The sequence below is a fragment of the Molossus molossus genome, unplaced genomic scaffold (assembly GCF_014108415.1).
Source record: "Molossus molossus isolate mMolMol1 unplaced genomic scaffold, mMolMol1.p scaffold_m16_p_18, whole genome shotgun sequence".
Classification (NCBI taxonomy): Eukaryota; Metazoa; Chordata; class Mammalia; order Chiroptera; family Molossidae; genus Molossus; species Molossus molossus.
The window spans coordinates 65,519,493-65,635,964 of NW_023425353.1; the positions used below are offsets into that span (position 1 = coordinate 65,519,493).

Below are 116,472 nucleotides of genomic sequence, written 5' to 3' on the forward strand. Positions count from 1 at the left end.
ATTCTTTGACACTGTATCAAAACTCTGACAAGTGGTAGTTTCTTCAGATTAATACAGAATTTGAAATCATATCAAGGGACTTTTTGTATTTTATTAAATTAAAATCCACTGGTCTGTCTTGCCTTTTGAATGGCTCTTTAACCTATGCATGATTTTGACTTGTAACTCCCTTAAGAGGGTCTTGCAGACCCCCAGGATCCCTGGACTACCCTTCGAGCACTGCTGTCAGAGATTCTGGAAGGGGAACAAGATGAACTCGCTCGGAGTCGGAGGGATAATGGAAGCCGAGGGAGGGTGGCTTTGCCCGAGGTCATGCAGTCAGCTTTCCATAGAACTGTGGCTAGAATTTAGGTTTCTTCTTTTTTTTAAAAAAAATTTTCTCTATTATTTATTTTTTTGTTAACCCTCATCCAAAGATATTTTTCCCATTTATTTTTAGATAGAGTGAAAGGGAGGGGGAGAGAGAGAGAAACATCAGTGAGAGAGAGACACATTAATTGGTGCCTCCTGTGCAGGCCTGACTAGGGCCAGAGAGAGAGCCCACACCATCCGGTCTTCAGGCTGATGCTCTAACCACTGAGCAACTGGCCTGGGCGAATTCGGTTTCTTGACTGGTTCTGTAAATAGGGCTCCAGTGCCTGGCCCCACCTCTTTGCCTTTTGGAGAAAGTTGTCTCCTGTGACCATGCTCCTTAGGGTCCTGAATGTGTTTGTTTACCTTTCCTTCCTTGTTTTGTCTCAAGTTCCAAATTACCCAAGGTCTCATTAGATTTCCAAATAAAATATTATGAGCTGTGGCAGTTGAATTCTGTGGCTGCTTTGTGTGTATAAAATGTGTTTTTAAGTAATTGATCATCAAAAGGCGTTTGGGCTACATGGAAGTTTGAAGTACACCTCAGGTCTTTGTCTTGCACAGAAAGGATCCACCCCAGCGGTTCTCTTAGCAGACTGGAAGGATCTTTTGGGTACCCAGTGAGTACTATACTTACTGAACTCTTTTCAGTCTTTGACTAATGGGTGCTTTTGAAGGGGTGTTGCGTAAAGTTTTGGACTGAATGTTTTCATGCTTTTAAGACTTTTTTTCCTCTTATAAATTAGCATAAATGCATGGTTTTGTTTATATTCTTAATGGGGAAAAAGTATGAGTGGCACTTGCTGTGGGAATATAATATCATTTGAAGAAATTTAATATACGACTGAAGGTCACAAAAATTAATAAAGACATGGAAGTTTGGAATGGATTGTTTTATATCAAAAGCAGGATAAGGATGCTGCCTAGGACCACAAAGACATTTCTGAAAATGCATGGGCTGCCCTGCTGTGGAGAAGCTGTGTGCGTGTGGAGTTTCATGATTTTAGTGTGGACTCTCCAAGAGCGGTCTGCTTTGTGAGCAAAGGATGTGTGTGTGTGTATGTGTGTGTGTGTCTGTCTTTGTGTATATTTTTTCTTCTGTGTATTCTCCCCCCAGGGTGTGTCTAAGGACTGTGCCCGCATGATTAATTCCATTGATTTGTGGACAGTCACCACTCTATAGACAGGTGTCCTTATCTTTGAACTTATCAGGGCAGAAGAACCTTTTGCTCCACTCTCAATATTGCTGTGAGGGGCTGCCCTGCGGTGGAGAGGCTGTGTGTGCCAGGAGTGTCCTGGCTTCAGTATGGACTTTCCAAGAGTGGTCTGCTGTGAGGGGCTGGACTGGGCCTGGCTGTGAGTTTCTTCATAATTATAGTCTCCTTTTAGCAGACCCAATATATTAAGCTGTAGATATTAACATATTACTTGGGGATTAAATATTTGCCTTTTAGAGTGGTTCTCTTTAGAATTCCTTCATACAGCTAATTCTCCAGTTTCATGAAGGTGGAATTTGATTCCCGGATCTATTTTGTAGGAATACAGGTCCTCTTTAAGGCACATCACTTCCGTAATCGCTCTCCTGGTTTCCTTGTGCGAGAGGCAGAGCCCCTCTTCGCTGGGGATTGTAGCAGGGTTCACATGGAATGAGGAGCAAATGGAAAGAGGCATTTTTTCCTTTTCAACTTCCCCCCTCGTGTCTGTCTAACAGTTTCTAAGAGCTTATTTTTTCCTGATCCTCTATGTATTTATTGAAACCTTTTACACGCACTGCAGTGGGGAGCATGCAGACTTACACGGAATGAGTGTGAGATGTTGCCCCAGTCTCAGTGAGTTGATACTTTTTTTTTTTTTTTAATTTTTAATTATTTTTGTTAATCCTCACCTAAGGATGTTTTTGTTTGTTTGTTTTGTTTTGTTTTTAAGAGACGGGAGAGAGAGAGAGAAACATCTATGTGATAGAGACACATAGATTGGTTGCCTCCTGGAAGAGCCCAATCGGGGCCAGGGCTCAAACCTGCAACCTGGGTGCATGCCCTTGACCCAGAATAGAACCTGTGATCCTTCATTCTGAAGGCCAGTGCTCTAGCCACTGAGCCAAACCAGCCAGGGCTGAGTTGGTACTTTTAGCTTTTTTTAAATTATTGAATTTATTGGGGTGATATTTATTAATAAAATTTTATTTTAATTTTTGTTAATCCTTATCCGAGGGTATTTTTCCATTGATTTTTTTTTTTTTTTTTTTTTTTTTTTAGAGAGAGTGATAGGGAAGGAAGGAAGGGGAGAGGAAGAGAGAAACATGAATGTGAGAGAGACACATTGATTGGTTGCCTCCTGAAAGACCCCGATTATGGCCAGGATCAAACCTGCAACCCAGGTACATGCCCTTGACTGGGAATTGAACCCAAGACCCTTTGGTCCGCAGGCTGACACTCTAACCGTTGAGCCAAACCAGTGAGGGCATTAATAAAATTTTATAGGTTTCAGGTGTACAGTTGTATAATACATCATCTGTATATTGCATTGTGTGTTTACCATTCCAAGTCAAGTCTCCTTCCATCACCATTTATCCTCCCTTTACCTCCTTCTACCTCTCCCCACCCACCTTACCTTTCCCTCTGGTAATCACCATAATGTTGTCAGTGTCTTTGAGGTGGTTTTGTTTTGTTTTGTTTGTTTGTTTTTGCTTAATCCCTTCATCTTTTTCACCCAGTGTCCCACCCCACCCCCACCCCTTTGACAGCTGTCAGTCTGTTCTCTGTATCTGTTAGTCTCTTTCTATTTTGTTTGTTAGTTTACTTTGTTAATTAGTTTCCACATATAAGTGAAATCATTATCTGACTGGCTTATTTCACTTAGCATAATATTCTCCAGGTCCATCCATGCTGTTGTAAATGGTAGTCTAGTTTCGTTTTTTTCCACATATCTGTCCAATTTTCCCAACATCATTTATTGAATAGACTCTTTTTACCCCATTGTATGTTCTTGCCTCCTTTGTCAAATATTAATTGACCATAAAGGCATGGGTTATTTCTGGGTCGCTGTTCTGTTCCATTGATCTGTATGTGTGTTTTTATTCCAGTACCATGCTGTTTTGATTACTATGTCCTTGTAGTATAGTTTGCAGTATAGTTTGATATCAGGTAGCATGAGTCCTCTAACTTTGTTCTTTCTTGAAATTGCTGTGACTATTTGGAGTCTTTTGTGGTTCCATATAAAATTTTGGAATATTTGTTCTAGTTCTGTGAAATATGCCATTGGTATCTTGATAGGAATTGCATTGAATCTATAGATTACTTTAGGTAGTATGGACATTTTAATGATGTTAATTTTTCCTATCCATGAACGAGGTGTATACTTCCATTTATTTGTATCTTCTTCAATTTCTTTCTTCATTTATTGAATTGGGCTGTCTTACCTGTGTTCTGAAAGGCTGTGCCCACATGGAAGTGTATGTGTGTGGGGTTGGAACCCCTTGGAGGCAGAATGTAATTGACGATGCTATTGCCTCCAAGATCATCTTTCCCCTGCCATTTTTCTTTTGCTGCTTTTTAAAGGAGATCAGTAAGAGCAAAACTGCCTCTTAAGTAGTTGGTATGGTTCTAAAGATCTGAGAAGAGAATTAACTGTGTCATTTCTGTAAAGAAATTTAGTGGCTTATGGAAGGGAAAGAGAGAGAAAAACCAAATTTGGTGCAATTTAAGAAATTCATCACTTTCCAGTTTCTTCTCTGTAATGGGTATCTGATGGTCTGGGTACTATTTTAAAGTATCCTCTGTTGTTAAAACCTTTTGAATTGGAGGCTGGACCAATGTCTCCCCTGTTCTAAACGCATGTGTGGTTGTTGCATGTATAATTTATGTTTGTTTCTAGCAGGAGTTTGGGGCTGAGGTTTTTGTTTTTGTTTTTCTTCTTTATTGATTTTAGAGAGAGAGGAAGGGAGAGGGAGAGAGACAGAAAGATCTATGAGAGAGAACATTGATTGGTTGCCTGCTGCATGCCCCCCACTGCGGACTTGCCGCACACCTGGGCATGTGCCCTGACCAGGAATTGAACTGGTGACTTCTTGGTGCATGGGTCGATGATCAACCACTGAGCCACACCCACAGGGCAGGGCTGAGGTTTTGAAGATGTTTGTTAATTGGGGGTTTACAGGTAGCGTTTCCTTGTTACTGTTCACTTTACGTGATTGACATGCTTGCACCACCACACAATTTCTTCTCTAAAATGACAGGCATTCAGGTTACCTAAATGTACTTGCTAATTAAAAACTGTTCTCTAAAAGCCACTCCGTAATCAGCCAAGCACACTGTAAGCAAAACACTTACCTCAAAGCGGTCTAGGATGAACAGGGGTATGCTGATTACAAACACGGACTTCAAACACAATGTAGTTACTGATGAATTATCATCATACTAATGTTCAGAAATAAATTTCACTATGAAAGCAGCCGACATCTAATTGACTTACTACTTCCTTTCTAAGACCTACTGAACTAAGAACGTAAGATAGTCATTCCTTCAGAAGTTTGGAATCTGTTACTCAGTGAATGGTACCCAGCATTAATTATGTAATTTGTATTTGTGGATCACCTCTTTTCTCTGTACTTCAGTGCCCTTTGTAGGTGTTTTTGGAAATGTGTTATTAATGCTAAAATTTAAATTTTACTACTAAATCATTTCACAACTGTTCTTTGCTTTAGTTGTTTTGAGAGGCTAAGTACATGACCCATTGGGGCATACACATTCATAATTGCTATGGCTTTAAACTGAGCAGTCTTAGACTTAAGTTCTAGTTTTCCAAAACACTAAAGGATCCAGCTTGCTTTAAAATTTTGTTTCTCTTTCTGTTCAGAGAACATAGAAGTTCTGTTTCAAGTTGTGTCTGCACCTTAATAAGAGATTTCAGTTCTGAAATAGTATTATTACATGTTGAATAATTAGAGGCTTGTGTTTCAGTTTTTATTTTGGGAGATGGGAGGAATTTTAGGATGACCTGAGTGTTGATGTGGTTGTCTGCAGCAGTTTGTCTTGGCAAAGATTATTGCTCTTGTGTTCCTCCCCCCATTTTATTATTAAAAGTTGGAAATATATAGAAAAATGGAAAGAACTGGTCAGTGAATCTTTATGTTAACATTTTGCTATATTTGCTTTATCACAGAGCAGTCCACCTAGCTTTCTCTTTACCTTGTTTTTTTCCCCTCAAGAGGAAATGACCTTTTTGGCTAATAGTAAAGCGGAGAGAGAAACCGACAGAAAGACGTGCACAGTGCCTGCACATACAGACATAACAGAGCAGGCTGGCAGATGAGCAAATGGATGTGAGTGAATGAATGAGCTGAGTACAACATGCTTCTAGCTCTAGGATACAAAGAAACAATTCCCAGCTAAATCCTCGCCCTTAGAAGAAAAAGGCAAACCACTTTGCCAGGCAGCCTATATGAAGCCTTCAGTGAAGGTCAGCATGGTCAATATGGCTGGTGGAGTTCAGAAGAGGGACTATGCTCCCAGAAGTACAGGACAGTTGACAGAGGCTTTTTGAGAGAAATGGAGCTGGAACTGGACCAAGAGGTAGACCATAGCCTGAGAGCAGAGATGGGCACGGGGCATTCTGAGCCATGGGCAGCCTGAGGCTCCCACATACTTCGGGGAGTGACAGTATGGTGAGTAGCCAGGTGCCCACTGGAAGCCCTTCATTCAGGCGATTGGAGAGTGAGCTGTCTTCTTCGTGCTCCAAGGCAGGGCCCTCGCCTGTTCTAGGCAGGACCCACTGCCTGTTTCCTGAGCACTCCCAGTTACTCCCACTCCAGGACTCTGCCCTTGCTGCCCAGTCTGCCTGGCACACTCTTCCTCCAGGTGGCTCTGTGGCTGGCTCCCTCTTCCTTCTGACCTCTGTTCAGAGGTGACTCCCCTGCCCCTCTCCCTACCCCATATAAAATAGCAGGTCCTCTGGGACACACCATTCTCTAGTACTCCCCAGCATTCTTCTGCTTTGTGCTGTGTCCGCAAAGCATAGCATAGTGCCCGTGATTGTATAGCCATATGTGTATGTATGTAAGTATGTACGTGTGGGTGGGTGGGTGGATGGGTAGAGAGAGGGAGAGAGAGAGAGAGAGTGAGTTGGTGCTCAGGAACAGTTGATGTGTGAAGGAATGAACAAATGGGAATTCTGAGGTGGGCAGAGAGTCACCAAAACAAGCTCAGGGTCATTGCAGTTGGGAAGGTTGAAATTTGGGTGTGTTTAGCTTGCCCTGCTTAGAAAAACTCCAGGGAATTCACTCATGGCATTTTGTCTTTGAAAGATTCATGCTCCTAAGTGAAGCCCTTGGTGATCTTGATGCCTCTGGTCCTCTTCCCAGGACCTCTGCAGTGGACCATGAGTCGGTAATGCCCACTGAGGACCTCTGGGAGCCATGTCAGACGAATCCACCTCAGGGAGCGATCCAGACCTGGACCCGGACGTGGAGCTGGAGGATGCGGAAGAGGAGGAGGAGGAGGAGGAGGTGGCAGTGGAGGAGCACAGCAGGGATGATGAGGAAGATCTGCTGGATGGTGAGTGGCTCTAGTGAGTGACAGAGGTGGCCTTATCTTTTCTTCTAATGGAATTTTTGCTGGCTGAGCGTGCTGTTTCCAGTTGGATTTTTTAGGTCATCCATCATGAGAAGACAGAGACTGGAAACACAGCAACGGTGAACTCATGTCCTTCCCAAGAAATGGATTGTTCTATACAAGCCTTGCTTATGTGCTGGAAGGACCTTTAGCATTTATTTAGCTCGTCTTTGCCAGGCCCAAAGATTTGTGAGTGGAGCATACTTACCCGAGTCATGGAGGAATTAGTGGCAGAGTCTGTGACTGCACTTTGTGGTCCGGAGCCATGGACCTATGAGGTGGCCACAGATAGACACGGGGTAACAGTGAGCGCTCTGTGAGTTTCCTGAAATTACACTCGGAATTCTGCTTGTGTGGACATGAGGGGATTCCCTGGGGAGAGATTCCCAACTTTGCAAGCTTACAGCATCTCCTGCAGTGCTGCTCTGCCCCCAGCCACTCCCCGGGACTGAATTGCTCCGCAGCTGCTAGGCCCCTCTGGACTCCTCCGTTTGCTCGGCCTGTCTCTTCCTTTGCCCCCAGCTAGTTGAAGTGGCATTGGACTTCCTTTTTGTCTCCAGTCTAATGTGAGGGCATCTGGCCAGGCATAGGACTTCTCCATTCTAGCCTTTCGTGGCATGGGGTTTAATTGTCTGTAAGCTTCTTATTGACTGAGGAATGAAGTTTTTGTCTATTTCTAACAGACCACCCTGGTGGAATGACACATTGCATCGGATTGTCATTGCTTGGCTCTGAAGGAGCCTAGGACAATGTGCTCCTGCCACTCTTCATGTTCTCTTTGTTCACCGATGTTCCTGTCTTCAGTTCTCATTCCTCCCGACAGCTGCCATATGGCTCAGGGATCAGTTTCCCCTCATTCGGGCTGTTTAGAAGTCTCTGCCCTATTTCCACTTCACCTCTGGCATGGACTGTTTCTCGTTTTCCCCCTGACAGCATCATTTGCTGTCCACCACTAGCTTATCGAGTTGGCGTTCCCCACCCCCTGCCCCCAGCTGCTCCTGTACTTCTTCCCATAAGTCGAATGAGTAGAAATAGTGGAAGACAGTGATGTGAGGGTGCACTAATATACTGTCTTGCTTGGCTCTCATAAATCCTAAGATGGTGTTAGAGTTCCCAGGTATCTGCATCACTTTTATCACTTTTTGCTTTTTATCATTTGGGTTCTCAGAATGATATTTTCAGATGTCCCTAGACCTCTTGTCAGGTTTGGGTTGAGTTTTAGGTGCTGTTGGTGAGTATATGGAGATATATATTATCTTCTCTCTTGTTTTTTTGCAATCCTTTTATCCTTGTCAGATTCTTAATTATTCAAAAATTACATACTTTCAAAGACTTGACTATTATTTATTTAGAAGTGACAAGAATTTAATTGTGATTTGTCTCAGAATAGTGCAGTTGTGCAATTAGAATGTTTTTAAAAGAATATTTATATAATTCTCAGGTAAAATTTTTTTTAACATTTGCAGTGATTTATGTGAAGTTCAGAGTGATAAGAAAAATGTTTTATAGGTATGTTTCCTTCTCTTGCTCTGCTGGCGTATCTAACTTCTTGGAGTTTGAGTCAAGGACCATTTTTATGTTCACTAGTGTTAGAGCTGTGCACTCCCCCAGTCCCCAGTAAAGTGGTACTACTTTTGTTTTTTTTTTGTTTGTTTTTTTTTTTTCCTCACCCGAGGACATTTTTCGATATTTTGTTCAGATAGAGTGAGAGGGAGAGAGAGAGAGAGAGAAACATCGACGTGAAAGCGACACATCGAGTGGTTGCCACCCACACGACCCAACCAGGGCCGGGGACAAACTGCAACCAAGGTACGTGCCCTTAGCGGGAACCGAACCCGGGTCTCTCCGGACCGCAGGCCAACGCTCTAACCGCTGAGCCAAACCGGCCAGGGCTAAAGTGGTACTTCTTGCCCTCTCATCTTGAGCGCTCTATGCAGTTTTGCTGAAACGTCTGAGACCTGTCTAGTTCTTCCATCTTGCCCTTGCTTCCTCGGCTTGCTGGTCATCCCACAACCCTAACAGGCAGAGCAGCCAGCTACTCTTTAATTAAGAATAGCTATGAATAATCTAGTCTTAATTAGTATAGTGTGAAGTGGCCCTTTGTCTTCTTAGAGCAGTGGTTCTTTTTTTTAAATCCTTACCTGAGGATTTTTTTCCATTGATTTTTGTTTTAGATAGGGAGGGAGAGGGAGAGGGAGAGGGAGGGAGGGGGAGAGAGAGAGAGAGAGAGAGAGAGAGAGAGAGAGAGAGAGAAAGAGAAGAACATCAATGTGAGCGAGACACATTGACTGGTTGCTTCCCACGTGACACTAACCCGGGCCAGGGATCAAACCCACAACCGTGGCACATGCCCTTGACTGGGAATTGAACCCGAGACTCTCCGGTCTGCGGGCTGACACTTTAACCACTAAGCCAGACTGGCCAGGGCAGAGCAGTGGTTCTTAATCTGGGATGATTTTGCCTCCTGGGGGACAATTTACAATGTCTGAAGACATTTTTGGTTGTCTTGACTCCTAGGCTGTGAGGGAGTGATGCTCCTGGCACCTTGTGGGTAGAGATAAAGGATGCTGCTAAACATCCTGCATTGCATAGGAAAACCTCCTCCTATGTACAGTTATCCAGCACAAAATGTCAATAGTGCTGAGCTTGAGAAACCCTTTCAAAAAGGAAACTAGTACTTCAGCACTTTTTATTTGACATTCCCTCTATTGGATAACAATAGCTCACTTTTATATTGCTTCGTCTTAGTTTATAGAAACATCTGAACAATCTTATTAACTTTTTCCAAGAACTGTTCTTTGGCTTTGATGATCCCCTCTACTATGTTTGTTTTCTTCATAATGTCTACTTTACAGTGTTCCTCTTTCTAGTTTTGGGTTTATTTTGCAAATCTTTCAAACTTCTTAACACATTGCGTACTGCATAGAAATCTCTAAGACATATGCCAGGGACCACATGTTTTTGGGCAAACTACACGTTAGGTTCTGAGCTGCACTCATTTGAACCAGCAGATACTCACTCCCTAGCTACTTCAAGAATATAGAACCGTGTGCTGTTTTTCGAACTTCTACTCTCAGGGTGAAGAGTCACAAATACAATAATCCTATATTACCCTGAGTTTCAAAAACTGAAATAGCTAATGCAGGTGCAAACCTGAGTTAACTCGTGAGCGGTCAATGTGTTAAGAATGTGCTTAGCTAATTTTAGCCCCCCCCCCCCCCAATATAAGCATTTAAAACTATAAATTTCACCCGGCCGGTGTGGCTCAGTGGTTGAGCATCAACCCCATGCATCGAGAGGTCGCCGGTTCGATTCTTGGTAAGAGCACATGCCCAGGTTGTGGGCCTGATCCCCAGTGTGGGGCATGTAGGAGGCGGCCAGTCGATGTTCTCTCTCATCAATGTTTCTCTCTCTCTCTCCCCCTCTCCCTTCTCTCTCTAAAAATCAATAAATAAAAAAATTTTTTTAACCCACAAAAAATTGTAAGTTTCCCTCTAAGTACTAGCTCTGTCCCTTCGCAAGCATTTTGACACTTTCTCATACTTAATTATCTTTATAGGATTTGGTGACTTATTGGATATGTGGGACAGGTTGAAGATGGAATAGGTGTAAAGCCTGGGAGGATGATGAAACATTTACCAAGGTGGGAAGACTAGGACAGGGAGTGCATAGAGGAGTTAAAGATACTTTTAATCTTGCTACATTCAATTGGGGTGTTGTCTCCCCCTTGACCTTTGAAAAAAAATTTTTTTTATCCTCACCCGAGGACATTTTTCCATTTTTTGTTCAGATAGAGTGGGAGGGAGGGAGAGAGAGAGAGAGAAATATCAACGTGAAAGGGACATATCGAGTGGTTGCCACCCTCACGACCCAACCAGGGCCGGGGACAAACTGCAACCGAGGTACATGCCCTTAGCGGGAACTGAACCCGGGTCTCTCTGGACCACACGCAGACACTCTAACCGCTGAGCCAAACCGGCCAGGGCTCCCCCTTGACCTTTGAATGTTGACTGATAGGACATTAGTCTGAGTACTGGCAGTGAAAGAATAGGGAGGCTTTGGCTGTTGGGGAACAGCACGACGATTTTGTCTTTTAAAAAAGTGGGATGAAGATAGTGCTTTCTTTTTATAACATGTTAGGGGGCCCATGGCATGATGTGATTTTGGTGGCTTTGGTTTTCACTCCCCTGTTGTTTTTTCTCTCTCGATGTCTGTGCTGGGCTTTATTCTTTTGAAATGGGCAAAGTTGGGTGTCAGCACCTTTGGGGTCTACCATTAGAGGCAGAGGTTCAAACCTGGTGCCTCTGGGATTTGTTTTGCATATACAATGGCTATTCTGGCTCAGTATTTTCTTCTAGCGCAGCTTCAGGTTCAAGATCTTACTGAGGCCCTGGCCAGTTTGGCTCAGAGGTTAGAGTGTCAGCCTGCGGCCCAGAGAGACCCGGGTTCGGTTCCCACTAAGGGCATGTATTTCGGTTGCAGTTTGTCCCTGGCCCTAGTTGGATTGTGCGGGTGGCAGCCACTCGATGTGTCCCTTTCACGTCGATGTCGCATGCGTGTGTGCTCTCTCTCTCTCCCTCCCTCCCTCCTACTCTATCTGAATAAAAAATGGAAAAATGTCCTCAGGTGAGGATTAAAAAAAAATCTTACTAAGTATGTAGGACCCCTCAGTGGGAAAGTCTGAGAAGTCCTGGTTTAAGTTACTTAATCAAGATCTGGACACAGATTGGCTTGATGGGCACACTTTTTTTTTTTTTTTTTAGAACACATAGGCCTATTTTTCATGTTGTTTTTGTCTATTTTATATGGTATATCAGCATATCAGGATCCTGGAATTATAGGTAGATATATGGCATGCTTAGTCCCTTCTGAAACCTGTTTTACAGCCATCTTGTTGACAGAAAACCTCCTTGATGCCTCACCAGTCTGGTTCATTTGGTTGAGCATCGTTCTGTGCACCAAGAGGTCACAGGTTCAATTCCAGATCAGGGCACATGCCTGGGTTGCAGGCTCGACCCCCAGTAGGGGGCGAGGATCGATATTTCTCATCAATGTTTCTATCTCCCTCTCCCTTCCTCTCTCTCTAAAATCAATAAAAACATATTTACAAAAAAAAGAAAGGAAGGAAAGAAAGCAAGCCTCCTTGACGTCAGATTTGGTCTCAGGCTGACCCCCTCCACCTTGGCCTACTAGGTAAGGAAAGCGGGTCTCTTTCTCAACCCCTAGGTCTCTGACTCTCCTACAGGAAGTTTGCTTTTTGCTTTTTCTCTTACCCCATTCTACTTGTCCTCTTTGCTTGCAATATAAAGAATCAAGAGTAAAATGTTCTAGGCAGAGGGCCAGGGCAAAGGCCTTGGGGCGGAAACAAGTTTGCTTGTTTAAGAATCAGATAGGTAGAAGCTGTGACAGCTGGAGTGTAGAAGCAAGTGGCAGAGTTGTCTGGGGTGAGACAGGGAGGGCCCTAAGATGTGGTGGTTAGAGATGTACCTGGAGCCCTGGGTTTATCTGCTTGGGCTCTAACAGGTACCATTTCAGACTCACTGTGAGTACTGGGCTGATTTTTCAGAATAGCCTGAGTCAGAGTTTAGGGTGATCTCTTGTTAGAAATTAAGTCATGCCAATTTTGATACCAGTTTCTGCCCTTCCTTTCTGTGTGCCAGGCTTAGAGACACAAAGGGCAGAAATCTGCTGGAGATAGAGATTGTTTTATAAATCTGCATTAGAAAAGTATGTCATATGTTGACTCAGTTATTCAGAGTGACTTTTTAGGAACTTTGACACTCCTTCCCAATGAGCCAATGATCCATGGAGAGGGGAGCTTCTGGTTGTGGGTTCAATTTGCATTTCTCTGATTACGTAAGATGTTGAGCCCTTTTCCATATCCTTTTATTACCATTTATACTTTTGTGAAGTGCCTGAACACATTTTTTTTACCTTTTTTCTTTTTTTCCACCCATCTCTTATTGACTTATGTAGTAATTGTTTGTATCTGAATATGAGTCTTTTGTTAGACACACACATGTATGTCTTTCCCTTCTCTATTGTTTGATTTTTCACCCTCTTTTTTTCCCCATTTATTTATTGCTTTTGGAGAGAGAGGAAGGAAGAGGGAGAGAGAGAGAGAAACATCGATTGGCCACCTCCCACGTGTCCCCCACTGGGGATTGGGTCCACAACCTGGGCATGTGCCCTGACCAGGAATTGAACTGGTGATGTCTTGGTGCACGCTCAACCACTGAGCCACACCGGCCAGGCAATTTTTCACCCTCTTAATTGTGGGTTAGGTTTCTTTTTATTTGCTTGTTTTGCAGTTTTATGATCTTTTAAAATTTTTATTTTTGATTAACAGATTTTAATGAAATCAAATTTATTATTTTCTCCTTTTCATTTGAAGCTTTCTATGCCTTCTTTAAGAAATCTTTGTCTCTCCCAAGGTTATGAAGCTGTTTTTCTGTTATCTTCTAGAAGCTTTTTCTTTTTTTTTACCCTCACTGGAGGACATTTTTGCATTTTTCTCCAGATAGAGCTGGAGGGAGAGAGGGAGAAAGAGAGAGAGAGAAACATTGATGTGAGAGAGACACATCGAGTGGTTGCCACCCACACGACCCCAACCTGGGCCGGGGACAAACTGCAACCGAGGTACGTGCCCCCAGCGGGAACCGAACCCGGGACTCTCTGGTCTGTGGGCTGACACTCTAACTGCTGAGCCAAACTGGCCAGGGCTCTTCTAGAAGCTTTAATGTTTTATCTTCACTTAGATCTATGATTCCTCTGGAACGGATTTTTATATGGTTTGAGGTAGGGGTCAAGTTTCATCCCCTTTTCCCCCAATACGATTTTCTGATTGATCCAGCACCTTGCATTGAATGTTTGCTGTGTCTTTTTGTTGTCAGCCAAAGCAGAGTACATATGTAGTTCTGTCTCTCAACTTTATTTTTTTCCATGTGGCTTTCTGGGAAATGGGGACAGAGGAGTGACTGACTGTGCAGTGTGGAGCCAGATCAACCACGTGGTTCAGTGTTCGAATCCTGGCTTTACTTCTTATAGCTTTGTGAGGCAAGTTTCCTCATCTGTAAAATGGGAATAATCATAGTGTCATCTACTTAATAGGGCTGTTTTGAGGGCTGAATGAGTTAATATTTATAGTACCAGTAAATAACAAGCAGTGCTGGTGGACTAGATCCCAGTACTTCTGGGAACAGAGTTAGTGAGAACAGTTGTTGGATGGCCTTGGGCATGGCTGGGGATGGTGTGGGATCCATATCCAGCAGGGCTCACTGAAGACCTGGTGCTGGGGCTGCAGCTATTCACCAGTTACTGTGCTTGCCCTGACTTCAGAGTTACCCAGCGACCCTCCTGAAGGGAAAATCTTTAAGTATTTTCTTTTTTTTTTTTTTTAATTAAACTTTTTTTTTAATCCTCACCTGAGGACATTTTTCCATATTTTATTTAGATAGAATAGGAGGGGGAGAGAGAGAGAGAGAGAGAAGCATCGACGTGAAAGAGACACATCAAGTGGTTGCCACCCACACGACCCAACGAGGGCCGGGGACAAAATGCAACCGAGATACGTGCCCTTAGCGGGAACCGAACCCGGGTCTCTCTGGACCACAGGCCAGCGCTGTAACCGCTGAGCCAATTTGGCCAGGGCCTTTAAGTATTTTCTGAATCATCTTCTGAATTTTTTAAGTCCAAGTAGCTCGGTTAGTTAGAATGTCATCCGAATATGCCAAGGTTGCGAGTTTGATCCCCAGTCAGGACAATTAAAAGAACAAGAATTGGTCTTTGGTCCAATTTAGAATACAGAAGCCAGGTGTGCCAGCTCTGAAGGACGTTCCCCAAAGAGCATACCGAGAGAGAGAGGGCAGCAGCAGTCAACTTGCTCTCCGCAGCTATATTGACAGGCTCTGAAGCTTGCACATGCCGGAATAAAAAGGAGAAAATCTAGGAGAGGATTTCTGGAGGCTAACCTTCAAGCAGAGACCTGAAAGAGAGTATGAGTTAGCATCTAAGCCATTAGAACCCAACACATAACTGTTAGAAGAAGAGATGGAGGAAGAGGAACACAACATCAGCAAAGGCCGAGAGACCTTTGAGAGCACTGTGCTTTTGAGGCTAGAGAGATGGAGCAGAGAGGGTGGTGGTTGGAGGTGGTTGGAGGAAGGAACTTGGTGGACAGAGAAGGCTGGAGGCTGGCAGTCAGAAAAGGCTGTAAGCATTTTAGATTTTATCCTAAAGGCAGAAGGGACAGTTTTAGTGTCTTAAAAGAACCTGGGCGGGTGGAGATTGTGACATGATCAGATTCAGAAAACTCACTCTCTGCAGTGTGGATTGGACGGGGAGAGATAAGGAGGCAGGGTGGAGGCTGGCGCAGGAATCCAGACCAGGTAATAGAGTGGTTTGGAGAGAAGCAAAGTGGGATATTCAGGTACCTCCTTTAGCCACAGAATTCGTGATTGAACCTGAGGAGAGGAGAGAGGCAAGGAGGTTTTTTCCCTTGATGTTGGCCTAGTATGGTAGGGGTCTACAGAATCACTACACTGTGGAATGCAGAGTCCTGGGCGGCCACTGCTGGCTGCTCCTCCAGCTTAGAGGCTGTAGTACCGTTACCAGAATGGGGACTGCACCCAGAGCGGCTCTGCCTCCGGCCAGTCTGCAGTGTGGGTTCTTAACTTTGTGCAGGAAGGATGCCACAAGACGAGTCCAGGTGATTTTGAGAGCATGTTTATTACATACTCTAGGACAGTGAAACAAGGAAGGCTTAGGACAGAAGAAGCACCGGGAGAGCGCTCAAGTGGGGCTGCTGTCATCTCATTGGAAAATCAGAGGAAAGGGAGCCTTGGAGACAGGTTCATGGGGTTAGCCTGGGATGAGCTGCCGCTCTCCATTGCTCTCATGGTTGTGAGTCTCATGGAGTCCCTTTGAGTCTAGGAGCTGCATGGCGGGGGTGGGGAAGAAAGGGAAGGGAAAGGTGCAGCCATGCTCCTGGGAAGGAGAGTGTGCACTTGGTCCTTCATCTTGAGGGTTTTATTTTATTATTTTATTGATTGATTTTAGAGAAGAAAAGACAGAGCAAAACATTAATTTGTTGTTCCACTTATTTATGCATTCATTGGTTGATTCTTGTATGTACTCATTAGTTGATTCTTAGGATAAAGTCTAAAATTCTTGTTCTTTTAATTGTCCTGACTGGAGGTCAAACCCGCAACCTTCGCATATTGAGATGACACTCTAAACAACTGAGCTACTTGGCCAGGGCCTGTCTTGAGGCAGGCATGCATTTATTTATTTATTTATTTATTTATTTATTTATTTATTTATTTTAAGTTTTTTTCTTTATTGATTTTGGAGAGAGAGGAAGGGAGAGGGAGAGAGAGAGAGAAACATCAATGAGAGAGAACATCAATTGGCCGCCTCCTACATGCTTTCCACTGGGGATCAGGCCTACAACCTGGGCATGTGCCCTGACCTGGAATTGAACTGGCGACCTCTTAGTGCATGGGTCGATGCTCAACTACTGAACCACAGCAGCCGGGCGTGTCTTGAGGCTTTGAAAGCCTGGGAGATCAGGGGAGTTCTTTGGGGAGGATATTGGGGGAATATCCAGCAGCTCTATGCTGATGTGCCAAAATGAGATTTATTCCCTTAACTTCCTCTGTCCTTAGGTGTGGTTGGAATAAATGGCACTAATTGGATTTTTGCTGTTGATCTCCCTGAGGAGGGTGATTTAAGCTATTTGCCCTCTGGTTGGGGAGGAGAAGTGTGAACATTTAAGTGTCCTTGGTCAGGGAAGATAGGATTCTGCAATTTACTAGATGGCTGTAAAATGCTTGGCCATTTATTTATTTATTTTCTTTATTGATTTTAGAGAGAGAAACATCGATGAGAGAGAACATCGATTGACCGCCTCCTGCATGCCCCCCACTGGGGACTGGGACCACAACCTGGGCGTGTGTCCTGACTAGGAATCGAACCGGTGACCTCTTGGTGTCTGGATCGATGCTCAACCATTGAGCCACACTGGCCAGATTTAGCCTTTTAACTATCTGTCTCAGTTTCCCTATTCTGTTTGTCCTAGTTTACTAACCTGTCTCAGTGCTGTCAACGTAAGAAACACCCACACCTGTAGGAAAATTTTATGAGTTTACCAGAGTTAATTTGAGCCAAACTGACAACATGCCAGGAAGTAAAGTCTTAAATGCTCCAGTGGATGACAGTTCTGCAGTTTCTTTTATAGATTTGGAATTAGGGAGGGAATATAAGGAACATTACAAGGAGGTGGGGGAAAAGCAAGGCAGGGAAATCTCTGGAATACAGATACAGTGATACCTCGGTTCTCGACCAAATCGGTATTCGACCAGGAGATTCGAGAAACTTTTGTCTTGGAATCCGAACAAATATTTGGAACTCGAACTTCCGAGATGAGCCGAGTTGAGCCGAATGGCGTTCATTCGGCCCAGCGCGCCTTGCTCGCGTCATCAGTGTGAGTGCAGAGAGAGAGTCACGCTTTGTGGAGAGAGTCACGCTTTACACTGAATTTAACCCTTAGACATACTGTACACTTTTATTTCTTGTTGAGACTTATGTTTTTCTACATATTATATACAAATTAGGCCAGTAAATAGGCATTTTCTGGGGCTTGGAACGAATTAATCCAGTTTCCATTATTTCCTATTGGGTTTCATTGCTTCGGTTCTCGAACAATTTGGTTCTCGACCGTCCTCCTGGAACGAATTATGTTCGAGAACCGAGGTATCACTGTAGTTACAAAGGTATGTTACCTCCATACACAGGAACAGGGTAGATAGGGCTTGCTTAAGGCACAGATACATCTTTCATAGGCCTGGGGCATGACTATCCCCCCCCCCCCCCAGTTAGAAATTTATGATCAGATCACCCTGTGAGTTACAGATTTATTAGAGTCCCTTTTCCATCCATGTGACTTATGTTCTAGCCACTCCTCTTTTTTTTTTTTTATCCTCACCCGAGGACATTTTTCCATTTTTTTTTTTTTTTGTACAGATAGAGTGGGAGGGAGAGAGAGAGAGAAACATCGATGTGAAGGGACACATCAAGTGGCTGCCATCCGCACGACCAACCAGGGCCGGGGACAAACTGCAACCGAGGTACGTGCCCTTAGCGGGAACCGAACCCGGGTCTCTCCGGACCACAGGCCGACGCTCTAACCGCTGAGCCAAACTGGCCAGGGCTAGCCACTCCTCTTTTAATTGTTCCTTTCTTTTCACCAGTCAGGAGGCCAAGCTCAGGGTACTCCCAGATACATACTTAATTCCTTTGAATTCTCTGTGGCCCCAAGGAGGGTGTTTTTTTTATTTTTAATATGGCCAGTCAGAAGGGCTTTACCTCTTTCTCTGACAGAGTTTACACTCCAGCTTTATGCATTCAGAGTTAGCATTTTAAGGTTTCAACTGATGAGACAGTTCAGAAGGTCTGCGGCATACAATAGTTTATTGTTTTGCCAAGGCGTGACTTTAAATGATGCTCTTTTTTAAAAATGATTTTTCAATTTAGTTGATAGATGAAATGATGCTCTCTTTAGGCTGGGATGTGGGAACTGGTAACTGAGCCCTGCCTTCACAATATCTGCTCCTCAACCTATCCTGTTCTCTGCTTTCAGATCAGAAATTCTTGACATCACTCAGCGTCTGAAGGGATCGTTTAAATGTCTCAGTTATACGTGAATGCATTTTGAGGAAGAAAGTATGTACTGCAGTATTCTCTCATTTCCCAGTGTGATGTCTGTTACTGAGTATGATGCTCTGCCTCTTTTTATTGTTGTTAATCCTCACTTGAGGATATTTTTTTTTCATTGATATTTTTTTTAGAGAGAGTTGAAGGGAAGGAGGGAGGGGAGAGAGAAACATCAATGTGAGAGAGATATATCGACTGGTTGCCTTCCACACATGCCTTGACCAAGGCCAGGAAGCAAACCCGAAATCCAGGTATGTGCCCTTGACTGGGAATCAAACCTGCAACACTTCAGTCCCAGGACTCATGCTCTAACCACTGAACCAAACTGGCCAGGGCATGATGCTCTGCATTTGAAACACCAGTCTCTGTTCACAGCCCTTTCTCAACTACTGAATCCTTATGGGAAGCTTTGTAGTTTTATTTTTGTGTGGTTTGTAGTCTCAGTGCTAGCAACTATTCATCAGTAGAATGGGAAAGTAAACCGAGTTCTGTTGATCTCCCCACTCCCCCCAAGTTATTAGCATGTTTTTGTTTTGTTTTTTGTTTTTGGTACGTGCCCCTAGCGGGGGCCGAACCCCAGACTCTCTGGTCCACAGGCCAACGATCCAGCCGCTGAGCCAAACCAGCTAGGGCGGTTATTAGCATGTTTTATTTATTCATTGGACCAGTTTTATTGTCTTCTGCTCCCAGGTTAACAGACGCAGCAGTTACAAATTTTGGAGAATTATCACCTTAGTCTATCCAGTCCTCTCCCAAATAGAAGTAGAATGAGGTGTTTGTTTCTCTTTGCCCTCTTGGTTTCTTTTTGCTTATTGTGGACACCCTAGTGGAGTTTGCCTGTTATGAAAACTTTGTATGTTATTCTTGCCTCTGCCACCATTTAAGATGAATTTCTAGGAGGGAGAATTGGTGTGACTTGAAGTTACCTGCCTGAGCTCTGGAGAGCAGGGCCAAAATTCCCCAAGGCTGCAAAGAGGCTTATTTTCTTCATTATTTTTTTTTTTTAAATCTCCATTTCGGGGGCGAGAGGTCCTGTTTGCCCCTCTAACTCTCAGCTCTCGGGCTCACTGGAGATGCTAGGAGATTGCTTTCTAGCCTTCTTGAGAGACTGCCAATTGGAGTCCCTAAGAAGAGCAGGAAACCCAGCATGACTGACATGCCCTTGAACCACCTCCAGGACTGACACCTCTGTGGTTGTATAACATCAAGCTGCTGCAAGAATCCAGAACCACTTTATTTCCTGGATGCAATTGGGGGTGGGCAGTGATTCTGAAGTTTCCAAGAATAATTTATGGGAGTCTTTAATTTTATTTTTATTTCTCCCATGTTTGGATTACTTGTACTTTGGGAAATAAGCAAGAAAACATTCCATTACCTCTGTTTTCCCATTCAGATCGCTAGCCCTTTCCTTTGACAGATCTTTACTAGAGAGATGAGAGACCCTTGGAGGTAAGTTTGGGAGTGGAGCTGTTGAGGACAGAGTGGCCATCCTTTCGTCACCTGAGGCCTTTGGCAGAGTTTGCAAGGAAGGTCTCTCCCAGTAGGAAGCTGGCCGAAGGTCACCAGGTGCCACAATCACCAGGTGCTTTGGGTTGCGTGTTGCTCTTGGTGAGCTACAGCTGTTCCCAGATAGGACTTGGCTTTTGCCCTGTCTTCTGCTCAGTGGGAAGTGAGGGTTTCCTTTCTTAATGTATGGTGATGGTTGGGTGTGGGGTTGCTTCTGGAATTCTGCTAGTCTTATCATGGCCTTTCCAGCTTCCACTCACCACTTGATCCCAAACACATTGCCATGGTTTAATTGTTTTTATTGTGGCCACACCCTAGGTACCCAGTTTCTGTTTTAATTACTATTTTGTGTCATAAGTCTCCCGAACTTACTGATGTATAACAATAACATTTATTTTATTATTTCTTGTGGTTACTGTAGGTAAGCTATCCAAGAAGGGCTTGGCTGACAGACTAACATCTAGACCATCTAGATTTCTCTTGATTTTTTCTTGACCATAGATCACATTTTCCTGTTTCTTTATCTACCTGGAGATTTTTTTATTAAATAATGGTCTTTGTCCATAATACATTGTAGAGAGTCTGCATTCTGTTATCTTCCCCCGAAGATTGTTTGTTCTAATTTTAGCAGACAGTTCAATAACTGATTGATCACCTCGCCCTGGCCAGTTTGGCTCAGCGGTTAGAGCATCGGCCTGCGGTCCGGAGAGACCCGGGTTCGGTTCCCGCTAAGGGCACGTACCTCGATTGCAGTTTGTCCCCGGCCCTGGTTGGTCGTGCGGGTAGCAGCCACTCGATGTATCCCTTTTACGTCGATGTTTCTCTGTCTCTCTCTTCCTCTCTCTCCCTCCCACTCTATCTGTACAAAAAATGGAAAAATGTCCTCGGGTGAGGATTAAAGAAAAAATAAAATAAAATAACTGATTGATCACCTTGAACTTGTAAGGTCTCAGTTTTATGCTTTTTTTTTTTTTAGTGCCTATCTTTGAAAAGCCCAAGATGTTTTCCAAATCTAATTTGGCAACATTCAATCTCTAAATTCTCTCTTGCAGATCTTGTCAGTGCTTAGTTTTGTGCTTTGTTAGGGAGCATCTAGGAGAGGTCTTACTCTAGAGCAGTGGTTCTCAACCTGTGGGTTGTGACCCCTTTGGGGGTCAAACGACCCTTTCACAGGGGTTGCCTATGACCATTGGAAAACACCGCTCCTCTATCCGTCTCCAGGTGGGTCCGCCGACATGCAGATACACCCACATACAACAGGAGGAGCTGTATTAAAGGGTGGCGGCATTAGGAAGGTTGAGGACCACTGCTCTAGAGTGTGGTTCTTACTCTTGAGGACAGCCTTTCTGTTACTTCTGCTGGATGGTGTGGGTGCTAATAAGATTTTTTAAATTGAATTTATTGGAGTAATAAGATGATAAAGAAATATTTCTACTCTGGCAGGTCTGGAAACTCCCAAATTCCCTGGCCCTGCTTTCCCCCTAGTACTGTAAACTGCACAATTCTGTTCTCACCAGTAACTGCTGATACCTGGTAAGCCTAGGGTGATATCGCCCTGTGTGTGTATAGCTGTGTCTGTGCTCATAGAATCTTTCACTTAGACTTCTGGGGGTGCCCCCCTGTACAATTCCCTTCTCTCCAAAGTTTCAGCCACTTAAGTTGTCCTGAACCTTGATCTCTGCCTCCTCAGCTTAGTGGTGCTTTGCTTGGACCCCAGGTGTTCATGCTGCAGTGGGAAACTGCTCCGAGGCAGAGTGCTGGGTGCATGGTAGTGGGCTCATCTCATGAGTTGCCCCTCTTTCAACATTTGCATTTTTGTACTGCCTGTTTTTAACACTGTCTGAAAGTGCTTTTCTCAGTTATTTTGTCCAACTTTGTTATTGCTTACAAAGGAGAGGGCTCCAGTTCTATTACTGCACAACAAATTACCCTAGAACTTACCAGCTTAAACAGTTGTATTTTGCTCATGATTTTGTGAGTTAGGAATTTTGGAAGGTAGTGGCTGGGCAGCTTTCCCTTGGGGTCTCTCATGCAGTTGCAGTTATTTCCCTGGTCGGTTTGGCTCAGCGTTTGGAGCGTCGGCCTGCGGACCAGAGAGTCCCGGGTTCGGTTCCCACTAGGGGCACGTACCAAAAAAAAAAAGCAGTTGCAGTTATCTAAAGGCTTGACTAGACTAGACATCCAAATTGACTCCCATGCCTGATAGTTGATGCTGGTTGTTGGTGGAGAACTCAGCTGACTCTGACTTCTGGATTGACCATATGCACTCATTCCGGGTGGCCCGGGTCTCTATATAGCTTTGCAGCCTCAGAGTAGTCAGACTTTTTATGTGGTGGCTGAGCATTCAAAATGCAGTGTCCCAGATCACAAGGAAGACTTTGCATCGACTTTTATGACCTATTTTCAGAGGTCACATAGTGTTACTTCTGTTTCAGTCTTTTGGGTTAATCAGTCATGAATCCATCCAGACTCGAGGGGATGGGCCTCAGCTCCTGTTAGAAGAGTCAAAGAATTTGCAACGACTTTTTAAAATCACCTCAGAGGGTTAGTTCAGGACCAGTTACCCTCTCATGGTCAGAAACAAATGACTTGAATGGAAAATGAGCTGAGTTTTTGGCTCAGTTCTGCCTTTTCCACTCACCAGGATCTTGGCTTCTTATTTCTCCAATTTTTGTAATTTTAGCTTCACAAAATTTTCAAAAGTTCTCCTGGTTTCTTTGTCTCTTAGTAACAGTTCTCTGTTTGGGTGACTTAGATTCTCAGCTTCTTGCCCTAGCACCCAGCCATGGAAAGGGGGTGGGGTGGGAAATGGCTATAGGATGCTGGCTCACCTCTTCCGGATTTCCCCTTCTCTGGAATCTTGTCCCTTCAACTTCCGGTTGTCTCAGCAGGGTTTTCAGGGTCTTCAAAAGGTTTTTGTTGTTGTTTTAATTTGGTAACATATTTCTAGTTGTTCTTGGTGTGAGCATTGATTTGCCTTAAACTGTTTCATCTTAGCTGGAAGCAGAAGCCCTACGCCAACTTAAAATATATATATTTCTTATTGATATAATTCACCACTTTAAAGTGTACAATTCAGTGGGTTTTGTTATTTATAAGTTTGTGCAACTATTACCACTAAATTCAAAACATTTTCGTCACCCCGAAAGGAAACGCTGTTACCCATAAGCAGTCACCCTCATTACTCTTGCCCCCAGACCCCGCAATAACTGTCCTGATTTCTGTCTGTTCTGGGCATTTCTGTAATTGCAATCATATGTGTGGCCTTTTGTGTCTGACTTCTTTAACTTAGCATAATGACTAAGCCAACTCTCTGTGTGTGTGTTAAAATATATATAACATAAAACTTACCATTTTAGCCAATTTTAAGTGTATAATTGAGTGGCATTAAGTACATTCACACTGTGTGCACCCATCACCACTGTCCATCATCAGAACCTTTTCATCACCCCATACTGAAACTCTGCACCCATTAAATCATCACTCCCCATCTGTCCTCCACCTGGCCCTTGGGAACCACTATTCTACTTTCTGACTCTGTGACTTCATCTAGTTGAAGCATTTCATATACGTATGTGGAATTATATAGTATTTGTCTTTTTGTGACTGGCTTCTTTTACTTAATATAATATCCTCAAGATTCATCTGTGTTGTAGCATGTGTCAGAATTTACTTTTTTATAGGCTAAAATTCACTGTATGTATATATCATATTTTGCCAATTTTTTCATCTGTTGATAGACCCTGGGTTGCTTTCATGTTGTAGCTGTTGTGAATAATGCCATGAACATGGGCGTTTTAATATTTATTTGAGACCCTGCTTTTAGTTCTTTTGCGTACACTCCCAGAAGTGAAATGCCTGGATCATACGATAATTCTATGTTTAATTTTTCTGAATAAACGCCATACTGTTTTCCACAGCAGCTCTACTATTGTACATGCCCACAAACTGCATGAGGTTTCCAGTTTCTCCACATCCTTGCTAACACTTTATCTCTTTTTTCCCTCTTAATACTTTTTTTATAATAGTGGCTATTCTAATGGGTATGAGATGGTATTTCTTATAGCTTTGATTTACATTTTTCTAATGATTAATGGTGTTGAGCATCTTTGCATGTCCTTTGCCCATTTTTTTTTTATCCTCACCCGAGGACATTTTCCCATATTTTGTTCAGAGAGAGTGGGAGAGAGAGAGAGAGAGAGAAAGAAACAGAAACACCGATGTGAAAGGGACACATCGAGTGGCTGCCACCCACACAACCCAGCCAGGGCAGGGTCAGGGACAAACTGCAACGGAGGTACATGCCCTTAGCGGAAACCAAACCCGGGTCTCTCTGGACCGCAGGCCGTTGCTCTAACCGCTGAGCCAAACTGGCCAGGGCCCTTTGCACATTTTGCATTATTTTTGTTGTTGTTGAGTTTTAAGAGTTTTTAAAATATATTCTAGATATTAATCCCTTATCAGATATATGATTTGCAAATATTTTCTTCTTTTCCCTGGGTTCCTTTTTTACTTTGTTGATAGCATCTTTTGATGCACAAAATTTTAATGAAATTAAGTTTGTCTTTTTTATTTTCTTTTTATTGTTGGGTGTCATATATAAGAAAGCATTGCCAAATCCAGTGTCAAGAAGCTTTCCCCTATGTTTTATTGTGAGAGTTTCAGGTTTCATATTTAAGTCTTTGATTCATTTTGAGTTCATTGGTGTAGGGCAAGGGTCCAATTACATTCTTCAGCATATAGATACCCAGTTTTCTCGGTACCATTTGCTGAAAATACTGTTCTTTTCCTATTGAATGGTATTGGTACTCTTGTTGAAAATTATTTGACCATATGTGTGAGAGTTCAATTCTGGGCTTTCAATTCTTTTCCATTGGTCTATATGTCTGTCATTATGCCAGCACCATACAGTTTTGATTACTGTGGTTTTGTAGTAAGTTTTCAAATCAGGAAGTGTGAGTCTTCCAACTTTGTTCTTTTTCAAAATTGTTTGCACCAATAAAGTTTTACTGAAACACAGCTACACTTGTTAACTTATTTGTTCATGCATAGCTGCTTTTGAGCTACAGTGATGAAGTTGTGTGGCAACAGAGACACTATGGCCCACAAAACTTAAGGTGTTTACTGTCTGGCCCTTGATGGAAAAGGTTTGTCAATCCCTGAACATTAAAACTCTTTGCTCATTTCTCCAACTGTAGTGGATTGTAGCACAGATAAGGAAATAAAAAGGAAAAATATTAGGTACAAAGATACTTATGTCACTATAGATACGAATGAAAAATAATGAACAGCCCAAATGCCCAGGAGCTGGGGAATGACAAGTATTCTGTGAGAGCCTGCCGTTAAAATGACAAGTGTATGGACTGTGTCAAAGAAATATTTATATGTAACAGAATGTAGTGCATTCTTTGATTACCAGTATAAAATATGCAAATATATAGTAACAAATGGGAAAACTTGAGGTCTAAATAGTTTAGAGATTAGTGCTTGTTACATTTTGTTTTCCATTAAAATTTTTATTTATTTATTTTTTTATACTCACCCAAGGACATTTTTCTATATTTTGTTCAGATAGAGTGGGAGGGAGAGAGAGACAGAGAAACATCGACGTGCAAGGGACACATCGAGTGGCTGCCACCCACACGACCCAACCAGGGCCGGGGACAAACTGCAACCGAGTTATATGCCCTTAGTGGGAACTGAACCCGGGTCTCTCTGGACCGCAGGCGGATGCTCTAACCGCTGAGCAAAACCAGGTAGGGCTCCATTAAAACTTTAAGTGGAGGAAGGGAAATAGCCAACTCCAGTTTCCTCTTACTTTTTCTGTCTCACATAAGGAAGAGAGGGGAAAATGACCAGAGACGCACTTGTGAAGATCACAGTGCCATGGCACAGGCTCACGAAAGACCTGAGGCCTGATCACTGGACTGTCGAACTCAAGAGTGCTATTCCTTCCTCGCATCTCAGCACCACGTCACTAGGTTTCCAGATGTGATAGCAGGGGAACACAACTTGGAAAACAAACTTCTAAAATTTAAAAATCATGCGCTTTTTTATTCAGGAAAATCTGAAACATAATTTTAAAAAATAGAGACAATGTGGAAATGAACCCCGTGTCCCAGCACTCTCTTCGGTAGTGGCTAATACAGGGCTGGTCTTCTTTCATCTGTTCCACCCGCCTCAGGAAGTAGATCCTTAATGTAACATTTTATCTGTAACAGCTTCAGAGTCTATTTACTCTGTTTTCTAACATACTAGGTTGTTTTTCCCCCCTTTATTGAGTTTAGAGAGAGAGGAAGTGAGAGGGAAAGAGAGAGAAACATCGGTGAGAGAGAACATCGATTGGCCACCTCCTGCATGTCCCCCACTGGGGACCTGGCCCACAACCTGGACATGCATCCTCTTGGTGCAGGGTCGATGCTCAACCACTGAGCCACACCGGCTGGACTAATATACTAAGTTCTTAAAACACACACACACACACACACACAATACATTACCACACTTATATTATTATTACTTTTGTTAATTCTCACTTGAGGATATTTTTCCATTGATTTTTTTTGTTTTTTTTAGATTGGAAGGGAGGGAGGGGGAGAGAGAGCAAGAGAAACACTGATGTGAGAGAAACACATCGATTGGTTACTTCCTGCACAACCCCAAATGGGGCTGGGAATTGAATTCTCTACCCTTTGCTCCAGGGGCCGATGCTCTAAGTGATGAGCCAAACTGGCCAGGGCCACACCCAATTTTTTTTTTTTTTTTTTTATCTTCACCTGAGGACATTTTTCCATTTTTTGTTCAGATAGAATGGGAGGGAGGGAGGGAGGGAGGGAGAGAGAGAGAGAGAGAGAGAGAGAGAAACATCGACGCAAAAGGGACACATCGAGTGGCTGCCACCCGCACGACCCAACCAGGGTCGGGGACAAACTGCAACCGAGGTACATGCCCTTAGCGGGAACCGAACCTGGGTCTCTCTGAACCACAGGCTGACGCTCTAACCGCTGAGCCAAACTGGCCAGGGCAAATTTTTTAAATTAATAATTATAAAACATCCAGATAATCCCTGATCATCTTTTAAAAATTATTTTTACTGTTAATTTATTAAAATCCTGACAAGGTCCACATTGAGTTGATTTGTCTTTAAATCTCTTTAATGTATAAGCTTTCTCTACCTCTGTTTCATTTTGTTTTTTTTCTTGCAACTTATTTGTAGAAGAAAAGGATCCACTTGTTCTGTAGTTTTGCACATTTCTAGATACCCCTGTGGTCTTGTTTGCCAAGGTTAACATTGTCCTTAGTCCCCTGTATTTTTGCAAACTGGGAGTAAGATACCAAGGTGTGTTCAGATTCAGGTTCAGGTTTTTGGCATGCATGTCATAGGTTATGGTGCACACATCCTACGGTATCCTGCCAGGAGGCACATGGTAGGACATTGAATCTGCTGGTCTTGTTTGTTTGTTTGAAATATATTTTTATTGATTTCAGAGAGAGGAAGGGAGAGGGAATGAGAGAGAGAAAAACCTTGATGTGAGAGTGAAACATCAATCGCTGCCTCTTACATGCCTCCTATTAGGGACCCAGCCTGAAACCCAGGCATGTGCCCTGACTGGGAATCAAACCAGCTATCTCCTGGTGCATCAACCAACTGAACAACACTGGCTAGGCTGTGTTTTTCTTTTAATCCTCACCCAAAGGATATGTTTTCATTGATTTTAGAGAGAGGGTAAGGGGTGGGGGAGAGAGAAACACCCGTCTATTGCTCCCCACATGCACCCCGACTGGGGATCGAACCCGCAACCTTTTGGTGTACAGGATGACGCTCTAACCAACTGAGCCACCCTGCCAGGGCTGCGGAGTTCTGTTTCTACAGATAAATTGAGGAGGAAGAAGAGATGCAACTCCTGGAGAAAGAGCCCTGAAAGTGTCTGTACCGTGTACACCCGGAGAGTGAAATGCAGGTTTTTCCCCAAAGCTGCTCATTTGCCAGGTCATGTTTGTCTTGGTGGTATTCATAACTCATTCCTGAGAAACGTATCTGTGTTTATTGATGTGTATATAGCTCTGGTGGTTATTGCTCATGGCTGGCTCACGTGAAGGAGAAAGTCCAGGGGTATTTGCAACCAGATCTGACGCTGTGACCCTGAACTTGGGTGGTAATAGTCATTGACGTTTAAACTATGCAGACACTAATTTCCCTCTCTTGTCTAACAAAGTACATGTCTCTTTACATCCTTGTTAAGCCTTTTCTTTTTCTTTTTTTCTCCTCAGTGTCTCTTGGTGAATTAAAATCTTGACTTTGGGGAGAGCTATTTTTCAAAACTTAATTATTTTAATTAGGCTATAGATTCACATGGTTCAGTATTCAGAAAGTAAAAAGGAGCATGTAGTGAGAAGTTACATTCTGATTTAGGGAAAATTAATTAAAGAAATTTTGAAATAGCAGTTTTATTATTAAGAATAGTTTGAAATTTAAAAAGTTTTTTGTTTTTGTTTTTTTATGCTCACCCGAGGACATTTTTCCATTTTTTGTTCAGGTAGAGTGGGAAGGAAGGAGAGAGGGAGGGAGGGGGAGAGAGAAACATCGTGTGAAAGGGACACATCGAGTGGCTGCCACATCCCATCCAGGGCCGGGGACAAACTGCAACCGAGGTAAGTGCCCTTAGTGGGAACTGAACCCGGGTCTCTGTGGACCTCAGGCCGACGCTCTAACCGCTGAGCAACACCGGCCAGGGCTAAAAAGTTTTGTTGTTTTTTAATCCTCACCCAAGGATATGTTTTTATTGTTTTTGTTTTTTGTTTTTTTTTGAGAGAGGAAAGGAGAGGGAGAGAAATCCACAACCTAGGTACATGCCCTAATTGGGAATCGAACCCAAAACCAGCACATCCATAAACTAATGCTCTCTAACAAGCCAACAGTAGTTGTGGAACTCAGAGGCTGAGGATTTGTTCAAAGAACGCTGGGTAGTAAGGAGCCGGTTTAGAACTACATCCTCTTTATAAAGAAAAGGAGATGATGCCCTGGCTGGTTTGGCTCAGCGGTTAGAGCATTGGTCTGCGGAAAGACCCGGGTTCAGTTCCCGCTAAGGGCACGGACCTCGGTTGCAGTTTGTCCCCGGCCCTGGTTGGTTGTGCGGGTGGCAACCACTCGATGTGTCCCTTTCACGTCGATGTTTCTCTCTCTCTCTGTTCCTCTCTCTCCCTCCCACTCTGCCTGAACAGAGAATGGAAAAATGTCCACGGGTGAGGATAAAAAAAAGAAAAGAAAAGGAGATGAAATAGGAGCTTGCTCCGTCCACGCCACGCGTCAGACTGGTACTGCAGTACCTCCGGGAACGGTGCACGAAAAAAAGAAAAGGGGAAATCTGTGTCTGAACTAAGGATTTTCCATGCTATATCTAATCATTTTAAAATTGCTACTGCACTTGGCCACATTCCACCCCATGCCAGATAGGAATTCACAGCCAGACCTCACAGGTTGTAATGTCTGATAGTGAATTTGTCTGTGATACTGAAAGGTTCTGTTTTTCCTCCTCCCAGGAACAGTTCACTCTGCAAGGCAAAATCCAGCAGAAAGAGCTATAACAGTTGGCAAAAAGTTCCCATGGCTCAGCAGATCAAGTTCAAACCCCTTGGCCTGACATTCAAGGCCTGCCCCTGTGCTTGGACTCTGTCTTATCTGCCTAGTCTCTAACAACCTAGCCTCCAACTGCTCCTCCAAGTGGTTACTCAATAAATTTACTTGTGAAATAGAAACAAAACAAAAGGCCTTATTAAGGCCCGGAGAACATCAAAGGTCATTATCAAAACCAGTTCAGAGGACCCAGCAAAACACCAAGTTGAAGTGTGCCAACCCAGCCCCAAGTGTAACTGGTGTGTAGGCCAAGGTGCAGTGTTGGTGAAAGTGGCCATTCAGCAATAGATAGCCCCTCTTTGGGAGTCTGCTGTTCCTTTGGGAGGAAGGATTTGATGGCCTCACTCTTTAAGAGGGAAGAATTCAGGCCTGCGCGTTAGGAGGAAGGTGAAGTAGTGTTATGTGACAGTGCCATGGAAGTGTTAGGAGGGGGGAGGGGCCTGAAGTAATGATAGTTCTTAAGGAAAACAGATTGCTGCGCTTTCCTCCCGTGGTTCTGTGGGTGGAGACGGGAGAGGACTGTGTGAGCAGGGTAGTGAATTTGGGAGGGCAATAAGTCCGACCTGCAGCTGCACTTTGGAGCTTCTCTCAGTTCTCGTGTCTGGCTGGACACACGAGCAATGGCACCTTGCTTTTGCTTCCTTAGCAGGTGGACTCTGTCCACAAGCCAAGCTTGCGTTGCATTCCCAATGCTTCTTGCCACCCCAGACTCTGCCATCTCTGGGAGGCCTTTTGTAAAAGGCCTGCTGTGGATCCAGTAGTACTAGGGAGGGGAGTGATGTTTTAACCTCTTGCTCATGTTAATGATATTGCAGTGTCCCATCATGAACATTCCTTGTCTGGTGCCTCCCGTGGCTATTTCCCCTTTGGTCTTCGAAAGCAAAGATTATCTACCTGAGACCTTCAGCAGTCTCTCGGTGCGAAGGGCAAGGAAGATGCTTTCAGTGCTGCTGCAGAGGAGTGAGTCCCCAGGGTGTTCACCTGTTAGAGTGTGCGTGCATGTGTGCACACAGGTCCACACCCCCCACTCTTGCAGCGGCTCCTTCTCCTGACCCAAACACCAGGCAGTGGAATGTCGGTGCTATGAAGAACGAGGAAGTAGTACTCCTGGGACAGGGGTTGACTTCTGCGCCAACACCCAGGAAGGGTCTTGGGTCTATATCTAAGTCGGCCTTGGAAGAGAGAATCCTGGGAAGAGAGGGAAGTGGTTGTGGGGTTGGAAGGCCCCTCCTGCTGCTTTGCTTACTCATTTTTTTGTGGTTCTTGTTAATCCTCACCGCAGGATATTTTTTCTGTTGATTGTTGTTGTTTCAGAGAGAGTGGAAGGGAAGGAAGGAGGTGCAGAGAGGCAACAGTGGCTGTTGGTGGCAGTCTTATGTGGCAAGGTTTAGCACAAAGATGTGGTCTGCAGTCTCATGTGGGGTATTTGTGTGTATGTGTTTGTAATAACAAAATGCAGTTTGCACATGTCATTCTTTTTAAAAAACTCAAGTTTTATTTTTAAAAAAACATTTTAGTTACAGTTGACATTTTATATAATATTAGCTTCAGGTGTACAGCATAGTGGTTAGACATTTATATACTTACGAAGTGTTTCCCCCGCTGAGTCTAGTACCATCTGACACCATACATAGTTACTACACTATTACCGAATATATGCCCTAAGCTGTAGGGCATCGCCGTGACTGTTTTCTAACTGCCAGTTTGTACTTCCTCCCTTCATCTTTTTCACCCAGCCCCCCAAGTCCCTCCCATCTGGCACCTGTCAGTCTGTTCTCTGTATCTATGAGTTTGTTTCTGTTTTGTTTGTTTGTTTATTGTTTTTAGATTCCACATATAAGTGAAATCATGTGTATTTGTCTTTCTGTTCGATTTATTTCACTTAGCATATATCCTCTGTATCCATCCATGTTGTTGAAATGGTCCTTCTCTTTTATAGCTGAGTAATATTCCACTGTATATATGTACCACATCTTTATCCAATTGTCTATCAATGGACACTTAGGTTGCTTCCATAATTTGACTGTTGTAAATAATGCTGCAGTGAGCATACAGTGAACATAGGGGTGCAGATATCTTTTCAAATTAGTGTTTTGGATGTGTTTGGATAAATACCCAGAAGTGGGACTGCTGGGCCATAGGTTGTTTTATTTTTATTTTATTTTTTTATCCTCACCTCAGGACATTTTTGCATTCATCTTCAGATAGTGTGGGAGAGAGGGAGGGAGAGAGAGAGAGAAGCATCAATGTGAGAGAGACACATCAACTGGCTGCCACTCACACAACCCCAACCAGGGTGGGGACAAACTGCAACCGAGGTACGCGCCATTAGTGGGAACCGAACCTGGGTCTCTCTGGTCCACAGGCTGACACTGTAACCACTGAGCCAAACCAGCCAGGGCTCATTTTTAATTTTTTTTTTTTTTAATCCTCACCCGAGGACATTTTTTCGTTTTTTGTTCAGATAGAGTGGGAGGAGGAGAGAGGGGAAAGAGAGAGAGAAACATCAACGTGAAAAGGACACTTTGAGTGGCTGCCACCCGCACGACCCAACCAGGGCCAGGGACAAACTGCAACCGAGGTACATGCCCTTAGCTGGAACTGAACCCGGGTTTCTCTGGACTGCAGGCTGTCGCTCTAACCGCTGAGCCAAACCGGCCAGGGCTCATTTTTAGTTTTTTGAAGTAACTTCATATTGCTTTCCACAGTGGCTGCACCAGTCTGCATTCCCACCAACAGTGCACGAGGGTTTCCCCTTTGTTTTTTATATATATATATATATATTTTTTTTTTTTTTTCCGATCCTCACCAGAGGATATTTTTCTATTTATCTTCAGATAGAGCCGTGGCCGGTTTAGCTCAGCGGTTAGAGTGTTGGTCCACAGACTGGAGAGTCCCCGGTTCAGTTCCCACTAAGGGCACGTACCTTGGTTGTAGTTTGTCCCAGCCCCGGTTGGGCTTGTGTGTGGCAGCCACTCGATGTGTTTCTCTCTCTCTTCCTCCCTCCCTCCCTCCCACTTTATCTGAAGATAAATGCAAAAATGTCCTCCAGTGAGAATAAAATAAAAATAAAAAGATACAAACAGAGTGGGAGGGAGGGGGAGAGAGAGAGAAATATTGACATGGGAGGGACACATTGACTGCTTGCCTCCTGCACAACCCCACCAGGGCCGGGGACGAACTGCAACCTAAGTATGTGCCCTTGACTGGAATCGAACCCATGACTCATTAGTCCACGGGCTGATGCTTTACTGCTGAGCCAAACTGGCCAGGGCTTTAGAAATATTTTTATTAATTTTTAGAGAGTGAGGAAAGGAGAGGGAGACAGAGAAGCGGGGGAGAGAAAGAAACATCAACGTGAGAATGAAACATCGATTAGCTGCTTCCTGCACTCCCTCTAACGGGGACTGAGCCCACAACCTGGGCATGTACTCAACCGGGAATTGAACTGGCAACTTTTTGGTGCCTAGGACTATGCCCAACCAACTGAGCCACAGAGGCCAGGCCAGAGGGTTTCCTTTTGTCCACATCCTCGCCAATACTTGTTTGTCGATTTATTGATGATAGCCATTCTGACAGGTGTGAGGGATATCTCATTGTGGTTTTAATTTGCATCTCTCTGATGACTAGTGACGTTGAATATCTTTTCACATGTCTTTTGGCCATCTGTATGTCCTCTGGGGAAATGTCTGTTCAGGTCCTCTGTACATTTTTTAAAAATTTCTTTTCTATATTGATTTTAGAGAGAGGGGAAGGGAGAGGGAGAGAGAGATAGAAACATTGATGAGAGCCCTGGCCGGTTTGGCTCAGCAGTTAGAGCGTTGGCCTGCAGACCAGAGAGTCCCGGGTTCAGTTCCCACTAAGGGCACGTACCTCAGTTGCAGTTTGTCCCTTGCCCTGGTTGGGGTCGTGTGGGTGGCAACCACTTGATGTGTCTCTCTCACATCTCTCTCTCTCTCTTTCTCTTTCCCTCCCTCCTGCTCTATCTGAAGATAAATGCAAAAATGTCCTCAGATGAGGATAAAAAAAAAAAAGAAAAGAAACATCAATGAGAGAGAACATCGATTGGCCGCCTCTTGCATGCCCCCCACTGGGGATTGGGCCCACAACCTGGGCGTGTGCCCTGACCGGGAATTGAACTGGCGACCTCTTGGTGTAGGATCGACACTAACCACTGAGCCACACCAGCCAGTCCTCTGTCCATTTTTTAATTGGATTGTCTAGCAAACAACTTCTTGAAGGGAAGAAGTCTTATAGGTATTCCTTGAAACATCTAAGACAGTGCTTGCCGTGTTGTAAGCCATTATTAAGTAGTTGGTAAATTGAACGAGTGAACGCTTTTAGACCCGGAAAGGAGGAGTATTCTCCCTGTTGGCAGATGAGACCCGCTTAGAGTGCGAGCCGTATTTGGAGCTCAGCTGCCCCTTTCTGAGCATTCTGAGGCCACGAAGCTTCCTTACTCAGATCACAGTGCACACCTATAGCAAGAGTGATGGCTGTCATTTTTTGTGAGCCTAGTCTGTGCTAGGCATGTGTACTGTTTAGTCCTCATAATAGCTCTGAAGTGTGGACATCACTCTCCTCTATTTATAAATGAATCCACTGAGGTTCAGAAAGATGTGAGTATCTTGCCTTAGGTCACAGCTAATAAGTTGCTGAGTTCAAGTCTGAGCCCAGGTGTGTCTGGCATCCTTTTCCCCCCAGTAAAAGTTGGTCCCTGGCACCTTTTTCTCCTTGTCTTTTCAGACCCATCCCTGGAAGACATATATGGCACTGAGTGTGCCCAGCTGGACGAAGATGGGCAGCGGCCACCGCGGTGCACTTCAACTACCTCATCTCAGTCTGAGCCTTCAAAGCAGCTTAGGCGCCACCAAGGCAAGAGCCTAGCCTCCGAAGACCCCAAAAAAAAGAGAGCGCAGAAGCCCTCCCACATGAGGAGAAACATACGGTGAGCTGTGCTCCGGGTAAGAGGAGAAGGAGGGAGTAGAGGTATTACCTTTACTTGAAGGCTGTCGGTAGCAGAAGACTGGTCTGAGGAGTAGAGTCCTCTTTCCAAACGAAAAAAGCATAAGCCATGTGCGCCCTGAATAGTGAAGATACCACTCAGGACCACCAGGCTGGGCCGTCAGGATGCAAGCAGGTGTGATGTACTCGAGCGCTGTGGGAGTGTCCCACTCTCTGGAGCCCCAGGCATGAGAGGGTGCTCTGGCTGGACCCTGGTTCTTCCTTTATTTTTTTCTTATGTCTCAAAAGAAGAGGAGAGAAAAGAAGTTGAGTTCTCATCTTCTTAGAACTCAACTTCAGTTGGGAGGGGACTATCTGGTCCCAAGCAGGGCTTCTTCCTTGAGCAAAGAAGTCAGCAGATTTTAACTTTCTTAACTACTCAAATCCCCAACAGCCCTTCTATCTACCAAAGAAATAAATGCTCTCTTTCTCCTTCTGCCCTCTTTTTTTTTTTTTTTTTAACTATAATGATAGTTCAAAAATATCACTCTAAGTTTGGGAAATAATAATATGGAATCATCCATAATTCTACTTTTCATATACCAACTCTGTTTTTATTGGCTCTTCAGCTTTATGAATCACGTATTACTCTTTTTACTCTTGTTCTGTTATGTGCAGAGATGTGTTGGCAGGGGCATCTGTCAGGAAGTTAAATAATATGAAAAATATATAAGGCCAGAGTCACCTGAGCCTTGAAGCCCCTCCCCCCTTTTTACCTGGCTCATCGCATGGACTTAGGGGGACCGATGGGGCTTCTCCTCCCTCCTGTGCTCTCTGAGCCCGGCCATGGAGATTTCCCCTGTAGCCTGACGTTGCATTGCTCCAATCTCAAGTGAACCCACTGCTGTCTCATTTCAACGTTTAGAAAGCTGCTCCGAGAGGATCAGCTGGAGCCGGTTACCAAAGCAGCACAACAGGAGGAGTTGGAAAGGAGAAAGCGCCTGGAGCAGCAGCGGAAGGACTACGCAGCTCCCATTCCCACGGTCCCCTTGGAGTTTCTTCCCGGTAAGCAGTGCGGGTGGCAGGGAAGGGCCTCGGAGCCCGCACGGTCCAGGACAGACCTGAGTGCGGCCGTGGCCTCTCAGGGACCTTTTCGAGTCATTCGGCTTCTTGGGGGCACTGATCAGAGGAATCTCACTTAAAAAGCTCAGATGGATGACAGTGTGCCCCTCAAATGGATCTTATCTAGATTTTTTCCACTTAACTTTGGATCTTAACATGCCAAAGGATTGGGGCCTTTTCTAGTGGTCAGATGGGTATCAGAAAGTAAGAACCAGGGGAGAAAGGGAATTTGGAAAGAGGGCTGAGGTTTTGGAGACGCCTTCTGCTTCTCTCCTCAGGGTGGTCCTGGTGAGACAAGGAGGGAGGGCGAATTACTTGAAAAGCATGCTTGTGCCACCTGTGGCTTGACGTTCCCTTCCCCCTTTCTTTTCCCAGAGGAGATTGTCCTGAGAGCAAGTGATGGGCCCCAGCTGCCTCCTCGGGTCTTGGCCCAGGAAATCATTTGTCTGGACAGTAGCAGTGGCAGTGAGGATGAAAAAGGCAGTCGAGATGGTAAGATCAAGCCAGAGGTGCCCCTCTTCCTCCTGACCCAGTGTTCACCCCGAGAGATTAGCTGTACCCTTGAGTAGAAAAGAGTTCAGTGCTTCCTTGTCCGTGTTGAGGTCTGACTGTGACATATGTCCCTGAGTCTTCTTGGTAAATGTACGGTTTTCCTTTGTCTTAATGCGAAGCTGGGAGAGAAGTTTTTATAGGTGATGACAAGTTCCATCTTTGTTTCCATGCTCTTTCGTTACAACAGTGTCAGTAAACCACCTCTGCTCCCTGGGTTTTGTTTTTGTTTTGTCTCGTTGGCTGTCTCAGAGGTGATTGAACTGAGCTCTGGAGAGGAGGACACTCTGCACATTGTGGACAGCAGTGAGTCTGTCAGCGAGGAGGATGAGGAAGAGGAGAAGGGTGGCACCCACGTGAATGACGTCTTGAACCAGCGCGATGCTCTGGGGCGGGTCCTGGTCAACCTGAACCACCCCCCGGAAGAGGAGAATGTCTTCCTGGCCCCGCAGCTGGCCCAGGCGGTGAAACCCCACCAGGTACGGCAAATCTTGACTCTCTCCTTTGTTTCCTTTCAGCTTCCTTGCTGTGGATGTTGCCGGCTGGTGCTTGTTGGCATCACCACTTTCGAAGTACTTGTTTGGTACCACGAGCAGCTATTGGAAAGGCCTGATCCTTCTTCCAAGCAGTTGATGCTTCAGAATCCCAGTGAATAGGAAGGGACAAGCCTCAGGTTTGCCCTGCCATGCAGAAGGTGCTGGTTTCTTGGATTAATAATCTTGAGCTTCCTTCTGTGAGATCTGCAAGGCTGATCAAGATGCTCTCTGGAGAGCGGTGCTTTGATTAAGGGATCGTGGCTCCAGAAACACGTGGGAGTCAGAAGTCTAAAGGACTTTGATAGGACGGAGCAGAGTAGTTTGTGTTGGCCCAGAGCCTGGAACCAGGACCAGTGAGCGAAAGTTGCATAAAGGCTTTTTTACCTTTCAGCATAAGAACTCTAACAGTACGGCCTGCTCCTCATGGAGTGGGCTGCCTCGAGGTGAGCAGGCCAAGGCTGAGCGAAAGACCTGTCAGGAGTTTGGTCCTGCAGATTCTTGCCTGGGATGGGCCACTGTGTTAGGTGAATGTTTTTCCGCATTTTCTCCAACAAGTCTGTCACCAGCCAGCAGCCCCGTCGGGACAGGGAAACTTCAGGAGCTGTCCACACCAGCTGCTGGTGTCGTGTCTGCTCGTTCGGTTCATTGTGACTAGTTCCAGAGTGAGGAAGCGAGAGCCCTCCTGACCTCTGTCTCTGTGCATTGTCAGATCGGCGGGATCCGGTTTCTTTATGACAACCTGGTGGAGTCCCTGGAGAGGTTTAAGACGAGCAGTGGCTTTGGCTGTATCCTGGCCCACAGCATGGGTCTGGGGAAAACGTTGCAAGTGATCTCCTTCATCGACGTCCTCTTCCGCCACACACCAGCCAAAACTGTCCTCGCCATTGTGCCGGTAAGAGTTTGGGAAGGCACCTCAGTCACCTCTCCGGAGAGCTCAGGGGGAATGCCTCCTTGGGCACTGTGACGCTGGAGACGCTCAGCTCTGAGCTTGCTCCTTGAAACTCTCATTTGGGCTTTGCTTTCTGACAGGTGAACACTCTTCAGAACTGGCTGGCGGAGTTCAACATGTGGCTGCCGGCGCCCGAAGCCCTGCCAGCCGGCAGCAAGCCGGAGGAAGTCCAGCCTCGGTTCTTCAAAGTTCACATCCTGAACGACGAGCACAAGTAGGAGGCTGCCCTCTCCTCTCCCCTTTCCTTGTATTTCTTTTTTAAAGTATGTTTTTATTGATTTTATAGAGAGAGAGAGAAAGGGAGAGAGAGAGAGAAACATCAGTTGGCTGCCTCCTGCACACCCCTCATTGGGGATTGAGTCCGCAACCTGGGCATGTGCCCTGATTCCTTTTGGTTTTGATGTGTCCCTCCCTCTTTTTGCTACTCATTTTTTCTCTGTCTAGCTTTTCAGTAAAGTCAGAGTTATGTAGCCTGGGAAACTTCGTGTGTTCTGTGTGAGGGTGCTGTCACACCCTGAAAACTGCGTGCGTGGCTGCGGTTTCCCAGGTGTGCAGGGGTGAAATTCAACATGATCAAACAAACTTCCCATCTTCCGATGTCTTACCTTTCACGTTTCTCTTTTTCTTAGCAGCTCACCCATCTCTTCCTTTAAGTACCGATCTACAGCTGACCCTTTTTTTAAAAAAAAAAATCCTCACCCGAGGATATTTTTATTGATTTTTTTTTTTCTGAGAGAGAGAGAGGAACATCAATGTAAGAGAGAAACGTCAGTCAGTTGCCTCCTGTACGTGCCCCAAGCGGGGATCGAACCTGCAACCTTTTGGTGTATGAGACAATGCTCCAACCACCTGAGCCACCTGGCCAGGGTTACAGTTGACCTTGAATGGTACAACTTCCAAACTTTGAAAGGCGCAAACCTTTTTTTTGTTTTAGATTTAAATAAAATTGTTTGTATTTCCACTCCATGTATTCATCCTGGTTTCTAAAGATCTAAAGGTATTTCTTGGTCCAGGCCTGCCATCCCTGCCCCCCTTTCCTCTCATTGGCTGGATTTTGAGAAGACAGGTTTTCCTTTCTGCAGAGCTGCCTCCTGTGAGGTTCGGTCTCGCACATCGCAGTGAGAAGACTGCGCGGCCCCACCGGTGGCAGCTCACCGGCTCCTCCTCCTCAGGTTCCAGGACAGTGAGTCCACGTGCGGTCCCTGCGGCACAGCCAGGCCTCGGCTGCCCAGGAGTGGACGGACCGTGCTGAGTGTCGTCTGGTCTCCACTGCCCTTCCTCCTTTCCTGGTTGACCTTGGCGCTTCATTCCCTGGAGCCTGGGCAGCCGAAGTGCTGCCCAGAAACTCTCCCTCAGACATTACAGTCGTGTGTACCTCCAAGAAGGTTGTCACTTTTGCTTGCCTTGTGTCAATGTATTTCTGTTTTTTTTTCTGTTTAACCATCATCCGCGACTCAGTCCATCCTCAGTGCAGCCTCTGGGATGCTAAGGGAACCCTCGGGCAGCTGGCTGGCTCTGCAGTGTCGCGCTGAAGTCTGGCAGTAGGGTTCTGAGTGTGCACTGACACAGCTTTGCCTGTGGGAAGTCTTCCTGGGAGCAATGCTATTTTCTCTCTGTTCACTCTACAGGACAATGGCAGCTCGTGCTAAAGTGATGGCTGATTGGGTGTCAGAGGGCGGGGTGCTGCTGATGGGGTACGAAATGTACAGACTCCTCACCCTGAAGAAATCCTTTGCTACAAGTAGACCGAAGAAAACCAAGAAACGTTCTCACCCGGTCATCATTGATCTGGATGAGGAAGATCGACAACAGGAGTTTCGAAGAGGTGGGCAGTCTCCTGGGGATCCTCTTAGGGGTTTTTCAAGAAAAAAGAAACAGTGTCTGCAGTAGCCCCTCATCAGACGTGAAGCATTGTTGGTGTGAGTTGTGTTGTCTTGAACCAGAAATCCTGGTCCCCAAGGTAGGTGAGATGACCTTGTGGCTCTCTGAGGTAGTGGGCGTGTGGTCAGGCCAGGCTGCAGACGGACTCAGAGGAGACCCGCCCATCCGGCCCCATTTCTCACGGAGCAGTTGGGAGATGTTCTGAGACAGCATTAAGAAAATATAAAATCCTTGCCTTTGCCTGGGCAGTGTGGCTCAGTGGATTGAGCATCAGCCCATGGACTGAGAGGTCCCAGTTTGATACCTGATCAGGGCATATGCCTGGGTTGCGGGCTTGATCCTCAGTAGAGGGCGTGCAGGAGGCAGCCGATCGATGTTTCTCTCTCATCAATGTTTCTCTCTATCTCTCTCTCTCTCTCCCCCGCTTCCTCTCTAAAAAAAAGAAAATAAAATATAAAATCCTTAAGTCACTGATATGCAGAATAATAATAATAATAATAATAATAATAATGAATTTATAAAGCAAAGAGTCAGCCCAGTGTTCTAATGAAAGCCGTTCCTTTCATAGTTCTTTTCCTCTTCTAAGGGGCCTTTGCCCATTTTGGGAAGAAAGCTTTAGGGATTAGAGGCTATTTCTTTATTTAAAAAAATTTTTTTTTTCTATATTGATTTCAGAAAGAGAGGAAGGGAAAGGGAAAAAGATAGAAACATCAATGAGAGAACATCAATTGGCCGCCTTCTGCATGCCCCACACTGGGATTGGACCCACAACCTGGGCATGTGCCCTGACTGGGAATCGAACTGGCAACCTCTTGGTGCATGATGGGTCGATGCTCAACCCTGAGACACACCAGCCAGGCACTATTTCATTTTATAGGTTTTTTCATCCTGAGGTTATGTTTGTTGTAGGTTTGCTTCTGTTACAGAGCTGGGATGAGTTTGCCTTTTAGCAATGATTGGGGAATAAGTCCAGGAAGACCTTGTCCTTTAGCTGCTTCCACCAGCCAGCCCTCGGAAGGCGCTGAGATGCTGACTGGTGAGAGCCAACTGAAGTGTCTGGATTATTCCCATCAGTTTCATCCAGACTCATTTAATCCTCGGTGGGCACTTTGTAAAGTCATGCTCTCTGCTGCCCAGTTGGTCTAAGCCCTAGGAATGCAAGTTGGTTTTACTCTTAGCCAAAAGGGGTCGGGGGGGAAGGAAAGGAAAAAGAGGTATTTACTTTGAGAGTCAACAGGCCAGGCTCTCATGTCACCCCAAAACGCAGGAGCTTGGATGCCTGGCTCCTTTTCAGCAATGGGGGCTGACTCTTGCTTTCCTGCTTCCTTCATTTCTTCTGTCTCCTCCAGGGTGCGCCCCCACTTCTCATATTGTTGACTAAGAGCAGACCCTCTCACCCTCTGACTCCGGATCCTCTTCCCTCCCTAGAGTTTGAGAAGGCCTTGTGCCGTCCTGGCCCTGATGTGGTGATCTGTGACGAGGGACACCGCATCAAAAACTGCCAGGCCAGCACCTCGCAGGCCCTGAAGAACATCCGCTCCCGCCGCCGGGTGGTGCTGACTGGGTACCCCCTGCAGAACAACCTCATCGAGTACTGGTGCATGGTGGACTTTGTGCGCCCAGACTTCCTCGGCACCCGGCAGGAGTTCAGCAACATGTTCGAGCGCCCCATCCTGAATGGGCAGTGTATCGACAGCACGCCCCAGGACGTCCGTCTCATGCGGTACCGGAGCCACGTCCTGCACAGCCTCCTGGAGGGCTTTGTGCAGAGGTGAGCCATCCTCCTGAAGGAGTGGGCAGCCCTTCCTAGTGGGGCGAAAGTCAAAAGTCCTTTCACTCAATAGCATTTCCTGAGTAGCCAGCAGAGGGTGGGTACCCACGGTTTCAATACTCTGGGATTTTGGCCTAGAGTGCTTCTCTCAAAAGTTGGTCTGTAGTTACCACGGATGCTTTCCTTACTGGTGAGAAACTGACATTCAGCTGGCTCGGGTGGCAGAGTGATGGGCGGCTCTGAGGATAGGCCGTGGCCATGTCGGCCTCTCGGTGCACATAGCTGCGCTGGTGTCCAGCGGTCCCGTTTTCCCTTGTTCACGTGGCATGTGTGGAGAAAGCGGAGAGGAGCAGCCCCGAGTTGGGGTAAGAACCTGGAATTTCCCTGGTCTCTGTCACTCTGTCAGTGACCCAGGGCAGGTCACTGCCTCTTGCTTTAGTTTTCATCCTTAAAATGAGTTTCTTCCTAATGGTCGCTGACCCAGTCCTCATTGCAAGGCTGCTGTGAGCCTCCAGTGGAGGGTGTGGAGGAAAGGCGGGGTGTTTCTACCCTGCACTGCTGCCTCCTGGCCACACTGCCTCGTCAGCTTTGATCTCTGCCTTTGTAGGAGAGGCCACACTGTGCTGAAGATTCATCTCCCTGCCAAGGAAGAAAATGTGATCCTGGTGCGCCTCTCCAAGATCCAGCGAGATTTGTACACACAGTTCATGGACCGCTTCCGGGACTGTGGCAGCAGTGGCTGGCTGGGGCTGAACCCCCTCAAGGCTTTCTGTGTGTGCTGCAAGGTGTGTGGAGGCCTCAGGGAGACCGAGATGCGGACCAAGCATGCACATGGTCCCAAGAGAGTTATTCCTGCTGGGAGTCCTTGATAAAGGAAGAATAAAGGCAGAGGGGCCACCTCTAGGGAGAGAGGTGTTGGCTTCGAGTGCACAGTTCCTGGGAGTGGTGCCCCTTGTGGTGTGCAGTTCAGCTGTACAACTTGTTATGCCAAACTTGAGAAACCACTTCCTTTGTCACTGATTTTTTCACTTGGAAGAGTGGGTGATGGTGAAAAATTGTGGGGCACACTGCTCGCATGATTGGGATTCAAGAACTACATAGCTTAGACAAGTTATTAGGGTACCTTCCATTGGAATCTGTATTTCATCAGATTGTGATCTCTTTCATCCTGATGATGCTTCAGATGGGCTGGGGACAGCGAGGCCCAGGTATCTTTAGCACTAAGCCTCGGAACAAGTGGATGAACACTCACTTGTCTTTGATCTGGCCAAGTGCTCCCTCTTGTCTCTTGAGGAACCTGCTTTGATAGCTCTCAGCTGACCTGTTGGGCATTGTTTCTGATTGACCACTGCTTTAATAAGTGAGTCAAAGGTGTGTGTTCTGGGGATAGATGGAGTTTCAAAATATTTCTCTTGTAACCACAGTTCTAGAGACAGGCAGGCGTGCTCTGGAGGATGCTGCAGTGCCGGTGCTTCTACCCTACCCACCCCCTTCTCCTCCCAGGAGTCCTCACCTCCTGCCAGGGTCCTGCCAGGGGCAGTCTGTCAAGTGACCTATGATTGGTCATCTAGAAGTCAGATACATTTGTCCATAGGGAGACATTGGCCTTGTTTATACATTAGTTGACTGTGGCCACACAGTGAAACAGGACCAGCCTTACTGAACAAGAGTAAGAATGCAAGGCTTGTGGCACAGCCTTTCTGCTTGTGTACAAACACACTGGCATGCCCCCTGGTGTGAACTCTCCTGTTTATGTGTCATATGATCAGAGTTGGTTAGTGGAAACAAATGTCCAGGTCTTTGGCTATTGAGGGGGTTGGGATACTTTAATTTTAGGTGTGCATCATGTGTGCTGTGGGAGGTGTGTGTTTGAGCAAGGACATGTTCCAGACTCTCTGGGACACCCTTACATTGTTCTCTGCCCTGCACCACCTTTTCTCTGATTTGAACCTCAGATCTGGAATCACCCTGATGTGCTGTATGAAGCCCTTCAGAAGGAGAACCTGGCCAATGAGCAGGACCTAGACGTGGAAGAGCTTGGCTCAGCGGGGACTAGTGCCCGCTGCCCGTCACAGGGAACAAAAGGCAAGGGGGAGGACAGCACCTTGGCCTCTTCAATGGCAGAGGCAACCAATACCAAGTTCCTACAAGGGGTTGGCTTCAACCCTTTCCAGGAGCGAGGCAACAACATCGTCACGTATGAATGGGTGAGTCCAGCAGATTCTTGCATTGCTGAGAAGGGATGGTGTAAAGCCCATGTGGGGAGAGGGTGGGGGCGTGCAGTCCCTATACTGCCCAGGTCTGTCCAGTTACTATAAACATTACCCGTGAGCTGCTGTCTTGGAGGGAGAGAATTTTATTTCTAGTGATCTGGTCATGGACTTGTTCCAAGCTGCCTCATTTCTCTCTTACAGGCCAAGGACCTTTTGACTAATTACCAGACTGGAGTCCTGGAGAACTCTCCCAAGATGGTACTGCTTTTCCACCTGATTGAGGAAAGTGTGAAACTTGGGGACAAGATCCTCGTGTTCAGGTAGAAGAGAAATTTCCAAATGACACCGTGTATCTTTGGTAATGTGACATAGGTCCTGCAGAGTGGCACGACTGGGGTCCTGTCAGCCCCCCTCTCTTCTGCCTCTGCGACCCATGCTTCTAAGGACCTTGCATTTTGTCTCTTTCTGGAGTTGCTTTCTTTGTCCAATGCTGTTCTCTGCAGAGAACAATTTGAAACTATAGGCTAACCTTGCAGATCATAGTCTAATCCATGTTATGGTCCAGGCCCAGTCTGGCCTGTGGCCTGTTATTGAACATCCTGAGAGCTAGATTTTACTTCTTTAAAGGTTTTTTTTTTTTTTTTTTTTTTTAAATAAAAAAGAAAAAGAAAGAAAGCAAGAAAAGAAAGTAAGTGCAGCAGAGACTGTACGTGGTCTGCAAAACCTAAAAATATTTCCTGTCTGGCCCTTTACAGAAAACATTTGCTGACCCTTGGTCTAATCTGCTTCTTTCCCTCTTGGCCTTTTTTAAAAAAATAATAATAATTAAGCTTTGTATGTAAGGCCAAATAAATAATGTGATTTTTTTCCAGAGTCACATTCTTAGTCTGGCCAGAGCTTGGAGTCCCATCAAGGCCTGACTTCTCAGGGAAACAGACATAAAATAGATTGCTTCTCCTTTTTCTGACCAGAGTGTGCTCCAGTGAGGGCTCAATGGCAGCAGCCTGGCTTGGAACCCTTGGAGTGAGAGTTTCCACCTGTGACACATTGCAAGGACAGTAGTGGTTCTAACTTGGGGAGAGCCTACTGGTTTTAGGGATCACTTCTGAATAGACTGGCTCTGCAGGGCTTGGAAGCAGCCCCGTGCGCTGTCTCCCTGGTGCCCGTGATGTTGCCTGCAGCCTGTTGCTAGCTGGAATGTCTGTTCCTGCACTGTGGTCTTAGTGCTAGTGTCATTTGTTACTAGGTACTGAGCTAAACCCCAGAATTCCCCAGTTGAGAAAGTCTTAGGGTAGAGCGTTTTTTAGTGGGGTGCTGGTAGTAACTGGATGAGCTAGAGAGAATACGCTTGCTTGGTGGCTCTTTGTGGGGTTACCTCTTACAGGAAGTAGATTGTGGGAGCTCCCACCATCAGAAGACTACACACAATTGTAGGCCTGTTGGGGAACAAGATTCCCGTGAGCTGGGAGCCTTCTGAACCAAACGTTGTCCCTTTCAGCCAGAGCCTTTCCACTTTGGCGCTCATCGAGGAGTTCCTAGGGGAACGAGAGGTGCCCTGTCTGCCTGGTGCCGAGGGGAAAGGAGTGCAGAAGTGGGTTCGAAACACCAGCTACTTCCGTGAGTTCATTGCTGCTTTGCTCCTGGAGCCTTGGCAAGGTCTGCGTGAGGGTTTCCTTCCCTTCTGTTGTGTCTTCTCTTCCACGCCCTTCTTACCAAATGCACGGGGATATCTGGGCTAGCCCAGGAGCGGAGCTGCTGAGAGGGAGCTACTGCGTGAGGCACCGTCCTAGGGGCGGAGGCGCCTGGGTGAGCCCGGGTGGGGACGGAGAAGTGGAAGGCCTGGGCCTGGTCCTCCTCTGAGATGTGACAGCTCGAGGACAAATACAGGGTGGCACTGCCACGTGCCCTAACGGGTTCTGAGGAAGACAGAATCGCCCTGGTGAAGATGGTCCGAGAAGGTTCCTGGAGGAGGCAGAACTAGCAGTGAACTTGCAAAATGGGGAGAGTTTGAAAGGCACAGAGCTCGTGCAGCCCCGAGGCCATTCCTGGGAGGAGCGGAGGGAGCCAGGTCTAGGACGTGCGTTCCTAGAAGGGTGGGCATATGTCCCTGAGGGCAAAAGAAACTTAGCTTGAAGTATGAAACACAGCATACATATAGTAAATAAACATAAACGATATATCTGTGGTGGTAAAATTACATGGGGGACATGGTAATTGGAAAGGTTCCTTAAGAGGGTGGTAATGAAAAGAAAAGTTGAGAAGTATTGACCTCAGGCACTTACCATATACTGACATTTGGACCACATAATGCCATGCTGTCAGGGCAGTCATGTGTATTGTGGGGTGTTTAGCATCGCCCCTGCTCTCTATTCACTAGGTAGCAGTAGTGTTAACTCAGTTATAACAACCAACACTGTCTCCTGCAGGCATTGCCAAGGGTCTCCTGTGGTGTGGAGGGTGGAGAAATCACCCTTGTTAATAAGCACCACAAGTTCAGGGGTGGCGAGGAGACCCCAGCACAGAGTCTAGGATGGAGCCTTGTGTTGACTCTAGGCTTGCCCAACAAGTCAGTGCTGAGCTGTGCTTGGAAATTGTGAGAACTCGGGTTGGAAAGGTAGATTGGGGTGCTGATTGAGAGTCGATTAAACTAACGCTTTCTATAGCTGTAGCAATTCAGTTCTCCATATGGTATTTCATACCCTTAGCTTTGCCCTTTTCTCTGCTTTATCTGAGGTGACAAAAGTAGCCCCTCCTCACTTACTCATGCCTCGTAACTGAAGGTTATTTTTCTCCTTTTGAGCTTCCTCCTTTTCATTCATATGTCCCACCTCCCTGCTCCAGATCTGTTCCTTTTATGGCTCTGTATAGCAAGTTCTCAGGAGCTTGTTAACAGTGCAGATTCCCAGTGAAGAATATCTTCCATTTCAAAACACAGACTCCTTGGTCCATCTGTACCTGTCAGGATTCACAGGACTGAGGCAGAGAGGGCCGCCTGAGCCAGTGTCTACCAAGCATTCGTATTTAACGCACTCTAAAGTCTAGGAACCTTGGCCTTAGAATTGACCCAAGATACTAAAGAGAGAAACAGTTTCTAATCCTTGTACATGAGAATCACCTGGGGGTATTTTTAAATTACAGAAACCTGGGTCTCATGGTAGACCATGGAATGTTCGAGGGTAAAAGCTGAGCTCTGTAGTGTGTTTGTTTTGTTTTTAAAACACATTTGCCCAGTGATTTTGCTGTGTACCCTGCCCTCATCTGTCTATTTCTGTGGTATTCCTTCTGTCCTAGGGCTAGATGGTAGCACCCCTGCCTTTGAGAGGGAGCGGCTCATTAATCAGTTCAATGATCCAAGCAACCTCACCACCTGGCTGTTTCTTCTCTCCACAAGGTGAGTGGATCCCGAGAGGGTAGGCCAGAGGGCTCTGTTCCAGGCAGTTGGCTACATAGGCAGGTACCCCAAAGCTCATCCAGTTTCCATCAGAAGAGATCTTCTCAGGTTTGTGACTTGTTTTTGAAGTGATAGAGGGGACACTAAAAAAGTGTTCGAAGGGCGATTGTGACATTGTCATTAAGTTCGTTGAGATCTTCATTAACAATGGTTGTAATTAGCTTTCCTGCTGGGGTGTTCTGAGGCTTAGATGATGTGACGGGCGTGAACGTGTTCTAGAAAGCAGGAAGTGCAGCAGGACTGAAGGCCGATGGCCCTGCTCGTCTCACGCTGCCGTCAGCGTGCCCTCGATAGGTAGGGATCGGTCATTCTCCTGAGCTGTTAGCCTAGCCGCACAATTCCCTCCCCGGGTGACGTCACGCTCTCACGGCAGCGCGGAGAGTGGGCTTTCTTTCTGCACTGGTAGGCGCTTTCATGCTGGGCGTCCAAGGCTTGCTTTTCAGTGCTTGAGGACGTGTGTACCGTTCATCAGGACAGCAGAACCTCCAGTATGTTGTGCTTAGGACAAAGAGGATGATGTTGGGGTAGGAGTTACAGAGGGCAAAACTGATTTGAAAACTCTCTTTAAAGCTAAAAGCTCTGTGATTGTTGGTTTGTGTTTTAAAGGGCCGGGTGCTTGGGCGTGAATCTGATCGGTGCCAACCGAGTGGTGGTGTTTGATGCTTCCTGGAACCCTTGCCACGATGCTCAGGCAGTGTGTCGGGTTTACCGCTATGGCCAGAAAAAGCCCTGTCACATCTACCGCCTTGTGGCTGATTTCACCCTCGAAAAGAAGATCTATGACCGTCAGATTTCCAAGCAGGGCATGTCAGGTGAGCCATCTTCCAGGCTCAGAAGAGACATGTTTCGTTTTGTTTTAAATATATATATATATATATGTTTTTTTTTCTTTATTGATTTTAAAGAGGAAGGGAGAGGGAGTGAGAGACAGAAACATCAATGAGAGAGAACATCGATTGGCTGCCTCCGGCATGCCCCCACTGGGGTTTTGGCCCACAACCTGGGCATGTGTCCTGACTGGGAATCAAACTGGCGACCTGTTGGTACATGGGTCGATGCTTGACTACTGAGCCACACCGGCCAGGCTAAATATATTTTTATTGTCACCCCGGCTGATTTGGCTCAGCGGTTAGAGAGTGTGGGCCCACAGACCAAAGAGTCGCGGGTTCGATTCCAGTCAAGGGCATATATCTCTTTTGCAATTTGTCTATCCCCGGCCCTGGTCGGGGTCATGCAGGAGGCAACCAATTGGTATGTCTGTCTCTTTCTCTCTCTACCCCTCCCTCCCACTCCATCTGAAAATAAATGGAAAAATATCCTCAGATGAGGATTTAAAAAAAAGTGTGTGTGTGCGTGTGTACGCATACATATGTATTTTTCGTTCACAATATTAGAAGAGACACATTCATATAGCCCACCATCCTTACGGTATCGAGGGGAAGGGAGGAGGAGGACGTGGGAACGCAGACGGACTTTCTGTTATAGGAAGCCAGCAGCTCCTCCCCTCTCATCCTCATTCAAATAGCAGCGTGAGAGGGCATGGACCTCAGCTCGCTGAAGGTGGGTTGAGTGATGAGAGCTGAGCTAGCAGGTTCCGCGTATTTTATTTCCTTTTCGCTTGGGCCTCAGACCTGGTCTTTGACGTTCAGATATGGGATGGCTTCAGGTGGTTTGGGTGTTAGTTACCATTGTGCCACCCACAGCCTCTCTTCTCTGCGGATCTTTGTAGTTGTGCCTTTGCAGTCTTCTCTGCCATGTCCTGACTGACTTTCTCCACATCTTCTCCCTTCTAGATCGGGTGGTGGATGATCTCAACCCAATGCTGAACTTTACCCGGAAGGAGGTGGAGAACCTACTGCACTTTGTTGAGAAAGAGCCAGCTCCCCAAGCATCTTTGAACATAAAGGAGATCAAGGAGCCAGTCCTGCAACTTGCCTGTCTGAAGTACCCTCACCTCATCACCAAGGTAAGAGCCTGGTGCGTGCAGCCCCCGGCACGACCGCGTCCAGCAGGGCGGCTCTCCTGGCAAGCTCGTTCCTTCATCCGAACTTCTGTTCTACTCAGGCTTTTGTTGGACCCCACTGGTTCTTTTCCTTGCCCCATTCAGTCACCCTTAGCCTGGTCCTCCAGGTCCTGGGCTCAGCCGTGTGGAATAATTTGGCCAGTGTGTTTTCCTAGAAGAAAGATGGAAAGTTCTAAAAATGTAGTCTGTTCTCTGTCCTCTCCTCTCCTTTTGACTTGGAAGGCAGACTTTGATTGTTTAAAGCTGGCGCTAGGTTAGACTTGTGAAGCTCACTCTCGGCAGAAAGCCAGTAAACCTGCCCATGTGGCTGTGAACAGGCTCTTTGCTAGTGCTCACGGCAGCCAGCCCTTCCTTGGTGTCAAAGTAAGGCTCATTGTGTATCCGTCATCTTGGCACAAAGACTGGTAATTAAATCTACATCCTCCTGTGTCCCCAGGAGCCTTTTGAGCATGAGTCATTGCTCCTTAACCGAAGGGATCACAAGCTGACCAAGGCGGAGAAAAAAGCAGCCAAGAAAAGCTACGAGGAAGACAAGCGTACATCAGTCCCCTACACCCGCCCATCATATGCACAGTATTACCCTGCCAGCGACCAGAGCCTGACCAGCATCCCGGCTTTTAGTCAGAGAAACTGGTGAGTTGCTGAAACCAAAGGAAGGTCTGCTTCGGGGCCAGGCCCAAACCTTCCGACTGGTGCATTGTTTAAACTAAGGGACAGACTACAACTTGCTTTTGGCTGCTGAGAGCTGACAGGTTCTGCTCTTGGGTGAGGTGTCCAAGCTGTTCAGTAGTCCTGGTGTTTGAAGTGGCTCTGGCTGGAAGAATGAGCTGCTGGTCTTGTGACTCAGGAGAGTCCTTTGGATTCCTGGGAGGTACAACTTCTCAAAACACAGAGGCCCAGCCCTCCCACACAGCTGCATCCTGTCTGTAGCACCTTGTCCTGGATCTTGCTTAGCACTGAAGTTCAAGGGTGAAGGTCAGGTCTGTATGGGTCTTGGATTGCAGTCAGTGTGTTTTGCTGCTCCTAATGAGATTTTATTCTGTGGCTGTGCCACAGTCCTGAGCGAAAAATCTTTTTCTTGAGCACAACTTCTAGAACTGTTCAGAACGTGAACAGGATGGAAGCCAGTTGCTAAGTGGAGAAAGGCTCTTTGTAAAAATTATAGAACAGTTATCAGTGTTTAATTTTTTTTCATTTTTTTTCTTTATTTTAGAGAGAGAGGAAGGGGGAGGGAGAGAGAGACAGAAACATTGATAAGAGAGAACATCAATTGGCTACCTCCTGCATGTCCCCCACTGCGGATCCGGCCCATCACTTGGGCATGTGCCCTGACCAGGAATTGAACTGGTGACCTTGGTGCGTGGGTCGACGCTCAACCACTGAGCCACAACAGTTGGGCAATTTTTTTCATTTTTAAGACAGAGTGCTTGATAGTCCTTACTGGAGCAGCTGCTTATTGGTGGTTTGCATTTTTAAATTGATTATCATGGATTAAAGATAATTATTTTACTTGAATGGGATAGATTTAAAACTTTTTTCTTATGAAGAGTGCATATAAAAAAATCTTGCCAAATGAGGTTCTAAAGGAATTGAACCATGTGATATTCTCTATGAGACTCTAATTTTCAGTGAGTTTGCTACTTTGTATATACAGGATGCTTTCAAGGAGAAAGTGGCTCTCCCAGAGCCTTCCGACTTTATTTCTGTGTCATTTTCCCAGATACTGTGTTGCCTGTGAATGTTCTCTCTCATCCTCCCCTCCTTTGGTCACTGTCCGGGGCTTTTTCATATAGCAGTAGGGGTGGACTGAGCCTGAACCCAGTGGGAGAAAAGCCATGTGGAGGGGAAGATGTGACAAATGGCCTGGGCTGTGAGGAGATGTCAGCTCCTGTTCTGGCCCAACTCCAGCCCGTGGGAGACACCAGCCTCTCCCGGCGTTTGATGAGCCATACGTGCCATGCTCCCGCTGATTCTGTATCCCGTCTGGGCTCGCTTGCGGAGGCCCTCCCACCCAGCCCCGCAGAGTAGGGCTGGGGCTACGTTTCTGTTACCCTTCTGACTTGGTCCTGGGAAAGTCCCACTGACATCTGGCCAGGGCCTCGCTCCTGCAGAGCCACCTGCGCAGGCTCGAGGAGATGGGCCGGCCCGGTGAGCTCACTGTGCTGTCTGGCCTCCTGGGAATGTGGGCGACCACAGGGCTCAGGGTGCTGCCCAAAGTGTTCTTTAGCCAGATGAGGAGGAACATAGTCCAAGGAGGTCTGTTTCCTATGACCAAAGACACAGATTTCAGAAAGTTTATAGACAGGAACTTAATTTTTAAAATCTTAAATCAGGAGTAGCTTTCTCATGGCACCAACATCCAGATAGGAAGGTGGAGTGAGAGGACTGTGTCAGTGGCCCTGGGGGAACATTCTGGCGCATGGATAGGACACGCACAGCCAGCACTCTGGCTGACCACAGGCCTGTGCCAGTTAGAGCCTGGCTGCTGTCCACAGCGTTCGGCTGCTGCTGCTTTTGTGGGGTCGTGCTGGAGGGGTGCTCTGGGAACTGTCTCCAGGAAGAGCCAGTGGGAAGTAATGCAGAGGAGAGGGGGTGTCTGTGTTACTTATTGATGCCTGAAGTTTCAGAGAGTGAAGATGGGTAAGGTTGGACGGGTGGCCTGTCAAGTTCACTTCAACATTTGGCGTCACATGTCCATTCTCCTCGAGTGACTGGGAAAATTCCACCCATTCATCTTCAACTTACCATGCACTGTGTTCTAAAGAACTTTTCCTCCCTTATTGCATCTTTGCCTCGTACTAACTTCCCTCCAAGGACTAATTCCTAATATGTGTAGACAGTCCATATCCCCATAAAGGTGCCATTCCACTGACATCTGATGCCCTGGACTCGGAGAGGCGTTATCCCTCACTGCCTCTGTCTCCCTCTGTCTCCGTCCTGTGTCTGGTCTTCTTTCGAATTGACCACACCCTGTAAATGCTTCTGATCCTCCTCTCAGCAGCACCTGAGGCTGTGGAATGGGATGTCTGAGGGCTCTGTCAGCTTTGCAGAAAGGGGAGGGTGGCGGCTCTGCCGGCCTCTCTGAGTGCGCTTGTCTTTCTGTCACAGGCAGCCGGCCCTGAAGAGTGACGAGAAGCCTGTGGCCAGTGTTCGTCCCGTGCAGTCCACCCCCATCCCCATGATGCCCCGGCATGTCCCACTGGGAGGCAGTGTAAGCTGTGCCTCCAGCACAAACCCAGCTATGAACTTCCCGATCAACTACCTGCAGCGCGCAGGAGTCCTTGTGCAGAAGGTGGTCACCACAACAGGTTGGGAATGCCAGAGTTCGCTTTCAGATTACTTTGTTCATGCAGGGAATTTAGTATTTAAACACCTTGTGTATCCTAGACCTTGCTACATTGGCATTGTAGGTAAAAACAGAGAAGACAGCAGTCCCTGATCTTGAGGAATATGTACACTAGTGAAGTATCTTCACAACAATAACATGCAACTGAGTCTTCTTGAATGTGGTGGGTGGGATAGCCTCTGAGCCATCTGAGATTGTGGAAAGGTCACTGGGACACAGGGTTGGTTTTCTGAGAGACGGGTGAGTGTGTTGAGTCCTGCCTGACTGTAGGGTCAACTGAGCATAAGGGACAGCTGTCAACCTCCCTATTTAATTAGAAGATCTGAACGTTACCTGCTTCTTTCTTTGTGAGTTTGAACATGGTGGATCAGTGGTAGGGAGGTGGATGGCCCGTCCATCCTTGTGATTGGTCCTGTGATCCAGGGTAATTGGGAAGGAACGCATTTCACCAATGCTGTTTATCATCTTGCTGCCTAGAATCCTGATAAATGCATTTTAATGGAAATACCTTCATTGATTTTGTGTGAACATAATACATATTCACTGTAAAAACAAAGAGAGCCTTTTAATAGTCCTACTTCTCTGCTGACTCTTGGAAACCCTCTTCATCCTTCAGCCAGGAGGGGGCGGGGCCGCTGGTGCCTGAGTGCTGTGGAGCAGATGTGTGCAGGTAGCTCGTGGAGGGGACACAGGAATAGCTTCGTACCACCACTGCTTCTAAACCAGAAACTGTGCAGTTTTCATTAAATCGGGGAATGGACCAGAAAGATGATCAGATTTCTTAAAATTCCTTATTTTCACAGTAATTCTTTATTTAGGCAGTTGTGAGAAGGCTGCTTCGCTGTCCTGGGTCCTGACCTCTGCTCCACTGAGAGGCTTAGAGAAACCATTGAGGAAACGGGGTGGATGTGGACTTTGGGTTCCTTCCCTGCTGTAGTCAGGCCCTGTGTGATCTAAATATAAGGTCTGTGTCTTCACTAGATATTGTTATTCCTGGACTCAACAGCTCCACAGATGTGCAGGCGAGAATTAACGCTGGTGAGAGCATCCACATCATCCGGGGGATGAAAGGTGAGAGCCCAGCCGCCCGCCCAGCTTGGGCTGAGAGTGCTGGGCTGGAAACAGAACCAGCACATATGGTTTGTGCGGGGGTAGGGCTCGTCCTGTAAGAGTCACTTGTGGGGGAAGCATGAGGAAATGACATTTCCAAGAGCTTGGTAGAGTGGGGGTGGGCCTACAGGAAATCTGTCAGTGGCTTAAAAGAAGGGAGTTAGTCCCCACATTCCTATATTTTGACATTGTTTTTAGTGGAGAATTTGGGGTGGGTTTGGATAGACCCCGTGTGTTGTGTGGATCTCAGCCTGCCGATAATGATGCTATGGGCTAGGGATGGCTGACTCACCTGGTTCCATTCTACTTGGGGGAACCCCCTTAGACATTTCCCCAGAGCCAGTGGTGTGGCTGAACCAGCCCTTGTGCTTATTATGACGGCAACACACGATGACCATCAGGGAACTTTGTAAATATAAACTTTGTTACTCACAGCTGCTGGAGGGTACATGTTATTCTCAGCGGCCTCATACGGAGGTCATGGGTAGAGAAAGAGAGAGCATGGACCTGGGTCTCTGCCTTTATTAGGGTCCAAGAGTGGGGTGCCTAGGGTTTGTGGGTTCACTCTTTATTGACAAATTTAAAACAGAAGAGTGGGATATAGAGCACAGAAGGGGAAAGCAGGGTCACTCAGCAGTCAGTTATCTAGGTTATGCTGGGCTTTTTAAAAAGGGAACTTCATGGCCAAGAGACATATGAAGAAATGCTCAACATCACTAATCATCAGAGAGATGCAAATTAGAACAACAATGAGGTATCACCTCACATCTGCCCGAATGGCCGCCATCAACAAATCATCAAACAACAAGTGTTGGCGAGGGTATGGAGAAAAGGGGACTCTAGTGCACTGCTGGTGGGAATGCAGACTGGTGCAACCACTATGGAAAACACTATGGGGTTACCTCAAAATTTAAAAATTGAACTTCCATTTGACCCAGTGATCCCACTTCTAGGAATATACCCTAAGAAGCCTGAAACACCAATCAGAAAGAATATATGTACCCCCATGTTCATAGCAGCACTATTTACAAAAGCTAAGATCTGGAAACAGCCCAAGTGTCCATCAGTAGACAAATGGATAAAAAAGCAGTGGTACATATACACAATGGAATACTATGCAGCTGTAAGAAAGAAAGATCTCTTATTCTTTGAGACGACATGGAGGGACCTGGAAAGTATTATCCTAAGTGAAACAAGCCAAGCAGAAAAAGACAAATACTACATGATCTCACTTATTTGTGGAACATAATGAACATAACAGTCTGAGGAACAGGATAGACCCAGAAACATGGAAGTAGGGTACAGACTGACAACCCTTAGAAGAGGGGGTGGGTGGGGAGATAAACCACAGAACTTATATGCATGTACATATAACCAATGGACATGGACAACAAAGCTGGGGATGGGGAGGAGGGTGTCAGTGGGGTAAAAAAGGAGAAACATCTGTAACAAAAATAAAATTAAAAAAATAATATAATTAAAAGGGAACTTCATGGGTGGGGTTCTCTGGTTCCTTAGCTAGTTGTTCAGCTAGTAGCTCTAGCAAACAGCCGGCAGTTCGTTCATCTGAGACGTCTTCTGAACGAATGCTTTGCAGTCAGCAAGCTTCACGTCTGGTACTTAAACGACACACAGGAAGATCACACTTGGAGGAAAACAGCTGTGGAATGGGCTATAAGCCAACTTGTGTTTTGTGTCATCTTACTTGCTTGCCGGGGGGTGGGAGGGATCGACTAGGAGATGTATTGGGTGTATGAGTCAGTGTACATGGGTTGCATGACAGAACTTTCAGTGGTGATTCGAGAAGCCCACAGCCTCTGGTCTCGTCACAAGGGGAGGTGAGACTGTGGGATGAGAAGTCTGGGCTGGACATGGTCAGGACAGCGTCGAAGCCTGTCTTTCATCTCAGCCTTTGCTCTGTGAGGCTCCCTGAGGCTCTGTGCTTAGTAAGGAGACTTTACCCTGGCTTCTGTTGGATCAAAATACCTTGACTCTTGGGGGAAGGATGCGAAGAAATATAAGACACATTGAAGATTGTACTTGCCCCTGACTGGACTCTTCCTAGCCTAGAGCAGGGCAAACTCGGAGGGTTCACCGGCCAAATCCAGTCTGCTTCCTGTTACTGGACCTGTGACCTAAGAATGAGTTTTACATTTTCAGTTGGTTGGGAAAAAAATCAAAAGAATAATATTTTGTGACGTGAAAATTATATGAAATTCACATTTCAGTGTTCAGAAATAATGATTTTTAGACCATAGCCACACCCAGCTATTTTCATGCTACAGAGTTGAGTAGTTGCAAGAGAGATCTAATGGCTCACAGTGCCAAAAATATTTACAAATTGGCCTTTTAAGAAAAAGTTTGCTGATCTCTGGCTTAGCAGCAGCCCCGATTTTCCAGGAGATTGATCAAAAAACATACTTAAGACAGGGCAGGCCATTTTGTGAAGAGACGAAAGCTGAGCAGTTGTGTCCGTGTTGCTGACCTCGAGCAGTAGTCGGCTTCACGTAGAACCCGGGAGTAGGAGATTCAGAATCGAATCTCTTCTCCCTTCTCCCTCCGGGGAGATTTTTTTGATCTTCAGCTACATTTCGGCTTTGTGAGGAACCTTATCATCAAAGAAAATGGCCAGCAAGTTACCAACAAGACAGATCCTCGCTCCGGAACTCCCGTGTGTTCATTGGGAATCTCAATACTCTTGTGGTCAAGAAATCTGATGTGGAGGCTACTCAAAATATGGCAAAATTGTGGGTTGCTCTGTTCATAAGGGCTTTGCTTTGTGCAATATGTTAATGAGAGAAATGCCCGAGCTGTTGTGGCGGGAGAGGATGGCAGAATGATTGCTGGCCAGGTTTTAGATATTAATCTGGCCGCAGAACCAAAAGCGAACCGAGGAAAAGCAGGTGTGAAACGATCTGCAGCGGAGATGTACGCTCCTCTTCTGACTTGGACTATGACTTTCAACGGGATTATTATGTCAGGATGTACAGTTACCCAGCGCATGTTCCTCCTCCTCCTCCGATTGCTTGGGCTGCGGTGCCCTCGAAACGCCAACGTGTATCGGGAAACACATCACGAAGGGGCAAAAGTGGCTTCAATTCTAAGAGTGGACAGCAAGGATCTTCTTCCAAGTCTGGAAAATTGAAAGGAGATGACCTTCAGGCCATTAAGAAGGAATTGACCCAGATAAAACAAAAAGTGAATTATCTACTGGAAAGCCTGGAAAAAATTGAAAAGGAGCAGAGCAAACAAGCAGTAGAGATGAAGAATGATAAATCGGAAGAGGAACCGATCAGCATCTCCCTGAAGAAAGATGAGCCTAATGTGTTTTTCTTTTCTTTTTTTTTTTTATCCTCACCCGAGGACATTTTTCCATTTTATGTTCAGGTAGAGTGGGAGGGAGAGAGGAACAGAGAGAGAGAGAGAAACATCGATGTGAAAGGAACACATCGAGTGGCCGCCACCCGCACAACCGACCAGGGCCGGGGACAAACTGCAACCGAGGTACGCACCCTCAGCGGGAACCGAACCCGGGTCTCTCAGGACCGCAGGCCGACGCTCTAACCGCTGAACCAAACCGGCCAGGGTGATGAGCCTAATGTGAAGATGGAGTCTGAGGGGGGTGCAGATGACTCTGCTGAGGAGGGGGACCTACTGGGTGATGATGATAATGAAGATGGGGGGATGACCAGCTGGAGTTGATCAAGGATGATGAAAAAGAGGCTGAGGAAGGAGAGGGTGACAGACAGCGCCAGTGGCGAGGATGACTCTTAAGCACATAGTGGGGTTTAGAAATCATGTCCCATTATTTCTTTACCTAGGCGCTTGTCTAAGATCAAAATTTTCACCAGATCCTCTCCCCAGCATCTCCAGCACATGCTCACTGTTCTCCCATCGTGTCCCTCGTGTTCATTCATTCATCTCGCCCTGCGCCTGGTCCCACTTTCACTTCCTCTGACGCTCCTAGTATGTTGAGTCTTACCCTGTAATTTTTGCTTTTAATTTTGATACCTCTTTATGACTGAACAATAAAAAGGATGTATGGTTTTTATCAACTGTCTCCAAAATAATCTCTTGTTATGCAGGGAGTACCGTTCTTTTCATTCATAATATGAGTTCAGTAGTTGCTTCCCTAACGGCAAAGGCAATCTCATGCGTTGAGTAGCACCTGAGAGCAGCTTTGAGTTAGAGGTATGTGTTATACCCCACAGAAAAGTGCTATGTGGGGCTGTTCAACACAAATGTAACAGTGTATTTTTTGTGAATGAGAGTTGGCATGTCAAATGTATCCTCTAGGAAAATAATTAGTGTAATAGTCTTAAGATTTGTTTTCTAGAGTTGATATGTGGGTTATATGTGGGTGAACAGCCTGATATTTGGGACCTTTTTTCCTCAAAATAAACAAGTCCTTATTAAACCAGGAATTTGGAGGAAAAACAAACAAACAAACAAACAAAAAAAAGACAGGGCATGGTAGAGTAGTGCTGTGCAGGTCTGGAATTATTCCTACAACAGAGAGAGGGCATTGCGGCAATAGGCTTCCTCCTTCCAGACCAGGAGAAGGATGCAGGCCAGAGGACCTCGCTCTCTTCAGAGCACCCCATGTACTTCCTCCATCGCACCGGACCTTTTCTGATGTTTTCTGGCATAGTTGTCTGTGCCCCCTCTGGAGGACCAGTGTCTAGAGCAGAGCCTGTGCATGGTAGTGATGCAGTCAGTGTTTGGGTCAGTCACCCACCCCTCATTTCACAGGTCTCGAGAGAGGGTGTGAGACCTCATTTTCCAGGTCTCATGTCGTGCCTGTCTGCTCCTAACGGTCTTCCTCATGTTTCGTAGGGACATACATCCGTACCAGTGATGGGCGGATCTTTGCTGTCCGAGCGACTGGCAAACCCAAGGCCCCTGAAGATGGTCGGATGGCTGCCTCAGGTATAGTAGTGTCTATCTTCCATTGACCTACTGGGCATTTTGTATTGTTTTTTTGGTTTAGTTTCACCTGTAATTAATTTTTGAGTAGATAATGCGTACATGATTCACAGTTCAGAAGGTACAAAATGGAGTAACGTGAAAATAAATTTTTCTCTTGCCCTGCTTCCTGCCATCCATTTCTCATCTGTCATTTTCAGAGATGTTTTATACATACACACAGTACAGGGATGTGTGTGTGTCTCTCTGGATAAAAACATGTGTGTAACTTTTCTTTGTATTTTTATTTTTTATTTTTTTATCCTCACTTGAGGACATTTTTCCATTTTTTGTACAGATAGAGTGGGAGGGAGAGAGAGGAAGAGAGAGAGAGGGAAACATCGATGTGAAAGGGACACATCGAGTGGCTGCCACCCGCACGACCAACCAGGGCCGGGGACAAACTGCAACCGAGGTACATGCCCTTAGCGGAAACTGAACCCGGGTCTCTCCAGACCGCAGGCAGACGCTCCAACCGCTGAGCCAAACCGGCCAGGGCTTCTTTGTATTTTTAAAGCGAATGCTCACTTACTATAATACACTGGTAATTCACTCACTAGTGTCGCCCAGGGCTCGGTCCTTATCATTTCCTTTGCTGTGCCTCATGGGGGGTTCGGCACAGGATGCCATTCGGTGGATGTGGCATCGAGTATTCCCACGCCCCCTGTCCTTGGACATTCAGATTGTTGTGCTCCACCACTACAGAACCGGCTCCCGGTCACGTGGTGTGTCTGCCAGATAAATTCCTAGAAGTGGGGCTGAGCGCCAGGTCAGAGGGTGTGTGTGGCACATAAACAGGTGCGGTACTCTGGCCGGCTTCCCTCTGCAGGGGGCGTGTTCCGAGCGTGTTGTGGAGGTGTCCGTGCGCACTGACGCACGAGGAGAGGGCCCTGCGCCTAGACCCAGGCACCGCTCGTTTCCTCGCAGCTGCTCTGCTCTCCCCCTTCCTGTTGTTGAACTATTTACAAATGGAAGACATTTTACCCCTGAGTATTTAATACACACCCACGATCCGGGACATTCTCCTCCTCGTACACCACCATTACCCCACTGAGAAGGTCAGCGGTTCCACAGTACGCCCGCTCTCCAGGCCATGTCTGGTTTTCCTAGCTGTCCCAGTCGTCTCCCATGGCCATGGATTGTGTTTTGTTTTTGAACCAGGATGGATGGCTTTTTAAATGTCATTTCCCTCTGTTTTTCATCCTGGTCACTGAAAGAGTCTGACTAGTTATAAGAAAGATGACTTAGCGTTTCATGTCCATTATCTCCTCATAGGCTTCATCTTGGCGGAGTTTTACAGACTGGGGAACTGGGGTGAAAAGAAGTTGCACGTTTTGTCACAAATAGACTTGTTTCCTAGATCAAAGGATTTCTGTCTTTGTGACTAGAAAAGGTGACATCGGTGATGTTTATACATCAAACTGTTTGAATGTTGGGGACCACAGGACGGGATGTTTTTGTTTTCATGGAACTTTTTCTATATTCTCCTTTTCTCCCTGGCCATTCTGTTCTTACTTACCTGCATTTTGTCCCCAGGTTCTCAGGGGCCTTCTCTCGAGTCTACAAGCAACGGCAGACACAGTGCCTCATCACCTGCAGCCCCCGACCCCGAGGGGCTGGCCAGGCCCGTCTCCCCAGACAGCCCGGAGATCATCAGTGAGCTCCAGCAGTACGCAGACGTGGCCGCCGCCCGGGAGTCCCGCCAGAGCTCCCCGAGCTCCACTGCCGCCCTGCCTGGCCCCCCGGCCCAGCTCGTGGACAGCGGGGCTGTGCCTGGGACAGCTCTTGGGACTGAGCCTCGACTTGGGGGTCATCGCCTCGATAGTTCCCTCTTGGTGGCCAGCCAGTCCTGTGGTGACAGGCACCCAGTGTTGGACTTACGGGGCCACAAGCGAAAGTTGGTCACACCACCTGCTGCCCAGGACTCAGCCCGCCGGCGGTCCAGGAAGGGCCATCTGCCAGCCCCCGTGCAGCCGTATGAACACGGGTATCCCGTCTCGGGCAGGTTTGCCATGCCACCCGTCTCCTTAAACCATAACCTCACCCCCCCGTTCAGCTCCCAGGCTGGGGAGAACTCCTTGTTCATGGGCAGTCCCCCCTCCTACTACCAGCTGTCCAATTTGCTGGCAGATGCCCGCCTGGTGTTTCCAGTGACTACTGACCCTCTGGTGCCAGCAGGCCCCGTCAGTTCCTCTTCCACGGCTACCTCAGTCACTGCCAGCAACCCCTCCTTCATGCTCAACCCCCCTGTCCCAGGGATGCTGCCCAGCTACTCACTCCCGTTCTCACAGCCACTCCTGTCCGAGCCCAGGATGTTCGCGCCTTTCCCTTCCCCTGTCTTGCCCACCAACCTTCCACGGGGCATGTCTGTCTACCCAGGCTACATGTCCTCACATGCAGGCTACCCAGCTGGCGGCCTCCTCCAGTCCCAGGTGCCTCCGTTCGACTCACATGAGGTTGCTGAGGTGGGGTTCAGCTCCAATGATGATGAGGATAAGGATGATGATGTGATAGAGGTCACTGGGAAGTAGCTGGGGAGCCCCTCTCCACCTCACTCGGGGTCCCCAGCAGGTGCCCACCAAGCTGGAAGGCAGCGATCTGGGCTTTCTGAGAATAGGGCCTTGGCAGGAGGGCAAGGAGGACAAAGGGTGGTTGACACGGTGGCAGGGCTCTGTTGCAGGTTAACAAACAGGCAAAAAAATCCAACAGAGCAGCAATAGCGGGAAATCAGGGACCCAAAACAGGAATGGAGGGCCAGGGCAGCCTGCCTCTCTTCTTGCCTGCCTTGCTTAGCCGTCTGCTTGCTAGCTTGCCCACCCGAGTGTAGACACTCACATCCCATTTCTGTCTTTGGGAACATTCTCTCCCAAGACACCTGCCTTATTGGGTGACTTAGCTTGGCCTGGAGAAGGGGAGGGGCGGGAGGGAGGGAGGGCGGGCAAGGAAGGAGTGTGGGCAGGGAGAGCAGACTGAGATTCCATGTGAAGTGGAGTCTTTAGGGGGTGGGAAGGAAGCAGACCAGGTATGTGTGCTTGTGTGTGTGTGTTTACGTATGTATGTACGTGTATGTAACAGCAGTGGTGAAGATGGGAGGGACGGGAGGGAGGGAGGGACGGATAAGGGGGAAACTAAAAATGAATTTATCTTTTTAAAAATGGAAACCAGAGTGTGGTGGTTCATGGCAACTGTTAGTATGAACGTCAGGATGAGCCCAGGAGAAGAGCCATGGAAACCACGAGTTTCCTTCTAGTAGGCGAAGAGGAGGCCCCGAAACCTGAGTCCCTGGTTTTCAGAGCCGTGTGTTGTAGAGTTCGGGGGAATCGTGAGAGGACATGGGCATTAGCAGTCTCTGCCTCTTTCCCCGCAGACCTCCCTGTCTGGGGGCCGTCTGCCCGTCTGCTCGCAGAGGCTGGGGAGCAGCCTGCGCTGTGTGAGTGAGGGACCGTGGAGTTGTGCCTGGAGATCTTCTCGAGGGCGCTGAGCCCAGCTCCTGTCCTGGCGGCCTTTCCCGTCCCCGCCCTCCCTGGTAGAGAGCTCCGTGTTAATTTATTTCTTACGGGCAATTATTTATTATTTGGACTTCTCATGTATCTTTTTTTTTTTTTTTGTGGTGGTGGGAGGTTGGGGTAGAGAAGAGGGTAGGCGTTGGGAAGGGCAGTTTTAAGATACCCCAGACCCAGAGCTGCTGGTGAAGAAATCCCTGGGGGTGGGGAACCGACCACGGAAAGAGAGCTAGCCTTGATCAGGTTCACCCTGAACAACTGTTTTCAGGAAATGGTCTTTCAGGAAGATCAGGGAACCCTGTGGCTGGAGAATTGGTGAGGTGGACTCATTCCACAGAGACTGAAATTGGGATCATGGAATTCACTGTTGCAAAGTAAGTGGCGCCAGATTTGGAGCTGCATCCTCTGGTGACCATAGAGGCAGGCTGTCTGTGCCATGGGTGGGTGGCTGCGCCGAGGGAACAGACTTGATTCCCTGTTGGGAAATGGGTCGGCTTCCCAGCCTGACAGTCAGCCCGGGCCTGGTATTGCTACCTCCTCCACCCTCTTTGAAGGAACATGGAGCAGCCCTTCCCCTGCAGGAGCCTTGAGTCGGGCTTTTGTCATAAAAAACACATCAGTCACTCTGGGTCTACCTTTTCTTGTTGCCAGTGCCAGAGGAGGGGCATCTGGTCTTTAAGCATAAACACTGGCTGTCTTCCTTGTGGCTTTTCCCCCTGGCTGCTGAGCCTTCTCTAGGCATTTCTCTATGATGAACACACCTTGTCTGTCTTTAGAGCTTCACCGCCTACCCATGGGTCCTTCTCACTAGGCAGCTGCTGCCCCTGCCTCTTCCCAGCCCTGCAGGCAGCTTAGTCAGGTCACCCTAGTAGTAGCTGCTTCCTACCAGCTTGTCTTCGTTGTTGGAGGGCCTTACACACTCTGGGGTAGTGTTCCCAGAGAAGAGACAAGGAGATGGTGGATGGGGAGTGTGCGTGTGTGCGTGTGTTTGTGCGCTGTCCAGTTGCACCAAAAGTGGGACTTCAGGCGCTTTTTTCTGTTTCCATAAGCACCCTGTCAGACTCTTTAGTCTCCTATTCATAGAAGCCTTAGATCTACAATTTAGCTATGCAAATTATTTTAATAATTTAAAAATAGTTCCAACCAGTGCTTTCTCTTTCAGATGCACCAAGATTGGATGGTGAATGGTCTCGGTTGGAGTGGGCTTTCAGGTTGAGGCTGGTGCAGTAGGAGTGAGCTAGCCCAGATCTCCAGTTTGCAGAGCACACTCAGCCTGCAAGGCCCCAGAGCACTGGGATCCCAGAGGTGTGTGTGTGTGTGTGTGTGTGTGTGTGTGTGTGTGTGTGTTTGGGGGAGGGGTGGTAATTCTACAAAATCACAGCAGCAGGCTCTGAGAATCCAGAAACTGTGCCAGCAAGGAATTGACACCAGTCGCTGGAAGGGAAGGGGCTTTTGAAGGTACCAAGAAGTGAATGGGCATCCTGAGAGGAGCACATGCCGGCTCTCGACCCAGTGCCTCCAGTGGCTGGGTTTGCGTTAACTTGGGAAAGGCCCTAGTTTTCGGGAGGCAGACCTGGCTAGAGAAGGCTTTCTTCGATATGTGCAGCTTACACTCTTTCGGCAGGTGGGGGCGGGATCACAGGAAATTGGAGTGCCGCCATTTCCGTGTTGTTGTAGTGATGAACATGACACTTCTGACTTGTCTGCTATCTCTTTCTGTGTGCCGGTTGGCAGTGTGCTTGCACCCCAAACGTGAGCATGTGTGAGGGAAGCAGGAACTGTCTCTGAGCCTGAGAACTGTTCTACAGCTTCTTCGATCAGAAGCACTTGGTGGTGGCTCCCACCTGCCCCCCAGGCCTGAGTGGGGGAGGGTGGCGGAGTGAGGGAGGGCAGAAGACCAGGCCTGGGCACTTCCCTCCCCCTCATCTTCCACAGAAAGTTTTCAGAGGCCCCTCAAGGTCCATCATCTGGCTGGTTTAGCTTAAATTCTCAGCCTAGGGAATGTAGTGCAACTCAGTGATTCAGAATTACCATGTGTAGTGAGGTTCAGTGTCCTTTTCTTAGAATCTTTGTGGATAAAAATCGAACAAAGTAGCAGCTTAAGAAAGTAAGTGAACCCTGTTGGATCAGATCTGTTTCTTCAGATTGGATATTTGCCAAATCCCCACCCTCTCCGGTTGTTTAAGCATCTATCTCATCATCTCCTGATTACAGGATAACTCTGGTCCTTGGAACTCTCTTCCCTAGGAATTAGTGTATGAAATTTATATACTTGTGATTCACAACTAAAGATGAAACTTCCCACTCCAGGGCCTGAAGCAAAGCTAGGGTAAAGTTTTGCTAATAGGTTGAAACACTTAACCAAACTTTAGCCGTCTGGGTGAAACTGTCACTCCCAAAGTCGTCAGCAGAGCATAGTCCTCTGCTTCAGTCTGTTCAAGCCTGGCATTGCTCTGAGACGGAGTCCTCATCCCATGTACATTCCTTGTTCCTAGTGCTCCTGGCCATGGCCCTCCCTCCTGTTTCCCAGTTCCCTGTGATTCCTCAGAAGACCAGTCTCCCTCCTGAACCACAGCCTCCTATACACCCAGCTAAGTGGCTCTTCTCCCACCAAAACTCCTGAGAGAGGCGCTCCTTTTCCCAGTGGCCCCCCCAGGAGATTTTCTGACCCTCTGCTGACTGTTTGTTCCCAAGGAACCTGCACCTCAAGACCTGTCTGAGAATACTTCGCTCCCCATCCGTCACCCTCAGACTCCATTCCCCTCCTACTGACGCTTCTCTTGTGCCCTGTGTATTCCACTATCACCCTTTAATGTCTGTCTATGCCACTAGCTTGGCCCTGGGCCTTTTATGAATACCCAAGTCTTACGATGAACTTCCTGAGCAGGCAGTGTCCAACTTCTTTGCTCTTCAGGGACCAGAGTCTGCCCCTTTCCTCTCTCGTGGGTCTGTTTGATCTAGTAATCAGTGCATCGGGGAGAGGTAGCCAGGCAGGCTGCAGAGTCTGTAGGGCAGAGGCTGGGAGAGATTTGGATACTCTCTGTTACCACTACTGGGGTGATATTCAGAAGAGGGGGGACCTCATACTGTGACCTGATCCAGGACCCTCCCCTGGGAGAGAGCTCAGCCCAGGCATGTGTGTGTCTGTGTGTGTGTCTGTGCGTGCGCACGTGTGCATGTGCACCTGCCTGCTCATGTGCACATGAGTGTAAACTGACTGTTGTCTGGTTGTGTTACTCAGGGTGGGCTGGGGACTCACCGGAAGAAGCCCCTTAGCCTGCTCAAGACGGTTTTTTCCTGTACCCTCACCAGAGGGGCAGGAGAAGAGGTCCAGGTGGGTTGAGGGGTGGCAGTGGATAACCACTAAGGCCACATTACTGCCAGGAGTGGGGGGAGATGAGGTGGCCCCAGAGACCTGGCACCGGGCTTTGGTTTTCCGTCTTCTTTCCTCAGGACGCCCCCTGAGGCCTGGGACTGCGCCTGGCTTTGAGGAGCACCTGTGGCTGGTGCTCTAGCTGCTGGTGTGGTCATGGGCTTCCCTCCTCTCGGCAGGGCAGGTGCTCCTGCCCCAGAGACTGGGCAACTGGCTGTTTCTATGACGTATTTATTTTTACTTGTGTTTCATGTCACTTTTTTAAAAAAGCAAACAGAACAAATGTAAGTCAGTATAACTGCCTATCAGTTTTCTTTATTTCTCTTTTTGTAAAATAAAATTTAAACTCAAGAAGGCAATGTTGTTTGATCAAGGAATTGTCTGAACAGCTGTTTGGCTCGTGGTGCCAAAAGGGATATAACTTAGAGCATCCTGGGGTGGAGGGAGGGGAGGTGGGAACAGAGGGTCGACTGCTGGCAGGTTTTTTGTTGCAGTGGGGTTTGCTGGCTTCCTCCTGCCTTTGCTCACCTGAAGAGGACTGCATTTCCAGGCTCTAGAGGGAACAGTGAAGCTGACTCGGGGTAACTTGAGGCTAGCTGGTCCTCAGCCATGGCACGTCCTGCAGGGGATGCCCTAACTGGGCTGTGAGTGGCTGGGGATTGGGTACAGCACGGGTACTTTCAAAGGATGGGAGACACACACTGCATGTGCGTTCTCCGTTTGTCATCAAGTTTGAGGATCTGACCACTGCCTCCCAGAGAACTAACCAGGGCTTTGGAACATTAGGGGCTAGGGGAAGGAGGGAAGTGTCCACTCTGGTCCCTTTAAGGGAAGCAGCCCTGGGGAAACTTTCTCTGAGAATTTTCTAAGAGAAAATTAAAGAGCCTCTGTGGGGATTCCTTGGACAGAAGAAAGCAGGAAATAAAAGCCAAATCGGGGCTCATGAGGGAGAATATGTGCTCTTGGGAGATAGGACTGGGGGGATGGCTAGATGAGCCGTCTGCTCAAACGCCACTGGGGAGGGGTGTCAAAAGTGCCTTGGCTGCAGCCTCCTGGTGGCCAGCAGAGACCTTGTGGGGATCCTACAAGGGCCAGGCTTGCCTTATTGGGAGCAGCCTGAGTTGAAGCCATGGAAACTGATGTCTTGCTGTCACAGTCACAGGCAGACTTCTTTCCTGACAGACAGCGGTGCTGAAGCAACTAAGGCACACCCTGAACTCTGATGTGGGGCCTTTGAGTTCCCCAGCCAGGCTAAAGGAAGTGAGCAGAGAGGACAAAATGAAGAAAGGGCAGCTCCAGACAAGGGTTTCCGGAGAGAAGTTCATGAGCTGCTGAGAGTCAGAACCAACCATGCAAACCTTGCAGGCAGAGGCTGTCACAGCCAGTGCACTGGCCCTTCCTCCACCCGCAGAAAATGCTTCCAAGTGTACAGCCCACTTGTCTAGGGCACCCAGAGGGTTGGATCATGTGCCTGATGTTCACAAGCAACTGCCACAACCCTGCCAGCCTAGCCCTGAGTGCCTGTAAGGGGCCAGCTGCCCAGAGAGCTTGGGGCAGGCTTGGTGCTGTAGATGAGGAAGAAACAATGTGAAGCTGAGGGAAAGGAAGCCAGGATTACGAGTGCCTTTGTGTGCCCAGTCTGCCCTTTGTTCGTGCAGTACTGGGGTCCCCAATAAGCCTGCCCTCCCAGGCATCAATTCTCGGAGTCAGGAGCACCAAGGAGACTCTTGGCCCAGCAAGACCTGCTTCCACTGCAAGACTGGGCCTCTCCGGAAGGCAAGGTTTTATCTCTGGGGCCCTAGAAGGGCGCTTTGTTGTTTGCAGGGCCTCAGAAATAGGAGCTGAAGATCAAACCTGTCTTCGAGGAGCTCACACCTGGCCTGGGAGCTACCTGGTGTACGCTCAGCTAGAGGGCGGAGCTGCGGGAGGAGCCTGGGAAGGGGGCGTGCCCCGCTGAGCTCCAGGAGATGGGGTTTTGGTTTAGTCTTCTCAGTACCCTCAGCCCCTAGGACTGTCCTGGTAGGGAGTGGTCCTCAACCCATGTTGGCTGGATGACAGATCACCCCTGTGTCTGGTTGGCGAGTGGAGTGCCCTGGAGTTGGAGGCAGGAAGCTGATACGCGCGCTGTCCGAAGGTTGGATCCACTAGCCTCTCCCTTGAGCCCAGGCTGGGCTTCAGTTTACCCAGCTGTACAATGGGAGCCGGTGGCCCTGCCTTGTGCTGTGCCCCGGTCTGTCGCGAAGCTCCGTGAGCGAAAGGAGCAGGACCACGGACCGCACGAATGCCAGGAACCTCTTCGAACGCTCCTCTCCGGCGCGGGCTTCCGGGGCCCCAGCCTGGCTGCCCGCTGCGGGCCGCCCGGCAGCCTTCCCCCCACGCCCGAGGGCGCGCGGCCGTGGTGCTCTCGCCGGCCCGGGTGCCCCGCGCTCCCCGCCCAGTCACCCTCTGCCACCCGGGCGTGTGGGAGGCGGGGCGGGGCGGGCTCCGCCCCTGACAGCTCCGGAGGATGGACGCACGCTCGTTGTCATGGGGACGGGGCGGGGCAGGCCTCCGCCCTTCGGGTCCCGCGCGCACGCGCCCACGGCCACGGCCACGTCCCGCCGCGAGAGGGGGCGGAGCGAGCGTGCAAGGCGGGCGCGCACAGGCTCCGCGACCGAAGCCGGAGCCGCCTGCGCGCAGCGGCGTCCGCGGCGGGTGCAGCCGAGGTGAGGGCCGGGCGGGGGCAGAAGCCTTCCCGCCGGGGCAGCCTCACGCCCGCCGAGGGCCTGGGACCTCCCTCCGCCCGGGTGCGGCCTCAGGGCCCCCACCGCCCCTTCGTGACCCCCGCGGCCCAGGCCGCCCTTTGCATCTCGACTCCCGCACAGCTGGCCCCTGCCGGGTCGGAGGGCCGAGCTCGACCTTGGAGCAGCCCTGCCATCCCGGCCGCCCCGGCCCCGGCCGCCCCTGCCCCAGCCGCGGCCGCGGGGCGAGTCCGGGGCCGGGCCGAGGGCTGGGGTGGGGGCGGGGCAGGAGCGCACTTTAACTCCGCCCCCGTGTCTGGGCTGCGCCTCGCCGCCCGGCTGCAAACTTTGCCGTCGCTTGAAGTTGCGGAGGTGCCTGCGGCCCCTGGGGGTCGCGGCTGGCAGAGGAAGGGGCTGGGTAAACCGGCGGGGCGCGGCCGAGGGGTGGGGTCGCGAGTGCGGGCGGAGTCCCCTCCTCCGGCGCAGGGCCCCGAGCCCGGTCCTCGCGCTCCCGCCGGCGCCCACGGCGGGGCCCTTGAGGGAAGCCGGCCGGACGGCCGCCCCGACGCTCGCGGGACCGGGGGAGGCGACCACCCCGGAGGCTCGCTGGAGCGGGGCCCAGCCCGCCCAGGGCCCGCGGCCGGGGCTGTTTCGGGGCGTCTGGAGCCCCCCTGGAAGACAACTCTCCAAGAACAGGGACATGATCGGGGCCCTGGTGGAGCCGACTTAGTGAGGCGAGTTCAGCTTCTGATCTCCCCGAGGGGACTGAGGCCGCACCTTTTGATGAGGGGGAGTTCCGGAGCCCCGGGGGGGCTCTCCCCGAACAGGGAGCGGTCAGGGCCAGGTGCCCGGCTCAGTGGTATTTTCTTTCTGCCCCCAGCTCTGGAGCGCTCGGAGCACTTCGTTCCCTGCCGCGCCGGATGCCATGAGCTGCTAAAAGGGAGCCTGGCTTTTCAGGTGAGCTTCCCAGCCCTTCTCTTTCTCTTGAGTATGGGGCAGTTCCCTGTGCCCCGGCTCCTTCCTGTGCTGACCGGAGCTCTGGGCCCCAGGTTCATTTTCTGAGACTTAAGGAGCGAGAGGAAGAGAAAAGTGGGGACCACATTCCCTCGAGGGGACAGGGAGTGTGCAGCGGAGTGGGTGGCTCAGAGAGCTGGTCACCCCCAGAGCTGCGTCTGAGAGCCAACGTCAGAGATGTCCAGCACGGGTGAAATGCTTGAGCTTTTCTGGAACCCTGTCAGGAGGAAGGAGAGGGAGAGTGGAAAAGGTTTCCCTTTGCCGGCGTTTCGGTCCAGGTCCCTTTAGTACCTGTGTGACCTTGGGCACGTCTCTGGCTTCCTAACCACTTGTTTCCTAATCCCTCGTTTGGAGGACTAATGAAGTAGCTGGGTTTTAACAGAGTGCCTGGCATATAGTATTTACTGAAAGATCCATTGTCATCATCAAAGAAAACAAGAGTGAAACTAACCAGAGGCAAGTTGGGTAGGACTGAATGAACGTGTCCACAGGACCGAGCAGCTGTGGGGCAGGAACCCCGTGGGGGAGAAGACCAGAGTCAGCCACCCCAGTGTCATGACACCAAAGGTTTAGAAGTTGACTTCGCCACTCTCTGAGGCAAGCTGTGTGCGCACTGACTCCAAAGACAATATTTCAGAAAAAAAAATTTTGACACACAGAACCCAAAAGGAACAAATTACTCCACAGAGCTAAGTTTTCCATAGGGCTGACGTGTTGACTTTCAGCTCCCAAAACTTTTAAATTTTAAATATTTGGGGTCACGCTGGGGAAGACTGGGCCGTCTGCCTTGAAGGTTTCTCTCCAGCCTCTGTGTTGTGTCCCAGGCCTGTTCCTGGATAATTTCTTTGCTGCTGCCTCCCCCCCCCCCCCCCGCCAAATGAATGTCTTTTTACCTTGTACTGTACAAGTAGGAGGATTGGGGAAAGGCCAGTGGACAGGAGGGAGAATTGTCAGATAAGTGACACACACAAAAAGGAAAAATGACTCCCCCCTCAACATTCCACCTCAAGATGCCTTTTTGTGAAGTAGCTAGTACAGGAGGTGGGGTGGAGAGATCAAAACCATAAAAGTTAAATTCTAAACACTGGAGATGTTTGGGTAGGAAGGGACAGGGCAGCGAGTAGACCCCAGATATGGTCCATGCCCCCAGGCCAGCACCCCTCCCTCATGGGATGAACCACTCAGACCAGGGATCAGTGACTGACTTCTCCGTGTTGTGTGTCTCCACTCTAGCAGCCTTTCCCTTCTTGCTATTTCTAGTCTCTGGGCTGAAAACGTGAGATGAAGCGGGTTAGCACTGGTGGCTCAGGTCTGGGAAGCATAGCACTGAATTTCGTTCCTGTTTTGACCTGGTCTCTGGTTCTGGGGGGGTGAGCTTGCTGGATAGCAAAGATTCCTCGGGCCAGATGTGCTTAGCCAAGGAGTTTCCTGTGAGAGCCTCTTCCTGTGGCACATCCCCCCCCTCCCTCCCGGGGTTTGGTTCCTCGTGCTTTTCCCCTGTTTGTTAATAAGTGTTTGGACCCTGGCACCTGCTTGTCCTCCCTCTGGCAGTGGTCCCTGAGGCTTGGGGAGACTGGGCAGGTAGTGTGGTTTAGCTGTGGGAAGGAAGAGGCAATGTGGGGGAAAGGCAGGCTGGCTCATGTCTGGTCCATCTCAGGGAAGGCTGATCAGAGCTGGGAGTATGTCCCTGGCTGACTCAACTCTTGTGCTCTCTATGACTCAGTTTCCCCAGGTGTGACCAAGGCTGCCAGCGGACTGGCACAGCAGCCCTGAGAGCCTCAGTGATTGTGGTTAAGAAATAAGGAGGCTTGTGGCTTCAGTCATCCTTTGTAGCTCCCTTCTAGGTCACTCCATGTGTAAACACCTCTGGCCACTCCTCCTGGGTCAGCGCACCCAAGGCAGGGCTGGGGTTGCACCAGAACAGACTGGCAGGCAGGTGGGCACATTGGTCAGAGCAGGCTACCAGTCTCCTCTCTCTTCTGTCTCCTTCGCAGCTGCCGTGGGGTGCGGCGTGGGGGGCACAGAGCCATGTCGGACCTACTACTACTGGAGCTCATTGGGGGCCTGACTCTGCTGCTGCTGCTGACGCTGCTGGTCTTTGCCAGGTACTCAGGGCTGCTGGCTGGGGTGACAGTGAGTGCTGGCTCACCCCCCATCCGCAATGTCACTGTGGCCTACAAGTTCCACATGGGGCCCTACAGCGAGACGGGGCGGCTTTTCACCGAGAGCTGCAGTGTCTGCCCCAGGCTCCGCTCCATTGCCGTCTACTATGACAACCCACACATGGTAAGGAGCCTTCTGTGCCTGGCTGGACTTATGCCCCATGGATGGACATGGGCAGGGTTTGTTGGGGGAGGGCCATTTTGGTTTCTAAGGAAGTGGTGGGAAAATCTTTGAACTGGCTCTGCAAACCACTGCTCTCAGCTCAAAGCTCCCTCCAGGTTTAGCCTGGACTTCTGTCCCCTTCTAGGAGCGTGTGCTGGTTCTGCTTCCCCAGGTCTGGTTCCCTTGACTTGTGGCTACCCATGGACCTCGGAGTGAAGGGAACATACCAATGAGTCCCTAGCCTCTGCCTGGGCTTTGGTACCCTGCTTTCTCTTGTTGTTTCTCCCTGTTTCACCCCCATTTGAGGCCAGTATTCTAAGGCCAGGCCTTTCAGATCCTGCCCTCAGTTTGGGGCCATATTGTGTTATTTCTGTGCCTTCCCCTTTTCAGTTCTCCTGCTTGGCAGCAGGTTCTCAAGGGCTAAGGGGTAGGCCATGGGCATGGGACTTGGAATCCCTCCCCTTCAGCTATTCTGGTGACCCCTGTCCCAGTTATAAGGCATTATTTTGGACATCAAGCCTGCCTGGTTTGGAGAGGGCCTCGGGGGCAGGGGTCAAGTGGAGCTAAGTGAGCTGCCTGGAATGTCTAAGATGCTGGGGTCAGAGACTAAACCAGCATCACTGGCACCCTGTGGGCGTCCAGCTGTACGTGCAGCCTGCAGTGAGTCAGGGCTCACCAATGTGGCCTCCTGCAGCGCCATGGGCGGTGCTCACAGCCACACCGGCTGGCAGCTCTGCAAAGGGCTCTTCAGCCTCCATGTCTGAAGCCTTGGCAAACCAGGCATCTGGAACCCCCAGCTCTGCTGTCCTCGCCTGGAGAGCTCCCGTGGGCAAGGCCTACAGCCTACCCATTGTCTCCTGACCCGGCCTCACTGGGGCACGCAGATGAAACAGGTGTGCTGACTCCCTCTCTGCCTGGTTCTGCTCAACACCCACGTTCTGGAGATGAACAGATGTGGCCCCGCCCTCAGGAAGCTTCCTGTGGTTGGCAAATCAGCCTCACACAGATAAATCTCCAACAAGGCACTGTGCTCGATGCCCACAGAACTTTGAGCTGCGGGTTTGGAGGAGGGGGCCTCAAGTCCGCTAGGGAGGCTCAGAGAGGCCGTTGATTTCAGCTGGGCCTTCTCTATGAATAGAATTTGCTCTGCCCGGAAGGGCCTCCTGGCTAAGAGAACTGCAACAGCCAGGGCCTGCAGACATGGGACGACGGGAAGTGTGGCCAGGGCACCTTCCGTGGGTGGAGAAAGAGGTAGGAGGGTTCACTGGGCTAGGCATCGGGAGATCCCGCAGGTTGGGAGGAAAGGTGCAACGCGATTTGCCACCTGCGATTTAGGAAACTACCTGGATGGCAGGTAGAGGAGGGAAGAAGATGAAGCAGAGAAGCCATTGAGGATATTGGGCTGGGCTCTGGTGAGAGGTGACATGAACTGGTTGAGGGATGAATGGACATTGAGGTTTTGAGGTCACATGGCTGGGTGATGGCACTAAGTGGAAGTCAAAAGCACTGGGACCCAAGTGAGATGGGCCGGCCTGTGGAAAGCTCCTAGACAAGATCCCCAACCCCCGCCCCTGCAGGGTCTCTCGTGTAAGTCCCTGCCCCTCCTCCCCGTACCTGGCAGTTGGAGCCCTCTCTAAGGCCTCGGTGGGAGGGAGGAGCAGCCTCGAAGCTTCCTCTTTCCTCCTGGGCTCGTCTGCCTGTTCCCAAAGCAGCACGTTGCCCCTCGGGTTGGAGGGGCTGATTCCAGGACAGGAAATGGCCAAGGCAGCAGGTTACCGTGGGGTCAGTGCTGGAGGCTGGTCCAGGGAGAGTGAGGTAGAAGAACCCTGGCATGTGGAACTTTCCGCATAGCCTCCTAACCCCGTCACTGCCTCCAGGCAGCCCACCACACCGCTCTCCTAGAGGTGTGGTCCACCCTTTCGGCCACCAGGGTTGGGTGAGTACATCCTGGCTTGCGTTCCAGTCTGGGGACCATGACCTGAGAATACAGCCCTGGAGCACAGCCTTGAGGCCAGCATTTCAGGATTCTGGTGGTTCTTCTTCACTGTTCTGCTGTCTGATGTTGGATACACTGTATAACCTCTCTGAGCCTCCGTTTACTCATCTATAGAGTAGTGGGAAAATACCTGCTTCAGTCCGGCCGGTGTGACTCAGTGGACTGAGCATTGTCCCATGGACCGAGAGGCCCTGGTTAGATTCCTGGTCAGGGCACATACCTGGATTGCCGGCTCGATCCCTAGTTGGGGGCGTGCAGGAGGCAGCCAATCAATGTTTCTCTCTCACATTGATGTTTCTATCTCCTTCTTCTTTCCTCTCTCTCTAAAAAAATATCAATGAAAAAAAACATTAAAAACAAAGCAAAACACCTGCTTCATAGGTAGGCTGACAAGGGTTAAATTAAGTGACACAGGTAAGTCATTCACCCTCGCACCTCACGCTCTTCAGATACTTAACAGCAGCAACAAAAAAGGGTGGAAAAGACACTCATGCTAATTAGGTGTGCTGAGGGGTTAGGCTGAGTGCTCCTGATCCAGGCCTGACTATGGACATTCGGCCAGCACAGAGGATGAAAGTATAGGTCAAAGTGGCCCTCTGATCCTGTCCCTCCCAGTCCTGGGTTGCCCTAGAAGACACTTGTGTCCCCATTCAGAGTTGGGTCACATCCTGACACCTAGACATGTCAGGGATGCTTTGTCCCCACCTACTCTGGGAGCTAGGCAGTATGTTCTCTGCCTGGCAGAGACCCTGAAGGATTCAGGGAACCCTGGACCTCAGGAGTTCCTGGCTGTTCATCAGGACCTGAGGCCCCTGGGTCCATACTGCTGTGTTAGGAGGAGACTGCAGATCAGATAGCAGGAGTCGAGGTACTTATCTCACATGGTGCACCCATACTTTGTGTTTATCCAACAAATATTTGTGCCACTCTATGCTGGGCACTGGGGCACTGTGGGGACCAAGGAGCCCAGCCCTCAGACCCTTCAGTGTAGGAGTGTGAGGGGAGCCTGGAGGAGAGGCCCCGTCAGTCGTGAGAACGCCTGAGAATCCAAGCTTTCCGTTCCCTCGGCTGCCTCCCCCAGCAGTGACAGCCTGGGGTCCTGCGCACTGCGGTTCACTGAAGGAAGGCACAGGCATCAGCCGAGCTATTTGAGTAGCCCATCCTCTCTCTCCTTCCCTGCTCAGCACAGTGGGAGCCAGAACCTGCTTTTCTGTGAGTATGGGGAGGACATGAGGTTATTTCAGCCTCTGCCAGTAGGGCAGTGAGTGACCAGCTGAGAGGTAGCCACCTGCTGTGGATGCTGCCTACCCCATGAGATGTGGACTCAGGGCTCCCTAGCCACTCCCTCTCCAGGCCTCAGCCCCTAGCCTCAGCTGGCCAGGGCAAGGCTGGTTCCCGAGAGAGGCCTGGTGAGGCCTAAGCTCGTCTGGCTGTGGGCCCAGGAAGTAACACGAATGGGCACCATCAAGGCAAGATCATGGTGATTGCTTTGGACTTGTTCGTATCCGATGCTGCTTCAGCATATGTGTCCTAGAGATAGGCAGGTGGGTAGGTAGATGGATTGAGTGGTGTGTGTACGTCAGTCAGCCCTGTATCCTGGGGTTCTGGATGGGAGGAGGCCGCAAGGTCTGAGTGAGCGGTTCTTACGGGGCGGGACTCTCTCCTCCATCTCCGAGAGCCTTGGAAGTTGGGAGAGGAAAGGAGCACACCGCAAGAAGTGGACAGACCCTGGCAGTGTCTCGTAGATGTCCCTCTCCTTTCCAACGGCCCAGCATTCATGGAGTGTGGCTGTTTCCTCTTCTAAGTACAGAGGGAGGGAGGGAGTTCCAGTCACTCACTGATCTGTCACCCCTCCCGCCTGCCAGAGTGTGCGCACGTGCGCGCGCACACACTCACACTCACACTGATCCAGGTCTGCCCTCTCCTTGTAGAGCTAGAAAAGGGTCATAAATGCTGTGCCCTCAGCCTCACTGGGAGCCTTGGGGGGGAAGGAGGGGGAAGGAGCTGGGAGGACCCTGAGCGCCTCACTTGATCCTTCCCAGCTCCGGCCTGTGCCCATGGGTCTGGCCTGTCTGCCAGCCTGGCCCTCCATCTCCTGCTCCACCCTCTGCCACTATTGCCTCCACTGCTATGTTTGGGGCTTAAGCAACCTGCCTGCCAGCCCTGTGGGAGCCTGGCCGAGGCGAGTGGGGTGGCCGGTTCAGTACCGACCAAGGCCCAGGAGGGGTGCTTGCCCAGGCATGGAGTGGGTGGGGGAGCTGGTGGTGCTTGGGCTCTGCCTTGAGGAGCTAGACCGCCGCTGAAGCCTCTTTCTCCCCTGGCCCCCGAGAGTCAGCCTGGGGCACCGAGTCTGTACGGGCCGAGCCTGGTAAGAGTCTGACTTAGGCCCATCAGACTTCTCTGGGGAGCGGGATGGGGCCCCTGCCCTCTTCAGGGGCGCTGAGGTCACACAGAGCCTGGGAAGGGGTGAGGGAGTAGGATTTCCCCGGCTTGACCCCTCAGTAAGGATGATGGGAATGGGCTGTTTCCTGAGCGCCCAGTTTCCCTGCGATGATTTTCTTCAATGAGTCCAGACCCCCGCTTCACAGCTGGTCAGCTGTGGGCAGCCCTGGGAAGGCAGCCTCTCTGCCCAGCAGGGCTGCCTTCGGAAGGGAGGGGAGGCGAGATGTGGGAGAGGACTTTAGACTTGTCCTCTTGCGTTTGAATCAAGGCTTCACCACTGACCAGCTTGGTGTCTCTGAGAATCCCTACCTCCGGGTTTTTATCCTCACCCGAGGACATTTTTCCATTTTTTGTTCAGAAAGAGTGGGAGAGGGGGAGAGAGAGAGAGAGAGAGAGAGAGAGAGAGAGAGAGGGAGAGAGAGAAACATCGATGTGAAAGGGACACACCGAGTGGCTGCCATTCACATGACCACCCGGGCCGGGGACAAACCGCAACCGAGGCGTGCCCTTAGCGGGAACCGAACCCAGGTCTCTCTGGACCGCAGGCCGACGCTCGATGAGCCAAACCGGCCAGGGCAGGGTTTCGTTATTTAGGGGGACTAAATAATAAGGATAGGGCCCAGTGCCCAGCCCTAATAGTTGCTTAGCACTCTTGGAATTTACTCCTGCCTCTGCGGGCCGTGTGCCCTGCTGGTCACCGGGGCCGTGTGAGGAGGCACACGGGGAGAAGCTGTGGGGCAGCCATTCCTAGCCTGGGCCTGTTTCTCAGGCTCCCGAGTGGCTGTGGGTTGTTTGACACAGTTCTGGAGCTGGTCTGCCTGGATTCGAATCCTGACTCCATCACTGCCTTGCTGTGTGACCCGTGCTGAATAGCTTTGCTCTCTGGGTCTCAGAAACAGGGTTGTAATAACATCTACTGCACAGTGCTGTTTAGATAATGAGCTGATGTGTGGAAGACAGCAACTGGGGTGGGTGGTGAGCACCTCATCACATACCAACTGGTGTTAGGATTATGCTTGTGGGTGAAAAATGCCCTGAAAGACTTCTAGGTGGGAGGTCCCAGAAAGCACCTGGACCCCACTTTGGACCTGGGCATCTTGCTGACTCCCCTCCCCCCAGCCTGATGTACAGGTCCTCTCCTCTGGCCTGGGTGTCTGCGTTGCCCATGTCCTAACTAGTGCCTGCCCCACTGTGCCTTTGGGCACCAGCTGCCCAGAGAGGTTGGACCTTCAGGGCTTGGTGTGTTTCCCTGTAGGACCCAGGAGGGTGAGTGAGTCTACTGTTCATCCTCCAGCCGTGGGCAGGGGTGGCTGCTGTGTTCCCCTGGGGGCACCCATGCAAGGGAAGGGCACTGCTCCTCTTTTACCTTGGGCAGCGCTGGGCTGGGTGGGCTGGCCAGGGAGGAGTCAAGGCAGCCCTTTGGGCCTGGGAGTGGCAGGCAGCGCAGTTGTCCCTGTCAGGTTATGCAGGCTGTGGGCCTGGGGCTGGCCATTTCTGCTGAACCCTGGGCCTGGGTTTGGTCTGAGCCAGCGGACACCATTTTTACACTCTGGCTCCTGAAAGAAGGTAATCGATCTTGTCCCGTTTCTAGACACAGTGCAGTCTTGGCCAGGCAGGAACTCTCTCTTCCCTCTGGCCCATCAGCAGGGTCATCAGGGTACTGTGAGGACTCTCCAGAAGGGTCAGTGGGGCCAGCTGATACCCAGAAGCTTTAAGTTCCAAGCAGGACCCTCCTCCCCCATCGCACATACTCAGGAGGCTTCACAGCCCAAAGGAGATGCTCTTCTAGTGTTCTGCCTTTGAGGGCAGATTCTGAATGGGCCTGCCTTCACCCAAAGTGGTAGTGGGTCCCCACTACCTGTCTCCCTCTCCCTGGCGTGGTTCCTTGCTGGTGCTAGTTCTGGTCCAACTCTTCCGGGCACAGTTAAGCAGAGACATGACTGATGTGGAGTGGAAAGGGAGCAGGCAGACGAAATTGGAAGACCCAGGCTGACCTCTGAAGGTCAAGCCCAAATAAAGATGTTGCATTGAACCAAGATGGGTAGGGTTTCTAGCCATCAGGACGTTCCCACCTTCTGGGCCCGTTACGCCTTCAGGGGGCCATTGCCCTGGAGGTGGGCCTTGGCTTTCCCAGGAGCCAGGGAAGCCTTTCCCTGCTCCTCGACCAGCCTCACCGCCTCCCAGCTTGTCTTAGGGTCGTTCTCATCTCCTTGCTGGTGCCTGGTCCAACTTCCTCCCAGCTCCAGCTCCGCGTGGGGCTGCTTAGCAGGAGGGGAGCTGGCCGAGGAGCCTCCTAGGCTGCTCCTGAGTCACTGGCCCGGGCAAGGGAGGAGGTGGGAAATGTCCTCATTTGTGGAGTTGAGGGGATGCTCAGGTAGGAAGGGAACACCTGTGCCCCAAACACGTCCAGGTTCCCAGGAGCCCCATCTCCTTACTGGCTGCTTTATCTGCCCTGTGACAAGGGTCCCTCCTTTTTCAAGGTGGAGGGAGATCTGCTCATGGTACAGGGTTTGTGTGTGCAGAAGTACACATACATGTGCTGTGGCTAAGCACGCCCCAAGAACTTTCTCTGTGTGGGATATGGAGCCTTTCTGCCTAGCGACCTGGAGTGGTGGGGAGGGATGGAGAGGCCAGCCATCACAGCGCAGTGCACGACTGCTCCCTTGCAGGCATTTGGGTCCGAGAGGAGGGCTGCTAGGCGGGGAGAACAGAAGGCTTTGAGGCGGAGAGTTGAGCTGAGCCTTAAAAGGTGGGCAGTTTCCCAGGCAGAAGGGACTCTGGAGTAGGGTGAGGAAGGATATTTCAGGCAGAGGAAGTAGCTTACGAAAAAGTAGGAAGCATGGGAGGTCATGGCATGTTTGGGGAGTTGCAAACAATGCTATGTAGGTCTGTGTGGGGTGTGGTGGGAGAGGAGGGACAAAGCCTGGATTTGTCCCTCCCTCTGCCACTCAGACACACAGTGGGCACCTGCCCAACTGGGTTCTGGCCCGCACGGGGCCTGAGGGTGCAGAGAAAGAGTTGCCAGGGGAGTGTGGACAATGCTGAGCAGTCATAGGGACCACTGAGGACGGCCTTGCCTGCTGGGCTCAGGAGTTCCATTCGAGAGGTAAATTGGGAGCCATGAAGATTCTAAGCAGGATTATCACAGGTGTCCTGGTGCCTTTGGGCGACTGAGGAGAACGTCAGGCTGCTGGAGTGCAAACCCAAGTAGGCCAGGGGTTGAGCGGAGAGATGAAGTTGCCGTCTATCCAGATTTCCACGTAACTTAAAGATGACAAGGATCTTTCTTGTGTACAGCCTAGCTTGCTGAGGTCAGGAGCTTGAAGATGGGCTTTGCAGTAGGCGTTGACTCCTCTAGAACCTCCTGCCTTTCTGGCCTTCCTCAAGGCTTCGGGTGTGAGTGGGGCAGTGGCACCATCTAGAGACGCAAGTTGGAAGTGCAGGGATCTCCTGCACCTCCGCCGGGGTGGGTGGGAGCGTCAGGCAGAGAAGGGACGGTGCTGCAAGGCAGGCTTGATGTGGGAAGTTCACAGCAAAATGTTGGTGTGGGAGGTGAGGTGCCACCAAGCCACCCTAAGGCTCCCCAAGAGGGTGTTTGAACCTGAAGGATGGGCAGGGAGGAGCTCCATGTTCAGAGGTTTGGGGGGATGGGCATTCTAGGCCACAGGGGTTACTTATTTGGCCTTTGCCATAGCTACTAATAACTGACAGTAATTATGGAGCATTTGCTGAGTGCTGGCCAGGCTAAGGCCTCACGCAATGCCTCTAAGATATCAAGGAACAGGGGTTCCAGGAAACTAAGGGACTTGTCCAGAATCACACGACTCAGCATTCCTGCCTGTTCCCAGAAGCTGTGGTCCTGACCACTGTCCCATGTTGCCTGCCACTAAGGCCCTGAGCCGGGCGTAATGACACAGGATGAAAGGGCAGCAAGGGCCCGGGGCCGCAGAGAGCTGGGGTGGCCGTCAGGGATTACGTAGAGGTGAGGGCCTGGAGTCGGTGCCCGGGTGCCAGGCAAAGCGAGATGCCAACGATGGGGCTGGGTTGGCCAGAGAGAAAGGCAGAGCAGGGTTGGGACACCCCCGGGGACCGTTGACAGGGCTTGAAAAGGGCCAGAGGGAGGGCAGAGGCGAGGTCAGGTGACAACAGCTTCACTGGGCTGAGAAGGTGGGCTAGGGAGAGGAGCAGGTGGGGGGAGAGAGAGTTTAAATTTAGGGCTTAGGGGGCCCTACATCCAGGAATCGAGGAAAACCCAGGATCGAGAGCACGGGGTCTTGGTGAGTCTTTTCAAGTGTATGGCATGTTTGTATTTTTAAAAAATGCTTTACTGGTTTTTAGAGAGAGAGTAGAAGGCAGAAGAGAGAGAGAGAGAGAAATACCGATGAGAGAGAGACATGGATGGGCTGCCTCCTGCATGCCCCCTGCTGGGGACTGAGCCCACAACCTGGGCGTGTGCCCTGACCAGAAATCAGACCAGTGTGCATGGGATGGTGCTCAGTCCACCGAGCCACACCAGCCTGGCTGTGGTGAGTCTTTCTGATTCAGGGACATACATGCCTCTGGGGGCCCAGCCCAAGGGCTGGTACACTCGGATGGCAGGAGGTGAGACACTCTGGGGCCCCTGGATGCCCGGAGGAGAAGCAAGCGCTGGGCCTTGCAGGCCTGGTGTCAGGCCTAGGAAGTGTTAGGGACTCACATAGGCTCCCCACCTGGCTGTGGTTTGTGGGAGACAGGGGAGGGAGGGCAGTTAGGGAGGGGAACAAAGTGTGGTGCAGGTCTTAGGGGCCCAGAGAGACTTGGAGGGGAAGCAGCAGTCTCTGGCTGAGCCAGGAAGGGGCAGAGCCTTTGTTGGTGCGTGGGCTGGGGAGGGGGTATGGAGGCCTGGGTGGTGGCGGCTGGCCCTGACCACGGGAACAGCGAAGGGGCGCTCTCAGTTTCATCAGCAGACAGAGTTCACCGCTTCCTGCTGCCCCCTGTAGCCAGCGCGGAGCCTGGCATGTTTGTTGGAGGAACGGACGGAGGGATGGACGAGTCCTGCAGCAGGATGCCCCGGGCCGGGGCCATGGATAGGTGCCAGCAAGAAAGTTCCCTTCGTCCTGGTGTCTGCAGCTGCATGGCCTCTTGGAGCTGGGGCTTCTGCCAGGCCCGAGCTGGCCCAGAACCCAGTGGGCAAGAGGTCTGAGGCCCCCTTCCTTTGCCCAGCACAACCCCCCGCTCTCCCTCCGCAGGTGCCGCCTGAGAAGCGCCGCTGTGCCGTGGGCAGCATTCTGAGCGAAGGCGAGGGGGCGCCCTCCTCTGAGCTCCTCCAGCTCTACCAGAGATTTGGCTTCAAGGTGTTCTCCTTCCCAGCACCCAGCCACGTGGTGACAGCCACCTTCCCCTACACCACGGCCCTGTCCATCTGGCTGGCTGCCCGCCGTGTCCATCCTGCCCTGGACGCGTACATCAAGGTGAGACACGGGTCTGGTTGTGTGTGCCAGGGGGATGGCAGGGTGCAGCCAGTACTTCGGGCGGAAGCCAGGGCGGATTTGGCAGGCTAGGAGGGAGAGGTAGTGTTGGGAAGGCAGCACCCTGGGGCCCTTGCAGAACGGATGCCTGTGGAGCCAGGGAGATGGGCAGAGGCTGCTGGCATTTCTTCTAGATACCCGAGACCTTGTGGGCACTGGAGTGTCTAGTAGTAGCCTAGGGAGTTTGCGCAGAAACCCAGCCTGGTCAGTGTTAAGCTGTGGCTCGGACCAGAGACATCGTCAGTGCTCAGCCCCCACTGCAGACTCAGGTGGATGGCCAGGTCCACCCTGGCCCCATCAGCAGGGAGGCCTGAAGCACAAGGGGCTGCGGCTCCCTGTGGCTGGCAGGCCCCAGGTGTTCGTGTGCGGGCCCTGGTCCTGCCTCTGCATGGGCTCATGCACCTGCTCCTGAGCCCGGGACTGGGGCAGCAGCGGCAGGCCTCAGCTCCTTCAGTTCCCAGCCTGGTTGCTGGCCGTGCTGGCGGACCCGTCTGCCTGGAGGAAGCGAGAGAGCCAGCCACTAGAAGATCCGAAGAGCTATTGTTTGACTTTCCCCGTTGCACATCTGTATTTCTCTAAAACACGTTTTGAACTCGGGTGCTAGGGCAGTTTGACCGTTTGGATTTGGAAGCAGTTGTTTAGCCACCGGTCCAGCTTGTGTTTAGCGAATGTCTATGTGTTGGGTGCTGTGCTGGACACAATGTGAGATGTTGGTGTGTGAGGCAGGTGTGTACAGCGAGGGTGGAGATAGGTAATTGATGTCAGACGAGAATGGGGTACACGGAATAGGAAAGGACGGGGTGAGAAAAGGCCTGGGACCACCTTGGACCAAGTGGTCAGTAACCTCGGGGCAGAATCCCAGACGGGCCCTTGGAGAAGGGAGTCAGAGGGTCTGAGCAGAGCAGAGAGAGGGGCTTGACCCAAAGGCAGTGTTTCAATAGGAAAGTAACATGATCTGAGCCCTGCCTGGACAGGACAGGACGGGACAGGCTGTCCAGCCCTGGCAGGGAGGGCTCGACCATGGTTCACGGGGCTGTTAGGAATCCTGGTGGGACGGCTCGTCCGGGACTGTGGCTGTGGAGACAGCAGACAAGGGTGGAGACTTACTCTCTTTGGGGCGGGGGCGGGGGAGAACTGTGGGACTTTGGGTGGATTGGGTGTCGGGGCGGGGAGGGCGCAGGAGGGCACAGCGGGCTCTGGCTCCCTGTGGCCTGGGAGAGGAGAGGCGCTCAGCAGTGCTTTCACTGAGCTGTGCAGAGCTGAGGGAGGACCTGGTTTGGGGGCAGCCAGACTTGTGAGCTGTGCCAGGCGGTGCAGGGTCTGGAATTCAGAGAGGACTGGGCTCGTGGATACGTTTGGGGACTGAACCTGTTGACGGCGTTTGCCGCAGGGATGCCTGGTGGCAGCAAAGACTGTGCAAGGCATGGCCAGTGTGGCTGCGGTCAGGGAAACAGAAGGTCCGCAGGAATGTGAGCTCCGTGGGCTTGAGGAACCCAGTGGCTTTGTTCTCCAGAGCAGTTTGGGCAAAGGGAGGGCCTTGGTGGTGAAAACGGAAGCTCAGACAGCCTGGGCTAAAGGGGCCCAAGAGTCTGGTGTTGGCTGGGAATGAGTAAATGGGCCCGGGCCACCAGCACGGTCTGGTGGTTAAGGACAGGAAGAGGAGAAGCAGGAGGGCTGTCACTGCAGTGCGCAGAGCACAAGAAGACAGTGGTTTGCTATGTGAGCTGGAGCGTGGCAGCCAGAGGGTGCTGGGGAGGGTGGGCTTGCCCGGGGGAGGGGGTGGCGTGGAGGCTGAGGGGCAGGGTAAGGCAGGAGGTGGGGGCCCGGCTGGTGGTGAGGGCAGAAGGGGAGACATCAATGCCCAAGGCCACTCCACATGTCTCCGGGGACGGGGGACTCACCCAGCTCACCCAGAACTGTGGTGTCTGCAGTTCTGTCTGTGCCGTCCTGCACCTCAAGGCCATCTGGAGGAGCACCCCTGGGAATGGGCTTTCTGGGTTTCAGACCTCAGAATAGGATGCGTGGCATGTGGTGTGGTGGCGAGCCACTCAGCCACCAAAGCCTTTTTCTGGCTTCGGGGTTTTATTTTTAGACACCTTTGTCCAAATTTCCCGGCCCCTGACAGCTTCACAAGTTGCCTGGTTTTGACGTCACCTCTTTGATGAAAGCCCTTCCTCTTCCCACCTCCACTGCTACCCCTCACCCCGTGGGAGCCGGTCAGCTGTGCCCCGAGCTCCATTCTCCTGGGGCGGGGCTGGAGCAGGGGTACCGGCCTCTTCCTGCCGGAAACGAGGAAGCCAGGGGGCCAGGGGAGAGCAAGAGGCTTCTCCAGGGATGTCTGTGGGGTGTGCTGGGCCTGGCCACCAGCTGGGGGACAGAGACGCCAGGCTGCCCACAGTGGAGCTACAACCCCAGGTGCTCTGTTGTGTTCTGAGGTGGAGGTCTCCTCTGCCCCTGTGGTTAGCCTGACCTGGCATCTTGGAGAACAAAGCCAGGTGGCAGACGAGGAAGGGGCTGGCTTTGGTTTTGGTTCCAGCCTGCAGTGGACAGGTGGTGGTCCTGTGCCTCTCTCAGTAGGAGACAGAGAGAAGAGAGTATCAGGCTCCCTCCCACACCTGCCCCCGTCCCCACTGCCCTGGGACCGGGGAAGGAGGCTGCTAATGACTCTCCCAGCCCTGACGGCGCTGACTTCTGTCCGGATCCGATGCTGGGTCAGCTGTGGAGGTGCTCACACGACGGCAGCAGCTTCCTGCCTCCGGAGGGGAGGGCGGTGGGGAGTGGTCTCAGAGGGCTCCAGCAGGATGGATCTGAGCCTAGGGCAGGATGGATCTCATGGGACAGTGAGGGTCTTGGGGGTCACTGTGAGGAACCCAGAGAGAATCATTTGTCACGTCTCTGCGGGGATTCTGGAAGGATGGCCAGACCCCAGCTTTGTGGTCTGTGGGGCAGCGCCTCGCCTTCTGGCCGGACTCCTCCAGCCTGGTAACCCGGCAGGCCGAGCTCTAGGGGTAGAACTCAGCCTTTCTTCCTGGCAACCACTGGGGGTCCCCGGCTGTGCACTGTGGGGCAGCATGTGGCTGTCAGTCTGTGTGGAATGCGCCCCAGCTTTCAAGGCTGCTCCACCTGAGTCGAGAGCACTCCTGACCCCAGGACGGGGACCTCCTGGTGGCTGTAAAAGGGAACTGACGCTTCCCTGACACTGCAAGTCCACCGAGGAAATGAGACCCAGGTGTCGTCCCAGAGCAATAGAAAAGGTCCCCAGATTCACCGGAGGGGACCCAGCCTTAGAGAGAAGGTGGGGGCATCTGGAGCAGGCAGGACCGAGAGGCCTGAGCATCCCGTGTGGGATTGTGTGTGCGACGTCCCTGAACTTTGTACCTGGCTCATGTCTGTCTGTGGCAGTGGGCAGGGGAGCTCATGAGAGTGTAGGACTGGCAGCCAAGCCCCCGTGCCTGACTTCCGGTCAGCAGACTCCACAGTCTTCTCCATAAACCCCCTTCCCAGTGTCTCTGCTTTGCAGGAGTTTGCAGGTGGAGGGTGCTCGTGATGTTTGGTCATCTTCTCCTGAGTTTAGGGAAGCACAGGGCGTTATCCAGGCGGAGCCTGGTTGGCTGGGAGGTGCCCGCAGGCCCTGGAGGTGACGTTGGCTTTTTCTCCATGAGCTGGAGAGGAACTGGGAGTGTGTGAGGCAGCAGACAGACCTCATTTGCACATTAGGTGTTCATTTAAGCAAAACGCCACTTACCCAACACCTCCAACATGCTACAGACTTGCTAAGCACTTTACAGTCTCATCCTAGTTTAACATGCTCCAAACAAGATATCCAGTACGTGTTTGTTAAATGAATAACGAAGAAGGCACAGCTGGGTTAAGGAGGTCGTGCTACCACGAGTTGAAAGTGGGCAGGGACCGCAGACCATGGTTCTCAGCTTGCTCTAAGCAGGGGCTTAGGGCTGTGCTAAAACGGCCCCTTGGCTGGAAGCTAGGGATGGGGGCACTGCACTCGGACCCTAACTTGCTTCCACCGGAGTAGCTCTGCCTCCATCCAGATGACCCTGTGACCTTTGTTTGGAGGGGTCAGGAGGGCTTCCCTCATTTCAAGTGAAGTTCGGAGTCCTTCCGCATTAGCTCAGCAGAGGTGGTAGACACGGAGAGAGAGGTGACCCAAACGTCACTCCCCTTGGGCTTCGTCACCTGGATCCCCACTCAGCCACGCCACCCCACACTGGTGTCCGGCCTGTGGTCTGGGAGACAGCTGTGGGAGCCAGGGACAAAGGGCAGGAAGAGCCCGGCTGCCCGTTTGCCCAGCAGGCCCTCGTTAAGGGAGGCTTGGCAGCTGCCACAGGTGCCTCATGGCCTCACTCTGAGTGAGGTGGAGACAGCTCTGTTCCCAGGTCCCCTCACGGGGGCTCCAGGGCCAGCTTGCCTGCCATTGCTGCCACTTGCTAATCGCCCGCCCCCGCTCAGGGAGGAGGGCACTTTCAGCAGCTCCAGGACCTGGGGCTGAGTGACAAGCCCCCAAACACCCCCACCCCCGCCGCTGGAGCCCCTAGCCATGGGGCTTAACCATGCCTAGGGAGAGCAGGGTAAAGGCGTAAGGGATGGCTTCACTGGGGAAGGCAAAGCAACCTTGGGGCTTTCCTGAGGGGCCAGCGGTCAGCGGTGGCATTTGGGCCGAGCCTTGCAAGATAGCATCCTCCAGGAGGGAGGCAGGTCGGCCAGAGGCACTGACTTGGGCCTGGCGTGTGTGCCACTGTGGCTCGCGGGCAGGGGAGTTTGGGCCCAAGAGGTGAGACTGGGTCCTGTAGGCTCTGGGGAGCCGCTGGTAGTGTCTGAGCAGATGAGTGGCATGTCCACGCTGGGCTTTGGAACAGGACTTGGGTGTGGGAAGGCGAGGAGAAAGAGCCAGAGGCCACAGCCGAACTCTGAACCAGGGTAACAGAAGTTAGTTGAGAGTCGCAGTGACTCTCTGCTCCCAGATGCCCATAAGCTAAGAGGAGACCTCCCCCCCCCCCATGTCCCTGGATGTTGAAATGTGAGGGGACTCACAGGAGGCCAGGTCTCTCCCCTCTGCTGACATAGACCCTGGAACCTGCTCCTCAGCCTCTCTGGCTCCACTACCCCCGCCACTCTGCTACCCCCGGACCGAAAGCACAAAGCCAGCCTTTGCTGGGGCGGGCGTGGGAGCTACCACTCTCAAAATACCAGCTCAGATATGTTAACTTGGCAGCCCTGCAGGACCCTGGGGGCTGAGGCTTTTCTGGATGGTGCCGTGGGGTTGGGCAGTCACCAATCCGGAGGGAGCCTCCCTCCCCAGGCAGATGGGACTTAACAAGGGAAAATTCTGTTGTTCTCCAGAAAGCTTGGGATTCCGCGAAGGAGGAAGGGGAGAGAGTCCGAGGATGGGGCTTGCCCTCCAGAGCAGAGCAGCTCTGCCTTTCAGCAGGGCCCTCAGATAAAGAGAGGCCAGCTGTCTAGTTACGCACGGGGAGCTCCGGAGAGAGGGGCGTCCCTAAGGGGCCAGCAGTCAGAGGGGCCAGTCTGACATACGACATCAGGGCCTCCTCCTCCCCCACTGCCCCCCCCCCCCCCACATCCCACTTACCCACCTGTCCTTGCCCTCTGGCATTTTCTGGTTCTTCTGGCTCCCAGGTGCTTGGCTTCACAGCTCCATCTGCGCCAAGCAGCCTTCCTGCTGCTGGGTAATCAGTCAGCGAGATTTCACCAGCTTGTCCGGACGGGGCCCCAGGTCCTTAGCCGCACAGACACTGCACAGAGCAGTTGGGCCTGAGGAGGGGCCCGTGGAGCCTGCCGTGGCGTCAGCGTCATCTGGGAGGCCTCCCTCTCGGGTGTGGAAGGAGAGTGGTGGGATCCCAGGACTGAGCCCCCCGGCTCCTCATGCGGCGCCCGGCCCCATGCTCTCCAGCCCCTGGTCCTGCTCCATGCAGGCCCAGGAAGAGCAGAGCTGAGATGCGATCGGGTTGGCCATCTGGGCCCTGGGGATGGCTGCAGGTCTGGGCCTTCCCAGTCCACCCAGGCACTGGGCTGTGTAAGGGCTGGTGTCCCCTGTGCCTGCCTGGAGGGAATCACCTTCCCCTGCTCCCCGGTGCCCCGGCCCACCCTGGTCTCTCTCACCTCCCGGGGTAGCGCAGGAGCAGGAGCGGAGGTGTAAATTGCATGGCCAGTTGCCGCTCTGAGGTGAGAATGGAAAGTCTCCAGGCACAGGGGCTGGGGTGCCAGGCACGGTGACCGCCTCCCACCCCACTCCCTCCCTCACACCCCCGCTTCCTCAGGCCCAGGCCCTCTGCTGTTTGGGGGGCTCCGAGGTCAGTCGGGCTAGACCCAACCCCAAGAGGGCCTTCAACTCTTCCTTCCATTTTATTTTCTAACTGACTGACCACTGCACAGAAAAATACACTGTGCTTTTTTCTTCTTTTAATCCTCACCCGAGGACACTTTTTTCAGTATTTTGTTCAGATAGAGTGGGAGGGGGAGAGAAAGACAGACAGAAACATCGATGTGAAAGAGACACATCGAGTGGTTGCCACCCACACGCCCAACCAGGGCCGGGGACAAACTGCAAGCGAGGTACGTGCCCTTAGCGGGAACCGAACCCAGGTCTCTCCGGACCGCAGGCCGGCGCTCTAACCGCTGAGCCAAACCAGCCAGGGCTACACTGTGCTTTTGTTCATTTTGTGACCTTAGTGTTTGTGGCAGTTTTTCCGTCGATTCTTTGGGGGTTTTTCGAGTATACAGTTGCCGTATCTTTAAGGAATGGTATTTTTTCATCTTTTCCAGTACCTCTCTTCTTTTGAGATCCTCTTTTTCAATCTCTTTATTTTATAGTTGGTGGGGGGGATTGAGATGCAGAGAGAAGCCACCCATCTGTCGGTAGCTAGGCCAAAGCTCTGGGTTCCTGCCCACGGCTCTGCCCCTTCCTGCCCTCTCTCTGCCCCCTCCGCAAGCCCGGCTCGCTCCCTGTCTCCTTTGCTTGTCACGTTCAGAGCTCCGGGCCCTCTTGCTACGAGAGGGGAGGGTGTTCACAGCCCTTCTGCAGCCTCTCCCTGCCGTCTGTCATGCCTGCCCCACAGACAGGTTTAGGTTCCGGGCCACAGGCTGTGGGAGTCCCAGGGGGATGAGAGGGATGCCGGAGAGGGACGTTGACAGAAGTCCCCGGGCAGAATAATAACAGCGTGCCACATTCCAGCAGCAGCCCCCCTGCGCCTCCCCCTCATGGTGTATCACTCTGCACGTGCACTGCAGACCAGCTGCCTGAGGGGCCTCCAGGGCCTGAGCCCCCCCACAGGGCCTGCTGTGTGCATGTTGGTGTCTGTGTAATTAAAAATAAGCACGCCTCACTTCACCCAGTGCGGAGATGCCGCCACCTCGGGTGGGGTGCGGCAGCTGCGCGCTGGCTCTGTGGCTGCCCGGCTGTCCAGCCTGGTGTGGAGGGACGGGCAGGACTGGGCCGCTCAGGCAGGCTGAGGCAGGAGGTACGGGGCGGTGACTCTCTGGAGACGGAAGGAGCAGACCTCATCCCTCCCTGGGCCTAGGGCTCATGTAGGAGATGTGTGATCCATTCCTTGGCCTGAACCCCATTGCCTCATCCTTTTGGGAATTTGAGGTCAGTCTCTTAGCTCTGAGTGAACACAGCCTCTAGGTAACCTGGGAGTAAGACTGCCCTGTCTCCACCTGGCCTGACCTCTTGTGCCCCCGCTCCCATCTGAGGAACCCAGGTGAGGGCGGCTCAGGTAGTTCTTCCTTCTCCCCCTCCCGCCCCCTAATTCGTGAAGAACTATCATGGGAGGCACTGTGGGTCCTGTGGGAGACCTTGGCCTTTGGAGGAGCCCTGAGCTGCATGGGCTGAATGCTTGCCCCCCACCCAGAATATGAGCACTGCCTAAGGTCCGAGGGGGGGTGTGCTGTGTCCCCAAGGTGGCTGGGCAGCGGCACCGTGGCAGCTCGGGTATCTGCCAGCCGTCCTGGGCATTGCGCCGGTGTGAGTGCAGGGTAGCGGGGGTGCTGGTAACAGGTCCCCTGGAAACCCCTGCATTATGGGTTGTGTCCCATGTACCCCTTGTTTCTCTTTGTGGGAGGGGAGCCTTGGAGGTGTGTCTCAGGGACTAGACTGCTTTTGTCGTTTCTAGCAGCCCCTGCTGGTGCCTTGGCCTGAAGAGCTGACTGCTCGCTGTTAGGTGGGGAGGGTTGTGGGCGTCTGTCTCCCACCTTGGAGAGGGGCCTTGCAGTCCCCTCGAGTTTGTGTGTAGGAGTGAGTGGCCCTGGCCAGTGGCTTCAGTGGCCCGAGCAAGTTCCCCTGTCCGTGATGCTTCTTCAAGCCCCTGGCTGTCTGCGCTGTGGGAATGGGTGTGCCCAGGGCTAGGAGCCCAGTGTGGCGTTGACCTAGTGTCCTTGGCTCTTGGCAGTCTGCTCCGGGAGGGCTCCCTGGGGCCGGCTGAGGGGGAGGCAGCTGCCCTGCCTTCCTTCACTGATTTTCCAGTGTCTACCAGCTCGTCGGCCTGCTGCCTGGGCCGCAGCTCCTCCTGCGCAGTGGGGACCGGGAGCGGGCCCCTCTCCCTCGGGGGCAGCACTTGGCTGGGAGGGAATGGTCCTGTCCTCCCTGTCTGGTCCCTGAGGGACAGGGCATATGGCCACTCCTGCCCCTCACCCTCCAGCCCCAGCCACCACTGGACTCAGTGTTGCTCAGTGAGCAGAGCACAGAGGGTCTCCCAGGAGAGGCTTCAGGGACATCTCTAAACCCGTCCCTTGCCTATGGGCCTGGGTTGGAAGTTTGTCCTTTGCCTTCGTCATGCCCCTGAGTCTGAATTTTGACAAGACTTAGCATGTGTTAAAATGATTTGGGGCCGAAGCCGTCAATGAGATTTTAATGAGCTCAGCACCTCCCTCCAGTAGGGAGCTCCAGGGTCTCCAGGTGGTGGGGGTAGGACCGAGCTGGGCTTGGGTATGAGGCTGCCCCTCCAGGGGCCTGGGCGCGGGCGTGGGCAGCTGGTGCTCCCCGTATAGGGTGCTGGGAGGAGGGAGGAGGGGCAGGGAAGGGGGGCTGCGAAGCCACAGTTTTCTCTCCCTCCTCTGTCTCTCCTGTTTCTCTGTTCTCCCCGATGGCTTTGAGATGAAGGCGACGGTAAGGATGGAGGATGCAGTTTCCATGGCAACAGGGCTGTCCACAGCCAGGCAACTTCAGAGCCGGGCTCTCCGGAGGAGGCAGATGCGCAGAGCAGCCGAGAGCTGCCTCCCGCCTGCCAATGAGGGGACTGGCAGAGCAGGTGGCAAAGGTGGCTGCCTGGTGCTGCCCACCCTGCTGCCCAGCTTGGAGAGGAGGGCGGGAAGAGCGGCCCTGCCTCTTGTCATCCTCATTACTTCCAGAAGGGAACTGGGCGTGAGTGTTAGCAGGGCGTGGGGCAGGGCTCTGTTGTCCTTGGAATTTCTGGGTGAGCACAGGCTCTGGTTTCTGGGAGCATCCCCAAAAGCCAGCTGTCTGCAGCCCTTGAGAGATGGGCCACCAGGTAACTGATGGCCGCTAGGGCATTTCCCTGTGGGCCCTTTGAATGCCCAGAGCATGAGGAGGCTGGTGAAGGCCATGTCCTGCTTGGGTTCTAGGGCCCCTTTCCCTTCCCTTGCCTCTGGCACCGAGGAAGGACCTGGACCTTCCGGGAGCCACCCTGGCCTTGGTGACATGGCCTGTTTCACTAGGGGCTCAGGTTTGGCAGACCCACCCAAGGGCTGGTATTAGAAGGGTCCCCAGGCCTGGTTGCTCGTGTTGCTGATGTGTTCTTGTGCAGCCCCCCCGAGAACCAGGGTAGTGAGTGTACGGACAGGCGGAGCAGCGGAGAAAACCATCGGTGTGTCCAGAGGTGGAAGGAGCTTGGGACATGGACTTGTGAGACCTAGAGAGCACCCCCCTTGGCAGAAAAGATCGGCCCGAACTGTTACAGATCATGACTCCTTCACTGGCCCCGGAGGTGTCAGGGCTAGGGTGTCCCGCTCTGTGCTTGAGCACAGGGAGACTCGGGAGACCCGGCCCTGCCTGAGTCACCCACGGCGTCAGAGGCTGAGCTGCCGCGAGACCTGGGGTCAGGCCCTCCGCCCCAACGCGGCCTCCTAGCTGCACCCTGCCTCCCGCTGGCTGTGGAGGCCCAGCTGGAGCAACGTGTCAGGCCCACGGCTCCTCCTCTCTTCCCGGGAGGGTCATTTTTACCTTCTTCACCTGCTTTAGTGGAGGGGGCTCGTCAACCTAGGCTTGGCCAAGCAGGTGGACAAGTGGAGTCTGGAGGGGCTTCTGCCCACCGGCTGCTGAGTGTCATTACTGTTAAGTGGAAGGTTCATTTCCGAGCTCGTGGTGAGCGCCGGTGGGAGCTGTAAATAGCCGTGTCGTGCAGGTTGGCGGGTGAGCATCCACAGAGAGGGGCCTCGCGGTCATCTCGGTGGTTACTGCGCTCCATTGCAGGAAAGGGGGGGCTCAGGACAAATGCACTTGACCCCTATTCTGATTGTTCCTGCCGGCCTCAGGCCAACTCTGGCCTGTATCTCTGCCCCCTTCCACCCACGGTGGGGGGTGGGGAGCCTTGGGTCTGAGTCTAGGCAGAGGGGAGTGTCTTGTTAACACATTGCGTACCACTTAGAAATCTCTAAGACATATACCAGGGACTGCACGTTTTTGGGCAAACTGCACGTTAGGTTCTGAGCTGCACTCATTTGAACCAGCAGATACCCATTCCCTAGCTACTTCAAGAATATAGAACCGGGTGCTGTTTTCGAACGTTGACCCTTAGGGCGAAGAGTCATAAATACAATAATCCTATATTCAGAGCTTCGAAACCTGAAATAGCTAATGCAGGTGCAAACCCGCGTTAACTCATGCGCGGTCCGTTTGGGCAGGAAAACACGAGTTAACTCGTGAGCGGTCAAAGTGTGTTAAGGTATCTCAGAACTTGGGGCCCTACAAGCTGGTCCTTCAACCCATTGGGGAGTTGAGGTCATGTCCAGTGTTAGCTCCACTTGTCCTTCTTGTCCCTCCAGCCTGGGTCCTGGCTCCCCTCCCCCAGCTGAGGCTCTGAGCCCAGGTGCGGGGAAGGCTGGGACCAACCACAGCTGGTGGCCTTGGAGGTTCCGTAGACCTGAACTTGCAGGGAAGTGGGAGTGGAAGAGGAGTTGGCTGACCCGGAGCCATGTCCGGGATTTGTCAGTAATGTCTGCAAGGACGGGCTGGAGGCCTGAGGGTCAGGGAAATGGCCTCTCCTGGTATCTGCGGGGCAGTCAGTATTGTCCAGGGTGGAGAGGAGGTCAGGGCCAAGGGGTCTTGGGATGGAAAGTCTGGCAGGTCAGACCCTGGCTTAGCTTGAGTGCCTAGGACCATAGTTCGTGGGGTCCCTGGCCCAGGGCGGTCTGAGGTGTTAAGCTTCGTGGCTATGAGAGACCTGTGCTTTCTGAACCAGCCTTTTGGTCCCAGACATGCACATGGGATTCACAGCGACAGGCTCCTGGATTCTTGTAGCACTTGTCCTCCAGTATGTTCCAGGGACTCCGGGGTCCTCAGGCCACTGCCCCTCTGGAGTGTGGGGGCAGGAGGCAAGCCAGCCCCCTGGGGGGGAACAAGCAGCGGCCACTCGGGCACAAGAGGCCCATCCATGGAGGGCTCATTCCGCCTTTGCCCTTCTCTGACAAGGAGCGGAAGCTGTGTGCCCACCCTCGGCTGGAGATCTACCAGCAAGACCAGATCTACTTCATGTGCCCGCTGGCGCGGCAGGGAGATTTCTACGTGCCTGAGGCGAAGGAGGCAGAGCGGAAAAGCCGGGGGCCTGCAGACGCCAGCGACACCCAAGTGGACGGCACAGGTACGGAGGGCAGGAGACCAAGGCGCACGCTGGGATGCAGAACGTGGTTGAGGAGCCTCCTCCCTGGCTGGGCTGCCCTGGGGTGTCCCAGGCTAAGCTTGGCCGAGGTGGAATGAGACCTGCGCACCCGGGACCCACAGGCAGGGCTGGCTGTTCCCAGACACGCGGGGCCATGTAGGTGTGGATTCATACATGTTACCCCTGGCAACACAAATACAAAGATTCTGCCCGGATTCCCTTCAGATGCCACAGGAGTACCCTTGGAAACACAGATCACTGACAGCTGGCTGCTCGTGGGAGGGGGCTGAGGCTGCTCAGGAAAGGCTCCCTTGGGTGGGGCTCATCAGGAAATAAGATTGGCATTGGATCTGGAAGGTAAGAAGGGGAACAGGTGTTCTCCTGTCCCCCAGTGTGGGTCCTGCGCAGAGCCAGCCGCTTTGTCCCTGCCGAAGAGCAACCAGCAAGTGCGGGGGCCGGAGGTCGGGGGCCGGAGGTCGGAGCCCAGCCCTGCGCCAGAACCAGCCTTTGCACCCCGGGTCCAGCAGCGGTGCCTGCCTGCTCTCGGCCCAGCCCCTTGCCCTGACCTCCCTCGTGACGTGCGCTGTCCCCGAGGGTGGGAGGCCTGCTAGTGACACCCCAAGTGTCCCCAGGGGTCTGACCTTGGCCACGATTGTGGGACCTCATGTGAGTCTGAAGGTCCTTGACCGGTGGGAGTGGCTGTCTCTCTTCATTTCCTTCTTCAGAAGACGCCCTGTCTGCCCATCCTGCACCGCCAAGGTTACCCTAGAGAGGCATGTGTTGTCAGGGGTGGGGGGTATGGGAGGCAGTCTCCACTCCCTGGGGGCTGTGTCCATCACAGTTAGCTTCATCTGCCGCTTAATTACCTCCGTGGGGCACCACTCCCACCCTCCTGCAGTGCCTGGCAGACACCCTCAGCGTCCTTACTGTGGGCACGGGATGTGGCCCAAGGTCAGCCGGCCCAGGCAGTCCCCAGGGCAGGAAGGAGGAGCGCCTTGACCTTCCTCCGATCCCCTTTGCTGCCTCTCTCCCTCTTTGGCCCCCTCACCCAACCTCCCTCCCAAACACCACCTGCCAGGGGTACTGAAGGACTGCTTGGCACCCGATACAGCTGGCTGCAGCCAAAGCTCCCACGCCCCTCGCTCCTGGGCCCGCCCGCCCACTCCCTGGTGTGGGGGCCGAGGGGTCTGCCCACATGCCGGGCAGATTCTGGGTGTCTGCCTGCCCGGTGCATGCCACTTGGCACAGCAGTGCATGGTGGGCACCTGGCCGCCCAAGGCTTGGCCTGTCCCTGCCCGCCTCCCTGCTGGGGCGTCACTTGGGCTGGGAGGTGAAAGGGGGTGATTAGCTGCCTTGCGCCTGTTATTACGTTGATGCATTATTCAGCTCCAGAGAGGCAGTGAGTCTCTGATCTGCTGGCACGGGCTGTGGGCAGTGAAGGAGGTGAGGACGAGGGTGAGGTAGCAGCTTCATTCCCTTCCCCAGCAGCCCTGAGGATTAAGGTGGGGTGTTGATTCTCTGCCTTGTACTCCTTTGCCAGAAATGTCCACATGTCCCCAGGGGCTGTCCTCAACCCGTCATGCTGGGCCCTGGCCTGAGGGGCCACCCCGGGCTCCTTTCTCCGATCACTCCTAGCCCAGGAGCCAGGTCCCAAGAGAGCCAGTGGGTGGGAAGAAGGCGGGAATTTAATGGGGCCCGGGAGAACCTGTTCCCCCCTTTTGCTGCTTTCAGGCCTGCAGCCCCTGGGGCGCTGATCCTTACTTAAGGAACGGATGAGGGGCTGGAGTCCTGACCCAGCATCAGAGGGAGCCACCCCTAAACCAGGGCATGGTCCAAGCTCACTCTCGAATGTCTGCCTCCTGGGCGCCATGGCTGGGGCCCCAGCAAGAAGAGGGCCTTCCGGGCTGGCTCACTGCACCTCTGCCAGCAGGCCCAGAGGGCATCTTCTTGGGGACAAGGGGACTGGGAGGGCAGACCCCAAGTTCTCCCCCATCCCAGACTCAGCTGAGGCTTAATGAAAGTTCCAGGCCAAGTCCAAATGCCAAGCAGTCCCCAGCTGCGCCTGGCTCGGGGCTCCATCACTATGGAGACAGGATCTGGGGAAGCTGGCCCACCCCTCACCTTCTGTGATGTTGGACAGCTGCCCCCCTCACGGGAAAGGAGACATGTCAGCTCCTTCTCAGTCTGGAGTTCTGCACAGTGGGCCTGAGCTCCTGGCTCCTCCTTGGCACCCCGGCCGCTGATCTGGGGAGATGAGCTGAGGGGTTGTCCTAGACAGGGCAGATGAAGGGCTGCCTGCCGGAGCACAGGTGGGTGTGGGAGGAGCAGGCTGGGGGTGTGGACCCGCCGCCCAGCGTGGCACTGGCTCAGGCTCCCCGCTGCCAGCAGAGTGCTCTGGTGGTTCCTTCTGCTCTGTGGCTCGGGAGCCACCAGTGGATGGGGGTGGGTAAGGGCTCCTCTGGGGTGACCCAGGCACAGGGGAAGAATACAGTGCTTCCTCCCAGCACCGTCTTCTGTGCAGCAGACAGAGGGTGTCTCAGGGTCTCTGTCTCCTGCTCCAGCCTCCTTGGGAGCCAGCCGACTCTCTGCCTGCGGCTGCACATGGAGCCCTCCATGGGAAGGGGGACGGGAGGGTAGGCTTCCTGGTCCATTCTGTCCTCATGCCTATGGGCAACATTCAGTAGCTGGCCTTGGACAAACCTCCCTCCAAGCCTGGAATGGGGGGTGGAGGAGGGGCGCCACTTGGGCCTCTTTGTTCTGCCCTCTGCTTCGCACCTCAGGGCCCAGTGGTCCTTAATGGACTGTGGGGGGAGGGGAGCTTTGTGGGAATGCGGGGAGCTGAGGTTAATTCCTGGTAGGGAGAGGAGTGCACAGCAGGCTGCCCTCCCCCTCCTCCTCCTCACTCCCTCTGCCCTGTGAGGGCAGGGGGCAGGGGGCAGGGGGCAGGGGGCAGCTGGAATGAGCCTCCTGAGCCTGGGTGGCTTTATTATTCATGAGCTCACTGTGTGTGCTGAGTCGCTGGGCTGGTGGAAGGCTCAGTTCTCTCCCCGGAGGAGGGGCAGGGTCTCAGCTAACCTGCGCTCCCTCTTCCTGGCCCAGGAGCTGACACGCTGAGCGACACGAGTTCCGTGAGCCTGGAGGTGGGCCCTGGCAGTCGGGAGACGTCAGCGGCCACACTGTCGCCTGGGGTGAACAGCCGCGGCTGGGACGACAGTGACACCCGCAGTGAGCACAGCTACAGCGAGTCCGGCGCCAGTGGCTCCTCTTTTGAGGAGCTGGACCTGGAGGGCGAGGGACCCCTGGGGGAGCCAAGGCTGAGTCCTGAGGCTGAGCCCCTGGGGGCTCCCAAGTGGCCCCGGGAGCTCAGTACCCCGGAGAAGGGCGAGGAGTAACCCGTGGCCCACGTCCTCCTGTGGTGCAGTCACTGAGGAACTGACAGACCGCAGCCCTCCCCCTGCGAGCCCAGACCAGGCCATGGTCTCGGGGGACCTGCCTCTGACCCCGACCTCCAGCTAAGCCCTCTTCTCACTCCCCTCTGGGCTCCCAGGGCCAGGGGGCAGGGGCTGCTCTCCGCCCGCCCGGACTGCTGCTCTGCTACAGCTTTTCAGATTCACATTGGAGCTTCCGGGAACCAGAATAAAACGAAATATTTTATTGTTTCACCTGGATGTGGGCTGTGCATTTGTTTGTTCTGCCTCAGGGAGCCCCGTGCAGATAGGCTGGGAGGGGGCAGGAGCACCCCAACCCAAGAAGAGGAAGGAGGGGGCCAGGTACCCTGTGGGGGGGCAGAAAGGGGTCTGGGAGGCCGTCCACTCCCTGCTCTGTGGCCCGTTAGCAGCTGCCCCTCCAGTGCAGCAGTCCCAGGTCCCCAGGCCGCTGGGAGCAGGACTGGGGGTGTGAGAGCTGAGTGCGGGGCGCTCCTGGGCTCGGGTGGGAGCTCAGCCTGCGCTCGTCGGCCTGGAGGGCTGCACTTGTGTCGTGGCGGGAATGTGCCCGTGTTCACGCTGGATCTGCCCAGCAGGTGAGGCTGTCCCTGCCATGCCCGCCAGTGTCTGTGTACCTGCGTGTGGACATGCACACACATACTCGTGCTTCCGTTCTGCGTGCGTAACCACGGGTGGGTTTGCCGCCGGTGGTTCTGGGTGAAGCTATGCCCAAGTGGGCATCAGAAGGTTGTGGCTGGGTGTGGCTGTCTGTGTGTGGACGGCCATGTGGCTCTGTGCTTCGTGTGTCTAAGTGTATGTGGTTGTGTTACAGGGGTGTGAGAGCGTCACTGGGGGGGCTTTTCCCATACGCAGCTCAGCTGTCTGTGTGGCTTTGTGCCTGTACAGCTGTGTGTGGGGGTTGTGTGTTCACGTGTTAAACTGTTTTTCTGTGTGTCTGCATGTAAAGCTGTAGGTGTGTGCAGCTGTATGTCCATGAATACAGCTACGTGTGTCTACACAGGGCAGAGGGCAGCTGGAATGAGCCTCAGGGGCAGCTTTATTCTTCACGAGCATGCCGTGTGCCATGTTTGTGACTGTCCTTGCATGCAGCCGAGTGAGTGCGTCCACATGCACCGCTCTGTGAGGCCGGGTGTAGATCTGCGTATTTTTGTGCCGCGGCGGGCCCAGGAAGCCCCCTCGCTGCGGGCCGTGATGGGCCTCGGGCGGGCGCTGTTTAAAGCCCTGCTTCTCCTGTGAGTTTGCCTGGTGAGTGGGCTGGAGTGCTGTGCGGCTGTCTCACCTCAGCACCCTGCTGCTGCCAACCCCTCTGCTCAGGGGCCTGGCCTGTCACTCACCTACCCCAGGGGGCAGTCACTGAGCCAGCAGAGGGCGAGAGCAGCGGGGCTGGAAGGCCCCCTGTCTGTCTGACAGCTCTGAGCCCTCATCCCTCTGCCACATCCCGCCCATTAGCTGTGGAGTTTGGGTTTGATGTGTTTGTGTGTTTCACAGCTGTGCTCTTTCCAGAGCGTGGGGCACTGGGGCTCTGTGTCCAGGGAAAAGGCCTGTCCCCCCTCGCCTGCTGCAGGCACAGAGCTGTGTACGACAGGGTCTGGGCTCGGTACGCGCTCGCTGCACGGGTCTGAGCAGCCTTGCCTCTGCTGATACCTGTGGAAGAAGAGGCCGCGCCAGGGAACGTGTAGGGACGCTGTGCTCCTAACTTAGCGCTTGTCAGCGTGAGTGTGCTTGCTGGGGGGCAGATGGCACAGGCCCCTCCCCAGACCCTTCAGCACGGTCGGCACCGCACCCTCCCAGGGCCAGCCTTCCCCTTTCTGCTGCAGGGGGGAGTCCAGAGCATCTCAGGGCTGTCCTCCCTCTGCTCGGGCCCCAGCCCCCATTCCCTCCTACGCAGCAGCCAGTGCAGGAGCCTCTCCCCCAGTCCCCTGCACCCCAGATCCCCCTGCCAGCCCCAGCGTGTCCCTCAGGGGTAACCCTAGCCCCTGGCCCATGAGGGTAGGGATTAGTGGGGGTGGGGTCAGGGCTGGGTGTCTGGGTGTGTGTGGAGGGAAGGGAGCAGCTTTAAAGGTCATCTGCAGGAAGGAAGAGGAGGTCCCATCCCCCTCTGACCTGCCCCCCATCTCTCCTTCCTAGTGACTCAGGCCCCAGCTCTCATGGGGCTGAAGGCGCATGTCCCCACCCCAGGCCTGGCATGTGGACTAAGCTGCAGTTCACGAGTAGGGGAAATGGGTATCAGGACAGGGACAGACTGCCTAAGCCCTTCACCCATCTCCCACATACCCCTTTCCTATCCTCCAGTGGCATCCTGCGACCCTCGGGCCAGCCCCTTTGCGCTCGCAGATGGGGACCCCTAGCGCTGCGCCCACCTCCCGGGGTTCAGCGACCTCCCCATCCCTGTGCACCATTCCCGCTGCTCTCTGGGACGCAGTATGGCCGCAGGATAGAGGGGCTGCGAGGCCCCGGCTCCAGCTCCTCGCGGGAGCGCCCGAGGGTTCAGCACCAGGAGGCGGACAGCTCCGGGCTGGCGGCCCCTCCGAGAACCTGCGCTGGAGGCGCAGGACGCGGAGCCCCGGCAGCGGTGGAGGAGTCTGAGGGAGGCAGGGGCTTGTTTGGGAGCTGGAGGTAGGCACCGGGAGAAACGGAGGAGTGGCTGGGGGCGGGCCGGCCAGGCCAGGGGCGGGGCAGGCAGCGATTGAAAGCGGCGGGGCTGGGCTGGCGGAGAGCGCAGAGCCGCCAAGCGGGCGAGCAAGCAAGTGGGAGCTGGAACCCCGAGCCCACGGCTCCTCTCCATTTCTCCCCGCGCCAGAGCCAGAGCCGGGCGCGCCAGGTAGGGTAAGCCCGCGGGGCCGCGGCCGCAACCGACCTCACCAACCCTGACCCCACGTCCCAGAGTCCCGCGGGCCCTCGAGTTCTGGGGCGCCCTGGCTGGGACTGGCTGGGGTATCCAGACAGCGCTAGCCGGGAGCTCGGGGAAGCGGGAAGACAGCCCCAGAAAACGCACGCCCTGCACGGTGCTTCTTCCGTCCTCCTGCCCCTCCGTCCTTCAGTCCGTCTTTCTGTCTGTGCCCCTGTCTTTGTCTCAACCTCGGGCTAGATTGCTTCCTGCCCAGCTTTTGTGGCCCAGGCCCCTGGGGCTGCCTGCTTCCAGGGTCTGTCCCCTCTTGGGGTTCTGACCCCATCCATCAGAGCTTTGGTCCCTGCTACCCCTGTGGGAGGTTCTTGGTCTTGACAGGTTTGGGCCTCAGCCCCCATCTGGGTCCCCGTACCCTGTGTTGGTCTTTATGCTTGCCTCTCTCTCCTGTCTGCCTGGTCGCGCTGCTTCTTTCGGGGGTGCCCACAGGATCCCAGTCCCCTGCCCTGGCACCAGCAGGAGGTTAATCCTGGGGACTTGAGGGCAAAGGGGAGAGCCTCAGATCTGTGGCCAGGACGTGCGATCCTTGGACTAGTTGCTGCCCTTCTTCATGCTCAGTTCCCCCTCCTAGCTCCCCAAGCCTGGTGAGCGCCCGTGCGGTGCAGGTGTCTGAGGGCAGCTGGGCACGGGGTGGGGTGCAGAGAGGAAGAGGAAGGGAAGGCTCTCTGAGCGCCAGACCAGGGTGAACAGGGCCCTGAGGCTGGGGATGGGGAGGTTGGCGATGGTGACTTCTGCTTGGTTCTGAGCTGGAGAGAACAGGAAGACAAAGTCTCAGACAGCACTCTACGTAGAGCTAAGGTGTTCGAAAGTCTCACCTGAAGCACCTTCCTGAGATTTTGACCAGATCAACTGCCCCGCCCTGGACACACACATACACTCACATCTGCATTCCCTGTTGACTTCGGATGCTACTTCAGCATCCCTCCCCGGGGCCAGCCTTCCCACCTCGCTGTCTGCCTGTCATTGTGTAGAGTCTCTGTTACTTTCTCAGGGGGCGGGTTCTGGGGATGGCTTTTTAAGAACCAGAGTCTAGGACCCTTGGATGTTCACCTGGACTCTAGTCTCCCTAAGAGTTGGAGGCTAACTACCCTTTAGAGACCCTTCCCTCTTCCCTTGTGGGGTCTGAGCTAGCAGTGGCCCCCGTCAGGAAACCCAAGGCTCAGGATGGGTACTAGACCCCAAGTTTGTACCTCTGACTTGGTCTCTGCTGCATCTGGAGGTCCTGGGAGGTTTGTGCAGGGTCTTGGACATTCTGATTCTCAGGGAGATTGGTGTTGGCTGCCGTCTCCTGTTTTCTCTGGGTCCTGCCCTCTCTGCTGAGTTTGGGATGGGCAGAGGACCCAGCTCCAGACCCAGATCAGGGCAGGGCTGAGAGACAGGCCAAGGGGTGTCCCAGGAGCTTCTCAGCCTGGTTAGTGACATCACCTCTCCCTGGCTCCTGAATGCCTGGGAAAGGGGTTAGGGAGAGGCAGAGTCAGAAGGGGCAGCTGCTCTCAGACTCCACTTCTCCCTGTCTGTCTGTCTGTCTGTCTGTCTCTCTGCAGGAGCTGGGCCCCTTCTCATCTCTCTCCCTGTCTGTCCTCTCCTCCTCTTCTGCCTTTGCTGCTTCTACCCTCATCCCTGGAGGCTCGGGTCTGCTGGACCCGTCCACCCACTTTGGGGCCATGGGGTCCCTGCTTGGGCTCCTGGCACTGCTGCTGTGTGGCGTTGTGGCCGAGGGCCCCACCAAGAAGGTGCTGACCCTGGAGGGGGATCTGGTGCTGGGGGGGCTGTTTCCGGTGCACCAGAAGGGCGGCCCGGCCGAGGAGTGCGGTCCTATCAACGAGCACCGCGGCATCCAGCGCCTGGAGGCCATGCTTTTTGCCTTGGACCGCATCAACCGGGACCCGCACCTGCTCCCGGGCGTGCGCCTGGGTGCGCACATACTGGACAGCTGCTCCAAGGACACCTACGCCCTGGAGCAGGCGCTGGACTTCGTGCGCGCTTCGCTCAGCCGAGGCGCTGACGGCTCGCGCCACATCTGCCCCGACGGCTCCTATGCCACCCACGATGACGCTCCCACCGCCATCACCGGTGTCATCGGCGGCTCCTACAGTGACGTCTCCATTCAGGTATGCGGGGGCAGGAGAGAGAGGCCGAAGCGGGGGGCCAGATTCCCGCTGCACAGGGCCTCTGGGAGAAACTGGACATGTCCTTGGAGTAGCTTTTTACAGAAGACTTAGAAAGTGCCCCCTCACATAATGGGGGTCTACTTTTAGAGACTGTGCAGGGAAAACATCTCACTTCCAATGCCCCCCTCCCCCCCACACACACACCCGATGTTAAACAGCCCTGACGAGCTTAATAGCCAGGCCTCTCAAGTCAGAGGTCCAGGTGTGAATCCTGGCTCCCCACTTACTGTGTGGCTCTGGGCACTCTCTCTTCTGCACCTGTTTCCTCCTCATACAGTGAATGGGACTCCCTTCGGCTTGTGGTGGAAATTTAACGAGGTAATACACGCACAGCACGTACCCGGGGCCTGGTGGGTCATAAGGGCACAATCAATATTGGCTGCTTTTATTATTAGCCCATTTCCGAGGTGAGGAAACGGACGCGCAGAGAGGCGGCCACGAGCCAAGGCCCCCTCGAAGTGCAGATGCGAACCTAGGGCTCTCCGCCAAGGGCCTCTGGGTCCGTCGGTCATTTCTCTGTGAATGGAAAAGGGGCGGAAGATAGAAGCCAGAGGCAGCCCCGAGGGGAGGAACAAGGGTGAAGAAAACGGGGAGAAAAGCAGAATGTGTGCGGAGGTGGGGAAGAGCCCCCTAGGCCTTCAGGGGAGTGCAGTGTAGGACCTAACTTCTTGCGCAGACCCCTGCTCTCCCCTGCCCGCCATCCCGCCAGCTCCTTGGCTGGACCGCACTGTGAGGCACCTGGGTGGCGCAGGGACTGCCCGGAGGTCAGCGGTCAGCAGGAAGCTTTGTTTATGTCAGGCTCAGGCATCCAGTGGAGACCAGCCCTTGGGCTCACAGGGCCTTGGGGACCCTTGGATCCAGGTCTTCCTTCCCGGGGGAGCCTTTTCCTTCTTTCTCCATCATCCCACCAGGATCGACTCTAGGAAGGGTTAACTGCCCCAAACAGATAGAGGGCTTAAGAGCCCTGAGCACCCCAGATGCCATCTGGTGCCCCCCTCTTCCCTGCGCAGCCAAGCCCCCACCTCCCTCCACCTGCGACTGGGCTTTCCCTGGGCTCCCACTTCTGCTGCTGCCATATGTCTGAAGGGGGGCAGCAGAGAGGCTCAGGTGAGGCTCAGGACCTGTGCCTTGGCCCCGAGTCTTCTCCCCCAGCCTGGGGATGGGGTAGGAAATTCCCTGTCCCCAGGGGGAAGCCACATCAAGACACGATCTCGGTCTTTGGGGAGAGGGAGCCCTCAAGGCTGACCACATGAACACTTGGTCCCAGGGCTGTGGGGGCTCCTGTCTCAGATCCGTGCCCTCTCCCCCGCCAGGTGGCCAACCTGCTCCGGCTGTTCCAGATACCACAGATCAGCTACGCGTCCACCAGCGCCAAGCTGAGCGACAAGTCCCGCTACGACTACTTTGCCCGCACAGTACCCCCTGACTTCTTCCAGGCCAAGGCCATGGCCGAGATTCTCCGCTTCTTCAACTGGACCTATGTGTCCACCGTGGCCTCTGAGGGTGACTACGGGGAGACGGGCATCGAAGCCTTTGAGTTAGAGGCCCGCGCCCGCAACATCTGTGTGGCCACGTCCGAGAAGGTGGGCCGGGCCATGAGCCCAGCCGCCTTCGAGGGTGTGGTGCGCTCCCTGCTGCAGAAGCCCAGCGCCCGCGTGGCCGTCCTGTTCACCCGGTCCGAGGATGCCCGCGAGCTCCTGGCTGCTACCCAGCGCCTCAACGCCAGCTTCACCTGGGTGGCCAGCGACGGCTGGGGGGCTCTGGAGAGCGTGGTGGCGGGCAGCGAGGGGGCCGCAGAGGGCGCCATCACCATTGAGCTGGCCTCCTACCCCATCAGCGACTTCGCCTCCTACTTCCGCAGCCTGGACCCCTGGAACAACAGCCGGAACCCCTGGTTCCGCGAGTTCTGGGAGCACAGGTTCCGCTGCAGCTTGCGGCAACGGGACTGCGCGGCCCACTCGCTGCGCGCGGTGCCCTTCGAGCAGGAGTCCAAGATCATGTTCGTGGTGAACGCGGTGTACGCCATGGCCCACGCGCTGCACGGCATGCACCGCGCCCTCTGCCCCAACGCCACCCGCCTCTGCGACGCCATGCGGCCCGTCAACGGGCGGCGCCTCTACAAGGACTTCGTGCTCAACGTCAAGTTCGACGGTAACGTGCGGCTCCGGGTCCGCTGGGCGGCTGGCGCCGGAGGGCGAGGGGCAGGCCCGCAGGTTCCATGACTTGCTGTGAAAATTGCCGCCAGGGGCTCGAGTCACAGCCAGGGGGAGGCTGGCGAGGGGGAGGACCCAGGCGGGAGCCAGGACTACTCGGGCTCCGGCTCCTGAGAGCCTTCTGGAGAGTGGGCGTCTGGCCGGGCCTGCACTGCGGGCCTCTGGCTCCTGCTGGGGCGTTTTCCCCCCTCTCCTGCCGCTTGAACACGCGGGGCGTCAGGACCAGGGGACCCCAAGCCTGTTCTCAGGCAGGGAGACTTCAATAAGAGTCAGAATCAGGGCTGAGAGTGAGCATCAGGGTGACCCTCTGTTTTCCGGAGAAATTTCTGTTTCTAATCTTTTTTGTGTGTTAATCCTCACCTGAGGATATTTTTACCTTTGATTTTTCAGAGAGAGTGGAAGGGAAGGGGAGGGGAGGAGACATCAATCTGAGAGACACATAGATTGGTTGTCTCCTGCTCCTGCACGTATCCCAACCGGGACCAGGGATCAAACCTGCAGCCCAGGTACGTGCCCTTGCCTGGGAATCGAACCCACGACCCTCTGATGCATGGGCCAGTGCTCTAACGACCAAGCCACACTGGCCAGGGCTCTTTCTAATCTCGATTTTCCACTCAAGGTGGCAACAGCCTCTTCAAGCCAAAAGTTATTTTAACACAAGTTCCAGTTTTTGTATTATTATTTTTTTATCTTCACCTGAGGACATTTTTCCATTTTTTGTTCAGATAGAGTGGGGGAGAGAGAGAGAGAGAGAGAGAGAGAGAGAGAGAGAGAGACATCGAGTGGCTGCCACCCACACAACCCAACCAGGGCCGGGGACAAACTGCAACCGAGGTACATGCCCTTAGCGGGACCTGAACCCGGGTCTCTCTGGACTGCAGGCCGACGCTCTAACCGCTGAGCCAAACCGGCCGGGGCACAAGCTCCAGTTTTAAGGAAACAGCTGCCTGGAAATGATCACTGTGCTTCAGGAAGAAGCCCCGTGGGAGCAGGGGGGGGGGGGGGCAGGGCCCACGGAGCCCGCAGTGCTGCCCGGGTCAAGACCAGGGTCATTCCAACAAGATTGGCGGGCAGGGTTGTGGGAGAACCGGGGTCTGCGTGGGCGGATGTTGGGGCGAAGCTGCGGCTGGGTCCGGTGGGACTGACGGGGCTCCAGTTGGATTCGCGGGGCTTTGAGACTGGATGGTAAGGCAGGGGCCGCGGGGGGCTCCAGGCCGTGCCATCCCGCAGGCCTGAAGCACATTGTTGCTTGCTGAACCCCGGTCTCTCACGGGGACCCAGGATGACAGGGCATTGCCCCTGAGTTTGACTGGGAGACGAGGTTCACAGGGGGCGGCAGGAGAAGTGATTTGTGAGCTGCCTGCCGAGCACACTCGGGAGACCATCAGGGGTAACGGGCGCCGCTGAGGTTGGGAATCAGCTCGCACAGGGACCAGTATTAGGACAGGGGGCGGCTGGAGCTGGGGCTGTCAGTGGTAGAATTTAGTGGGACCAGGACCAGACCCGAGGCCGAGTTTGGCTTTGGGGGGGTCTTTGTGTTAAGTTTGGGGACAGGGATGTGGTGTGTGTGGTGATGGGCTGGGGCCAGGGCTGGAAGGTTTTGGAGATTAGGTCTAAGGCAGGGTTTGGGGAGTTACGGTCGGAGGTTTGGGTGGGCTTTAGGTTTGTGGTAATGCCTGGGCTTTTAGGTTCGGGTTGAATTTGGGGTTTAGGGTTGGGGGTTGTTGTAGCCTCTCAATTAGCAGAACGGCTGGGGGTAAGGCCGGCTTTAGTGTGGGGCGAGGATGAGGAGGAGGAGGGTTTGGGTTCCATGCTAGGGTGAGGGATGACGCACCAACCCAGCCCTCTCCTCCTTCCCTCTCCCACCCCAGCCCCCTTCCGCCCAGCTGACACCCACAGTGAGGTCCGCTTCGACCGCTTCGGGGACGGCATCGGCCGCTACAACATCTTCACCTACCTGCGGGCGGGCGGCGGGCGCTATCGCTACCAGAAGGTGGGCTACTGGGCAGAAGGCCTGACCCTGGACACCAGCCTCATCCCGTGGGCCTCGGCCTCAGCCGGCCCCCTGCCCGCGTCGCGCTGCAGCGAGCCCTGCCTCCGGAACGAGGTGAAGAGCGTGCAGCCCGGGGAGGTCTGCTGCTGGCTCTGCACCCCCTGCCAGCCCTATGAGTACCGGCTGGACGAGTTCACCTGCGCCGCCTGCGGCCTGGGCTACTGGCCCAACGCCAGCCTCACCGGCTGCTTCGAGCTGCCGCAGGAGTACATCCGCTGGGGCGATGCCTGGGCCGTGGGTCCCGTCAGCATCGCCTGCCTGGGCGCCCTGGCCACCCTCTTTGTGCTGGGCGTGTTCGTGCGGCACAACGCCACGCCAGTGGTCAAGGCCTCGGGCCGGGAGCTCTGCTACATCCTACTGGGCGGCGTCTTCCTCTGCTACTGCATGACCTTCGTCTTCATTGCCAAGCCCTCCACGGCGGTGTGCACCTTACGGCGCCTGGGTTTGGGCACCGCCTTCTCCGTCTGCTACTCGGCCCTGCTCACCAAGACCAACCGCATCGCCCGCATCTTCGGCGGGGCCCGGCAGGGAGCCCAGCGGCCCCGCTTCATCAGCCCCGCCTCCCAGGTGGCCATCTGCCTGGCGCTGATCTCGGGCCAGCTGCTCATTGTGACCGCCTGGCTGGTGGTGGAGGCGCCCGGCACGGGCAAGGAGACGGCCCCTGAGCGGCGGGAGGTGGTGACGCTGCGCTGCACCCACCGCGACGCCAGCATGCTGGGCTCGCTGGCCTACAACGTGCTGCTCATCGCGCTGTGCACGCTCTACGCCTTCAAGACCCGCAAGTGTCCCGAGAACTTCAATGAGGCCAAGTTCATCGGCTTCACCATGTACACCACCTGCATCATCTGGTTGGCCTTCCTGCCCATCTTCTATGTCACCTCCAGCGACTACCGGGTGAGCTGCCCTCGGGGGCCGGGGCGGGACCTCATTTAACCCTCTGATAACGCGGAGGCTCCCACATGTTGAATGCTCGCCCTGGGGGGCCACGCAGCTGGGACTGGACCCTGAGGACGGTGGGGAGGCTGAGTGGGGCCTGGGGAATCGGCCCAGGGAGCAGAGTTACAGGGAACGAAGAACAGACTTCAGGGCTCGGATGTCAGCCCCTGGCCTGGGCGGGGGGCAAAATGTGCCCAGTGAGCAGAGGCCCTGCTGAGGGGACACCTGGCCTGTTCAGGGAGCTCCAGGGCTCGTGGGCGACCAAGGCATTGAGTAAATGTCCCACTCAGGAAATGCTGCTGACTGGTTCAGGGTGACAAAGGCCCCAGTAAGAATGCAGAAGAGGGGATATGTTTGATAGTGGTGTGTGTGTGTGTGTGTGTGTGTGTGTGTGTGCATGTGGTGTGGAGGATCAGGAAAAGCTTCTTTTTAAAAATTGATTTTAGAGAGAGGAAGGTGGGGGGTGGAGAGAGAGAAACACCAATGTGAGAAACGTTGATCTTTGCCTCCCGTATCACCCCAACCGGGAATCGGACCCGCAACCTGGCTATGTGCCCTGACCAGGAATCAAACCCTCCACCTTTTGGTGTACAGGATGATGATCCAACCAAATGAGCCACACCGGTCGGGGCAGGAAAAGCTTCCCGGAAGAGGAATTCTTGAACTGGGCACTGCAGGACAGGCAACTTTGAGTAGGTTAGGGTGGGGAAGGTGAGGGAGAGCGGACGGTGGGCATTGCCCCCTCCGCCGAGGGGGGCGCACACAGTGGACAGGGAGGCAGAGGTGAAGGTGGAGAGCTGCAGCGAGATGGCAGGGTCAGGCAGCCGGGCAGTGTGCCATGGCGCCCCCTGGAGCTGCAGCGAGGATGGCAGGGTCAGGCAGCCGGGCAGTGTGGCATGGCGCCCCCTGGAGCTGCAGCGAGGATGGCAGGGTCAGGGAGCCGGGCAGTGTGCATGGCGCCCCCTGGAGCTGCAGCGAGGATGGCAGGATCAGGCGGCTGGGCAGTGTGCATGGCGCCCCCTGGAGCTGCAGCGAGGATGGCAGGGTCAGGGAGCCGGGCAGCGTGCATGGCGCCCCCTGGAGCTGTGTAACTCGGCTGCGAGATGAAACCGGGGAGGCAGGGAGGGTGAAGCCAAGAGCAGGCAGGGAGCAGAATGTGGGGTTGAGGAGGGTTCCAGCAGCTGCACATTGGACCCCAGCTGGCGACTTCCAAGCAAAGTTTCCAGCTGGCACTGAGTGTCCCAACGGGCCTCCTCAGCTTCAAGGAGCGGTGGCTGCTTCAGGTGGGAGGCCAGGGAAGGCCTCTCTGCAGAGGCGACAGATGAGCTGGGCTGTGAATGGTGAAGAGATCATCTTGGTGAATCCTCACGACTGGAGTAAACCCCGTGGCTCTCCCCATTTTACAGACGAAGACATGGAGACTCAGGGAGGTTCAATCCCTTCCCTAAGGTCACTCAGCTTGCGAGTGTAGAGCAGGGTCTGAACTGACCACCTTAACAATTAAAGGAGCAGGAAAATCAAGGCAAGAGCCCCTGCAAAGGCCCTTTCCCCCAGGACAGAGGTATGGTGGGCAGTGTTGGGGGCCAGGGTCGGCTGGGCTTGGCTGCTCTTGCACCTGCTGAACCACCTGCCTGGGTGGCGGAGGCCAGGGCTGGGGAGGAAATCGCTCTGACTCAGCCTGCATTTGCATATGATTTGCATTTGCATGCCAATCACAGGTGGCTAAGGACTCACCTGGAATACACAAAGTACTCACACATGCACACACACACAACTGCACACATATGCGTGCGCACACACATGCATGTATTCTTACACTCACACACGTGCACACATCAGCATGCCTGGCACACACCCACATCTTCCCACCTGCATCCTATATTGCGCCCACACACGTGCACACACTCACCACCCCTACATACACATGCCCAACAGATGTACATGTGCTTACTCACACACCCTCCATATCTGCATCCCTCCTCACACACGCGTGTACACACACTCAAGTGCACGCACGTCCCACGTGTACATGCCCCCCTGCATGGTCACCCGCAGCTGGAACTTTGGTCTCCCTGGGAAGACGGTCTACTGTGCCCAACCTTCCTAGAAGTCCTCCGGGGCTTGGCAGACGGACCCAGGCCCAGGGCTGGATGCTTACCATCTCCCCCACCCCCTACCCTGCAGCCTTGGCGGGGGAGGGGCTCCTGGGCCAGGCCCAGGCCATGGGACAGACTCATCCCTGACTCTCCACCTCAGGTGCAGACCACCACCATGTGCGTGTCCGTCAGCCTCAGCGGCTCTGTGGTGCTCGGCTGTCTCTTCGCGCCCAAGCTGCACATCATCCTCTTCCAGCCGCAGAAGAACGTGGTCAGCCACCGCGCGCCCACCAGCCGCTTTGGCAGCACCGCAGCCAGGGCCAGCTCCAGCCTCGGCCAAGGTCAGCGTCCACCCTAGCCGTCTCCTCCACCTTTGCCCCCGCCCCACCTGCTCCTCAGCGTGGGGCCACTCCCTGGGCTGCTGAGATTCCTTGGCTGGGGACAGGAGAGGGTGGGGGTGGGGGTCCTCCCCCTGCCCGCCCACGTCCACCCTCTGTGGAGGACCTTGGGGTCAGCCCCAATCTCCAGCTTCCTCCCCCTAGGGTCTGGCTCCCAGTTTGTCCCCACCGTTTGCAATGGTCGTGAGGTGGTGGACTCAACAACGTCATCGCTTTGAGGACCCCACACCGGCCTCGCACCGCTGCTCCCGGGACCTGTGCGACGCGCGTCCGGAGCTGGGAGGAAGTTGGCTGGAGCACTGCAATAATGCCAACCCCATGCCCGCCCCCAGGCCACTTCCCCGCCCACTCACCAACCCTTTGAGTCCGAAGGCGGCGCCTTGGCCTGGAGCCTCTGCAGCCGCCACCAGCTGCCCAGGCCCAGGAGGAAGGGAGCCAGCCAGGGTCCCCTGGGCCTTGGAGCAGGCTGGCTGAGGACGGCGGGCCCCAACCCCAATCAGCAAAGGTGCTTCCAGCCCTGCCCCTCCCTCCTTCTAGGGTCTTTAAACTTTTTTATATGTTATTCTGGGGTGATGGGGGGGGGTATTATGGGAGCTGTCCCTCCCTCTGCACAGTAGTTTGTCCTGTGGTTTATTTTGTATTATCTGTAAATAAAGCGTCTTTATTTAAAATAGCACTCTGCCCTTGACCCAGGTAGGCCCCTCACACCAGCCACAGCCTCCCAATCGCCGGCTCCGTGCCCCATGCTAGGACCTGGTGGCCACCGTCCAGGCCAAGCCCTGCCTGGTGGGGACAGAAAGGCATCCTCTCTTACAAGGAGCCTCTGCAGACTGGCCAGAGCAGTCCCGCAGCGAAGGCAGCAGGTCTAAATGCACACGAGCTCACCTGGCATGCCCGTGGCGGATCTGAGAACACCATCTTTACAGCATTAAGCCGTAGGTGACGGGGCAGGAGGGGCAGCAGACTGCACCCCGGGAACTGGGGGCTTTGCCCCAGGGGGCCTGCCTGCCGCTCAGAGGGGCCCGCCCTCCACCAGCTCAGAGCCCGCTGAGCATTTGATTTGAGGAAACGAGGAGACATGGGCGTCTGTCGTCTGTTCACATGGCGCGTGCAGTCAGAAGGGGCTCGTGAGGAGGGAGATGAGCAGGGAGGGCAGCAGCTGGGCAGTGGGAGGGGCCACCTGCTGTCGGCAGGGGAGAGGCGGAGGAGAGGGCCTTTCTGCAGTCCCTGGAGGACCTCTGACCGGCCCGGCCCCGGAGCCCAGCGCCCTGGGGCTTCCCCCATGTGTGCAGTCAAGGGCTCACCAGCAGAGGGCGCAGAGGCACAGGTTCCACCACATGGCTCAGCCAGGGGACTGCTGCCCTCTTGTGGCCTTCGGGGCGGTGGGCACCGAACCCAGTTGAGCAGAACCTGACAGCTCCAGGGAGCCCTCAAATTGTGGGATCTCAGAGGAACAAGATCCCGCGTTGGGCAATGGTCAGGGACATTTGTCTTTTTTTTTTTTTTATCCTCACCCAAGGACATTTTTCTATTTTTTATTCAGATAGAGTGGGGAGGGAAGGAGAGAGAGAGAAACATCGACGTGAAAGGGACACATCGAGTGGCTGCCACCCGCACGACCAACCAGGGCCAGGGACAAACCGCAACCGAGGTACGTGCCCTTAGCGGGAACCGAACCCGGGTCTCTCAGGACCGCAGGGCGATGCTCTAACAGCTGAACCAAACCGGCCAGGGCACATTTGTCATTTTTAAGCAAACTCATTAGCGTTATAGGCTGGTGAGGCTGTGGAAATTTGGGTTAACAATTAGAAAAATTAAGACAAAACGGAAAAGAGGAAATAGCAGGAATGGCTCTTCATCACCAGCCAGTACTTTGGGTGTAGGGATGCCAAATCAAATTCAGAATGCCCAGTAAATCTGATTTTTTTTTTTTTTTGGTACATGCCCCTAGTGGGAACCGAACCCGGGACTCTCTGGTTCGCAGGCCGATGCTCCAACCGCGGAGCCAAACTGGCCAGGGCGCGCCCAGTGAATCTGAATGTCACAAAAACAACAACTTTTTGGCATAAGTATGTCCCACACACTACTTGGGACATACTTACACTAAACATGTTTGTTGTTTTTCTGACATTCAGATTTAACTAGGCGTGCCGTGTTTTCATTTGCTACCTTTGGCAGCCTTTTGGGGGCGTCTGTGTTCCAGACCCTGAGTGACGCAGGCCTGGGTGCAGCCCCCAGCGGCGGGGCACCAGGGCGCTGTGCCCATGGACCTGCAGTGCGGTTCCCTGTCTCAGCCCCTGGACAGGCCGAGCTGGGTCTCTGATTCCTTCGCACCTGGAAAGCCATCCTCCTTCACATGGCTCTGGGGTGTTTTCCTCAAAATGTAAGAATACTTTTGAAAAGGTAGAAATTGACATGGTTCACAGCTAATGAAGTGCAGAGGGTCTTGGGTGGAGGGTCTCCTTCCGTCCCTGCGTCCAGAGGGGAAGACGCTGGAGCTGGTGGGAGCTTTGCCCCGGCTGCTGTCAGGCCTCAGCTCTGTCCACTACCCCCCCACGGGTGCTCTCACCGCCTCTCCCCGTGGTGAGGGCTCTCAGGAGACGGAGAGGAGGGGTCGTCGAAGGTCACAAAGCCCTCCGAAAATGTCCCCAAACCAACCTTCTGCAGAAACAGGAAAGGACTTACCGCTCCTGCCTGGCCCGCTGGGCCTCATGCTGTGAAGATGGATGTTCTTGGTGGGGGGAGGGGAGAGCAGAGGGAGAAAGGTGGGGGGCCGTGAACCCTGGGAGGGCGAAAAGGGGACGAGGGAAAAGTACCCGGTGGGAACTTTAATCCCCGAGGGCTCTGGCCACCATGTCGGGTTTCAGTTTTGTTGTTTTAGGAAAAATGACTTTATTCTTCCTGTAAAAACAATAGATGCTCCTTATAAACAGCTTGAACACTGCAGCAAAACACAAAAGGAAATAAAAGTATTATCTGCAAAGTACAAAAAGGAAATAAAAACACTGCGTAGCCATCATGAACATGTCTGGTGCAGCGTCCTAGACAGACTTCTGGGCATTTTCACAGAGAGAAGGAGATAGAAATACTTTCATTAAAATGGGATCATGCCATATGTCTATTTTTTTTTAGTGACGATTTAATTTTACTTGATTCTAATTGAAGAAGATGAATCTGAAGTGAAACCGAATAAATTCTTAAACTTCACATACGTTTCTTCACCCCACCCTCCAAGGCCCTGCAAGTTTAAGAAAAGAGACGGAGAGACATCTAGACAGAAATGTTCCGTTTGTCTCAGGGAATCGTGGTCAACACGCCTGCCCGTGCACGGAGAAGGCCGAGGGTCCAAGCCCCTCCAGGAGCACCCTGCCCCTGGCCCTGGACGCTGTGACGGTCTAACCTGTCACTTACGCACCGTGTCCAACCATGGGAGCCAGGCAGACAACTCCAGACAGGTGGCTTCTGGGTGCTGGTCCTCCCTCAGGGACGGCGGTGCGCCTGGGTCTCAGAGGGCCCTGGGCTCCTGATCTGCATCTTTTCTCCAGGAGAAATGAACGTGAGGCCGGGACAGCCTCTTGCTGTCCTGTGAGGCTGAGTCACAAAATCTGAAGCTCACTCTGGTGGTCTTGCAGCTCTGTAGACTGTTATTAACCACCTGGTTACTGCAGACCGCACCCGTGAGAAACTGAGAACACAGTTTAACTAGTAGGTTTACACTGCCGAGTTTCATCACGTAGATGCTGCTTTGGAACAGGGATCCACTTAGTTGGCTAACATTCCTCCGCTAGCTAACGTAGTCAAAGGCTGCCCAGTCCTTTTCCGACGACTTCTCCATTCCTGAGCTTCCTGTGTGGCTGGGACCTTTCCTGCCCTGTCCCCACCCCCGCTTTTTGCCTCCTCTCCGCACCAAGGCTTACCAATCGGCTGGGAACACCCCGGGTTGCCCAGATCAACCCTAGTTGGCACCCCCATCACCAGGTAGAACTACATGGGCCGAGGAGGGTGTATGACCTAGGCTGGGAAGGGCATCACTCTGTGATTTCCAAACCATGACCGCACATTGCGTTCCCAGGGCCAGGCCTCGCCCCAGCCCAGTTCAAGCAGAATCTTCAGCTAGGCTGAGGCATGGGTGCTTCCTCTGCCCCATCAGATTTTAATGTCCAACGTAGACTGAGAACCAGAGACTCAAATCCTGACCAACCCAGGTTCTAAAACGTCTCAGGCAGGGGGTGCCTACAGGGCTGGCCGTGCAGACTTCCCATCATGCTCAGCGTGCAGACCTCACGTGTTTCTTACCACTGGCGGCTGCTGGGAGGAGGGGAGTGCGGAGCTGCGCCTGAAGCTCCTGAAGGGGGTCCCTCGGAAGAGCGAGGCACCTGGCTGCATCCCTGCCACCTGCAGCTGCCAGAGGTGATGGGTGTCGCACTGACCCCCGAATCCTCACTTCTGCCACAGCTGTTCTGGAGATACCCCCTAAACCCTAAATACACATACACACACACACACACACACACATGCACACATATGCACGTACACACAGACACAACACACGTGTGTGCACAGGCATGCACATGCACACATGTGCATGCACATGTGTGTGTGTGTGCAATGCACATGCATGCGCACACACACGGCCCAGGGGAGGGAAAGCCTGACCCAGCCATGAGGCCCATGGAGACCTCTGACTCTTGTGTGCGCCTCCCCACTGACCCTCCCGTGCCCTGTTCAAGGCCGTCCGTCTGACCCTCCGTGCCCTGTTCAAGGCCGTCCGTCTGACCCTCCGTGCCCTGTTCAAGGCCGTCCGTCTGACCCTCCGTGCCCTGTTCAAGGTCGTCCGTCTGACCCTCCCGTGCCCTGTTCAAGGCCGTCCGTCTGACCCTCCCGTGCCCTGTTCAAGGCCGTCCGTCTGACCCTCCGTGCCCTGTTCAAGGCCGTCCGTCTGACCCTCCGTGCCCTGTTCAAGGCCGTCCGTCTGACCCTCCCGTGCCCTGTTCAAGGCCGTCCGTCTGACCCTCCGTGCCCTGTTCAAGGCCGTCCGTCTGACCCTCCGTGCCCTGTTCAAGGCCGTCCGTCTGACCCTCCCGTGCCCTGTTCAAGGCCGTCCGTCTGACCCTCCCGTGCCCTGTTCAAGGCCGTCCGTCTGACCCTCCCAGGCCCTGTTCAGGGCCGTCCGTCTGACCCTCCCGTGCCCTGTTCAAGGCCGTCCGTCTGACCCTCCCGTGCCCTGTTCAAGGCCGTCCATCACAAGACCCTGGGAGGGTCATGGACCTCAGACTTCTGAGATGCAGGTTCAGAGATGAACGTCCAAGGGACGCAGGCTGAGAGTGGGGGCCTGGAGCATGGACGACCATGCAGAGACAGAGATCAGATACAGAGGTGGCTGAGCCGCAGGCGCCCAGAGATGACAGGAGACTCAGCAGAGCGGAGACCCGCCAGCACCCCTCAGATGGCAGAGGGTGGGGCAGCCCGTGGACAGTTAGCGGAAAGAGAGGCAATCTTCAATCTTCAGGGGGCCAGCACAGCTGCTTCTGAGGGTGTGGGAGCAGGCAGAGGCTGCACCCCCACCCAAGGACCTCCCCCCTGCCCTCCTCTTCCTCTCCCCAGCCTGCCTGCCTCTCCCAGGCAGTGACCAGCAGAGGGGAGGGAGCGGTCGGCACAGCTGCTCCTCAGCTCCTGCCCTGGCCTCCCCAGGGGCCGGCTCGGGCTGGCTGTCTCCCGAGGAGGCCCAGCGCCTGCCCTGCTGTTACTCAGCTGGGGTGCCCACTGCCCTGGTCCCAGGGGCCTGCCAAGCACAGGCCTGTGGAATCCTGGCCTTCCGTGCTGCCTCTGGCTACAGCCAGACTCTGGTGTCCCACCCTGAGTGCAGTTGCCTGAGCAGGGCTGCAGAAATGAAAGCCCGGCACCTACCCCTGCGTGTGGGGACACCCGGGGCCAGACTGGCTGATGTGTCGGAGCTTGACCTGGACCCTGGGGTCTCTTTTCGGTACCGGATTGGTCGGATTTGCATTAGGAGCAAGGGCTTAGGTGGTTTGCTGTGGGCCGGGCTCTCGACCCCGCCAGGGAAGCATTTCGGGGGTGGAATCTGGGAGGTTAATCCCAGCCAGTCCCTCTCTGTCTATGCATCCAATTCCCAAAGGGCAAGACCGGTCAGTAAGCATCTTTATTGGAAGAGAGACCCAGTCCCCTCAGCTCTGCCGGCGCCCTAGGTCACGAGGATCTCGATGTCCAGCTCCAGCTGGCTGGCCTTGACCTCGTAGCAGCCCTGGATCAGGCCTCGGGTCTGGCTGGCATGCCAGCGCCAGTGCGACTGGATGGTGCAGGCGGCCTCGCGCGCCTGCAGGAAACGCCTGCGGGCCTGCCACATGCGGACCTGCGCCTGGACCTTCACCACCGCCCACTCCTGGCAGGTGTACAGCCTCAGCGCCAGGCGGCGCCTCTGCTCCAGCGTCCGGGCCTGCAGCGCCCTCCACCAGCACTGGATGGCCCAGGCCCGCAGCGCCGCCTGCAGCAGCGTCTGGCGCACGTGGCTGCCGCGCCACCATGCCTGGATCTTCGTGGCCGCCTTCTCCAACTGCGCGGGGGAGAACGCAGCTCTCAGCGAGGCCCCTTAGTGCCGTCCCCAGCTCTGGGCCCGAGAGGGGGCCGGCCTAGGCGGCGCTCTCCTCTCACTTCTAGATCCCACCTGTCTTATTTCCCACCCTCCACTCACCTTTAGACACTGCTCATCACCCTCCAGGCAGATCCTTCCTGTTCTGGCCTTACTCACATTTTCTGTGTCCATGGCCCTGGTGTTTGAGTGCCCAGGGGCCAGCGGGCTCACCCTAGGCTTCAGCCCC

The 116,472-nt window shown here is 52.6% G+C and overlaps 4 protein-coding genes, 1 long non-coding RNA gene and 1 pseudogene across 7 annotated transcripts; 5 read left to right on the forward strand and 1 right to left on the reverse strand.

Annotated features, from left to right (window-relative positions):
• The first annotated feature begins 854 nt into the window (after positions 1-854).
• RAD54L2 (RAD54 like 2) lies at positions 855-61,360 on the forward strand. Its single transcript, XM_036266353.1, has 22 exons — positions 855-971; positions 6,710-6,902; positions 34,558-34,759; positions 35,681-35,820; positions 36,253-36,369; positions 36,679-36,905; positions 37,672-37,854; positions 37,992-38,125; positions 39,540-39,736; positions 41,221-41,563; positions 42,171-42,348; positions 43,519-43,770; positions 43,978-44,096; positions 45,275-45,393; positions 47,068-47,167; positions 47,834-48,039; positions 49,021-49,193; positions 49,687-49,883; positions 52,359-52,558; positions 53,578-53,667; positions 58,543-58,635; positions 60,208-61,360. Exons 2-22 carry the CDS (start codon positions 6,764-6,766, stop codon positions 61,200-61,202), a joined length of 4,404 nt encoding a protein of 1,467 aa, XP_036122246.1. The 5' UTR covers positions 855-971; positions 6,710-6,763; the 3' UTR covers positions 61,203-61,360.
• LOC118633004 lies at positions 10,512-21,715 on the forward strand. The gene is made up of 3 exons (XR_004960132.1): positions 10,512-10,602; positions 18,598-18,680; positions 21,621-21,715. It is a non-coding gene; the product is annotated as an uncharacterized LOC118633004 (long non-coding RNA).
• Positions 55,578-57,561, forward strand: LOC118633500 (annotated as a pseudogene).
• Positions 61,361-68,581: 7,221 nt separating the features above from the next.
• TEX264 (testis expressed 264, ER-phagy receptor) lies at positions 68,582-97,117 on the forward strand. Of its 2 annotated transcripts, XM_036266356.1 has the most exons (6): positions 68,582-68,639; positions 69,148-69,224; positions 71,276-71,567; positions 81,273-81,494; positions 93,232-93,400; positions 96,518-97,117. In XM_036266356.1, the coding sequence occupies exons 3-6, from the start codon at positions 71,310-71,312 to the stop codon at positions 96,808-96,810; spliced, it is 942 nt and encodes a 313-aa protein (XP_036122249.1). In that variant the 5' UTR covers positions 68,582-68,639; positions 69,148-69,224; positions 71,276-71,309; the 3' UTR covers positions 96,811-97,117. The 2 variants fall into 2 exon arrangements, with proteins under 2 accessions (XP_036122249.1, XP_036122248.1); XM_036266355.1 differs by lacking the exon at positions 68,582-68,639 and having other exon boundaries at positions 69,015-69,224; positions 71,276-71,386.
• Positions 97,118-99,584: 2,467 nt separating this feature from the next.
• On the forward strand, positions 99,585-110,303 carry GRM2 (glutamate metabotropic receptor 2). The gene is made up of 6 exons (XM_036266995.1): positions 99,585-99,685; positions 101,314-101,880; positions 103,254-104,091; positions 106,025-107,100; positions 109,399-109,579; positions 109,781-110,303. The coding sequence occupies exons 2-6, from the start codon at positions 101,434-101,436 to the stop codon at positions 109,852-109,854; spliced, it is 2,616 nt and encodes an 871-aa protein (XP_036122888.1). The 5' UTR covers positions 99,585-99,685; positions 101,314-101,433; the 3' UTR covers positions 109,855-110,303.
• A 5,535-nt stretch (positions 110,304-115,838) lies between these two features.
• IQCF6 (IQ motif containing F6) lies at positions 115,839-116,417 on the reverse strand. Of its 2 annotated transcripts, none has more exons than XM_036266064.1 (2): positions 116,403-116,417; positions 115,839-116,207 (listed from the first exon to the last, which is right to left on the reverse strand). In XM_036266064.1, the coding sequence occupies exons 1-2, from the start codon at positions 116,415-116,417 to the stop codon at positions 115,839-115,841; spliced, it is 384 nt and encodes a 127-aa protein (XP_036121957.1). The 2 variants fall into 2 exon arrangements, with proteins under 2 accessions (XP_036121957.1, XP_036121956.1); XM_036266063.1 differs by having other exon boundaries at positions 116,346-116,417.
• Between the last annotated feature and the right edge of the window lie 55 nt (positions 116,418-116,472).

Bases quoted from the DNA above. Each gene is read 5' to 3' on its own strand.
- RAD54L2 (XM_036266353.1), top strand. From the start codon at position 6,764: ATGTCAGACGAATCCACCTCAGGGAGCGATCCAGACCTGGACCCGGAC. The intron at 49,194-49,686 runs GTAAGAGCCTGG...CTGTGTCCCCAG, and splicing joins ACCCTCACCTCATCACCAAG to GAGCCTTTTGAGCATGAGTC. The intron at 52,559-53,577 runs GTTGGGAATGCC...TGTCTTCACTAG, and splicing joins GAAGGTGGTCACCACAACAG to ATATTGTTATTCCTGGACTC.
- TEX264 (XM_036266355.1), top strand. From the start codon at position 69,051: ATGAGGGGGAGTTCCGGAGCCCCGGGGGGGCTCTCCCCGAACAGGGAG. The intron at 69,225-71,275 runs GTGAGCTTCCCA...TCTCCTTCGCAG, and splicing joins AAGGGAGCCTGGCTTTTCAG to CTGCCGTGGGGTGCGGCGTG. The intron at 93,401-96,517 runs GTACGGAGGGCA...TTCCTGGCCCAG, and splicing joins CACCCAAGTGGACGGCACAG to GAGCTGACACGCTGAGCGAC.
- GRM2 (XM_036266995.1), top strand. From the start codon at position 101,434: ATGGGGTCCCTGCTTGGGCTCCTGGCACTGCTGCTGTGTGGCGTTGTG. The intron at 107,101-109,398 runs GTGAGCTGCCCT...TCTCCACCTCAG, and splicing joins TCACCTCCAGCGACTACCGG to GTGCAGACCACCACCATGTG. The intron at 109,580-109,780 runs GTCAGCGTCCAC...TCCTCCCCCTAG, and splicing joins CAGCTCCAGCCTCGGCCAAG to GGTCTGGCTCCCAGTTTGTC.
- IQCF6 (XM_036266063.1), bottom strand. From the start codon at position 116,417: ATGGACACAGAAAATGTGAGTAAGGCCAGAACAGGAAGGATCTGCCTG. The intron at 116,208-116,345 runs GTGAGTGGAGGG...TCCCCCGCGCAG, and splicing joins GTGATGAGCAGTGTCTAAAG to TTGGAGAAGGCGGCCACGAA.